Below are 130,920 nucleotides of genomic sequence, written 5' to 3'. Positions count from 1 at the left end.
CTCCCTCCCCTCAGTAAAACCTCAAGTTGCTGTGTGAACTGGTGTCAGATTTGTCAGCAGGGCATCAGTGTAGGTCCACAGCTCATCGCAGGACCTGTGTGTCCGTCAGACCGGACACATCAAAGTCCAGAGGGCCACCACAGCCTTTGATGGAAATTCTCACCACGAGTCATCATCAATATATTTTACACTCACAAGGCCTGGTTAATACAGTCAAGCAGTTAATTATAACACATATAAATGTAAATTAAAAAATACATATTTTCTGTTGCCAGCAGGTGGCGCTATGTCTGTGTATGGATATTGGCATATTGATTTGATAAGGGGAAGTCTTTGATCCAGCATATAAAGTGTTAGGTCCATTGCAGCATGTATGTACAGAGTTAACCGTCACTTCCTGTTACTTCCTGTTTCATGGCAACCATCACATTTTCAGCAGGCTGTCATGGCCACGCCCCCTGAGGTTTGCAGATTAAATTTGATACCGTTTTTATCAGTTGAATTGAAGTTGAAAAGTGCAAATTTGAGGTCTCTTGGATTTCCCACGTAGGAGTTCAGCAAGAGAATTTCACAGTTAACGCCAAATGGCGGACTTCCTGTTGGGATTAGAGGATGGGTGTCACGGCACTTTTTTTGTGCGGCTTGGGCTGCTGCATATGTCTATACATTTCTTCAATATGTTCAACATGTTGCTCATAGAAGATGTTACAAATGTGACTACTTTGTAGGGGGCGCTATGGAGCCATTTCTTCTTCTTTTTTTTTACCAGACACCTGCGCTATTTAAAAAATATAAAACGACACATTCTTGACAAATATGCTAATTTTTACGAAGGTTTGAGCACGTTTCGGAGGTCACAAATGCCGCAGTTTGCGCAGTACACGAATAAAGTAGAATAGTAATATTAAAAGCCAGAATAATCTCTTGCTCTCCAGCTCTGCTTGGACCCGAAATAAACAGGCTTCTAGGATAGTAGTCTTTGCTTCTTGCCACTGAGGCAGGCACAAGAATAATACAATTAGACTGCCGCCTCGGATAGTAATCTTTGTGCCTTGCCACGAAGGTAGGCACAATAAGAAGCAACACAGAAGAGGAAAACCCTAAAAGTATGACACATACCAGTCGATTGTTGACGTTTCTCTGTTGGCTGCAACGGGGAAGAAAACAAGCGTCCTCAGTTGCTACGGTACCTGATGCTGTTGCTAACGCTGATCCTCAGACGTCCCGAGACCTGCCTGTTGTTTTTAAGTGCTCATTCCTCATACAATGCACACGGGGCACTCGCTTCAGCAGTCAGTCAGCACAGTGCTGGAAACGCCTCATCCATCACTTAAGAGAAATACAACTACATGCTAACTTTCGATAGCCATTAAACTGGGTCATGGAGCCTGTTGAGAAAAAAAAAGTGTGATCTCGCGAGAAGTTGCAAATCTCGCCCCCTGAGGACGAACATTTCGAAATATTTAGAAGTGTAAAATAAATGCAAACAAATATACACAATTAAACTTGTTTTAAAAAAAACACGATACAATACTATTAATAACTAAATCATCGACGTGTATTTCTTTATGATGGATAAATTATCGAGGCGGAACTCTCGCCCATCGTAACCAAGCAACCATAGAAGAAGAAAAAAAAACACATAACGCTTTGAATCTGAGAATAAACTTAAAAAAAAAAAATGACTAAGTGAAGCACAAATCTCACAACATTCTTTAATAGTCCCGCACACCGGTTTCCGTCCCGTGAATATCGTTTGAATAAAACGAGGCGGAGTTGGCCTCGTCCCCTTTTTTGAATCTGCTGTTTTTTTTCCTCCTGCCCTTTGAACGGTCCATGGTGCCTTGCGTCAGTTTGTAACGAATTTGGTTCGACGGCACAGTTTAGGCGCCATTTACAAGATCGAGTTTTTCGAGCAGGACAGCGACTCGGAATGACACGGAACTAACGTTTTTCCACGGAATACAGTCGCCTGGTTTGGGATCGACGAACTCTTTCTTTTAGCGAAACCGTGGAAAAGGAGGACTTTGAACAGCTCGCGCGCAAACCGCGGAAGGTACTTTAGAGACCTTTTTAACACGGAGTTAATGACTGGGTTCCGTCTATTTGCTGCAGGTATAACTAACTTTCCTGTCGAGATTTAGTCTTAACTCAACTTTTAACGTTACATATCCACTGAAAGTGATCAGAGCAGTGGGATGCAGATGAATGCGAACTACTTTATAAACTTTATTTTTACGTAAATATCGCAGTGCAGTTAAAAAAAAAAACAGTTTTGCGAGCCACCTTTCGCGTCAACTTAATTTCTCTTTATTCTCAGCACACGTCAAGTCAAATGTCTTTCCGCGTCGATTTCGATTCGAGGCGTTTTAAGGCGTCTGACGTCGCAGATCCGCCGCAAACGGGGCGAAGTTAGCCCGCCAGGCTAGCTTTAGCAGGGCTGTGTGATTTGGCGTCATGATCGTTAGCCACATCAGCTAACCTAACGGTAACATCAGCTCGGTGTACATGTGGCAGAAAAAGTCAGCGTTATGTGCTTGTTATACAGTCATAAATCCCCCCCCCCCTCCCCTCCCTCCCTTCATCCATCCATCCCCTTCCCCCGTTCTCAGGTTGTTCTCCCGGCAAAACCACGTGTAATTATAAAGTTAAGTTTAGTCGGATCACTGGACGTCGTTCACCAATTACCTAGTTATACCGAGCTGAGTCTGGAGCGCCACCGCCCCCAACAACAAGGCGAGATGAGGGTTAATATTAGTGTCAGTTGAGTCGATCGATGCGGGACGCTGCGACTGTTGCTGGTATATTCAAACACTGATCATGTAACATGGGCTAGCCCACAAAGCTATGGGGAGAGACTTCAAACTATTTGCATAATAACTGTTTTGTTTTGGGGGTTTTTTCTTCCCCAAGGCGACTTAACGTGAAGCTTATTACGACTCTTATTACCCGTCCCACTTTCAAAACAAAACAAACAAACAAAAACATCGTTATTGAAACCATCACTGGACGAATCCATTCATTTTTTTTAAACTATATTTTTGGATGTAATTTGAAAACAGCATTTGGTTCTTTACAGTCACCATGCAGAATGGCAACTTTTTTTTTTATTATTTCTTTTTTTTTTTATAAATAATACTCTTCTCCAACTAATTCGAATGCACTCTCGTCACGTTATCATTCAACGTGTTAGAGTGAAATGAGAGTTCTAAACAGTTGTAGATGGGCGGCAGTGAGATGTGACTGTGGTAATGATTAAAGCCTGACAAGAGCAGTTTGCGTGTGACCGACCAAAAGTGGAGTTGAGAAGATTGACAGGCATAAAAACCACTCATGGATATTCCGTCTTTTTTTTTTTCTTCTTCTTCTTCTTTTTTTTTCTTCATACCAATGAAACCCCCTCCAGATTTCAAATCATGCCACCTAAAAGTGCGAAGAGCTCCACAGCGTCGTCCAAGCCAAGAGGGAAGGGGTCGCAGCCCCGGGATGACTCCGGAGACGAGCTGGACGTGCCCCCCCAACAGACCAACTCCAACAGCCAGGAGGCACCGCCGACAACTGGCAAGTAACAAAAGCCTTGTTTTGGTGTCTGTGAATCTAAATAAGTTCTCCTCTCAATAGCTGGTGCGTATTGCTGTGTTGGTTGTGGCCAATTGGCACAGTTGAGAAGTGTTTTTTTCTTTCTCTTAAATCTTAAGGCGTTGTTAGAATGGTTGGTGTATTGTTTGTTTTGGGGGGGGGGGGTTGTTATTATTATTTTTTTTTTTTTGAAAGTGCCAGTCATCAATAAAACAATTTCTAAGAGGATTAAAAAAAAAAATGTCGGATCTACTTCGTCCAGATTTTTTTTTTTTTTTTTTTACATCTCAGGAAACGAGGTAATTTTTGATTCCGAGTTGTTTTGTGTTATTGATTATTACAACGTGCTTCATACAACTTGATATGAAACGATTTAAACGCGAGGCTGAAGGTAAACCCGGGACGTATCTGGAGCGTTCATGTTGTGTTGGAAGTGGTTCATTGTGTTTGTGGATTTAATTCACGCAAAACCTCGCGTCCTCTGCTTGTTTATGCATATTGGGAGCACAATAGATTTTTTTTAATTTTTGGACAGGTCGTTGATGGCCGTCGTGTGTCATTAAAGCTCGTGCCTGTGGTCGTACGACAGTGGCGGATGAGCGAAAGCGTGCTGTTGATGACCGAAACGCGCACTTTTCTTTTTGTATTAGTTCTTACTGGTCGTCGAAATGAATGTGGCGCATCTACGTCGTCGTATCAACGCGTTTGGATAATAATGCTTTCACGAGCGGCCATGGTCTCTTTCCTCTTGCTCTCTGCTTTCTCTTACAAGTTTTTTTTGGGGGGGGTGTGGGGGGGGGCAAAGTAGGATAAAAAGTGTCAACTTTCTTGTGAGTCGTGGTTTGACTGATGTAACTTGCTGCTTGTTTTGTTTGTTGTTTTTCTTTTGGTGTGTGTGTGTGTGGGAGGGGGGGGGGGGGGTCCTCCACCCCTCCCCCCATGCCCTACTATCCCCCCCACCACCACCACCTGAAACGACTCGCACAGTGGAGTAAAAAAAAAAGAAAGAAAGTTGTATTTCTGTGTGTGCTACAGATCCGTCTCAGGGGGAAGCTGCCGAGGCGGCTGATAACCGAAGTTTGGAGGAGATTCTCGGCAGCATCCCTCCACCCCCGCCCCCAGCAATGACCAATGAACCGGGCGCTCCTCGCCTCATGATAACACATTTAGTCAATCGCAACTTTAAGTCGTATGCGGGCGAGCAGATTCTGGGGCCTTTTCACAAGGTACGACCAAAACAAGACCTGCCTGTGATCTGTCACCCCTGCTGGGGAAATGCTAGGTTTTATGTCTTGTAATAAGATCATCATTTGTAATACAGCTGAATCATGGTGTTTTTTTTTTCCTGTCATTTTATTTGATGTAAGAGTATTCATATGTCCTTGATGTGTTCTGGACAAATTGTTATTGACGCTATATATTTTTTTAATTTTTTTTTAATACACCCAATACTAATTTTACTCCTGTTTTGAGTTAGTGGGTGTATCTTTAGTGTGCTTTAGTGGTGTGCTTAGTGTGTTTTTCACTGCCTCCTTTGCTGTAAAATAGGTTTAAAAAAAAAAAATCTGCTGTTTATTTTTACGAGATTCACATACATATAATTTTTTTTCTCTCCTGTTTTACCTCTTTCCCAGCGCTTTTCCTGCATCATTGGTCCAAATGGAAGTGGAAAGTCCAATGTGATAGATTCAATGCTCTTTGTTTTTGGATACAGAGCTCAAAAGATCAGATCGAAAAAGCTCTCGGTGCTGATTCACAGCTCTGATAAGCACAAAGATGTGCAAAGCTGTACTGTGGAGGTGCACTTTCAAAAGATTATTGATAAGGTATATATATATATTTATCTTTTTTTTTTTTTCTTTCACACAGATACACACTACACTCATGCTACAATAACCTGCATGCAGTCCAATTTGAGAAGGATGATCAAGACAAGATTTTTTTTTTTGTAGAAAGACGTGTGGTTTTATTTTTATTTATATTTTTCTTGACACAATATTATCGAATCGGTGACTAAATGCAGATTGAAATCAGTCCTGAAACCTACTTCTGACACCCACACTTGCCATAGTCTATTCATACTGTGCTCGATGTGATTCTTCTGTTTTGCAACATTTTTAAATTTCAATTTAGTGACGACCCTAAACTTATTAGCCTATACTGCAAAAAAAAACTACTTATAATGTAGTTGACAATTCTGATCTGTTGAATTGGATGATAACTGAGTTTGAAAACTGTTTCAACTGTAGTTTAAAAACTATTCTAGTTTCTTTACTTCATCGGTTGTGGGGAGTGTGAATATGTTTTGTATTTTCTGCTGTAAAACGCATATAAGCCTACTTGTTTACTCTTATCATTCAAGTTATTTAAAATCATGTTGTTGAAACCAATTCCGAAACTCATTAATCATTTGTCAGCAAAAAAAAAAAAAAAAACTGACTGGTGTACAGAACCAAAGTGATTTGACTTACTTTCGTAAGCATTTTTAGGATCATGACCTGGGATGATTTCAAATGATATCTAAAATATTACTTTAATTCTTCAAGTGTGGGGAAAAATACATATAGTGTGTGTCAAGGTTCTTTTTAACAAGGTCAGTGTAGATTTGTTTCTCTCTTTTCTTTTTTAACAAAGCATTTTAGTTGTTTTTGTTCTGGTTAAGGGAATTTTTATTTATACATTTTTTTCACCCTGACCATCTGAATTGATTTGTCAGTACCACGAGTGTGATAGTTTGATGTGTGGATCTGCTTGAGCCTCTCCTCTGAGCTGCGCTGTCTTCTGCCCCCCCCCCCCCTCCCCCTCCCCTCTGAGCCAGGAAGGAGATGACTACGAAGTCATCCCCAACAGCAAGTTCTACGTTTCCAGGACTGCCAACAAAGACAATTCCTCAGCCTACTATATCAATGGCAAGAAAGCCACGTTCAAAGAAGTGGGAGCCGTACTCCGAAGCCACGGTATTGACCTAGACCACAACAGATTTTTGATCTTGCAGGTAATTATAATTTTCTAAAGTATTTTTTTTTCTTGCCTTCCCTCCCCCTCCTTGCTCTGACAATCCCTTTCTGTTAGAGATTTTCTTCTCTCTCTCTTTTTAAAACTTTTTTTTTTTTTTTACATATTTCTCAGTGAAATGTTTCATAAAAAAAGCCTGTCTGTGGGAATAACCTGTTGCACTGGAATCAGAAAAGAGAGGATGTGCCCTCTGCCAACCCTTAGACTGCTATAGCAGCGCATCATGGTTTGAAACGATGTAGAAAAGGTGCGAACCATTATTTGCTGCTTTAGAATTTTAAGGACAATTTGCATTTTTTTTTTTTTTTTTTTTTTTTTTTAATTCATATATATATCTTTTTTTTTTGACTCCACACTTGGACCTTGGTGTGGGTGTTCATGCAGTGGAACAGCCCACTCAGATTCTGCAGTGGGAGGATCTTTGATGAGGCAGGCCCACCAGTGGGGGGGGGAACAGGTTGGACTTTCACTTCCCCCTCCTTTCTTCTGTTGCCTGCCACGCTTTAGCAGCACGTAAATATTGGCGTGTGAGAACAGACCCCAACCCCAATATTGGCAGTGCTGCTTCAGTGTGGCAGGATCAAAACGCCCTCCATTACCATGGCTTTTTATTGCTTCAACAGTTTTAATTACTTCCTCTTTTGTTTTGTTTTTTTGGGGATCTCCATTGTGATGACGTCTATTCTGGAATAGATATTTAAAAAAAACAAAAAAAAAAAAATGTATTCATATAGTTTCTCACGGATTTGATCTTTATTTAGCTTTGGAGTCCAGACCAGTTCACAAGTTACACCACTTCTGATTGTAGTACACATGTGACACATCCATCATAACTGATTAACTCAATGCATATGGGGGTGAAGACTCGCGTCAGTGTTAAGTAAAATATCTGTTATTCCGCTTAAGCTTTTCATTTTTCCTTACTTCTTGGGAAATATATAAGGTTCTCAATTTAATCTTTTTTCTTTTCTTTTTTTTTTTTTGTAGTGCATCTTGGCTTTTTTCTTCAAAATCTTGATTCGTGTGTGTGTGTGTGTGTGTGTGCATGTCCATTTTCACTCTGTATGTGTCTCTGCCAGTGACATGGCAGCATGACGATGGGAAGAGGCTTGAGCTTGTTCTCCAAGGTCACTTTTCCAGGCCCCTGGCCGAGGGGAAGCTGTCTATTTTGTACACTGGTCAAAGGAGTGGATGATGGGGGATTATCTCCCCCCCCCACACACACACACACACACACACACACACACACACACACACACACACACACACACACACACCTCCATTCTCTGCAGAGTCTCCTTTCTTTCAAGCCTCGAAGTAACATGGGACTTTTTTTATTTAAATTTTTTACTGTTACTGAATTCAATGCTCAGTTATTGCTTTTATATAAAAAATAAAAAATAAATAATCATTACATTTTTAGTTAAACTGGACTTTTTTATGTCTGTTTATTTAAAATGTTTCAAAATAAACACACTGGATAATTTTCCCTGAAGCTAAAAGCAGTGCACTGGTGTAATGTAGCTGCAATCATTTGCACGGTTGATATGTTTTTAAACGACTGTGGATTTGAAATATATCATTTCACTGTAGTTCAGGTGGCTGAAATGTTTCAAGCATTAATATGTTGAATATGATGAGACATACTTTTTTTTCTCCATTTATAGACAGTCAAGTGTATTTTATGTACATGTGTGTATTTTTTTTTAAATTAAATTATAATTCCACTTTTTGCTGTTCAATGTTCATCTGCAATGAAAAGTATGAAGAACTTTAAAAAAAAAAAAAAAGTTCTCCACACTGCTCATTACAAAAATAATTTTTGCTGTTTTTAGTAGACTACCAGCTAAAGGGACGTGGAGATTTAATTTTAATCTTCCTATTCCAAAGTGCACCAGCCACTGCTTTTGCTCCAGTATGTTTTACAGTTTTCCGATGATGAGCCGCACGCATGCGCTTGCTGACATGTTGTTGTGGGCTGAACTCAGGGCGAGGTGGAGCAGATTGCCATGATGAAGCCAAAAGGTCAGACGGAACACGACGAGGGCATGCTGGAGTACCTCGAGGACATCATTGGCTCCTGTCGCCTCAAAGAACCAATACACACCCTGTCCCGTCGTATTGAGCTCCTCAATGAGCAGCGGGGAGAGAAGGTAGAAGACAGTTGAACTAAAATGCTCTGCTTTCTAATTCTTCAAAAAAAATCTAATAAAATACAGGTCATTTTTATGTTAAACCTCTTGATGTTAAGTTCTGTGATATTTTAACTGCCCTAGCTGAACAGAGTGAAGCTTGTGGAAAAGGAAAAAAATGCTTTGGAGGGTGAGAAGAACAAGGCTGTGGAGTTTCTTACCCTGGAGAATGACATCTTCAAACACAAGAGTCAACTCTGCCAGTATTATGTGTGAGTACAATGCCATCTGTTCTGTATGTGAAAAAATTAAACAATAAAAACAAAGACCGGTGGTGATGGGGGGGGGGGGGGTCATCTATTTTAAGAACTTCTCGAGAGCCGCACGACATGCAGTGTGAAATGTCTGCGCTTTTGTTTTAGAATCTAGTTTTCCAGAATTATATTGTCTGTTTCATCCAGTTAATTTCTGATTTTGTGTGTCCGTCCTCCCCCACCCCCCCGTTCTCCCCACCATTAGTTACGACCTGCAGAAGCGTGTGGTCGACAGAGAGCAAGAAAAGCAAAAGATTTTGGAGGACAACAAAGAACTGTCTGAGAAAAATGCAAAGATATCACAGGAGATGGAGAAAAAAACCCAAGAGCTCAAAAATGTGGAAAAGTAAGGCCTTTTCTTTTTCTTTTTTCTTTTTAAACCCCCCCTACTAAAAGTTACCATTATAACTTGGCATTGTTTAAAATGTCATACTTTAATCTCCTTTTCTTCCATTTCCATAGTTTCCTTTGTTTTATTAAAAAAAAAATTATTTGACTGTGAACTTCAGTAAAATGTTTCCTCAGACTCTATGCTCCTTATCGTGTTGCACACAATGATTATTGAATTTTTCTTTTAATCGTTAATGTATTTAATTAGATTTATCTCCTGCTTGTCATTCATATTCTCTCCCTGACTCGGATGTGCCCGCTCAATTTGCCGTTGGTCCACCAGGAAAGAAAATAAGATCAACAAGTACATTGAGACCCAGAAGGAGAAGTTCACCCAGCTGGACCTGCAGGATGTAGAAGTGCGTGAGAAGATTAAACACTGTAAGACCAAGAACAAGAAACAGCAGAAGCAGCTGGAGAAGGACAAAGAGAAGGTGTGTTGTCCACTTTTTTTTTTTTCTTCTTCTTTTTTTTTTAAACACAGTTTAATATTCTGCAAATAGTTTTGATTGTGTCACTCAGAGAATATCGCTGCAGAGTCTGGAGCCACATGATGTGTTGGTGCAGCTCAACAGTACGCCTTCGCTAAATAAATGTAAAATTCTTCTCTGTTTACAAATACAAGGTTGCACTAATTCACCAGAGGCATGCGCTGGTGTTTATTTAGTCTTGTGGCCACCGAAGGAGCATAGGCATTAAAATTGCTTTTCTTTTGCTTATGGAAAACACAAGAGCTGTTGTTCTAAAGCTCGGTATGAAAGACTCTTGTCAAGGCTTTACAGGGAAACTTGTGAGATGTAATGCCCGTTACAGAGATCTCTAATATTAGTATCTTATTCTAGTCACTTGTTTGAAGTTTTGCCTTGATGCACCCATCGTTTTATTACTTTATATGTTACAGGTGGATCCGGTGTTTGTTTAAAAACAATGTTTCTGGTTCCTCTTTCTGTGGTTGTACGCTGGTAACTCGCCTTCGTAGGCATCGAGTCAACAGATATGAATTTATAGAAGCAAACCAAAAACATTGACTATCTAGATTATATATATATTTTTTTTAAGTTCTAAAGATGCTATAAAGTTGTGTGAACTCTAAAATGCCACCCTTCCAGTAAAACAAATAATTTCCAAGCCTGAGAAAAATTTGTAGAGTAACTGCAGAAAGCATACATTTTTTTTGCGTGTGTGTGTGACTATCGTTTATATCTGAACTGTAAATTATGTAATTTATGACTAAATAGACCAGCAGCATCACGTGTAAAGATTTTTTGCTTCAAATATTTTTTGGGTGATTTTTCTGGCTGATAGAAATTAGTTGCGTGATTTGTTACCTAATGAACAGAGATGACAAAATGTAGGGGGGGGTGGGGGTCGAAAACGATTTTATATATGCAAAGGTGTAAAATGAGTTTTGTCTGGAAGTTGTCTTTGTCCTACATTCGCCACTAGGGGGCTGTGAAGTAACGACTCGATGGTTAAACGTGCCTCTTTTATATTGATGGCCTTGCTCTCTTGGACTTGTGTTTCTGCAGTCATTGCTTATTGGGACTTTTTATTTTTAAACACTCCTCGCTGCAGGAATGTCTTTTTTTTAAAAATTATTATTATTATTATTTTTATTTACTTCTCTGTGCTGAAACGCTACAATGGCTGGGCTCTGGAAACATCTTGTGGGGGGAGGAGGGGGGGGGGGGGTCTGGGCAGAGGCAGGAAGGCCTCTGGGGAGCAGTGTTCTGCTGTGTGCTAGTCAACTATGGCCTGGCTTGAGTAACACTCCCAGCAGCCACATTCACATTTCACCCACAGTTAACCCTACAAAACATAGATTTTACACACACACACACACACACACACAGCGCTCCATGCCTTGTCTCAGCCGTGCCCAGAAGTAGATTGTTGCATGTTTCTAGTTCATTATAATTGTGTGTTTTGGTCCCCTTCAGCATCCAGAGCAGCTTTTTTTTTTTGTAATTCTCACTGACAATAATAACAGATCTTACGATACACGCTGACACTTCTTGTTGGTTTTGTATCGTCCCTGATCTTTTAATCTAATAAGTTAAGGGCCGTTGCTCCTTGTGAAGCGTATGATAATAAATTAGACTGCGAAGTTGGTCTTAATTTCATGTAGCCACTGTGGCTGAGTTGCAGATTTGGCCGGGCCTTATCTCTTCTCACACATATTTTTCCTGTCTGGCTCATTTTGGGTTATTCCTTTCTTTTTTTCCAACAGCTGGAGGAAGTGCGGCGGGTACCAGCCAGCAGCGAAAAGGCCATCTCTGAGGCAACGGCTCGCAAAGAAGAGCTCGAGAAGCAGAAGGTGAAAGAAGAAGAAAAACTGAAAGATGTGATGGAGAGCCTGAAGGAAGAGACCAGTGGCTTGCAGCAAGACAAAGAGGTGCGTGTTTGCATCTCAGTTGATGCGTTTGTTTTGTATATTCCGCTCTGGAGGCGTCTCGGTCGGGCATGGCAAGGGGGGGCTGGGCGGAGAAAACACCCGTCTTCCCGTTCATCAACCTCACTTTTTCTTCCAGAAAAAAGAGACGGAGCTCTTGGAGCTCAACAAGTCTGTCAACGAGACCCGCTCTCGCGTGGACCTCGCTCAGTCGGAACTCAACATCTACCTCAGCCGCCACAATACGGCGCTGACGGCGCTGAACACGGCCAAGCAGACGCTCCAGACGACCACGGACACACTGCGAGAGCGCCGCGCCGCCATCAAAGACCTGGAGGTCCAAATCCCGCAGAACGAGCAGGAACTCAAGAAGGTCCGAGCGAACATCAGCGTGACCCCCCCCCCACGGGCAGAACTTTGCGAGTCGACTTGAAACGCTCCGCATTGAGCTCGACGAGCGTCTCAAGCCGGTATTTGCCTCTCTCGTCTCCTTGCAGGACGAGAAAGAGCTGGAGCAGCTGGTGAAGGCGGACAACGACACCAGAGACGTGGTGAGGAGCTTAAGGCAGAAGGTGGATGAAGCCAAGAGCTCGCTGTCCTCCAACCGCAGTCGGGGGAAAGTCCTGGACGCGCTCATGCAGCAGAAGAGGAGTGGCAGAATTCCTGGCATCTTTGGTCGATTGGTAAGCAGCTGTTACCGCGTCGCAGGTTTACACGGCCGGAGTTAAATTTGACACCGCCACTGTCTGCCCCTCGGCTCCGCTCTCACTGTCGCGAAAGGTTGACTGGTTTGCAAAACTCGGATCAGACATTTACCGTAGCTGCCGAGAGGCGGAGATCGACAGTGAACGTGTTCCTCATGTGTCGTTGTGCTGGTAGGGAGACCTCGGAGCCATCGAGGAGAAGTATGACGTGGCCATTTCCTCCAGCTGCGGCGCTCTGGACAACATTCTGGTGGACACGATCGACACGGCTCAAAAGTGTGTCACATTCCTCAAAGAGCAGAACATCGGCGTGGCCACCTTCATCGGTCTTGACAAGGTGAAAATGAAGACGGGGTCTCATTTGGTTTCGTGATTTGTTTTAATGCACGTCCTCATTGCCTTTATTCGCCGTGTTCTCTTTCTATGGAGCATTTAAAATAGAACCGGATGTCTCCCCACTTCATCTTTTCTTTTCCCTTGTTGTTTTCGCAGATGAGAGTGTGGGAGAGAAACATGGCTCCCATTCGCACCCCAGAGAACAGCCCCCGCCTCTTTGACATGGTGCAAGTGAAGGACGAACGCGTGCGACCTGCTTTCTACTTTGCCCTGAGGGACACCCTGGTGGCCCAGGACATGGAGCAGGCCACGAGGATGGCGTTCCAAAAAGACCGGCGCTGGAGAGTGGTCACCCTGAGGGGGCAGATCATCGAGATGGCCGGTGAGCCAAACACACCGACTGTATACAAACCCGTCCTCTCTGTGGGAGCAGGTTTTTGGACGCTCTTATTGAGACGTCGTCCCAATAATGTATTTGTGATCCAGGAACGATGACCGGAGGAGGAAAAGTGATGAAGGGCCGAATGGGTTCATCGCTTGGTGCCGAGCTCTCCCAGGCGGAGGTGTGTTCCACGCGCACACACACGCATAACCTGAACTAACCCCAAACTATAAACATTATTCAAATGACACGTTTTCCTAAATAGGAATGCAGGAGGGGGGAAAAAACTTGCATCCATAAATATTAGATACTAAGTTTATGCGATGCGAGGGTGTCAAACACCCCGTCAACATGATATTTCAACCAAATGCACAGATGCAACTGGAACATAAAAATATGCTTATATCAGTTTTAAAAGAGGGCTCAAATTAATTTTATTCAGACACATCTGCAGGAAACAACTGTACTTATACATTACAAATAACACCAATATTCCCGTAATGTTTGCAAAGTATACTAAGGTGCAAAGCGAGTTTATTAAACCCGTTTGTATCTCTCGTATTCAAAGCCAAAGCACATGCATAGACAACGTTTCAAATAACGGCAAATGCGTCCACTGAAGTTGAAAATCCTCAGGCAAATGATCCAAAGGTACGCGTCTTATTCTTGCTGTGAGTTTTTAAATCTTCTCCAGGAAGCGGTTCTGAGCAGACAAGTCATCACAGCAAGCCTCCACTGCATGAAACGTGATGGTTCCCGCATGTTTTTTTCTGCAGCTTGACCAGATGGAGAGCAAGCTGAACGAGAAGGTGTCGAAGCTGCAGGACTGCCAAGAGAAAAGGCTGCAGCTGGAGGACAGCGTCCAGCGCCTGCGCCCGCAGCTCCGGGACATGAGGAACACCTTGGAAAAATACACCAAGAGCATGACCGTACGTTGTTCTCGTGCGCAGCGTGTCCCGCGTCTCCGGTTTTAAACAATTGGGCCTTTCAATTCATACCCGTGGCTAAAATGTGGCGCCTCTCGCTGGTCAGGGACTTTTGTGCATTGTGAGTTTCTGTCCATTTAAGGTTGTTTGTTTGTTTGTTTGTTTTATTTCTTTTGTCAGAGTATGGCTGACCAGGAGACGAACTTGAAAGGTCAGATAAAAGAACTTGAAGCCAACGTGCTGGCAGCCGCCCCAGACAAGGCCAAACGGAAACAGATGGAGAAGAGCCTGGAGGCTTTCAAAAAAGGTACGAGTCTCCTGTAACTGGTTGGAAGATTTTTAAATAACTTGGATTCATGTTGTACTGTGGTCATTTAGAATATGAACCCCCCCCCCCAAAAAAAAATCTTCAATCCCCCCCTGAATTCTTCATTGGTTGAGGCTGATGAAATGTCTTTGTGTTCGTCTCTCAATCAGACTACGAGGCTGCGTCCAGTAAGGCCGGGAAAGTGGAGAACGAGGTGAAAAGGCTCCGCAACCTGATAGTGGACATAAGCAATCACAAGCTGAAGGCTCAGCAGGACAAACTGGACCAGATCAACAAGGCGCTGGACGACTGTTCCTCCACCATCACCAAGGCCCAAGTGGCCATAAAGACAGCTGACCGGTACGGAAAGGCCTCATCTTTAAACTCTCCATTTATCATTGGAGTTGTTGGTGCAGCAGTCATTTTGAACCAGTCGGTTACCACAGAGTCATGACAATGGTGGCCTGTGTCTGATAGGAAGTACTTATTTCACTAATGTTTCACTGAGACCGGAATGTTCTGGCTCAACCACAGAAGTCTTATCTGGTTTGCCGACGGTTGTCTTCGGACACACCGTTACCGTTGACACCGTGAGAAAACAATGAGTCCAGCGGGAAAATGTGCATTGCTCCACTAGTTTTGTAGTTTGGATCATGCTGTGGGCGGTGAATCACCCGAAGAAGTCCACATTCATGGTCGGAGATATTTGAAGTCCTTTATTTCATTGAAACTGTTGTTTTTGCGTTGATTTATTTCCTGAAGACGCTGGTGTACCCGGACGACGAGCAACATGGTGTCATTGCTATACTGATGTCTTTTGTAGCCACTGTTTTCTACCATTTGGAGAAGGTCCACATTGGGCACTTAGACTTTACAAACCACTCAAGTTTGGATGCAAGTCTAGCAATAATCCAGCATTAAAGTTTTTTTTAGTCTATATGTAAGGGGTTTTTTTTTCGAAACAGAATGCATGACTGGTTGAATTTTTCTCCAGGAAAAATGGTTTAAATGAGAAAATAGCATGAATGAAGCCTGTTCCTTGGTTATTTGTGTGGCCTCATGTTGTGTATACAGTAACGTGGCCTTGTGTGTCTGTACACTAGAACACACAGCCTGGAGTGCATTCTTACTCTGTTCAGTTCGGGAGTCTACAGCCAGTGTTCCTCCAGCCACGTGCAACACTTTATATTTTGGGTGTTACGGCACAGCAGACAAGTCATTCCAATAGATTCCCTCTTTTGTAGTTTGACGGATAATTGTTTTCAGGGTTTTAATGTCATCAGCTCAGTTGCACTTGGATTGTGCCTTTTACTTCATGCCATTGAAGTTGTGGTTGTGGTTTATTTGCAGAAACCTGAAGAAGTGCGAGGAGAGTGTGGCCCGCGTGCAGGCCGAGCTGGAGGAGAGCGAGAAGTCCATGGTGGAGCTCACGGCGCAGCTGAAGAAACTGGAGGACGAAGCCGGGGAGGTCATGAAGATGTGTCACGAGGCCGAGGTCACTATCAACAAACAAACCAAAAAAAATTGCATAAAGATGCAAACCCTGAGCCTGAAATTACCACACACAAAAAGAAAAATCTGCAACTATACAGTTTTGGATCGTCATTGTATTTCAAGACATTTGATTCATGTAAACTCCTCAAAGTATTCAAACGTCGCTGCTTCCCGTGCTGCAGGCCGCGCTGCCCGAGGTGCAGGAGCAGCACGAGGAGGTGCTGAAGGAGATCAAGGCCCTGCAGCAGGAGGAGCACGGTCTGCAGGAGGAGTCCCTCAACGTCCGGCTCCGTGTCGAGCAGATCGAGAGCACCATCGCCGAACACAACAACAAGATCAAACACTGGCAGAAGGAGGTGGGTGAGGACGGCGCGCTGGGGGAAACCAGCCCCGGTCGCTCTGCTACCGTTTGTAGAATTGCGCACAAATGGTAAATGGTCTAGATTTATATAGCGCCTTCTAACCACACTGAGTGCAGTCCCAAAGCGCTTCACATATCAGTCATTCACCCATTCACGCTCACATTCACACACCAATGGGACAGAGCTGCCATGCAAGGCGCTAGTCGACCACTGGGAGCAATTTAGGGTTCAGTGTCTTGCCCAAGGACACTTCGACTCATAGACCAGTGTAGACTGGGATCGAACCTCCGACCTCTCACTCCGAAAGACGACCACTCTACCACCTGAGCCACGGTCGCCCCACAAGTCGCATTTTGTAATGGCGTCTTTTAAGGAAATGTATTTTCATCAGAAGAAATGTCAAAGCGTTCATGTTTTGCTGAATGTTTGACTAAATTTGCTGTGCCGCGTGTCCAGGCCACCAAACTGTCTCTCCATACCATCGAGGACAAGCCGGCGGAGGAACTTCCTGTCCTGACTCCCGACGAACTCGGCAAGATCTCAGATCCCAACGTCGTCGTCAACGAGATGATGACGCTGGAGACTCGCTGTTCTCAGATGAAGCCCAACCTGGGCGCCATCGCCGAGTACAAGAAGAAGGTAAGCTCCGAACCGCCCGCCGGCACGGGTCTGCAAATATTGTCATTGTGTGAAAGGTGCAAAAAAAAAGAGATGCGTTCTGTTGCGTTCGCAGGAGGACCTGTACCTGCAACGCGTGGCCCAGCTGGACGAGATCACCGCCGAGAGAGACGACTTCAAGCGCGGCTTCGAGGACCTGCGCAAGCAGCGCCTCAACGAGTTCATGACGGGATTCAACATGATCACCAACAAGCTGAAGGAAAACTACCAGATGCTCACGCTGGGCGGCGACGCGGAGCTGGAGCTGGTGGACAGCTTGGACCCCTTCTCTGAGGGCATCATGTTCAGGTGGGCTGGACCGACCGACCCGTGGTCGTACGAAGAGTGTCGATCGCGTCCGGAGGCCCGTCGTAACTTTCAACAATCCGTTTCTAGTGTTCGGCCGCCAAAGAAAAGCTGGAAAAAGATCTTCAACCTGTCGGGAGGCGAGAAGACGCTGAGCTCCCTGGCGCTGGTGTTCGCTTTGCACCACTACAAACCCACGCCGCTCTACTTCATGGACGAGATCGACGCCGCCCTGGACTTCAAGAACGTCTCCATCGTGGCCTGTTACATCTACGTGAGTGGAGCTGCGTAACACGCATGTGCATCGGCCTCTGAAAATGTCAATCAAATGTGGAACGCGCCCTCTGCTTCAACCACGTGAAATGCAAAGCAAAAAAAAATCAGTTTCAGGGAGGCGACTTCAAACAAAGTGTTTCTTTAACTGTTGACCGCTGCGCCTGTTTATTGTTTGTTTCGTTCAGCCGAGTCAAACCCTCGTCTCACACATGCCGTTCCGTTTTATCTTCTGCAGGAACAAACAAAGAACGCTCAGTTCATCATCATATCTCTGAGGAACAACATGTTCGAGATCGCCGACCGTCTCATCGGCATCTACAAGACGCACAACACCACCAAAAGTGTGGGAATCAACCCCAAGACCATCGTCTTCAAAGAGCACGACGCCATCACCGCTTAAACCTGAAATCTTGTCAATATTTTTTTTGTACTGAAATGCTGCTATTCTTTTACTATTGTTTCACAAATAAACATTTTCCGGGGACAAGAATGTTCACGCTGCTTATTTCGATTGTATGCAACGAGTTGTTGCATTTCAAACATGAAGTCCACCAAAATAAATGGGGGGGTTTTTTGCGCGAGGAAAGTGCTGAACATCTGCAATTGTAACGGCGGCAGTCACGAACGCGCCCGATGGGTCGTGTTCTCAGAAGTCATGAGACGGTTTTGGAAGTTGTAGATTTCACACCTCGGTTACAACTGTAGCAAGCTGCAGACAGCAGCTCACTGCCGCTCACTAAATATCAGCCAGTCTAAAAGTCCCTCTGCTGAGAACAAGCTGATTCTGTGTCTGCAGTGTTGCCAGATTGTGTCCGTCTCCACCCAATTATGCTTGGAGAAACTTCATGTTATCTTTTTTTTCTTGAGCGCAGTTGTGTCTTTATGACATGTTCTTTATTATACATACGAGTATTTTAACTTGAGTTTCTACAGAAGTAGAGAATTAGGCTTGTTTTTTACGTTGATAACGTTATGCTGGAAACAGTCAGATCTGGCAACCTTGGCGATGACAGATTTCCAGTACCCTGTGCTGTTACAGTGGATTTATTGCTATGGCTTGTAGAAATGTTGTTTTTGGTTTTTTTTTAATCGCACATTTGAAGCAGGATCTAATCCAGGAGAGGCGCCTGAAGAAGTTCAGGCTGCGGCTGCAGCAGGACGTTTGACAGTTGTCAGTTAAAAATAGTGTTAACGGGTTTGGTCATCTGCGTTGGTTACAACCAAGTCGCGAATGTTCGCTCCTGCCAACTTGTAGTTTTTCATATTATACTGAATTTATTCAGAGCATCCGTAATCTCTTAAGTTTTTATCTCCCAGTAGGAAGATCAAAGTGAGAATCCACCACCAAAGGGAGTGGTTGTATCCCCACATGAAGTCATGAAGGGAAGAGCTAATTCGCCTGTATGGCAACGCATTCGCTAAAAAATGGAGCAAGCAAGAGAAGACAGACTTTCTTCGCCTTACATACAGGCGATGGGGGGGGGGGGGGGGGGACACAGGTTACTGTTACAAAACCAGTATAAAGCGAATTTTGGATAAAACGTGTAAGTGAAGGAAGAAACAAAGACCAACCTTGACCTCAGCCTTAGTCATTCTCACCAATTCCTGCACCAGTGTGACTTTACCTTTGAGACTTCACATCTTAGTGTGGCATTTGAAGACAATAAAACATGTCAAACAGTGACTGATGTGACATGTTTATTACCCTCCATCCATCTTCTATGTGGCTTCATCCAGTTCAAGATCAGGTGGGAGCTGGAGCTTCTGATTTTAGATCGTGGGGAGAAAACCAGAGTTGCTTCAGGAAAAAAACAAAAACAAAATAAAGGTACTCTTTGGAGCTGGGAAGCCCAACCCTGGTCTTCAAAGGCCCCTGTCCTGCAGGGTTTAGCTCCTCTCCCAGTTGCAACACACCTGATTCCAATGAGAGGTTAGTTATTGGGCTTTTTCACAACCTTGGTGATGACATCATTAGATTCAGGCATGCTGAAACAGGAAGAGAGCTAATGCTTTGCAGCATGAACGTACCACCTGCAGTAAAAGAGACGAAGTACAGAAATGACCAAATATGCTGGTAAAGGATTAAACAACTTTATTACATTCTTCTTATAATACAGAAACCTATATATATATATATATATATATATATATATATATAAAAACCTAAACCACAACTCATCCACATAACTGGATATTGTTGAACGCCACTGGAAACAGTTTTAGTGACACAGCAGTAACCGTTAAAGAAAGCAGCACAGTGATAATCTGCACCTTCAGTAAACCTGCAAAGTCAAGTAACATTTGTGAAATGCAAAAATGTGCCAGAGGCTGTAACAGATTGTGTAAGTGTCAGCTGCTCGGGGAAAAGAGCAAGATCCTCAGAAGGTGTTGGGATTCAGATTTTGTTGAAGAGGGTTGAAGGCACTGAGTGAGAGCTGATTCCCGTCACCGAGGCTCCAAACGTCGTGTTCCTCTGCGCTCGCTGTGGAGAGCCGCCACATGTCAACTACTATCCTGAGCTCAGACACAGGAAACGCTCCGATTACATCCAATGATAGTGTTACGCTGAATAAATACAAATGAGTGCAGCAGTACAACGATAGCAGAACTGGGTATTTTTACAGAGAAGCAGAACATACATTAATCTGGACAAAATACATGTAAAACTAATTTCTTCAACAAATATAATGTCTATTCCAGGTCTGTGAACGACCATCAGATTCAGGCCACATACAGAGGAATTTGTTCTCTGGCAGCTCGAACTTAAGTTTTTCTTCATGCGATGTGTGACGACTATTGCATGGTCGGTGAGGAATTTAAAGATGAGCGTGATGAAAACAGAAATGTTCTCGGGAGTTCGGCACACCTCTTTCTTCCTCAAAACGTTGTCGTTCTTTCCACCTGCAGAAAGCTCCTCCTCCGACACAACTGATGCCTCGCCAACTTCGTGATGAATTAAATTGACTCTAAATGTTTTTCAAACTGAGGCCATGAAAAACTGGAAAAAACTGATATATGGAAGTTTCACTGTTCTTTGCCAACACCTAGGATGATTGTGGCTTTCAGATCTTTTTCTTCATGACAATCAAATGATCAAATTCTCTGAAGATTTTATGAAGCAGCTGCTTGTTTTGGTTTCCTTTTGTTGCAGAAACGGTAAAGTGGGAATTCATGACTTGCGAAATGTTCGAGGGCTTTTAGTTCCAGTTCGTCGGCGAGTCGTCAGCGATCAAATAAAGCGGCGAGCTGCCGGGAGACTGACCAGAGCTGCGAGCTCCATCCCTCTGCAGCGGTCTCCGCGGCTGCGTACGCCCGCTCCGCCGTGCCGCAGACGGACGTGACGAAGCCGCTGCTCAGGCCGTGGACGATCTGACTGAACTGAGACACGAGGGGGAAGCCGAACGACGTCCCTCCCACGGGGTTGACCCACAGCGCCGCCGCCGCCGCCACTGCCAGCAGCAGCAGCAGCACCTGCAGCACCACGGGAGCGGCGGTTTGCCGCTCGCACTGTGGGCTCTGCTCGTCTCGGTCGCACCGCTGCCTCCCGGCTTCCGCCTCCAGCTCCACGACGCCACACCTGGCGCAGCAGCACACCTTGGGGACCGGCGCCTCCTCCAGGCCGCCGATGGTCACGGCGGGCCAGTGCTGCTGGAGGTGCTCGGACGCGCGCGGCGTCACCGACAGGCTGACGGCAGAGGGCAGCGGGCGCTTGATGAACTCCTCCACTCTCTCCCGGAACAAGTGCACCTGCTCCAAGAAGACCAGCGGCGAATCCTCCTCCTCCACGGACGATCCCAGAGACACCAGGTCCAGCTGCTCCTCCTGCTCACGCAAAACACATCAAACAGCCTCGGTACGTGAAGAAAAGAGATTCCAACTTTACTCATAGAGCAGCTTCTAATAATAGCGCAACAATTACAAATGCACGTAGAATTACTGACTCGAAACAAGAGAAAACACAACAATATAAGGCAAAAAAGCTCCATAGATAATAATAATTATTATTTATCTATTATTAATGCATTTTACTTGTATCGTACTTTACATTTAGAAATCTCAAAGTGCTAAAAGCAATAAAAATCAAATGAAGCTGCAAAATACTACAATTTTTGTTGCTTTTTTAAACCAATCAATGGCCTGTTGCCCTAAGATTATTGATTTGATTGAAAACCATCTGAATTTAAAAATGTCTTCTATAATACAAATAAATCTGCAGTTCAAAAAATGTCAGCATCATTGAAAAGTCTGTTACTTCTGCACTCAAAGGGAAAAAACGTTTTAAAAATCTAATTGTAATAATTAAAGGTCCCAGATATTTTTCTTAATATATTTATCCAAATGCGTTGAATATATACTGACACTTCATTTTCATGACAGAAATGACAAAGAACAAAACAAAAAAAAAAAGGCTTGGAATATAGAATACAATTGAATAGAGGGAAATTCATCCAGCGTTACTCCACATATTATGCACAATGAATAGAAATTATGAGTTTGACACTGTCAATTAAATTATGCAAAAGTCTAATTTTTACATTTCGTTCTGATTTTTTAGTTACACTGGTAGTTGTTTGCTGCCCTCTGACCTCTGCAGATTGTATTCAGCCTTAATGCACAACCTGAACATGGAACATGAGTAAAAGTTTGTCATATCCTCGACTGTGACACAATACAGGCGTGCATCAATAATGACCAGGTGGGTAATACTGTGTGTTGCATTTCAAATAAACCAAGTCAGAGCTTCACTGCTCATGGTGGAGCCTCGTCTTGTGAGCAAGAATGAATAATTCACCAACCAACGCAGTGACCACAGATCCTCCGGGAGGAATGCACAGTTTTCCATCCATTAACGAAGTTCATCTACACACCTGCAGCTCCTTCACCTGGTGGATGACGGGGTCGTAGGCCTGCAGCACCTCAGCGCCGGCTTTCTCCAGAGCGCCCAGATACGCCTGCCTCTTCCTGGCCAGCAGCGCCTCCACGGTCTGGAAGAACTGGAGCACGTCCTGTCGGTCCTGCCTCAGCAAACCCTCGCAGCGAGATTTCTCCTGCTCCAGCTGCTCGCCCAGCTCACACACCTCATGCAGGGAGGGAGGGAGGGAGGGAGGGAAGAACCCAGTCAGTACTTGGCTTAACAAGTCACCAATTCACTGAACTCGAAAGGCGAAAGCAGACATTGTGCCATGTTCAGCAGGCGGAGAGCCTGATGGTGGAAGCTGCTCTACAATCTGTGTGTGTGTGTGTGTGTGTGTGTGTGTGTGTGTGTGTGTGTGTGTGTGTGTGTGTGTGTGTGTGTGTGTGTGTGTGTGTGTGTGTGTGTGTGTGTTTGCCTTCAGGCAGCAGTAACGCCGCCCTGGTGGCAGCAGAGGGAACAGTTTGTTTCTGGTCTCATAAAGAGGGGAGCTTCCATTTCCAAGAGATCTTTCGTTTATAAGCTGATAGTTATTTGCTCATGAATCAGTTTCCTTCGAGAAGCACTAATAGAGCAACTTCCTCCTTCTATCTCACACACAACAAAAGTCCAGCAATGTACCGATCAGAAAGTAACGCAAATATTGCTTTCCCCCCAGTAACTACTAGTTACTAAGTCAAAGAAGTGAGTAGAGGTCGTAGCCTGTGCGTCTCAGATCTCTGTACCTGTGCCCATCTCTCGGCGAGCGTGGCCAGCAGCCGGGACGGGGTCCGCTTTTCTCTGGTGAAGGCTGCATGCGGGTCGTCGATGGGGTGACCCTGGTGCTGCCCGATGGTCAGACACAGGCCGCAGATCAGCTGCCGGTCCTGGATGCAGTACATGTTGAGAGGCTGCCGGTGGTGCTCCTCGCAGGACGGTGGCCGCGGCTCGCTGTCACTCTGGTACTGACACAGCGGAGCGCACATAAAAAAAAAAAAAAAAACGACAAATGAGAACCAAACGAGCGACGGCAAATCCCACGATGAGAGTTTCGGTGGAACCAAAAGGGATTCTGTCCTACTTTCTCCACAATGGCCCGCAAGGAGACGTTGGTGGGCAGAGCCTCCACGCCTGCTGGGGGCAGCTCCACCACGCTGCGGCAGTTGGGGCATTTGAGCGGCAGGCGGAGCGGGCGCCAGATGGAATAGTTGTTGGACGCCTGCAGCAGGTTGTCCAGGCAGGCCTTACAGAAGCTGTGAGAGCAGGGCAGCACTCGCGGGTCGGCAAACAGGGAGTAGCACACGGAGCAGGTGAGGTCCTCCTCCAGCTTGTCCATGACGGAGGCCGGAGGCTCGGGATTGCTCGGGACGACAAGCTACGAGCCACACCTGTTCAACAAGATACAACAACGAAATTTAACGTTGAGGTTAAGATGATTGTTGTTGGACTGTGTGAAATTAAAACGATGAGTGTGATTCACTTCACCTCTTGTTGGTCATAATGTTGCGACTGACCAAAATATGTTTCTGGATAAAGACAGGCATACGGACACAGTTATTGTTAGTAACTGATACTTTCATAGCCTGAATTGAATTTGTTTAACGGCGTATAAACCAAAACATTAAATCACTGAAACTGCTGCGACACGACAAGTTTACCTCAAACCAAGTCATCTCTGGGTGAATGCCAGACTTCAGCTTTTCTCTCTCTCTCACATAAACAAAAGAATTGTTAATGACTGTTGACATCCTCAGGCAACAGAAATATAGAACTCTTCTTAAATCCAATTTAAACTTATTTTCTAAGTCATCTTCAGTACACTCAGGGCAAATTTTAAAAAAATAAGGAAAAACGTGTTTTACTCTTTACTTACAACGGCTTTCCACAAGTAACTATGACGACAAAACTTGTAAACTTTCCAGCCGTCAGTACATATAATGGTGGGATTTGAATTTGGGTCAAGACAAAGATGTACTCGTGTTCGCATGCTGGAGAAGCAGCGGGGCCGTTTGTCACTCGTCCAGAGAATGTCCGAGTGCTGGTCACACATTGTTGGCGTCGTCTCCGGTTGCCACGCCTGTCTGCTCCGAGGATCAACGGCATTGTTGGGATTTGACCGCTTTTAAAGTCCGCCGTCCAGCAACCTTTGACCTCATTTAAGCGTCAATATTTCAAAATAGAATATACAGCTTGTAAGAAAGTCTCATATTTTACCTGCTTGTTCTGTCTGATAACCTATGAGAAAATATATTTATATTTTTAAATGATCATTTGACTGTGGGTATTATTGCACGTGTGCTCATGTTTGGTTTCACGTTTTACACGCATATGGAGAAGAAGAAGTCTGCAGAAGGGACCACAGATGAAGTAGACCATCCCTGCCTATAATGGGAGACTGTTGGGTAGTAGCTTAAAGTTCATTTGGAATAATCATTTGACAGATAAGTAAGACTATAATGTGAATATTCCCTGACTACATAAATATATGATCTCAACTGGGTTGAACCAGATAACTGCCAACGTGTGTTTAATTGTTTTAATGCAAAGTTACGAAAAACAAATCTAAACGTCTGAATCTGTTCCTGAATCAGTGAGATGATTCTTAAGAGACCAAAAGAAGAGGAACTATGCAGTTATCGTCCTCTCTGTAGTTTGGACTCTGGTGGGCCTTCACATGCCCCAACACCCCTGGTTTCACTCTTTATAGGAGGCTGAAGACGTTTCATGACTTCTGTCACCGACCTGATCCACTCATGAATTATTATCAATACTTGGTGCAACCTTAAAGCATAATCATTTAAAACTGGAGTATGGCTGCATAGTTAGGGCGTACTCTGTATGTTTGGCTGTGTCATGCAGCAGATCTAATGAAAAACAACAACAAAAGAGCACAGCCAAAAAGCAGCTGAGCTCCTGTTACAGGATCCGTTTTTGTTGTGTGTGTGTGTGTTCTCGCCTCCAGTTACAGCCGGTACCACAGTGACAATGAGTCCCTATGCCAGCTCCCACCCAGTACACACGCGCGCGCACACACACACACACACACACACACACACACACACACACACACACACACACACACACACACACACACACACACACACACACACACACACACACACACACACACACACACACACACACACACACACACACACACACACACACACACACACGTTTGGCGCCCACCATTCAAACAGGTGACAGATGTCCAGGTAATCACGAGTATCACCAGCTCATCATGGTCGCACACACACACACGTACACAAGCTGCGTTAACCACTAAACGTTAAGTCCCACTACACCCCCCACCCACCCCGGACATTATATATTATATGATAAACTGTACAAATGTTTGCGGTTCACTTCAAACACTTTTTTCCACGCGTCAAGTTTTAATGTCTTCAGCTCACCTCGTTCTCCCACGAGCCACAAAACACCGACTCATTTTACAACCTCTCTCTCGAGCCTGCCGCGTTCTCAGTCAATATAGGCTTGAGTCACATGATATAAATGGTGGGAACATGTTTTTAGTGAGAAATGTGCAGCGGACACTCACCGTCTGCTGGCAGAAAAGTCCTCAGTCAGACACGGCCCCCGTTTCCTGTTCACTGCCGTGCTGCCTTCACGGACACTATGTGAACTCCACTCTCGACTGACTCAGGAAAACGTCCCTTTGGTTTGTAAAAATAACAACAAACCATCCAAAGTATTTCATTTGAATTTATTGTATTGCATTCCCCTGGTCATTTACGATTCCAAAGTGATCACTGTAGGTGTCTTTGAAATCTTTATGTATTTTGGTGGATATTGTGTGCTTCTACAGATTTATTCATGTCTTTAACATTATATCTCCATCTGCAATGTTGCTTATTTTGTAGTTACAACAGTGCGTACTAATTCTCTTAACCTATTAAGACAATTTCCAGCATTTTCCCTTCATAGTAGTTCTGTTTACAAAGGGTGTTAAGCTGGTTTTAGTCTTGGGGCAAAAAAACAGCCTAAATTGACAAAATCAGTAAGAAGAGTACATCAGTCTTCCCATACAAATTTGTCAACTCCAAATGTTTTCAATTGTTTCAATGCACCAAAGTTTGGATTCGACAGAAAATATTTTTCATGTATATGAAGAAAGTATAATCTTTTAAGAAAAAGTTTCCACATTATTGTGAAAGCAAAGTTGTTAATTTGTAGTTTTTCTATAGTGTATTCTGACGGTTTTAAAACGAAGTTGTCAAATATTATCTTGTACTTTTTAGACTCATGTTCGTTATATAGTTGTGATTGATGTGGAATGTCGGATTGCATTTTCAGTATTGTACTTCCCCCACTTTGTATTGTGTGCCCAGTATTCATGCTTAATCCTCCTGATCACTTTGCATAATCTTGCAGTCTCAGATTTCGAAAATTGTTTAAATAAAAACATTTAAAAAAAAAGAATCTTTTGTTGTCCCCGTTTCTCCTTTTCAAAATGTAAACACTCTATAAGGTCTCCCAGTCTGGCCGACGGTCCCTGAATGCGTCATGTTTGTTCCTCAGTGCGCATGCGTGTAAACGGTCTGTATGGCCAATCGGGCTGGAGGTCCTCGATTTGAAAACAAGCTCAGCCACAAACTAAACGCTGTCCCCCCCCCCCCCCCCCCCCCCAAAAAAAAAACGGGCAACAAAAGTCATTAATGTAATCACATTCCACACAACAGAGCCCACACACATACACACACAGTCTCTCGGTTTGGGTTTCACTATTTATTTTCTTGAAGACAACCTATATTTTAGCCTATCTGCCCCCAGAAAGAAACTTTTTCGGGGGGCAAACCATTTATTTCTTCCAGGCCATAATTTTAGATTTGAAACCACATTTGCTAACAAGGAATGCTGCAAAAAAAAAAAAAAAATATATACCCCTATGTTCAACAGAAGGTTTATGAGCACAATGTGTAATCATTACTACAGTGTTTGAAGTCAACACAAAAAATGAAAGGGGGTAAGCTTGTACACCTAAGCTGATCGAAGGGGGGGGGGGGACCGGGAACTCTGCAAGATACTGTTACAGCAAACTTGTTTGTGGGTTCATTTATTATTTAGGGAAAAACCCATTTAAACAACTCCAGTCTGACGCGTTGGGACGCCCTTTGACCTTGAGGGAAAAAAAAAGAGGTTTAAACCCCCCGCCCTTTTTAATCTAGCTGAGATACATTAGCAGATTCATTACTGCTGTTGTTCCTGAAATAAAGTTATTTTCTCAAGTGTCACTAAAAAGCATCATTGGATTACTCTAGAAAGACAAAGATTGTGGTTGAGTGATGCATATTGTGGAGGTCGCCGGCCAGTTGAAACCTATAAAAACCCGCCGGCACACCGGTCAGAAAGACTTCAGGCCTCACTTTTGCAGTACATGTGCAAAACCATAAAGATTATTTGAGCAAATCAGATACTAGTGAGGATTAAGGGAAGGGGGAACATGTAACATTTAAGCACAGTTTTACTTAAAATAAAAATTACACTGTATCCACAGCCTAAGGAAACTAAAATACCCTAAAAATAACTGTGCTATAGTTTAGTACATGCAAAGGTTATGATTCACAATCCTACGTGAAATGGCCATCGTTCTCTTCTCCCTCGGTGATGATCAAAGCTATGGCAACAATACTGCAAAGCAGTGATTTTTGCTGTAAATTGAAGGAACCAAAAAAATTATAAAATAAAAACAATGATAAAGAGGAGTTACAAAGGGAGCAGGTCATTTGGTTGATTATAGTGATGGTGTCTTAATTTCACAGCATCAAGCCCACGTCTGGTGTGAAGGTTAGGGTGGTGGTGCGAAGGTGGAGTATGATCATCAGTCACCATTACAGAAGCAGTGAAACTAAAAGCTGAAAATTAAAATTAAAAAAAAAAAAAAAAAAAAAAATCATACAAAAAGGAACACACTGGAGGCAAAAAGACAATCCCAAAAGCCACCAAATGCATCATCATACAATGCACCGCCTCTCCACACCCATCATTAACAATGTCCAGTGTCAATTAATACTAACTTAACAATTCAAAACAAAATAAAAGTATCCACGTGACGATGATGTATTTTTTGTTTGTTTTTTTTCTTCTTTTTTTTTCCCATATCCAAAGTTCTTCCGTTCAGAGATTTGAGGAATCGGCCTCTTTCAAAGGCTGAATTTCTTTTCCTGACACCTTTGCTAACCTCCCTGTTGCCTTTCTCAATTTGTTTGTTTCTCTTCAGATGTTATATTTGTATCTTCCCCCCCCCCCCCCCCCCCCGTCTCTGCATGCGTTCTCACCCAGTCTCGCACACTCCCAGTCACGCACGCAGCCAAGCAAACACACAACTCATCCGTCCCCATTCTCTCTCGCACATGCGGCACGCGCAGCCGGACTCCTGGCCCCGCCCACCAGGGAGGAGAGGATGGTGCCCCCCCCCCCCCCCCCATGTCGAAAAAGGGGGGGTGGGGGAGGAGGAGGGGGGAGGGCGTCTTGTTGGAGGAGATGAACCTGGCTCCTCAGCATTGAGTCCAGACATTCATACACAATGGGTCCATTCACTCACATGTCTGATAGCGTGGGCCGATTGGGGGAGGGGCACGTTGAAGGTGGCGCCCCTTCAGGTCGGAGGACCGCAGAATTGTGATGGTTCGTGGTTCATCTCAGTTTATAATCATAGTTACACTTGTGTCTGCATTTTTTGTCGTCGTTGTTGTTGTATTGTAATATGTCAAGAACTCTTGATTTCTTATTTTGGATGTCCTTGGTTCTCCCTGGGCAGACATCGAGTTTATTTTGTTGTCGTTTGAAGTAGTTTTCCTTGAAGACGACAGCTCCGATAACGCAGAAGTTATGCCGGCATGCCTCTCGACGCATTCGATGTAGATGTTTTTTGCTTTTGTTGCAACATGTAGCCACTCATTCTCACTCGCACCCACTCGCCATCTCAAACTTCATTTGGGCTGGTTTCCCCTGGAATGCCAAATGAAATCCACATATTTTTCTCTCAGATAAGATGCAGCCATGGATCCCACGAGCCAAGCACAATGGATCAAATTTCTCACACTCGCTCTCTCTCGCTCTTTCTCTCCTAATTTTTTTTTTTTTTTTTTGTTGAACAGAGTGCTGCATCGTGAACAAAACTCCAGAATACCCCAGATGCCGTCTAGAACTGGAATCCCTCGGCTGGCACGTTGGCTGAGTTAAAGCCGTAAGTCCCGCCCTGGATGGCCTCCGGGACCAGGCTGGTGTCTTCATCAATCTGCGTGACGGACAACACAACAGCGAGCAGCAGACGGGTTAGTCAATCGGGCACGAGCGACGATCAATACAGCATGATTGCAGGCAAACGTTAAGAACCGTTAATCTTCGCTCCATCCATTCATACGTCAGCGTTTACATGCCAATGTCCGTCCCTCGGCTTTCTGTCCTGTCGTCTCCCACATCTTGTGGTGGAGTTTAAACTTTATTCCCCGAGGGCTCTTTCCAATACAAAACCGTTTTCCTTTCCACTGTTGACTATGCTTTCTCACGTTTCCCCTCCGAAACACTGAACTGACTTCACGGCTCTGACATTGGCTTAAATCAAGTGTGTAAAACGTTTAGCAAATAAAAATCTAAACCCATTAGTGACATAATGAAAACAAACCACATTTGTTTTGTTAGGTAAATAAGATTAAACGTGGAACTTACGTCGTCAGATGAGAAAAACTGATCAATAATTTCGTATGCCAATTTGTAGATATCTTCATTTTCATGATTTTGCAGTTGCTCCACCTTTTCCAAACCTGCAGGACAAACGGGATGAACGATAAAACATCAGAGAAAAGCTTAAACTGTTTCTAGCGACGAGTCAAACACCAGGTCATGTGTCTGTTTCAAACAGGCCCGCTGCTCCTGTTTCCGATGGGGAAATAATGTCACAATGATTCATAACTACTGAATCAATATCACCTGTGAATCAATCATTTATGGTGCCTGAAGCAGGCCCAGATGAGTCTCAGAGCAGCAAACTTCTTAAAACTGATCAAATCTGAAGTTACCCGATATTGATCAAAAGCTCAGGATTTGCAGTGAAATCAATAAGATTGATCTTTGGCTTTAAGTTTTACGGTTGTCCTCGATCATAATCATGATGCCGAGTTGAGACATGGAGCTTACCGCCACACTCTTCAATGAGATTAGCGATAGTTTCGGCCTCGTCGTCGGCCATCTTCAGGATATTGCTGAGGCCGTCGAGAACCACCTGCACGACTTGAGCGTCCTTCACCGTGAGCAGGTTGCAGAATGGAGGAATCACCTGCTTCTCAATGAGATGTGCCACCTGGGAACCACGGAGAAAAAAAGCCTTCAGGAGCGGGAACGTGCAGGAAAAGGTAAAAACACTTCCGAGAGTGATTTTGTTTGCATCCAAAAATACCGACGGTGTTTTGGTAGATGAGATCAAAGAAATAGTAAAGGAAGTTGCTCTTCGCCACAGCAAATGATACAAAGCAACTATTCCTCAGGGTGCTCAAAGTCAAAAAAGCAGATTTTAGAGATTTTTCCTGATATTTGAAGTTATGCGAGATCTGAGTTTCCTTTCAGGTGCATTTGAGTGAGTGACAGATCTAAAGCCAAGTCTCAGGAGGGGATCAGTGCACCGTTCACACCCTTTAAGATCAGTTGCTTTTATCACAGCTTTACAACTTCTTGGTTTTACGTACGTTACTTGTGTTTTTAGCTAGTTTTAGCTTTTCAAGACATCTGACGTTAAAGAACAAACTGGACACAAAGTGAAGCGTCAAGGATAGTTGATTGTTGAATGTTTAACACGCTCCTTGTCTCAGGAAACTCAAGATGCAAACTTAAAATGTTAAAATCCGTCGACTCAAACGTCTTTACTTCCATTAATCATGAGGCAAATCTGACAGTATCAGTTTGGAATATTTGATTTCTTAAGGCGTGACATCAATTCCCGGCGAGTAAAAAAACTAAACCCGCGGCGAGCAGCGTCACGCAGTGAGGAGGCTCTCACCTGGTCTTTCCTTCCACTTATTGTCAGGTTACTGATGGCCCAGGCGGCTTCCTTCTGAGTGCCAAAGTCGCCCTAAAACATTCAGTTACAGCGTAAACAACACATTTTATTCTTCAAAAACTAAATAGTCAGGCTTCGCTCGATGTGGATACAAACCTTATCAAGCAGGTGGATGATCATTGGCACAAGCTTGGCCTCGATGACGGCCTGCACCTGTTGCTGGTTACCTGCTGTGATGTTGGACAGGAACCACACTGCCTCCTGCAGGAGAAAAGGGACAAACACAGGAGGTTGGCCGAGCTCAGCAATAGATTTTCCGGTGGTCAGTAGCGTTTATTTAGAGTCCGAGCTGGATCAGAATTCAGAGGTCCGCTCCGAGGTCTGACCCCTGGGAGAGACTGCGTGCTGTGGGCGGGGCCTGGGCGACATCGAGGCTCTAATCATCATCCAGTCACAAAAAAGGGGCCTCTTTGTAAAGTGACTGGACTCAGATGCACTCAGATATCAACAGAGACACGTTGGTCTTCAGCACCCATTTTCCACCAGCCCAGAGTGTCTCACACACACACACACACACACACAGTCTAACAACCCCACCTCTCCTCCCACCACCACCCACCGACTACACCCGCAGCCGATGTCTTCCGTCTTCTTCCTCGTCGGGGTCCTCCGCGTTGTGAATTCCTACAATGAGCCATCTGTCCCACCTGCTCCCTCTCGCACAACATTCACACCTGCACGCAGTTTCTGATTTCATCACTTCCAGACAACTGGCGGAGTGAGCGAGTCGGTGTGTGTCGAGAAGGAGGCGGACGTCACCTTGTTGATTTTCTCCTTCGGGTGGGTGAGCAGAGCGGGGAAGTGGCCGAGGGCGTCGCAGTTGAGCACCACCTGGGTCTGCTCGTCTGTGCCGGTCACTATGTTGCCCACAGCCCTCAGGGCCGCCGTCTGCATGGAAGAAGGGTCGTTTAGTGTCATTACCCATTTAGCCACACAGACACTCAGGAGTGTGGCGGCAAAGCAGATCGTATTAAAGGGGGTGGTGAGAGATTTGCAGTAGTTATTAAAAGAAATAGATTTCAATTACAAAAACAACACATAATGCTATACCATTATTGTAATGGGTGCATGTATACAAACACTTGCGCTGCTGCTTCTTTGTGACTCACATGTTTGATCAGACACCGGTTTTATATTAGTCTCATTTGTGGCCCAGCAGTTAGGAGGATTAAAGGTGCCCTTTGCCAACCTAACCATTGTTTACACTGCTGCCAAGTGCTATTTACTGCCAACAATCAGAAACTGTGCTTTTAAAAGTGAAAATAAAGGAAATTCAGCATTCAACTGTTCAATAGTACCAAGTCTGAGGCAAGACAATGTGAATTTGGTGTAATTCTATTATAGAGCTCTGCTTGACCTCATTTTGTGTTGATATTTTATCTCTTTTGTCTCGTCTGGGCACGAGGAGGCTTTGATCACTAAACTATCACTGATAAACTATCTCCCCCAGCGATGGTGAAACGCGGGAGCAAGAAGATGAAAGGAGAGTCTCTCCTCCTCTAACCTCCAGGGCAATTTGCACTTCGCTCTTAAGACAAGCCCAAATCCATACCTGAACTTTGACCTCCTGGTGGCTGAGCAGAGGTACCAGATGTGGGACGATGCCCGAGTCGATGACCATTTGGATCTGCTCGTTTCCAGCGTCCGTCAAGTAGGACAGAGCCCACACGGTGTCTACCAAAATCTGGAGGCAGCAAGACAGTCAACAGTCAAGACATTGTCGTGAGCACATTCTGCTTCCTGCTCAGATGGACAGAAGTTTTAGCAGGAACACTCATCAGAGATTACAATGCTGATCACAGATTAGCGGGACCGAGGCAACAGTCTGGAGTCTGGATACTTACACTGACATCGGTGTGGTGGATCAGCACGCAGAGAGCCGGAAGGATCTGAGGGAGCAAAAAAAAAAATAAAAAATCTTTTTCATACAGAAATCTGTGCAAAATTACATTTTCCAAGTACTGTAATGTCTTTACTAATCTTAACAGTTGAAACACAAGATAACTGAACTAAGCACTGATAAAACTATAATCCTCCCAGTCTCTCATACTGTTAATACATCTTTGCCTTTGATTCTAAGAACTCCATGAAGCATCTCACACCAGCACAAAGACGGAAACTCAACATTTCTCAACGCAAAACTAATCTGGAATCTGTTTAGTTGCTTTACCATTAACAGTCTGATCACCTGCAGGTCTACAAAACGACCATAATCAATTCTGTTTTTCCTCTGCATTCAGTACCAGGGGATATGTTTGAAATCCAACGGTCGACATTTGAATCAGACAGATTCTAAAAGATGTGATATGAGGGCTGACACTTTGGGACATTGTTTTTAGTGTTTCATCCTGATGATCACTGCATCTGTTATATTACACATCTTAATTTCCAAAGTCTACATCATAAAAGAGATTTAAAAATTCTCCTGCAGCTGCAAACAAGAATCACATACTCGCTGCAAAACCAGCTTTCCTAAACTCCTCTCTCTGAGTATAAACCGACCTCCTGGATTGTCTCCATGGGTGGCGGAGGATCCTTGTGGCGGCACAGATTGACCATGACCCAGGTGACATTGCGGAGGAAGGTGATGGGAATGGAGGGACTGATGAAAGACAGCAGGGGCTTAACCACACCCAAGCTGATCACATAGTCTCTGCACTGAGGGCCGTCACCTGGAGGAAACGGACACGAGCACACCATCATTAGATAAGCGTTTTAACAAGGCGTTTATATTGGATTCAAGTACAATTGAGCCAGCAGCCTGGTGCATCGAAGGAAATGTGCACCATTCTACTCTGCGTAGGCAAATGCGGCCACTGGACCCATCAAGTGTGAAAAACAGCTGCGCTAAAGCCATGTTGTTTACTGCAGTGGAAGACACACCGACAGCATTACCGAGTGACTGTCACTTTTTCAAATATAAAAGGCAGCCTTCTGCATCGCCCGTCTCCTCAGAAGTCTGCGTACCCCTGCAGATCTCAAGGATCGCATCTGCTTCCTTGCATGACAGATGAGGTATGGAGGAAGACGGGAGCGCCCTCGCCATCTGAGCCGCCGAAACAAAAGTGGCAGCAGCGTGTGGATCACTGCAAAGTGTTTTATGAAGCACGTTTGTTCTGTTTGGAACGGTGCTGTGGATGCAAGTGTACTCGGGTGCAAAACAATGCAATGGGAATGCCAGCGTGATTGCTGATGCGTCTGAGAAAACACAGTTAGTTGGAATACAGGTGCATTTCACTAAATTGACATAATGACACAGGGGACGGTAAAACTTTTATATATTGTAGATGCGTCACACAAAGAAACATTTCATGCCTTTTTGGGCTTCTTTTTTCTTCTTCAAATAAGTCACGAAAGAAAGAAATACAGGATATGAATGCATTGAAAATTCCTTATGAAAGCAATTTATTTTATTTTTTTAAAATCTGAATGTCATAATTATAATTTTTTATAACTTTAAAACTTTACCATGATACTATTTTTTTGAGCCGCAACTGTAAACTCACCAATGATGTTCCCCAGAGCCCAGACAGCCTGTTCGCACACGTTCTGGTGTGGAGAGTTAAGCAGCCTCAAGAAGAGCGGCACAGCATCTACACAACACACACAAATGGGAGGACTTTGAAAAGACGTAGTCAATCATGGTCTGCATCACACATGATATATGCCTCTTGAAAGATCCACAGATTGACGTGACTTGTGTGCTTAACCCTAAACAACTGATCCAAAGTTGTAACGGCATATATATCCTAAAGATTAATAATCCAGAAGTGCCTTTGATCGGAGTGTTCCAGTTGTGTAATGTCCCATCTTGGCATTTAAGTGCTGCCATTCACTGTGACCAATCAAAGTCTTAATGTTGGTCATAAATCAAACTGCAAACGAATGAGATTATCCAAACAGCTCTGCTTAAAAAAAAACAATAATAATAATTAAAAAAAAAGAGGAAACATCAAATCTTAGACCACTCGTTCACAGAGCTTCGGCAGCAGAAGTATATATGAGTCAGGAAGATGTCCGCGTCCGCCCCCCCCCCCTCCCAATATGAGAATAAATTGTCCCACCTAGTGGTGCATTGTGTTAAGATTCAACCTTCAATGTGGGACCCAGGCTCAAATCCTGATTTGCAGCAGAAAGGCTTCCGCCATAAAAAAAAAAAAAAACAAACTACCCAAACCTACAGAGAAATTCATGTTTTCTATTTTTTTGTGTGGTGAAAATGTGCAGGAAATTGTATCATTAACTACAAAGGTCAAATGTGAATATATATGGATAACTACACAAAAAAAAAACACAAATGTGACGACAAAAAATACCAAAAGTGCAATTCTCAAGGATTTATATATATTTTTTTTAAAAGACATTGTTTATGCTCTAGCATCAAACAGCACCTCTCCAGAACAAAGACAAGATTGACCAAAGAGAAAAACTCGGGAGAAAAATACGTGTGGCCTTTTGATAGTGTGAGACTTACTGGACTGGACCACGGCTTGGGTTTGCTCCGAGGTACCCGACGCTATGTTGGTGAGAGCCCAGGCTGCTTCAAACTGGAGAGACGGGCTGCGGGGCGGTGAGAGGCGGGTGGAGGTAGAGAGCAGAGTTTGATCAGGCACGATGAGTCATTTATGTGCCGCCATTCCTGGAAGGTGAAAACTGGAGCACATTTACATAACTTCCGACACTAGTCGGATGTTGTAGGCTGGGCTGATACCCCACTGGATCATTAGCATAACTTTGAAGTGTATATAAACTTAGCATGATCGGGGAGAGGGAAAGAAAAGAAGAAAAAAAAAAGGCTAACCAGCACTATAATTAAAACACTTTGAAAAGCAGGATTCCCCTCCACACGCGGGCAAAGAGAATTACAATGTGCTTACTTGTCATCTCTGTCCAGGCAGTGGACCAGTATAGGAAGGATCCCAGACTTAATCAGGTCATCTATAGGAGGATTGCGGTCACTGGACAACAATTTCCTAAAAAAAAACAAACAACAAAAAGGAAACAAAATCAGTCTTTCAATTCAGTGACGCGAGTTGACGCATACAGAGAAGCAGCTGAAGAATGTGAAACATCGACAATGCGAGTCCATCGCAATTCCGGCGACTGTTAAACCCATATTACGCAACGTCAGGTGCGGGGATGAAGCAACAGAACGCGCCACAGCAAGGCCGAAACAACGAGCACTGCACAAGGCTTGTGTGTTTCGGCCACATCGAGCAGCACCTGACACCGGCACACAGAGGGCTGCAGCACTGAGCTGCAGTGCCATTTACAGCCTCCATTAATTAGACAGGGCTGACTGACTCCTAAATCAAGGCTGTCAAACAAAGCTGGAGAAACAATCAGCCCCTGAAATTGTAACAGCGAAAGTGTATTCCGCAACAGACCATCAATTTGAAGCAGAAAACCTCTGACGAGCATTGCGCCGCGCGGTCCAGACCCGGTGGCTTACAATTACGCCGGTGTGCCACATGTGCACCGTGATTATAACTCAACCTGCCACTGTTCATAACACTCCAGCGAACCACATGGACACAAATAGGCTTTAAATAGACGATTGCACTTTTGATACAAGTTCAATTTTAGACAATATGTCTTTTGTGCCCACGCTCTAACTGAACCATGTGTTATCGTCACAAAGGTGAGAACAAACTAATTTACACAGGTTTGATGTAAACCTACTCTTTTCATCAAGTTCATTTACAGTATTTATTGCTCGATCCTGATGTGCGTCTCGTCTTACCTGGCAGCCTGGACCGCGCTCAGCTGGACGCCCTGGTTGTCACTGGTGGCATTCTGCAAAGCAACAGCAGAGTCGAGATTAACGTACATTCAAAACAATGATCCATATCCTGTCGGGTTTCATGTTTTCAAGTGCAAAGTTAATGGCCAATCCTACTGCACAAATTCCAATCAAACCCGACGCACAAATGCTTAACCTTGAGGGCGCAATCGGTGTTTAATTTCACAAAGCACAAGAGTTGACATCCAAACATAGTTGTGCACAACGTGACATGTTCGCATAAGCAGTCATAACACTGGACTATTTTTGACCATCTCAATAACTCGTATATATACAGCTCTGACAAAATTTGAGCTTTCATGTGAAGAATGTCTGTCCAACAACAGTTATACTGGAGGCACCCATAACATTTTCTATCATTACAACCCACTTTCTCCCGAGAAGTGACTTTATTCTAAGTTGAGACATGCATTGAGTTATTTGTTCCTAAAAAGGACTCCTGGACTTCAGAGGTTGGCTCCACTGAAAGTGCATGAAGCGCACACTCAGGGATTCAGACAGTACTAGTGTCACACCTTTAACTTTCGCCAACTCCATTGTGCAAAATATCATTGATAATCTGCTATTTCTTTCCCATACCATTTCTTCACCACCATTCATTTATAGTTTGAAAACAATATTGAAGACTCTCGCTTGAAATTAACTAATAGTATTTTATACTTTTTCCAGAAGAAACAGAAGATGAGCAAAGACAATTCTTCTTTACATTATGACTCACAAATAATGTGGACTTCAGCTGAGAGGGCATAAGTCAATTCAGATAAATCATTAAGTCAATCGGTGAACTTCAAACCCATAATCAAAAAGAGAAGGAAGGAGACGGGTTAAATCAAAGAGTTCACTTACTTGTACTATTGCTTCAAGGGAGGTGTTTTGCTGAAAAAGAAAACAAAAGACGTATGAGGGCAGGGTTATTTCATTACACATTGTTTCAGCAAAAGCTCAAACCAAACTGAAAGTGTCAAACACATAGCCGAGAGAGGGTTTGATCATAAAAAGACAAGCTTTCAATAAAAGTAACAGCCTTCAACGTGTCCAGTGGAGAAGCTGTACAATTTCAGTAAGAGGACAGGACAGATAATAAAGAGACTAAGAACTGAGGAGCAGAAGACAGCTTGCTGCAGGATTGCTTTTCATTCTTATGCACAACAACCAAAACAGATTGTGTATTTCATTGATCCGGTCAATTTGAAACTTAACCCAGCTGTATGTGAACTAAAATGCATTTGAAACTGCAATTACCACAAAAAAACACACAAAAAAAAACAACCTCGTGAATATTCTGCAGCGTGATCAACATAGATGAGACATTCTAAGTTTGTGTATGCTGCTACATTGCCTGTCCTTCATAAATAGAGATTTTCAGAGTGCAGGAAGGCTCAAGGGTTGGGGGGGGGAAGTCACCGGGACAACGTAGCCTCACCTGACATGGGGGCATAACGGTCAGTAGCCTGGACGAGTCGGCCAACACTAAACATGACAATTTGCCAACTGGCAACTCCTCCTGATGCCCTCCAGAGAGAGTCCAGTGTGGGCTGCCCCCCCCGACAGGGACCCTGAGTATCACTTTCAATCAACTGACCACCACTGTGGGCCTTATTAAATAAAGCTCGCCCGGGCTTCTGCCAGGCCTGCACTTTCTCCTGCCCATTGCCCACGGCCTCTGGCTTAACAGGAGGGAGGCAGCGAGTTAAGGACGAAAGTCAAAGCTGAAATTAAAATAATAATAATAAAAAAGAAAAGACGTTCAAGCAAATTCCAAGCAGAGTTATGATGAGGCCTTTTGCTTTCTTCGGCTGTGGAGGGTGATTAAAGAGACAACTGTATCCCAGTAATGTTAAAAACAAAACACGGCTGACAAAGATGAACCACGAGCGAAGCCGAGAGAACGTAAGGGGCAGAAACAGAAGGAAGACATCAAACCCAACACGCCCACGAAGCTGGAATTATTCACTTTGAAAGGAGGTGACCACAAAAAAAGGTTGAAAAGCAGAAAAAAAAAAGGGGGGAACATCCTCAAGGCAACAGACTTGATGTGTTATTTAAGACCAGCTGAAACCGGCCTCACAGCAGCCGTTGGTTTAACGAAGTATTTAAACTACACTGGCCAGCACACTCTCCACAAAAGCCCCTCTAATGTCTCGCAGTGACTCAGAGCGGCGCGTCATCGTTGATAAATAGCTAAGCAGCTCATTTTGAGTCGGCCCGCTCAACAACACCAGGTTGTTACAGTGATTGAATTTTTTTGGGAACTGCTGAGTGGCCGTTTTGAATGCAGCAACGCTACCAAAACCTCGGACTTTTCGTGACGGTGGAAATGGTGATTGATCTCCTCGCTGTGACGTTGTTGGCTTCAAAACATGCAGTCCTGGTGTGTGCCAACAACACACACACAAACAAACAAAAAACAAAAAAAACTCAGGGATCACTACTCAGACACTGCTAAGCCCCTGTGGTGTTATAAAGACTGAAACAAACCTGAATATTACACTTGTGCAATACTCAACTATGTAGGAGTGCGAAAGTCAAAAACTCCTGCTGCCATGTATACCACAAAAGCACTTATGAGTTACGTTTACTGTCCAAAATGGGTTTTTAAAAGAGACCGATTTATTTCTAACAGCAATGATAACATTACAGTCGTTTTTAAGACACTCACACACACAAAACAAAGGTGTGACATCAAAAAACAAACTTTTATCGTCAACTGTTTTGATATTCGCTTTTAGCTAACTTGTCCCACTCGCTCCCTTCCTGCTGTACCTACAGTGGAAAGCACATGTCCAACTCCGGTCCCCGAGAGCCGGCATCCTGCGTGTTTTAAGGTGCTCCAAGGTAAACACACCTCATTACTATGCGGGGTTTCTTATTAAGCTTTAAAAAAAAAAAAAAAAAACAAGCTTGATAACAAGATCATTAAATGCAGGTATGCTGAAGCAGGGAAGCATCTCAAACATGCAGGATGCCGGACCTCGGGGACCAGTTTGACCTTCCTTTAAGGCTTATTTGTTATGCTCCACGTTAGAAACGCACAGAGCCATACGTCTGTACTCTCTGGTCTGTATTTCTGTCCGTCTCCTGCAAGTTTGCAGACAGGCAGAACGCTGCATACCACTGGGAGTTTGAATAGAGATTTGAAACGAACACCAGAAACGAGCTCAAGAGTCAAAAGAGTGACTCTGTGACAACAATCAAGGAGTTTAACGGCCTCACAGACATCAGGAACAATTGCTTTCGATCACATTCGTCCTCAATATGAACATCAACACGACTTCTCCGGTCAATGCCTATTGGATTTCTTCCTCTCATAAAAGAACTCTTGGTATTTGGAAAGTATTTTAATTCACAGCAGCTTCCTCTGGTGGATTAATTGCCAAAAGCTCATTGCAAAGCCACGGACACACACGGAAGTATAAATGTGGGAACGTTTACACTGTTTTAGATGCTCATCTCTGTTGCCCAAGTACTTAAGAGCATAAAAGAGTTAACTGGAGCGCGACTGCAAACTCTCCATTAATACAGTCACCGAGCTCAGCTTTACCTAATACATAATGTATTTCACTCAAATCTATATGGATCAGGTAAAATATACAGGATATGTAACAAATACACTACACAATAGCTGTCAATCATTTTTCTTCCACCGTTTCCTTCGTTCATCTGTGATCATGTGAATAATGGTGCAGCTGTGACATAGAAAGGTCATTTCTTATTTCAGCTCCTGCAAGCATTGATTTGAATACTTCCCCCTTTGTCTTTCTTTAGTTTCCCATGGATTCTTTAGGTTTGCCATGACGAACATTCTGACTGCATCGCAATGATCAGGAAACAGTCGGCGCTCTCACCCACGGCTGACATTTTCAAGTCAAAATGATTTATTAATGAAGTGAAAAAGCACCGATTTCAGCCTCAAGAGCTTAGAAATGATGCGTATCAACGCAACAGTTGAAGCACATATAAGGTCAGAACAATATGAAGCTGTAACAATGAAGTGGATGAAGTGCGAATAAGAGCGACATCCATTTTTTAAATAAAAGCATAACGCAGGAGAGTTGTTCCATCACTCTCTTATATCAATAAACTCACTACCGTTTGGCTTTTTAGCTTTCACAGAAGTAGAAATACAGATATTTTCATGATATTTCTACTTATTTTGCAGAGACGTCTCCCGACGAAATTAATAATATCCACTCTGATGTTTATTTCCTCTTTCAAGTAAGAACCACGTCTACTTACCAGCATCCTTCACTGCAGCAAACTACCGGCTCTCTAACCCTCAGACCTCGGTAATCTAACCATGGAAACATAAATAAACCTGGATGATCTGTTCTCACTAGCAATGTTGTTGGTTTACCCGTGTTTGAGAAAAATATGTTGAAAGAGCTAAAAGCCCTCAACTGTGATAAAAGTTCAGAAAATGACAACTTCTTGTTTTTTGTGTGTGGTTCCAGTCAAATTACATTTGATGAGAGAGCAAAAAAATAAATAAATAAATGGTCCTCGGTTTTAAAGGTTGCAGACCCCTGCTTTTTGGAGGACAATGTTTCATCTCTACCTGCTCCGTCAATTGATCTGAACTCAAGCCAAAACACAGAAAACCAGACAACATGCATCTCCCCTCCAATGACTTGTAGCAAAACCGGAAGAGAACATTTAAGAGGCGCCATCGCTTGAACCTAAGTGTCAGCAGGTCCTGAGCCTCGAGAGAGAGTTTGACCAGTGAGATGAATTTAATGTACAGCCCTCCTCCGGGACCAGCAGTCACAACAAGGCACTCCTGTAAGGCTTTCAGTCGCAGTCCTCCTACTGAAAATGAAAGCTACTCTACTCTTCACCATGTCAGGCCTAACGATAAGTAAATTCCTGCCGTCGGGACAAACGACCATACCGATCTGCAATCTCCGTCCACATCAGAGTCCTCACAGATGTCCTCGTGGGGCACGTTTCGCCTCTTCAGCAGGTGCTCATCTCTTTTGTTCTGTTACAGGAGGAGCAAAATATTAGTTCATACCGACACTTGCAAAAAGAAAACTGCACACTCACGGACACATTCCCAATAAGACAACGGGATAATGTACATTTGTAGTGGAGAGGACACGAAAAACGCCGCGTGGTTACCTTTCTGAGTTCCACCACGACCTCAGTCCTCTGTCTTCTCATAGTCTGTGGGAGAGACAATGCATTACTGTTACACAACATCAACCTTTCACCCCGGCCTACATTTGAACACGTCAGTTAAAACCAACATTCAGACGAATCAAAGTGGACCCCATTTATCATCAAGATCTTGTTTGTTTCGACCACAGCTGATCAGTCGTCCGCCACAGTTGAGATCCATGTCAACAGCCTCAATGCTGGCTCGGAAGCATCGAAACACAACTCTGACCTGACGTGACCGTTTTGGTCGCTGTAAGACAACCTGATGCAACTCAACAGCCCAGAGTTCTTCATACATACAATTCTTTTTTAGCATTTCCTTCCCGATAAATCATTACATGTCACACATGCACCTAAAAATGTATGGAAGTGACAGCTGCAAGGGGGGACAGGCAGAAGGGCTGAGTCATATCTATAACAGATAATATGCACTCACAGCCACTTCCATCTATACAGTTGCAGTAACATGATGCAGTTCAAAATTTCTGCCATAAAAAAAAAGTTTGTTTTGCTTTGGCTCATCAGAGGGGCATTAATTTAACGCAGTGGTGATTTTATTTTAAAAGGGTTTTTGTCATGTCTTAATCGTTTCATTAACAGACATTAGACCAGGAAACTACTAATTATAATGATTTCATTAGCAGACATTAGAGCAGGAAACTACTAATTATAATGTAATCCAGCTTCCTTTTCAGATAATCTCACCTGTACTTAAAGAATTGATACAGTCAGAGGTTTTGGCGCTCATTTGTCCCTACTGCCATTGGACACTTGAATAATTTCCGATAGTATTGTGTGCAAGATAAGCCAATTCATTATTGCAATTGACACACATACACATAAATACTTTACATGCAGATGTGTATGCATGTCTGTGTGAAAAACATACAAATGGACCTCTGTAGTGCCGTTTATTTTGGAAATTCACAATTGTTTGTCGATATTATAAGATCCCTATGCAAGCTGCTCTACATCTTGAATTTCCCCAAAGAGGACGAATAATCTGGTCTGTGTTCTATTGTAGCAGAAGTGATCACACACACAATCTGTCTCCTGGCATTGAAGGACTAGTCAAACACATGTGCACATTCCTGGCCTACAAGGATGAGATATCGTTTCAGATTTTGTGTTTGTGATTGTGCACTTTTCTTTCCCCATGCCTGTTTTTCTACGTGCCTCTTGGCAAGATGTGTTGTATAATGACTGGTGTTGAGTCTGTGTTGCTATTAATATGAGGGAGTAAACAGTAGAAAGAGAACTCTAAAATTGTTCAATAAAACCTGAATACATGTCATGGAAACGTGAGGGGGTGTTGACAATGATAGATCATTACATTTATTAAGATTTTTTTCCCCAGTTTCTTTGCTGTTCATCTGCAGAGGATATGATTACTTCCTGTCTACATGACTTCGAAATAAATGGTACCTGGGAGCCACTGAAAATGAGATTTACTTATAGTTAAGCATACGTAGATTGGACAACTGCAGTGCACATTATTCTTATCTCAGCTGTTGATTAGTTGCACTGTCTCTGTTGAATATTAACCATATAGTTTAGAATGACCCCATGCATTTGTATTTGCAGGCTGCGGTGTGTGTGTGTGTGTGTGCATCATGACAGCCCTCCGCCATGCTTACACTGACTAGTTTAAGTCATTAACAGGTTTGGAAGACGCAGGAGCATGCTCGTGTGCGGAGGCCGTGCCCGCGACTTGTCAAACAGGATATGTGACCTAAATCCTGTCTGTGTTTCCGTAGAGAGCGCGGCAGAGAGCAACGAGCCTGTAAAACACAAGTGACACGCCGGGCACGGATCACCTGGTGACTCGTGGATCCCATGTTAGCCAGCGTGTAGCGTTCACGTCCACGTCTTATCACTCGCGCAAACCGCGTTTACCCAAGGTGCGCGCTTCACAAAAGCGCGGGTGACGCCGGCGAGGCAAATTACACGGGGAATTCACGCCCTGGGCTCTCTATTTAGCAGCCAGGTGACTGGTCAGCTCGGAGGGTAAACGCTTTCCGCCATTGTTTTTGGTTGTAGGGACGGGGGATGGGTGGAACTGCAGCCGCCAGCGGCACCGAGCTCAACGCTCGCGTTAGCATGTTAGCACCCACGTTAGCTCTCTGCGGCACCAAAATAACGCTCATCGGCCGCGAAGTGAGCCTGGCAGTCACGTTACGGGAACATCATTATCTCTTAAACGTCATTATCTCCTGTATTGTGGGTTTTTTACGCCTGACAACACACCCAGCCCAGCCGATGTGGTGGGTGAAGTGCTTCGGCGCAGCTAGCAATGTCCCCGGCGGGCCTGGCTTAGCCGCGGACTAGCAGTGAGCACCTCCGGCGGAGGAGATCAAGTCCGATCAAGCCTTCACTGCCACGATGCAACCAAGGGCCGGGGAAACCGCCCCGGCGGAGCGGGGGGGGCCTCACACCGGGCGGTGCGCGGAGGCCCCCGGCCGCGAGTCGGTGTATATTATAAACGACGTCACAGGGAAGCGGGGACGCGAAGCTGGCCGCGAGCGGAGCGGCGGCGGCGAGGAAAAGAGGAGATCCTCGACACCCAAGTTTTACCTCCAAATCTCGGCCTTTATTCTTGAAATTCTTCAGCCGCTGGTTGTCCAGTTTCTCGTTGTCGGCCATGTTCGCGGTGTCGGTGGCGCGCGGTGCAGTTAAAACTGGTGGATTTAGCTGGTGAGCTGCCCTTTTTTTTTTTTTTTCTGGTTCCCTTTTTCTCAGGCTTTCGTTAGCGGACTATTTTCTGCTGCTCTGTCCGCGGTGCATACTGGGAATGCCGGTGGTGGAGGGAGGGCTGCCTCGCTGTGGCGTAGAGGAAGGGTGGGGAAATCCCCCTCACGCTCATTGGTCTGTCGCCTCACGTCTGTCCGCAGGGTGCGCCACACTTCACACAGTCACTCGTATTCAACCATAAGACAGACATTAGATGGACAGTCATTCAATTCATTAATTGAATTTCTGTTTGTTTTTACAGACACATTAGAAAAGAAAAAAAAAGGGGGGATCCGAAAGCCCCAAAACACTGCAGAGAAGTATCATAAAAAAAAAGATGCAAAATAAAATAGAAATGAAAATATATTAAAAAAAATATTACAAGCATGCTGCTTATAAAACAAATTAAGTGGGAGGAATGGCCTTGAAAAATGCACACAGACCCACAATAATGAAAAAGTTAAAGTAATTTTGCTCAACGGAGGCAAAACTTCCATAGAAAGATTTAAAATAAGCAAAAATGAGAAACAAAGCCACCACAAAGAGACATAAAGCGACTGCAAAGATGTGCTAAAAAAAACAAAAAACAATTACATCAATACTACCACATCCATCTTCTACACCAGGGAAGCCCAACCCTGGTCTTCCAGGGCCCCTGTCCTGCAGGGTTGAGCTCCTCTCCCAGTTGCAGCACACCTGATTGCAAAGAAGGGCTCGTCATTGGGCTTTTTCACAACTTGGTGATGACATCGTCATTGGATTCAGGCATGCTGAAGCAGGCAGAGAACTAAAACATGCAGGACAGGGGCCCTCAAGGACCAAACCCATGCACACATAAGGAGAACATGCAAACTCCACTGAGACAAGCCCGCCCAGTTATTGAACTCAGATCTTCTCTGTCGGACCAGAGCAACAACCACTGCTCCAGTGGGCTCCGAGCAGCATACTACCACATATAATAAATGCCATCAACTACATAGTTACACAAATCCAGAACAAATGGAGGCAAAAAGACCATAAAGAGAAAATATGCTACAAAGCGTAATGTTGCATTTCCACAGACAAATGAGGAATGGCACCAAACAGTAGCATTCTCGTATAATAAATATACAAAACATTCACACAGTAATGCAAATACCCTAAAAAATCTAAAGATGCAGAAAGAGTAATAAAGAAATGCAACATTCACACAGAGCTTCATATGCCCATAACTGTATTAACAAGTGCATCATGAATATACGTAGGACAACCACAAAAGGTGTAAAATGACCATGAAGAGAGGCAACATATGATGCAGAACCGACAGAAATTGCCTAACTTACATAGTTTACAATGACATTTAAGTGAAACCAATGCATACGATTACCACAAATGAATACAAAATGACCTCAAAGAAACATAGTATTGGTAAGAAGACACACACATACAGTACGTGATGTGGGCCACATGTTAACAAAGTGAAGTAAAATGATGCAGCACGAGTGAGGAGAGTAACACAAGATCAATACAAAGCAACACTAGTATCTTTTGTATTGTATATGTAAAATCACCACAATGAAACCAAAATATGGGGAAAAAAGATGCTCACATGACTACATATAGTTGCAATATAGATTAATAAAAAAAAAATAAAGTTATGTAAAATCTACCCAAAGACACGTCACACTACCACAGACAAATTTAAATAATGATATAAAGGCACCATCAAACAAAGACTCACAGTATAAATTAACGCAGAACACGCAGAAAACAGGGAACACAGAAAATTTGCTCATGGAAAGAGAAAAAAAATGCATCGTGCTCCAAAATATGTACGAGGAGACATTAAAACTATGACAGACATTTGATATATAAGATATAATATAAATGACTATACAGTCACAGAATATGACCACAGAGAGAGATTCTGTTTCATAAAATTACTGAGCACAGTAACGAGAAGACAACACTATGTGTCCTCTGAGAAGATGAACAGGCCCAAGGCTCATATTCATCCCATGACTGTCAACTGATTTATATATCATAGTATTGCAGTTTTACTTTGAAATGATCATACACCAGACAAAACAATGACACAAAGAGTCAGAAGCTCTGGTTGTATACCAAAACTGTTCAGTATGTTATATACCACTGAAACACAAGCTGAAAAAAGGTGATCATATACAAATAGAGAAAAAATGATTAATGAGACATAAAACAAACTGAATGAAAGTAAATGGAGAAAAACTACAATATGCAATAGACTAATTCAGCTGGACCAGACATCCATGTCTCCTGCAACTTTCCACCCGCTCTTGTAGGAGGAACCCCAAGGTGCTTCCAGACCAACAAAGAAATGTAATCAATCCAGTGGGTTCCTAGTCAGCCCGGGGTTTCCTCCAGGACATGACTGGAAGATCACTAATGTGAGGTGACTGAGCTGGTGGACCACGAAGTGGTTCTGACATCTGACTGACTGGGATGCCTCAATTGACCCCTGAGTGGAATTCCGGTAATCAAGTGGTATTATGGGGCAGATTTTGTAATCATCATCATCATTGTCATTCAGAAGATCATCCCATGAATAATAAATGGTCAGATTGTGGTTTGGTGCTGTAGTTTTGCTCTGATGGTGTTTCCATGGGTGTTCTTAAAGAGAATTACCGCCCTGTTGGTGTCGTGGTGTGTAAGAGAAGACTACCGACTATCAAAAATTGCCTCTCAGTCTACCCTGACCATGCTGGTTTTCATTAGGCAGGGTGATCATGTTTAGGAGCTTTTGGGAACAGCTGAGTCATTTCGCGAGCTCACGCAGTTCCTTCCTATTCACAGTATCGAACACTTTGGAGGGACAGGTCAACAAACATGACATAGAGCCCTTTGTTCTGCTCACCAACACTTTCCCTGGAGCTGTTTGAGTACAAAAACCATGTCTGGAGTATTAATGGCGGCTCTGAATCCTTGCTGGCTCTGTAAGCTCACAATTTATAAAAAAAAATCATTCAAGCCAAGATATCCTTCATATTTTGTTGCTGACGTGGCACTTGTGCTGAAGTCTTTAGGTCCTGAAATGAAGAATCGTACAGTGAATATGTATTTTCACAGATTGTTGGCCATAAAACTCATACTAAACTGATCTAACGAGAAACTAACCAATATACCACTGCATTTCCAGGCCTGTATAACACACCTAAATAAAACATTTTAATCAGATTTCAGTAGAGCTGATCAAAAATACAGCCTGCGCCATTGCTCGCTTACGAGTCCCCCCGAGCGTCACCGAGATTTGAGGAAATTCGCATGCAAGTTTTAAATTACGAAACTCAAGAGGAATGAACACTTCTTATGTTTCAGATACGTATTTAATCATGTGCAATAAATAAACAAAACATTGCTGGAAGAGCATTGACATACACATGATCACATTCTGTATATGATATTATTGTGCAGATTACATCAATATCATAGTGCATTATGCAAGTGTTTATGATTTAAAGATGTTTGTACTGCTGAAGAATTGCTGCACAAGTTAACATCTCATGTGACAACACTGGCAGTGTCACTCCAAATAAAAAAACAACAAACAAATACAAAATAGTGAAAAGCAGGAGTAAATTTATCATTTAATAAAGGGATTTAAAATATCAAATAAAGAAAATACAAAAATGCAAATTTTTTATTTCAGAAAATACATTAAAAGAGCAGCATGAATCATTTGCTTGTACAGTGTGAAGACTGTCAGGCTTATATGTCTCAGATGTCTCCTCCTGCTGCTGCTGCTGCTGCTCACGACAGCTTGCGACTGTTTCCTCAAAACTGACGCGATAATCCAAGACTTCTCTCAGGATCCTTGTTGTTTATCATCACCGTCCAAACACATCCGTCCTCACAATTCCTCAAAAAAAATCTCTGTGTGAGCGTCATCCTGTGACCTAAGAGGTCCTTCAGCTGAGCCATTCACTGCACAGACGGTCAGAAAAATTCCCATCCTGTGTAAATACTAAACAAAGCATCCCTCAGCTGCCACAGACCACCATTTGTTTCATAGCTGTGATACTGAAGCCTTTGGACCGCATTTTAACTTTGATGTCCTCTTGAGTCTGTTTCAGTGGCGTCTTCATGAGGTACACCATTCTCCTGAATCCCTCCTCCAGACCCATCCCTGTGGTGGCTGAACAGGGCTGGATGAACCAGCCTCTGCTGTCGCACAGTCTCATCAAATCCAGTTTCTCGCAGAGTTCTTCTGGGTTTAAAGCTCTCGGCAGGTCCTGCTTGTTGGCAAGGACCACCAGAGGAACTCCCCTCAGACTCTCGTACCGCAGCACCTGAAACATGGAGGACAAGTCAATTAATACAAAGTTAAAAGGACTTCAGCTATCAACCAATTTATTATGTTTAAATAAACATTGATATACTGAGTTTACAGATGCATCTTGAACTAGAGGAAAAAATAATGGAAAAGTGTCTATTGCCCATAATTTAATGAAAAATTATAAACTTCCATATATTTTGGATGCGTTACATATAAAGGGAGATATTTCAAATCCTTTGTAAAAGAAAGGTCACTTTCTATTTTAACTTCATATTTATTTGTCAAGAAAATATCTTGAAAACCACATATATTTTGGAAGATCAAGTATTTTTCCTATTTTTAACCAAAGGATTAAAGGATCAAAATTGGAATTTTAACTACTTTAATAAGTGTAGAATAACTTACAAAACAGTTGACATTAATGTGATATTTAAATATTTTGAATTTCTCTATGTAAACAGCTTTTCAATGCATTAACTGTTTCAGATCCAGTTTTTAAAGTCCTGTATATATATATTTTTTTATTTTTATTTTAAGGTGAAAACATTTTCAGTTTTGGGCAATAATATGTTTCTGAGGGGATTTTTACATAAAGATAATTTTCTGTGGAAAACTTTGGAAAACTATATTTATAAGTAAATGTTCTCCACAGTAGACTTCTTATTACAGGAAACCTTAAGCTGAAAACGTTTTCGTGTTTTCAACCAAAGTGGCTTGAAAACTATCTGCAATGACTCCAAATGTAAGAAAGTGAGTTTCTATTGAAGATGAATGTCAACAAAGGCCTTATACCACGAGTGATGGCCACAGATGACCTCTTTGTGGATGAGTTCATTAACTGTTTATCTAAATCCAGGACGTTGAAGTATTAATAGAGATGAACTGCTTTAAAGTTACCCGGTTGAGTTCCTTGCGTGCCTCATCCAGCCTCCTCTGGTCGCAGCTGTCCACCACAAACACCAGCCCGGCCGTGTCCGAGTAGTGATGCTTCCAGTGGGGCCTCATCTTCCTCTGGCCGCCCACGTCCCACACTGTGAGTCCGGGGCTGCTCCTGTCCGTGTCCAGCGTCTCCACATTGAACCCCACGGTGGGCACCGTCACCACGCTCTCGTTGTGCTTGAGCTTGTAGAGCAGGGTGGTTTTCCCCGAGCCGTCCAGGCCCAGCATCAGCACCTGGGCCTGTTTCCGAGGCTTGGATATGTGCATGCCCATGTCCTGGGAGCGCAGCTTGTGTCTCGATCCGCAGAAGTATGGCCTCCTCTTCTTGGGTAACCTTGTAAACTTTTGCAGTCTGTACCCAGAGGCTGTTTTAGTGCTTTGAGAGCTTAGTGTGTCCGGGCGCTTATAAAGACCAAGTGATCCCTCCCCTCTGTTTTGACAGGATTCCGCCAGTCTCTGCGCAGCTTTCAGGAAAGCTATTTATACCCGGTGTGACGATGCAACTAAGACAGAAAATACGCGGGTCTCTGGTTACCACCGCACAGGGCCTTGACTCACATCGCACCTGGCTCAGATCATCACACTCCCCAGGAGGTCCAGACGGGAAGCTTGTATTTCTTCCTGGCTGGATGCTCACAGCGATGATGCCTCAGCTACTTTTTGGGTTGGCCTGGTTGATAAATGATGTATGTGGAGTTATCTTTAGATTGAAGCCAAGCTGTGACTATGACTTCCTGAAATCTGTGAACATTTTTAGGAGTCTGTCAGTCATCTGAAATGAAAATGAATGAATGAATGAATGAATGAACAGAGGAACGAACAAATTCATCCATCAGTCCATCCATGCATCCATTTGTCACCCAACCAACCGACCCCCCCCCCCCCCCCCCCCTTTTGTATACCCTTGTTTGAAAAACAAGTCACAGTGAATAAATGTTTACAGTGCAGATAGGAAAAATCCATTAAATATTCAGGCTAATGACACCAGAAAGACCAAAATTGATTCAGATCCAAGGAAAGTGTAAGTCCAATTAAGGAGATACGATTTGATGGATACATTTTTCACAATTGAAAATAGCTTAGTCCTGTAGATTCTGTTGTTGGAAGCACAATGCGGTATCTCGGAGGTTCAAGGAATCACTGGAATAGGGAAGCTCTCCTGATAATGCGGTTACCAAAGGCTATAGACAACAGTGAGCAGCATAAAATGACAGGACTGGTTGGTTTGAACTAATGAAACAAGTGTAGAATTATTGGGACAGAACTCACAGTACAAACTATGGCGTGAAAATGGCACTACCTATAAGGATGAGAACATTGTGTCAACACTAAGAGGGAGTGTCAGGGCGAAGGGAAAGAACCACAGCTACTGAATAATTCATACATACACTGTGGTATTCTATCAGGTTATGTCAAGGTGACTGTCGGCTAAAGATAATGTTGCAGTTCGGTTATGCAGCATGAAAATGACCCTAAATGTGAAAGCACTCATAAAAAGGCAACAGAAAAACCACCAAGAGTTGTTGTCAGACGCCAGGCCTGGAGGCAGTCGGGATGCTGTTTACTCTCATGACTCTTTTATCATTGTGCTATCTTTTATTGCTTTCAGGAGTTCATCTTCTTGTCATGAACAGTTGATGCAACTTTAGATTTAATACAACTAATTTTATTGTGCAGATGTGTATAGGAGACAATACGAGCTATTTTAACCAAAGAAGAACTTTTCATATGCTGCCTTTTGTGAGAGTAGGAGTGTCCACATTGGATCGGTGTTTTTCTGTCCATATTTGGTCGTTTTTGTGAAATAACTGTAATATTCCTTTTGAAAATGGTAAATGGACTAGTGATAGGCACGCTTACAGCAGTCTCAAAGTGCTTTACGTGACCTATCACATTTACGCGCACACACACACACACACACACACACACACACACACACACACACACACACACACACACACACACACACACACACACACACACACACACACACACACACACACACACACACACACACACACACACACACACACACACCAACGGCGACGGCTCCCATGCAAGGTGGTTGTTATCAGTGAAGAGAAAACTCAGGGTTCATTATCTTGCCCAAGGACACTTTGGCACATAGAGGGGAGTCCTACTTTGCTGCACAAAGTTTCTTCCTTCTTTCCACCAATAACTCCATGTGTCACTCTTCTCCTTCTCTAGAATATTTGACTGCGGTATTGGACATTTGTGAGCTATACCTCCTCCACACATCAAGTCTGCAAAGTCTGGATTGTTTTGTTGTCTGATACCATCTTGTATATTTGCCGGTCTTCATCCTAGCGTTTTCCTTCTCACTCTTAACCTCCACAAGTAAAAGCAGAACGACCAGCTCCGAGTCTGGATCTGCTGAAACTTTCCTTCTGGTAACAAGGAGTTTTTTTTTTTCTACAGCTGCTCGTTTAGGATTCTTGATATTTTATTTACTTTTCATTTGAAAGCTGAGTGCCATTAGATGTTGATGTTATAATTTCCAGGGACAAAGAGATGCTCACTACTGATGTCGATTAAAAGAAGACACAAAAATGACATTATCATTTATCATTTTAATGTTACCTTTGTGATTTACATTTTAAAATTTCAGACTTTTAATTTTTTTAATTCTTTTTTTTACAGTTTATTAAAGTCAACAAAAACAAGTACAAATGCCACATAAACATTCTGTCACGTACATTATCGAGGAAGAATGTGAACTTAAAAAGCACAAACAGTTTAATCTGCTATATTTCTCTGAAGTTAAAGGATTCAGGAACAGGCGCGTTGCTTTATTAAACAATGGAGGCGTGATACTAACATTAGGACAGTTATGTACATTCATCTTACAGGTGCATGTCTCGTGGAGACATTTTCTCACACAACGCTATCCTACAATTGAATTAACAAGGTATGACACTGAGGTCGTGCATTGTGCATGGCATGGTCGACTGCATCACATCAACAAACGGAGAGCGAGTTCCGGCAGCAGATTTCAGAACAGGAAATAAACAGCATTAAAAAATAAGGCAACAATAACTCATCTCATTCAAAGGCCTGTTACATTTTGAGATACAGCTCAGAAAAACCAAAAAGTATGTGGATTCCTGGATTAAGATGAAGGATTTATTTTCCCTGTGAGCATGATGTTAAAAGATGTGGCTAAAACTGTTATTTGTCAAGTGTCAGTATTTTCATATCTCAGTCAGATAGTAAAAAAAAATTATAATGTAAGAAAAGTCAGAAAAATTAATAGCTTGTCAATATCTTAGAAAACAAGTTTTAAAAGGGTAGTAAAAAACTATGCCTTAATCTTGTTATTTTATTAAAGATATAGTTATTTCAATTATCTGATGCATTAACAAATTTTTTAACTAATTAACTTTCTTCTTACAAGTTTAAGCTAATAAAGTTATTACATTAGATAACACATGGCAGACCTCTTGTACTAATTATTAGCAGTTAACTATTATTATTTGGAAGGATATATTCATTTAAAGGGACATTTCATTTCACTATGACAAGCTACAATATTATCCAACAGGTCTAACATTAGTAGTTGTTAATATAAATTCTGATGAGACGGATCTGAAGAGACTGGTAGAGCAAGCCAAGTCTCAGATTGAAAAAAGGTACAAAACTGATCAAAACAAATACGAGACTCCAACAAAGCAGAGAATATGTTATATTAAAAAAAAGAGAAAAAAAAGAAAACACTTTACAAATAAACTCATAAAAACGGGGCAACTCAACACAAAACATCCATTCTTACGTCAAGGTTTTCCAAGTCCAGCAAGTGTGATAAAACAACATAGTAATTTCTATTGCTGTACAATATGAATGGTAATATAAGTAGCCTAGGCTTATAATCATGTGTCATTTGTGTATAAATGTGAATTACTACTTCGGATTCACAGTCGTAAAATGCACATGAACAAGATAAAAAAATAAAAAATAAACTGCCATTGTGACAGTATCTTTCATTTTTTTGTCTTACAGTCAAACTAAATGACTACCGGTAAATGTAAACTCGGTGGTCACAAAGACGAGTGAAAGAAATATGATGGAGTTGAAACTCCATGCTGTTCTTTAAATGTGTCAATAAGGATGATTGGATGATTTTTGATGTGACAGCTGTGTGCAGGCTCAACGCAAACACATTTGTCCTTGTCTCACCTCTCGATTAGTCACATGCAAACTTGTGGTGAGACAGACAGACAGACAGACAGACAGACAGTCACACACACACACACACACACACACACACACACACACACACACACACACACACACACACACACACACACACACACACACACACACACACACACACACACACACACACACACACACAGCTGTACGCATCAAAACCTGTTTATTTGCATAACAGTGAACTAAAATATGGCCAAGCTTAAACTAAAGACATGATGAACAAGTGACAGTCCTGAAATAATGAAGGGATTGACGATTGATGCACGGAGGGGCAAATTGCTGAAAATATCTGTGATAGAAACTCTTCTTGCTCCAAAAGCATTTGTTTTTTTTTGTTTTTTTTTAAAAACATTTTCTGTTTTCAGCCTTACTTCTATTCAAACATATTACAGGTACTGTGCTTGGCAAACAGCAAATCTACTTTTCTCCGGACTTGCTCTTAAACTTGACCACCATAACCGTGATGTTGTCGGGGCAGCCGCGGTAGTAGGACTGCAGGACGATGCTCTTAGCACCAAAGTGCGGCTCATCCAGTCGTTCCCTGATGAAGCGGACGGCCTCGTCGTTGCTGAAGGTGTCCCACAGGCCATCCGAAGCCAGGATCATGAACTGGGGCTGCAACTTGTTCAGGTCGAAGGACATGATGTCGGGATCGGGGATGAGCACGTTGAGGTTTTTCAGAGGGTAATCCCCCAGAGAGCGGGACATGGCCAAGATGCCCTGGACGCGCCAGGAACCATTGAAACTGATGAAACCACCTGAGAGGGGGAAATGGAGCATTGAGGACAAGAAGAGACCATGAGAAGTGGGATGGGAAGTATGAGAAGGAATGCGAATTAGAATGATAATAATGCAAAGGGGAGGTCAAAAGTTAGAGGAGAAGCGGAGAAACAACTGTTTCTGATGCCCACTGAAGTGAGAACAGGACATGCAGGATATGTTTGCTCACTTTCTTCAACTTTGAAACCACTGCGTTAAACTTCATAATAAAATGCATCCTCGCCACTGACATGTTTTCACTCCCTCTGTGCTCGTCATCGGTCTCACAGACCAAACTGTTTATGTTGGATGTGTTTCAATTCATGCTACATCCTGCGAGAACAGCTGCGTGTCCTCTGAGGCTTCAACAGAATTGCAGGCAGAGAATCATATTGAAAATGACTAGATAAGACGCTGACTTCCATACTAGGTCAGGATGCCTTTTCAGTCCCAACTGAGTAGTATTTACAAAAAAAGAAAAAAAGAGGTTGAGGAATTCAGGGCTTTACGAGAATAAATGAGTCCTCAGGTTTCCAGAAGAAGTCGGAAAATTGGGTAATTAGTTGCTACTGTTGTTTTAGTGTCAGTAAATGTTAAAAAAAAAATTATGACATTGTTCGTTAACTGCTGCCTTTCTGGAAGTGTGACATTACACTAAACTCAGCCTTTATTTAACGTCTGAGGAAACAAGTTGTGTTAACTTAATAACGATTACTAACATGTCGAATCTCACATGTATTTCATTGTTCTTATTAAATACTAATTTATCCCACTGAGGGCTGTCGGGTCCTGGAGCCGAGCCCAGCTGATGCTTTTGCACTGTGACGTAATGGTAAATAAGTGAGTGTTTGGACAAATTGGTGAAATTCTAAAGGTCAGAGAGTCTTTTAACACAATATAAAAGATGAAAAAAAATTTGAATAACCTTAAAACGAAAACCCCACAGAAAATAAGTTAATATATACATTTATATACATCAAGCCACTCTTCAACAAAAATAAAATTACAAAACTCATTCGTAAGTATTAGGCTTATCCATTCACTGAAAATATCTGGTTTATTCAGTTCAGGTTTGGATGAAGCAGGTGCCAATCCTTGCAGTCTTTGTAATTTTACACCTATTAAATTGGATTTGATAGCATTACAAACTGTTTCTAGAATTATACTTTCAAATGATTATTCCAGTCATCTTTTCCGCTCTAATCTGAGACTGTCTCTTGGTCGAGTCCAGTCGGGGCTTGGGAGCCTGTCTGTGTAGAGTTTGCATGTTCAGCATGTATTTGATGTTGACCGGGGACTCTAAAATAGTGTTCAGTATAAATGCATCTGTCCGACTGATTATGTCGACTCTGTGATGGGCTGATGACCTGCCGAGGCAGGAACTTAGCCTGGCTCAAAGTCGGCTGGGATGGGCTCCAGGTCTAAAACCCTGAGAAAAATTAAGCGGTATGAAAGACAGATAGATGGATGTTTTTGTTTATTTTCTGCGCAATAAGATGTATATGTACCTTGTTAAATGCATAAATTATTGCAGTAAGGCGATGCAACATCTCATGAGGATCATCCGCTCCATTAAGGGAAACACTTGATATCAAGGATGTTTCATAGAGAAAGATGAAACCCTAAGTTAAATGAGCTAATTTGTTGTGCAACAGTGGTTTCTGTACCGGATCCAAAGCTCCTTTCCCTCCCTAATAAAGATGTTATCAGCCATAGCATCACAACACATTAATAACCATTAATAACTTAACATCAACATGCAACTACTGTAGTTTGTAATGCAAGAGGTTTGCTTTTAGTACCCAATTAGTCCACTAGATGGAGATGGTGGGCTGTGCTGACATTGAGTAATCTGGAACTCTGCCATCTCCTCAGCTGCAGACTATGCAGACGGGGTTGGAGGATGAATTATGCCTACAAATACACCTTAAACACTGTGCACTGTCTGACTGCATTTGATAACATGCTGCTTCAGAAGAAGATTGTGTTATCAGGCAGTCGGGTTTGATGTCAGCCAGAGACACAAGATGTGTGAAAAAAAAAGAGGATAATGTTTCTTAGCTTTGATCATAAGAAGACTTACTTTGCGCTTTCATGGCAATCTGAGTTTTGATGTTCCCCCAACTTTTAACTGAAGCCTTACTCTAATGCTCAGAGTCAAATAAAATGTGGTGGTCTACATGTAGAGTGTAGCGGTTTTCTCACCAGCTTTCTTGATTCTCTTGCGTTCTTTGAGTTGGTAGGGTTTGTGGTCATGCGATAAAGGGATGGCATTGCCATCTTTATCGCAAAGAACTCCTCGAGAGTCACCAACATTGGCCACCGTCAGCTCCTTGTCAGACAGCAAGGCCACCAGGCACGTGGTACCTGAAACAGATGGAGGATGAGAATCGGTCATGGTGGACATGTCAAGACCACCACGCTTTGTGGTAATGATCCTTTGGGGATGATAAACAACTGAAAAAACAATCAATTCAATAGTTGATGAGATATTCCCATTGAGACTGAAGGTGTGGAGCTACTGTCAGACAGACACAGACACATATTTATGGGGCACACTCATTCCTCAAGAAACAAAAGTGCCATTACCAGTGTGAAAAGCAGAACAAGGACTAAATATTGAAAAACATGAGATTAACTATTTCTTTTTCAGATAATTACAACCTCAAACCTGGGACTGATTATTTCTATTCTATGAGACATAATCTGAGAAACACCCTTCCTAAACACACCCGTCCATCATGTAAGAAGTGAAACATGTGAAGCCAAAGGCCAGCAATGCAAGAAAGTCTTTGAAGTAACTTTTCGTCCCTGTATCGCTTTCCAAAATGCTTTCATTTCTGCCTCTCCTTCCTCTCTTTGTTTAGCTTCCCAGCCAGGCAGAACAGAGTGTAGACTTGGGATCTGAGGCCTATTGTATGAGATCCAAAGTCCTGTAGAGAAAGAACAAATCTGCCTGTTTGGCCATCTGCTCACACAGAGTAAAGAAGAAAAAAAACTGCAGAGAGAGAAAGAGGCAGAGGAACAGGCAAGATGGGGTAAGGAAAGAGAAGAAAGCAGTGGTGGTACTGGTCAGGACCACCCGGAAAGAGCAGCAGAGTACACGGGGGGGAGCTATGTGGAACATACAGTGGAGTCACACCAAGGATATTAGAGTGAAGATCGCCTCAGGCGACAGAGGAAAGACTAAACTAAGCTGGTTTAAATGCCATCACAGATATTCACTTGAAGTCTTGCAAAATGCTCCTTGAAAGTTTCACATCTTGGTACGACAGACGGTTTACATCTCAGGGGTTTCACATTGAAATGAGCAATATGAATCTATATATCTCTTTTGAAGGGTCCTTCTATTCAGCCCACAGATACTCTGTCCTCGATGCTGTCCGCATGTGGAGGAGGACACGTGAGAGAAAGACCACATTGAATGAAGAGTGAGTAAAACAGGAGTGGAATGCTGGAAAAAGTAGTGAGTATTATCAAAGACAGAGACAGGAGATTACTTCTCAAGAGGACAATGACTATTATTTTCAATCACAGCTTTGGGTGGAAAAAAAAAAAAGTAATGAAATGTACAAAAAAGATAGTAACCATGACAAAGAACACCAACTGGAAGTGTGAATAGCGCGAACGAAGCTAAAATGGATGTCGCCTAATTGTAAATGACTCGCTAAATCTTCTATTGAGTTAGTGGGAAAATCCATTTCTATTAGTTTCATCATTGCGTGCATCCCTAATCCTGCTCCGCCTATAGCTGCCGCGCCAGGTTGTCCGGCTAATTACTCTTATCTGGTTCCCATGGTGATCGAGATAATGGACTGAGGTGCACAACCTCAGTAATTAGCCTGACCATGCCAAGCATACATCCAGCATTCCCTATTAAAATGACACCACGACCCACATGCACTCTGTGCTCGTGCTAATTATTGGCAGAGCTGGGCCAGGCACACCTTGGAGAAGCCAACAAGATTAACATCTCAGATGTGCTTCAGTCCTGCACTCTAATTTGTAACAAGATGCAAATTCACATTTGTCTCAAAGTTAGCAAACTTCTTCGACTTGCATGAATTTGTGCTGCTTCAAGTGCTAGAAATTGTAAGTACTGCTGAAATGAGGGCCCAGAGGTTAAGGAAGTGGACTTCACAAATCATCACTGTGGGTTCCTGGCCAAGGCTCTTGACCTCTTGACTCCCTAGTGTAACTTCCCCAAGAAAGATCAATAAAGGAAACTTTACTTTAAAGCAGAATGCTGAACACTGTAGACCAGGTTGCCTCCCCCAGGGAGTTCAGGAGGGTGTAGCAGCGCGGGATTGTTTTTTGCTCCTTATAAACAGGAAAAACTCGACTTTTCTGAAAAAAACAACAACAAAAAAAACAGTACTGCACAAGCACACTGCAGTTGTACTAACTGATACTGAAACTTTGTGGTTTTGAAAATGGGTTGGGCTTTTCTGTGTGGCGTTTGGTACATTAGTTTCCTTTCAAAGTCCCCCCCGCCAAAAAAAACCCATACATGTGAGGCTAATTGATTACTCTAATATTGCCCTTGGGTGTGAATGTGAGTGTGTGTGATCGTCTGTCCCTTTGTTTGCCCTGTGATGGACTGAGGACCTTCAACAGGCTGTACTCTGCCTTTGCTCTTAGTTCGCTCAGCTGCAGTGTCCTGCTCGCCTGAACTCCATAAAGCAGTGTAAAAGATGGAGATTCATATTTTGCCTGGTTGTAATACAAAGACACAGAACCAAGTAGTAGCCTAGCATGTAATCTACTGTGATTTCAACATTAATGCATGGCTATCGTTAACGTTTCTGACTCTTCAACGGGTAAATAATCCAGTTTGTAAAAATAGGAAATAGAAACTGGCAATAAAAAAACAAGCTTTAGTGTGTCAAGGATTATAGCCATACACAAAATATGAGGACTTACCAGACATTTCAAATTAAAAGCATCATGCCAGAAGGAGTAGATTTGTGCTTTCCCCTATAGGTTAGAAAAGCATGAGAAATGTCAGGGTAAGTGAAGGCAATGTCATTCAAGCCCTTTGAGGGAGGCTCATCTTCTCGCTTTGAAAACATGTGCATTACAGCTTTTTTGTCATAATGTACAAAGAATAATCTTTTGATATATTCCATTATTACTTCCCGTGCTTAAAAATACCTGTCAACATCGATGCACCACTGTGCAAAATGTACGTTTTTGAGAGAATATTAAAATTACAAGCGCACTATTGTTTCTCCATTTTTTTATCCTCTTCATTTTATGAACATTCTTTGATCATAAACCATAGGAACATTGATCTGACAAGACTCTGAAGTTAAGTGTCTCTTTTAATTGCGTAAGGTCATTTGGGAAATCGACAAAATCAATTATGTGGGTCAGGAAGTGGTTTAAAGGAGTGCTGTATTAATTTAGTGTTGCACTGCTGGGACACTGTGGGATTCACGGTGGATAATCAAAAATGGGATTAAAATAAATACAGCTAAACCAAGGATATTGCATATTTTGTCTCATCTTTTGCCGTCTTTGTCAAAACCTGCTGCTTTTGATTCACAGTGCAGCACTTCCTTGAACACTTAAAATTTAGATAAAGGATGTATTATGTAACTATAAAAATAGTCAAGAATAAAAGTGAGGAGAGCCTCAATCTATCAATCCATGCATCAATCCAACTATCTTTTATACCACGTCGTCTCACTTTGTTGTTTATGGGTCTGATTTGATTATTTCATGATTGTTCATGCCATTTCCATGTTATTTTGTGTGTTGTTGTTTCATACTGTGGCTGGCTGCGTTTCTCAGTCGCTCTCCTCTCATCTCATCCTCTGAGTAGTCAGTGTTGTCAGTTACCAGTCCATCTCTCCTGTCAGCCACGCTTTTCCTTCGCTTTGTAGTTTGTTTACCTTATCTGAGTTTGTCCGTGCCTCAGATTCCCTGTCTGTACTTCTGCACCTATGGACTCTCAGCTGATTATACTGTGAGCTGTTGGACACCTTGAATTTCACCTCTGGGAGGATGAAAAAAAGTTTGGTTTTTTCTACTCCTGTACCGCTTATCTATGTAACAAACCATGCTTTCCTGAGATTAAAAAAAAAAAAAAAAAGATTTTACCTCTGGCTGTTTAAGTGATTGAAGGTCAGTGCATCTATACATTTTCTACACTGCTTTATCCAACGTAGGGTCGCGGGGTGTTGTAACTCAGCCATTGCCAAGCGCCAGAATGTGACTGGGAACCATAGAATCTTCTCAGGCCCAGCCCACACTAATATCAACAATGGAATCAAAATATGAGACTAAGATGAATTTCAACTGAATTATTTGTTTTAGAAATGGAACAATTGAATAACGACATGGACTAATGGCAACAGAGTGTAAAGTCACAGGACTCGCACAGTATATACAGTAGTATATGCCCAAGAGGTTTGAGAAGTGTTTTCCCCACTCATATAGGTATTTAAGTAAAACCACCGGCTTATTGCAGGTCAGATATAAAACACCCATGACCCTTAAAATTTCTTTTTTAAATATATCAATAAATCTTTTGTAATTTCCAACACAAATCTAAAATGTAATATAAAAAAAATCTATAAATAATATCTATAAAAAACTGATCCCAGCTGACAACTGGTGAAAGGCACAACCTGGTTCACAAACAACACACACACACACACACACACACACACACACACACACACACACACACACACACACACACACACACACACACACACACGTACAAACAGAAGTAATTTAAAGAAAGCAATTAATCTCATACACTCCTTTTGGAAAAGAAAAAAATCATGTACACAAAGGTAAGAAGCCCGAGACAATAGTTGTCAAAGACCTTCAGAGAAGGAAAAAGAAAAAGAAAATTACGCGGAGTTCCTCTTTATTTTACAGTAATGAATCTTTGAATTTCCTGCTCACCCAATCACCTTGGGGCAGAAAAAGAATGTTTGTCCCTCAAGTCAGTGGTTCTCAATCTTTTACCGTGGAGCTCCCAATCGGGTCTAGGAAAGGCTGCAACAAACGAGTTCTGATTTTCCAAAACATTACAGTGAAGCCAAGCAATGGTTGGAATAACCGCTCGCACCAACATAAAAAAGCATGAGCCTCCAAAGAGACTCCTAGAAAAAAAAAAAGTTGGAGGACCCCAGGGTTAGAAACACGACATGAAGTCACTCCTAGGTTACAACGTCATCAGACTATAATGATGCAAAGTACATTTTCCAAAGATAAGAAACGTATTTTGTGTCCCACTTGTATGCGATCCACATACAGCAAAGAGAGGCTGTATTAAAATATTAAATAGCCAATGATGTGTTCTGTTATCACATACAAGTAGCTTCCATGTCCCTGGAGCCGTGTAAACATGTTTGGCCTATGTTGAGCCCCACAGCCCTCAGTTTCTCATAGTGTATGCTTGTCTGTGCCGCAACCATATAAAAAATTTCAAAATCGCATAATTTCACTCCTCTTTTCTGCTTCCTATATTCACTTTGACTTCAATCCATGGAACTTTTTCCATGTTTCTACTGAGTGGTCTTGATGTGCAAATACAATTCATTAAAGTCTCAGCGGAGACCGACGGCTGCATTATTTAGGCGGTCACGCTGTAAAGCAGCAACCAAAACACAATATGTTCTGATCAGATGTGCTATGAACAGACTCAGTATAATCAAGGCACTTTTTAATTGATGGCTTTCAGCTATGAAAAAAACCCCCCAACAAACCCTTGTGCAATTTCAATCATTTATTTTATACCTACCTTATTTTACACCTACATGCCCTTTATTTATGTGACAGCTGTGAACACCAGCTGTCTACAACACCTCGTTTAAACCTATTCTTTAAACGCAGCGATGGAAGCGAGTGAACCACACAGCACCACGCACCAGAAAGAACGGCAATCACTTTCAATTAAAGTCATAAAATGTAGACGATAACTTGTAAAAGTGGAAAACAAGTTTGATATCACTTTATATACACAACTGGAGTCGTAAGACAAATCTCTGGCATTGATATTTGGAAGCACTACAGTTCAAACAGCGCCATGCTTTGCTCCACACAAACAGCAGACTAAAGAGGGAATCAGTAAAGACTTTACACAAACTGCTGCAAACACAGTTGGTCTGAACAAACATTTTTGCTGAAGGGGAAGAGAATGTATAAAATGCATTTTCATGTAATCACATTGGAACGACTCAAGTGACATGACTCGTTGCAATGAAGATGCAGCTAACAGGAATCCTGTTGTGCTAAAAATGCCCCCGAAAAACAAATAATCCAGGACTTAATGAGTGTGGATTTTCAATCCGAGATAAATGGATGTCTGAAACTACAGACAAATGGTGTCTTTTGGGAAATGCTGTGTTGTCCCTAGAGGAAGACATACTTCACACCGATGCAATTTCTTGCAATACAATATCAACAATCTGACACCAATAACAGATGGTCCCTGTGTTTATTGTTGAAATACTGAATTTTTTCCTGTGAGTATTTGATATAAATCTGCTTTTGACAGTTTGACATTGAGGACTGTTTGAGTCCACGTTGCCGTGTATGTGCATTAAAAATATTTTCCCCAAACTATTGATGCACATATCGAATTGACCTTGTCTTCTTATGTCCCCATTCTCAGACAAACTAACCATTATTGAATAAAACTCATTGCTTTATGCATGATGGCATGTCTGCTTTCCATTATGTGCCTGCTATGTTTAGCTGATGATTATTGGACTCAAGCACAACTGTGCTTAGACATGTCAGATACATGAAGGTTAGCACAGGCAAAATACCACAACGTATTAAGGAGACTGTTTCCATAATAGACTCTAAGCTCCTGGGCATTGCATCAAAGCCACATATTCCTTATCTTTCTTTTAAGCGCTTATGTTCGCAGATAAACGGCAGAGAAATGAACGAACAGGAGAATAAATCTGATACAATGTTGTCCTGAGGACAGAAACCTGATTTGAGAGTGTATCTCTTTATTCTCCCTTACTTTACCGTCCCTGCCAGTTTAATTTAGGCTCCGATTACTCCAGAAAGCTGGGAGCTGCACACCCTAAATAATGCGATTTGTTGAATCAGATATAGGAACAACAATGCACAACAATTACCTGATCAGCAGATCCCCCTGAGACGCTGATGAGAGAGTCAGGATAAATACTTCAGCACATTAAATCCCTCACTGTCCAAGACTTGGATGAGATGACACTGGAGCTTTTTTTTTTTTTGTAATGGTGCTTGACTGTACGTTTATCTATGAGCTTGGTGTTGCTCTATTTTGCTGCACTGTCTAAATGAAAGATAGATTGAAATATAGAAGGATAAGAAAATAATACAGAGAAGATGAAGAGTGGAAAGAGTGTTTTGAGCTTGGCTGCAACAGGTCACGTCGCTTCAGAACAGATGAAACCAGAGGGATCAGGAGGGGGATTGACTGAGGTGCCCGTTTGGAGAGAAACATAGATCAGTTGATGCTTATCTGCAGCTACAGAGGCACAAAAGGAGAGGAGGATAAGGTTAAAAGAGGATGTGGGTCTCAAGACCAAGTGAGTGTAACAAAAGGTAATGCAGCTGAAGTACATTTCTAAGAGACTGCCTCTGAAGCTGGAGATTTTAATTATCCTCTCTCATGATTAGTGTGTCATACGACCCATCGCTGTCACAGGGGTGAAGGGCTTTCTCAATGGCTCTTTCATACTCTAAACCTTACATGTGAGTCACATGTAAACTGTTGGTGCAGGTTTCATTTAAGTCAGCATACTGGTCGGCCCAGTAAACTGATTGTGAGCTTTCATCAAACACATGATGAAATGTTTGAAGTTTCACCTAAACGCACAGGTCAATCACAGGTGGGTAGGTGGTCTGATAAATTGGGAGAGTAGTAGACAGTAGGCAGGCATGCAGGTAGGCAGGATAACTCGGTGGATATGGGTAGACGGCAAAAATGCCAGTGTTCAAAGTTTGGTGTTACTTTAATACCACACAGCCATAAACTAACATTGCTGGTGATATTTTTAATATTTTCATGTTGTCAAACTGGAGTGTTGATTAGCTGTTCTCAAAATAAGCCACGCCTACACAACAGGACCGCAAAATGAGAATCATTACTTTTGACTCGGTGGACAGAATTATAGAGTAGAATAGAATAGCTCTTTATTTCCAGGCTGAAAGCAAAGTGAAGACAGTGTAGGACAGTGGGACAGTGGTTAGTGTGTCACGGCTGGGAGCCGGCGCGTGGAGTGTCCTGAACCCAAAAGCAGACCTCAAGCAGAAAGTAGTTTGCAAACTGTAAATGTTTATTGAGGGAACAGGGAAAGGGGAGCTGGAACGGTGACGGGACCCGGGGGAACTCTGGGGGGCCTCTTGGAACCGGGACTGGACCCGTGAGAATCTTCAAGGGGGGCCTCTCGGGGATCTCGGGCATTGGGGGCCCGGGGAACTCGCGGGCTTCTTGGAAACGGGGACGGGGCCCGGGGGAATCTCTGGGGGGGCCTCCTGGAACCGGGATGGGACCCGGGGGAATCTCTGGGGGGGCCTCCTGGAACCGGGACGGGACCCGGGGGAATCTCTGGGGGGAATTCTTGGAACCGGGACGGGACCCGGACGGGGAACTTCTTGGAACCGGGACGGGACCCGGACGGGGAACTTCTTGGAACCGGGACGGGACCCGGACGGGGAACTTCTTGGAACCGGGACGGGACCCGGACGGGGAGCTTCTTGGAACCGGGACGGGACCCGGACGGGGAGCTTCTTGGAACCGGGACGGGACCCGGACGGGGAGCTTCTTGGAACCGGGACGGGACCCGGACGGGGAGCTTCTTGGAACCGGGACAGGACCCGGACGGGGAGCTTCTTGGAGCCGGCGTCGGAACAGGAACGGGAACCACCCCGGGGAGGACACTCACCCCCCGGGGAGGACAACACCGACGCACCTCCACACGGAGTGAAGACTAGCAATCCTCTGGCACCGGACCCTCCTCCCTGCAGGGCTTAAGACTGCTTGACAATCAATTAGCTGATTGCCTGCAGGAGTGCCAGAGAGGATCCAGTGCTGGAGCGAGGTGTGTGACTCCTGACATAGTGCTCTCGACTCACAACGAGAATGTCACTGGTTTGAATATCACTTGGGATTGATACCTGTCACTGTCGGAGTTATTAACGTTTCCAATACCATACCTTGTCAGAATAACACGATGCTAGTGTTATTTTTAACACCAACACCAGTATAATGTAAATGTGACACCCAATAGCACTGAGTATTGACAATATTGGGTGATAAATCAACAAAACATGGGGGTGTCAATCTTTTAACACTTTAGGAAATGTTACTTTAACACCAGCTAGTGTAGACACATATAGACACTTTTGAGGTGTGAACATTAACAATACGGATGTTCAATCAACACAGCCATTTTACTGAGCAGGTAGGTAGGTAGGTACAGAAGTGTCAATGAGGAAGACACTGAACCTCAAATTGCTCTCAATGGATTGACAGCGCCTTGCATGGCAGCAGCCTCAATTGGTGCGTGAATGTGTTTTGTGAATGGGTGAACGTGATTTACGATGTAAACAGCTGGAAAAACCATTTCCATGTACTGTAGGTAGCCAGGAGGTGGGCAGAAGGATAAATAAATGGACATTGAATATGAATAAAAAGGTGAATAAGTAAGGTAGATAAGTAGATAAATAGGCAGGAATTAGTGGTGTGTTCTGATTAAGTTGTGCGTATCTGAATAATGAATTACTCTTCAAGCCAAAAGTCACTCACTGCACCACCTTCTCTTCTGTATTTATTCACTTAACTGGGATCCTTTGTTAAATCAGGATACCACGAAGAACAGTGGCCTTCTCACAGGAATGCTGTATTTCTGAGGTTGCAGCATGTAACTAAAGTTAGTCCTTGTAATCATCTTGCAATCTATATTCCAGCCTGCTCTCTTTCATGTTCAATAAGTCAATAATGATTCAGTGTGCAGTGTTAACATATGTTCCTGGCCTCCTCTAATTTCCGATCTTATTAAGCTGGGAGAAAGTCAATTATGTTTATGAATGCAGCTCACATGCTTTTGAATTACACTGTGACACTGATCTTGTATTTTTTGCCCCCTCTTTGTTTCCCCCAAGGTTGTTTTGGTGCATTCAGATTGCGCGTTGTCATCACCCTTTATTTCCAGGTAGTCACCCTCCTCGTGCTTAAATGTTTGCCTGCTTGATCCTGTCTCACAAATATTGTTCTCCTCTCATTATGCCTGTCATACTAGTTTCCTATTTCTCTCTGCTGTATATCTCTTACCAGCAAAATGTCCCCCCCGCAGTGCATGCATTCTTCCCTCTGACCCTTCTTCTACCTCTTTCCATCCATCACTCTCTCCCTCTCTCGCATTACCCCTCTCTCCCTATATCCCTCCAGAGATAATTACTACAAGCCTTGGTAAGATCCACTTGTGTTTAAACAGCTGAATAAGCAAGGCCCTGGGCTGCTGACAGTCACTATTCAGCAACTGTCAAGTGAAACAGTGGAGAAGAAAATAACAGTTTGTGTGCACCATTACAGGGGACATTTAAAAACACTGCTGCAAACAACTGGCTGCTTTCTTACAAGTGCTCCAGTAATGAGAAACAATGGTGGTTTGAAGCTATCTGTATGGCCTCTACTTCTGTGGTCACACAGTGAAACAGACTGAACTTCACACACACGCACGCACGCACGCACGCACGCACGCACGCACGCACGCACGCACGCACACACACACGCACACACACACACACACACACACACACACACACACACACACACACACACACACACACACACACACACACATACACGTATACTGCATATGCTAATGAGACAATGGGACACCGACACCAGTGGTCTGCAACCCGCTGCTCTGGAGCCATATGTGGCTCTTCAGCCCATCTGTACTGGCTCCCAGTAACTTTATGTTATGTGTAAATAAGCACTATTTTATCCTATTTTTAAAAGGACTCTTATCTTACTGTACAATGCAGGACAAATTTGATACCATCAAAAAGTGGTTCAATAATTTGTCGCATATCTGTCAGATCTTACTCTGAACTGCTTGTCACAAACCACTGAACCATTGAGAACTGTAAATGTGAATAATTCCAAATAAAGTAAAGTCTGAGGAAAATAGAGCACTTCATTCAATCTGGACAAGCTACTGCATCAGACAATGATGGTACTTTGCCTGTTAGTTAGATGTATGGAGAGAAATGAGCAAACAACACAAAAGTTGTGTTAAAAGTGATAAACAACTGAAACAGCAATGAACAGCGAGGTCTTTTGTGACACTGTAAATCCTGCTTCATGTTGAGAAAACAAAACTGTACATTTGCAATATATTATGCAGCTTTAACTATGGCCTGAGAGGCTGAGAATGTTAAAACAGCTAATACTGACAAAAGGAATAAAATGATAATCTCAGATGGATAAGAAAGTTAAAAGCACTAAAACCAGCTAAAAGGCTTGAAACAGCCATAGAATGGTCGTGAAATGTCGGTCGCTCCTAATTGTTGTTCTTAAATTTCATGAATCCAACATAAGATTACAAACGTCAGCAAAACTATTGTATATATACAAGTATATGAGTTTACTGTAAGACAAAGATCAACAAAGGCACCACAGAGAATAGGTTTTCATGTTAAATGAAAAAGAAATTAAGTAATAACACAGGATTTGCACTTTAACTTGAAGATATACCGTGAAGTTGTGCATTTTCTGTGCATTTCCAATCAAATACACACCTGCTTCGTTGTAAGTAGCAGAGAGCTTGTCCAGCATTTCTCTGTCCAGCGTCAATATTTGCTGCTCCAGAATGGACGGATAGGAGAGGCTAACTCTCTCCTTTTTCTCATCTTTCTGCTTGTCTTTCTCTCTGTCTCGCTCTTTCTCCCGTTCATAGGTCAGTAGCTGCTGGCGCAGAGCCTCTGGCAGGTGGGCCTTAGCAAAGTCAGCAGCGGCCTGATAACAGAAAGCAGAGGGGGGAAAAGAAAGAGGAATTAGGTAGCTACACATGAACACGAGTCAGAAACACTCTTAGATGTTTAGCAAAGTATAATTCTGACATATCGCACATGTTGATGAGTGTGTTTTCCTTTTAAACTGGCCATGATCAAAGAGTAGAAATGGTAATATTAAACTTCTTTTGATCATTTCAAAAGATTAATGAGCCAGATTTAGAAAAAAAGAAATTAAGAAAATTGTTACATGTGATGGGAATATAGGACAGCGCATTTTCATTGAAAAAGACATGAATTTAAATGAGTAAACCTTTAGAGATCCTGTTGTGTAAGGGTGGAAATGATGTTGAGTTATCTTTTGCTGGTTTGAACCAAAGCATCTTCTTTCATGAAGAAGCCCATGACTGCATTTTACATCTATTAAGGGCACTTTAAACTACCTGGCATTAAAGATGCAAAGCAGACCTTAAAAATTATGTCACAACTGGCTGTGTTGTATCGGCGATCTTTTTCTGAGTACGAGTACTCAGTGCTTAGTTGAATACATTAGAAACAAGAAGAAAAGCTTGCCGTGTCAACCATGCCTCTGAAGCTGACTAACTTGCACATTAAGTGTACGTGTTTACTGCTTAGCAAAGTCTGAATAGAAAAACAGTAAATGCCATGGCCATACTAAATCATCAAAATGCCTGGAGGCTTTTTACCTCCTTGAGCTTTCTGTGGTAGATAATCAGTTAAAATATCACTTTTTGTACATTCACGATCCAGAATACTGTCAATGTAACTCGGTGTTTAAATGACCAGCGGATGCACACAGTGGCTGTAGAAAGTGGCCTATTAAACGAAACAAGGGTTACAATCACAGTAACCTGCTTGTCCTTACTGCCATCTCGTAGCACATTAATCACAGATAAACAAAGGCAAAGAAAGAAAATGTGCATCGCCACTCAGATGAACACACGCTGATTCTGTGGAATGGAGCTGAGCAAGATGTATTCTCACCTCTACACTGAATAAATGTGTTTTTTCAGGTGGTTCAGAGTAACTGTAGACTCAGGGAGGGCCAGCCAGCCCAAGGTCATGAAGTACAAATGTCAGATAATATCCTGCTGACATACTGCCGCTATCTGCATCATTCCAGGTTCAAAGAGCTCATATTTCATGCTGGATTTTCACTTGTAGGAAGTATAACACCTGCAGATTGTAGAAAGCAGTGAATCAAGAAAAATGTCACTACAGAACCCACAAGAGAAAAAAAGTATGCAGTTCGTTGCTACCGTATTAAATGATTTGAGGTCATATGACGTAAACTCATAGATGAACCCAATGTCTCATGAGCTTATACTGTGTGTCCCTATTTAGGTCTATACCTCCCTCTCCGTCTATTATCTCATTCTTCTCTGCAAAATTGCTTTCAAGGACTTGGGTCACCCTGCCTCCTCGACTTTTTCCTCCACCCATGAAAACAGCTCATCTCCTCATATCTTGTTATATCTTGTCAGTGTTGTTGAAGCTTTCCCCTGTAAACTCTGTCAATCTCCCCTCGATCGTCTCCGATGAAACCAAAACAAGCTCAATGTTTTTCATTCATGGACGTGTGAGTCTGACTTTCTCATTTTTCATTTCCCACAAACACACCCTCCCCTCTCTCTTCCCACAGCAATGTTCCCCCCAAAATCATGACAGCTCTTTTCTCCGTGCCTTTCTGACTCCGTCCTTTCTATTGTCTGAGAATAATCACTGTTGACGTGCTTTCATCCCGCGGTTGCCATGCGGGGAGCAGGAGTCACAAACGGAGTTCAAAGGTAATAAACAGAACAGGAAGTCTTTTGTTTGCTTGTGACATACGTTTACCAATTACTGAGCTCTGTAATGGTCTGCCTGCCGGTCTTAAACAAAGCTATGGGGTCACAAACTCTTCTCCCGCTACATTCCTTCTAGCATTGCTTCGCACACACATGTCTGAACCACTCGGTGGGAAGAAGAGGCCATGTCTTGACTATCTGATCGTCGAACCTGCTGGCTCACCAGACTGGCACCTCTCATATCGAAGCGTGGATGCAGGAGGGATAACACGGATGCATGAGATAAAGTCTGCGCTCCGGAGAGACAGAGGCCAAGGATTTAAGACTGTAAAACACAAGGGTAAAAAAAAAAAAAATTAAGGATGGGATTAGTGGACGGCATAAAAGCACAACGAAGGTATGCGGTGAGAGCTTAAAGATGAGAGGCCAAAGCCAGGATAAATGCGGCAAACTGGGTTGCCTATCATGGGAGAGTTATTCTTGCAGAAGGAGCCAGAGAGGGGTCAAGAACTAAAATTCTTTCTTACCCAATGGACAGCAGTGAAGAATGTAAGAATGGAGGGCTAATGAAATGACGAGTTGACTGTGGAGGGTCAAGGGACAAATTAAGACAAGAGCAGGAATTATCAGTTTATGGACCTTTTGGGGAAAGAGACACAACAGATTGCAGATTGAATGGAGTACTGAAAATGTAGTATTTTAAACCATCATTTAGATTATTTGTAGTGGTCCCACATGCAACCCATGTTTGTACACTGCTGTACACCACATATGGTCAACTCTGACTGTGAAGAAGGAAGCAAATATGTCATCCACTCCACCAGGGGGCCAAATTATATCAGACTATTGAACAATGAATGCGATTTGAAGCCACCAATTTAATGTAAAGGGCTAAATAGGTGTGATTTAAGCTCAGTGAATTATAATGCATGCATTTGGCATTTATATTTTGTTTACAATAACAATATTTGTAATTGCTATTGGGTTAAAATGTCCTCTATGCATCTCAATTTTGGGGAATTATCTCCGGGTTGCACATGGCCTTACCTATTGTCTGCTCTCGCCACTAAGTCAAAATGGTTTATCAATTAATGTTAAAGGTAGTTTGTATTGATCAACTTGAAGCGACCAACGACCAGCCGAGTTGAAGCTGACAGAAACATCAAAGTTAAATCTTTGGTAGGGTAAAAGGAATATCATTAAGTGTATTTTTTTCCTAAGCTCTACATTTACTAAATCATTCATAAGGGCCTGAACTAAAGCCAATCTTGACATGACAGTGAATATTAACAGTTAACATTTTGAGTTTTGGAGATATTGGGTTACCAAGAGTGAGATTGACAGCAGCATGGATGAACATACTGTTATAAGCAAAACAAAATGGAAAAGAAAATCAAACAATTTGTGGTTGAAGCCCAGGGCAACATTTTAAACTAAATCAGAACAATATTCAATGTGGGCAACTTTTTCCTTTAAAAGAGAGCCAACTCACCACTTGAGATAAATCTTACTCATTTAAATTCATGTCTATCTGACAATAGTCCTGAGCAATTAAACCCCGAAAGAGCTCTAACTTCTGCACAGCCATTTGATTTACTGTCAGTATTAAATATTCAAAAGTTCAATTAATACAGTCATGAGGGCTTCAAATAAATTCCAGCCTCATTTTCAGATATCAGACTTTTTATTTAATTTTTTTTGAATTACCCACCATTAAATAGATTATATTGCTGATGAATAAAACACTAAAAGTGGACTGCATATATCGCTGGTTTTCTATGTCCAACTCCAAAACCTAGACACATTTGATTACAATTTTTATACTGCATTTTGCAAAAATTATAATAGCTGGTGTTTGCAATATGATTGCAATGAGAGAAAAAAAATCAATTAACTAACTCAATGAATTCCTTATTAGATAAAATATATTTTGCAAGATATACTTTGTGTGTGCATGTATGCATGTGTGACGTCTGAGAGTGTGTGTATTTGGAAAGGATTTTCACTGTGACTCTCAGTGTCAACATGGGAGAGCAGTCATTTCAGCGCAGAGCATCACATTGGGCTCTCCTTCACACAAGACTTCACCTGCTCCCACACACAAACACACAGATCTTCCTATCGAAACAGTGCCACCTACACACTTCGCCTCACCTACCCTGCCACCCAAACTCTCCCTCCTGACGAAGAACTTTGAGCAACTCCGTCACACAGTCCAGCGGCACGAGTCAAGTCTGCTGAATATTTCCATCCATCACATTGCGAGGCCAGCAGAAATGGGGAGAGTCAGCCGAGTTTTCCTTTGGAATCACCCCGAGGCAGTTTCATAACCCAAGTACAAAAATCTCTTTCTCTGACAGATCAGCCAGGCAGATGGAGGGAGGGAGAAAAAAGGGACTGGAGCAGGAGAGACTGAGGAGCGGCGTAAGAACCATTCATTAGCATCACTCAAGCACATCATTAAAGGAAAAGAGAGAGAGAGAAAGAGAGGCTCTGGTTGAAAGACAGGGCCCAAGATAAGTGACAGAAAACCGTAAAAGGGATGAAATACTGAGAAAGCGCTAAGAAGTCTGCAAAGAAAAGTATTTCACAATATTTCCCTTTGTTAGTATCTTTTCCGACTCCAGAGTTTTAAATTGCAAATCAGAAAGTCCATCACTCGGAACAGTCACAGTGATGCAATTTACCTTCTCTATCTAGCAAGTGTTAGCAACATTTATATGTGCAAAATGATATGTACAATAGGAACGATAGCTTGGGGGCCTTTTGCTGTGAACATTGCATGATTTTCCAGAGTCTGCTTGAGTTTTCTCATTGACTCTAGGTGTTAAAGTGAGTGTGTGTGGTATGTGGTTCTCTCTGTAGTTCCAGTTTGATAGACTTGTGACCGGTCCTGGGCCTTCACCCATGGATGGATGGATGGATGAAAAATGGTGGTGTGTTTACCGAATCCTTCAAACACACGATCAAAATCCACTGAGTGTATCACGCTTTGCACTAGTGAATTAATTGCAGGTAATAAAAGCACCAATAAACAGATGTAGGTTTTTCCTCACGAACACAGTGCATGTCTCAGTGAGGTCATGACGCCTGGGAGAGGAACAGCACAAAGTCCAAGCTGTATTGTCTCACACATTAGTTCTATATGTGTCAAGACTTTGCTAAATGCCGTGTGTAATTGTCTCTTAATTTAGTTCAATGTTCCCCGTGATATAAACAAAAACTCTCTGCTTTGTACTTAAGCGGCCAACAAGGAGCTCTGAGGTCACACAGACACGTTATCGAGGCCGGGACTGGAAGTTGGTTCTGGAAACAACAACACAGTCAACAACACTCTATAAAATAATGCTATTTTGAACCTTAATAGCTCAACGACAAGAGGAAGTCTGAAGCAGTAGAACAGTTTAATAATGGGCCTTGTGGAAAAAACAAAATGTATAAGTAGTTATACATAAACCAATTTCTTCCATGGTTTTAAAACACTAATTTAACTGAAGCGCCTCTGGAAATGGTTTTACAAAATAAAAACCTAATACTTTACAGTAAAGTTCACTATTCAAAAGATTTGTATTGTTCTTTCAAATCTTAGAGATCCATTTCACTTTCAGAAAATGCCAAAGCCTGTGTTACGAAGCACAAGTTCAGCTTTGCAATGTGAATAGGGCTGACCCTGGGTGGTTAACTTCTTATCAAGCTGTGCTGCTGTAGTACGGCTAAATGCCTGAGTGGCTTTCTGTTTGCATGCGAGTCCTATGTCCAGGTTTTGTCTCGGTAGTCTTGCTTTCCTCCCAAACACTACCTTGATTGCGAGATGGTGCGGTTGCCTGTCTCTCTGTGTTTGCCTTGTGATAGACTGGCATCCTGTCAAGGGCGTACCCTGCCTTCACCCAGAGCCAGCTGGGATCCTGCTCACACATCCTTAAGTCGGACCAAGTGGCATAAAAGATGGATGCATGTTTGGGTGGATGCAACCTTTTTTGTGCTACAGTATGATGTTCTAAGTATATTTTCATTTAAAGTCTGTTTTTCATTACCTTGAAATTAGTCTGAAATAAACAAGTGAATAAGTGAGGAAAAGAGTATTGTCAACCTCCCTATTTTGACTCAATAAGTTGCTTCCTGTGCAGCCAGGAGCCAGACTGGATTTGTTTGTGTGGCCTTGAAAACACCCCCTTGTGCCCAATGCACACATTTACTCTGGCATTCCAAAACTATTTTGCTCTTCCAGTCATTAAATCTCACTCAAAACCACAACAAACATTCAGAGCACAGATGGGCTCAGGCAGGGAGAAACAGAGCAATTGGAAGGGGCTGAGGCGGGGCGATGGTGCTGTGAACTTTAAAATCTCTTTTTGCCACCAATGGAGCTTGCACGCGTACACAAAAACATGCGTCTCCACTTGATTTCCCCCAAAAAAACATTCAGAAATAAGCACTCTGCACAACATTCATATTCAAATAGCCATCATGTCGCACAGGGTGCATGTAATGACCAGCAGCATGCTGTCTGGCTGAGAGTGAAAAGAGGACAGAAATGGCTTCTGTGAAGTGAATGAGGCAAAAGCCCGAGCTATAAAATTGGATCAAAACCAGAAAGTTGAAAAGAACTCTATTAAAAGTGGCTGGAAATGCTTCAGTGCCTTCAGCTTTCACAAAGAGCGAGATCTACATGAAATACTGCCTATTGGCGAAAACACAGTCGGCCCCACGTCTTCTCTCTCTATTACTGTGACAGAAAAGGTGCAAGACTGTATGATAACAACATCTGGTAACTATGGTTACGACTACCCAGGGCTTTTATTGGCCCCACATCTGTCCCGTCTCCTCCCGAACCTGCAGCAGCACATAAAGTCCTGCTCACGAGGACAACAGACTGTGGGGTTGTTCGCTCGTTCCGTTTCCAATAAAGCAGATTTTACTGCCAAGGTGACCGTACACCGACTATACCACTCTAAACACACACTCTCACACACAGTCACACAGAGACAGATCTTGCTCATAAAGTGAACGGGGACTATTACAGAGGTGATTCACATTCAGGTAGTGAACAGGCTCAGTCGTCGTCAGTCTACATCTCTATTCACTATGCACACGTCCTGCAGTGAGACCTGGCCGTGTGACCTTCCCGTGACAGCTTGCTCTATTAGTAGAGGTGAAGACATATATTAAACTTAAATAGTCTATCAGAAAGATGCTGTGTGGTTAATCAATAATGTCTTATAACCTCTTCTGGTGAAGGGAGCTCCCATCATTGTCCATGGCTTCTATATGGACATAATAATAATTAGACTGATGTTTATTTTAAAAGGACACTGACCAGAACATGACTCAACTGACAAGTAAAGCATGCAGGAACTGCAACCGCCTGTGTGAGAGCCTGGCTGACAATTCACTTCTGTCATCAATTTGAACATGATCAAGTCAGACAAAAAGGGGATTTAACCATTTAAAGAAGATCATTCACTTATTTTTAAATGTTTGGAGTGACTCATGTTAACTATTGTGCATCACAGTGTGTCTCTTCCTCTTGACATACCTTCACACCTTAACATTGTATGGTCTTACCGCGCATATGAAAACCAAAGGGAATATTGGTATTTTTGAGCTCGGAAAAAGAAATAACACTCAAATTCATGTTGACCTTTGAACCGACCAGCAAGTGAGAATATCTGATGTGCCTTGAATCACCAACATGTGTAGCTATGTGAGAATTAAAAAAAAAAAAAAAATCTCCTCATAACAGCCCACAAATGAATTTGTTTATGTGACTAATACTCCTTCAACATCCCAGAAGATACCAGCAAGAAAACTGCAACCACTTGTACCACTGATGAATAAAAGAAAGATCTGAGGGAAGGTTCAGTGAAAAGGTGCAGAGGCACCGAAGCTCACACATCTCCAGCATGGCTGTAAATAACACCCAGCCTTTCATCTTGACTCGCTGCTTTCCTGAACACGCGTCCAACACATGCTACGCATCCACCAAAACGTGCGAGCAGCTGCCACGGTGTAAATGTGGCACCCGTGAAATGTGATCCAAGGCATTCGGTGCGGCATCCCTATAATTTCTTGGGTAATAATCAACACAGATCTGACTGCAAAGCAGTATTATCGCTGAAGCGCAGCCTGGTGCCGTGTACCCATAGATGTGCAGGAGCCAATGTTCGCGCCTGTGTGTACCCCAGATAGACAGAAACAGTTATTACCTTTAGCCTGGGTGCGCCACACATCACAAGTCTAACTCACTGAGCGGAGAGGTGGCAATTAGAATAACTCAAACTGGCAAAAATCAGCACGGGCCATAAACACCACAGCAAGGGTGTGACAGTGATAGGAAAAGAAAAAAAGAAAAAGAAATGAGGAAGTGGAAAGAAGAGCGCAGAGGTGATAAAAGCCATTTGAGATGAGCATTCAGGGTAGAAAAATGAGCAAAATGAAAGGAAAAAAAGTGGAGACAGAGAGAGTGTATGAAAATAGAAACACACCCCCTGCTCAGATGTGCCTCAGAATTTCTTGGAGGTTTGAGACTGATTACAAAGACACAGTCTTTGGGTTTACCAGAACATTTAATCCTAATTTATTTCCTTTTTTTAATGTCTGCTATGCACAGGAAAAAAAAGAAGGTGTGATTTATTTCATTCAGTGATTACACAGCCATAAGATGCCATTACATAGCGAAACTGGCAGGCATCGCTCACGTTGGAGTTTGTTGGCTGGGCCCCTTAAAGATGCTTTCATCAAGACAACACCTGAGCTATGATTATAGGTGTAGATGATAGGATGGCATTCCTGGGCGAAGGTGGGGTTTTTTGTGTTGTGACTGGAACACTGACAGCACTAAGGATACTTGCTCGCCCTCCACTCTCACCGAGTAGAATATTTCCAGCAGCGACCAACGACCACACATGATTCCACGCTTTTTACAACCGCTGCTGCAAGAAGTCAAGTGATATATCTGAACAAACATTACACATTCCTACTACACTCTCGAACGAGGATGTCTTCCCACGATTCTTTTTTTGTGTGTGTGATGAGAATAGCTAAACAGAGGGAGGAGGGGAATGGGGGGCATGAATAAAGGAGCAATGTCACTGACTTGCAGGATCAACATTTCCTCTGCACAGATGAATCTCTGTCTGTTGGCAAGCAAAATGCCTTATTGATTGCTGAGTGCAAGTCGAGCCATACTATACAAAGAACGGTAGGCTTATCCAAGTTCTTTTGGGTTGAAGGAGCATTTTGAGAGGCTGTTTTGAGAGGCATTTTGAGAGGCTGCAGGAGCCACTTTATGGCTCCTGCAGCAGGACAGAGGCCCTCCTGGCACAAGAGGAACTTGAGTCACTAAGTGGCGTGATTATTGGTGGGGGTTTAGGGGTTTGACTAAACATCAGGCCTGTAAATGACATCTCTTAATATTAGTCTTCCAAAAGGCAGGTTACACTCTGGACAACACACGCCTGTCAAGCTTTGTTGACAAGCGTCCACTTAGAATAAAAGAAAAATAAATAATAATTTTTTCTTTGCTAAATAATCTCAAAGTCATTATGAATGTCTAAAACCCATGTAAGAACCATGTCAATTTGTTTTCCATGCATTACAAAATCTTTTAATTATATATTGTAATCCTGTCATTAATATACAGGATTAATGTTGCTTTGTATGCAATTGATGGGACAAAACTTCACGGTGAATGGGCGGGGGTGGACCAACAATCATGAGCCTGTTTTGTAAAACACTTCTAGACCAAACAGAGGTGGGAAAGCCAAAAGAAGAGTATTGTTAGTCAAACTAAATTCAAAGCGACCCTCCTCCTTCAAGGTAAAACCCGAACAGGATACACAGTTTACCCAAACAAAGATAACACTGTCGTTCCATATTCCCTGCAGAGACAGCATGTTTATTCTATTGCGGAGTGCATTATCTTTCAAATGCAGAAATTGATAGAAGAAAGGTCAGCTCACCCTAATTTGGAATTCAAACCTCTGCCAGAATTGTGTATGTTTGAGAAATCAACCTCACAAAACACACAGAAGAGAAAAAATGTATCAAATGTCGAGAGAAGCTTGTATTTGTTTATGCCTTTTTTTGGTTTTAAAAACTATAGCACTATATTTGGTCATTTCTGGCTGATGAAAATCTAAAATAGAACAAAAAAAGCAACAAAATAAGTTAACTGAGCAAAGGCTCCACAAAATAATAAGTATGTTAATTGACAATGAAAATACTCCTGTGATTACGAAAGAATTAAATTATGTGATTAGTGTGCTGTTAGAGAAATAAACTACTTAGTAGTGACTTACTTGATTGTCAGGCAATTAATTAACTGGCCTAAGTGTTGTCAGTTTTGATTTGATGCTTTTATTCAAACAAGCCGGATGATGATGATGGTGGTGATGATGAGGATGATGATGATGACGATGAGGATGATGAGGATGATGGCATCGATTTGGCTGGTAGAAAACTAAGATGAGCACGTTTTACATGTACTGACATTTCATTGATCAAACAAATAATTTTGGGGAATGTAAAAAGCCACAACAGGCTTAATAAAAACCCCCAAAAAAGTAAGACTTTGTTTTTCTGAGATTTTATGTTTGGAACTATTGCTGGAACAACAGTTGAAAGATATTAGACTATCAAAAACTATTGGTAATGGCATGGACATGCAAAAAGCAAAAAAAAAAAAAAAAGATGATGATATTAGTTTGGATTTGTATAAGTTGTTACTGTTACCGTATATTGTCTTTCAATACATACAATGTCCAGCCTGACATTTATGATGCAGAAATATGACAGGAAGCAGGCTAAACTCTTGCAAGTTTGCAGTTTTCTTAAATGAACAGACGTAGGGTTGAAATGATGACGGTTCCTGTTCAGGACCCAGAGGGGTTTGGCTAAGCACTTCTCAGATATCCATCAGCTCACATACTGTTTGTCCTTGTGTCAAGGACAGAGGCTGCGCTATTAAAAGTTTGTACAACACATTTGTTTGGCAATTAAAAAAAAATGTTTTTAGAGAAAAGAGAAGAGAAGAGAAGAGAAGAGAAGAGAAGAGAAGAGAAGAGAAGAGAAGAGAAGAGAAGAGAAGAGAAGAGATCTCCACAGGCTTGTCCTTTGCCATCTATTAGAATTGCATTTGTCCTTCAGACCCCAACACCTACCTCCGCTATATTTATACACCCACCTCTGCACGACGAGTGTGTATGTGTGTGTGTGTGTGTGTGTGTGTGTGTGTGTGTGTGTGTGTGTGTGTGTGTGTGTGTGTGTGTGTGCTCGGAGTGTAGCGCTGACATTTTACTCGTCTTCGTTTTCCTTGATGAGAGCGGAAAGACCCTGGGGGAGTTTACTTACATCACACCAATCAGCAGCAACTCTCCCCACACGCAGAGTTAAAATGGAATCTCATTCCGTTGCTCACTCCGTGCTTGTTTTGATCTTATTAATGTGTACAGCAATGGAGATGAAAACGTCTTCCCAGCGGTGTTTTACAACAGGTTCTCCACCAACAGATAAAACTCAGGGGACTCTCGTGTCCTTTCTTCAGCTGAGGTGCCCGAGTGGGCAATCGCTAGACTCAAATTCAAAAGGTACTTGTTGGCAACTGCTCTTATTTGTATTCCTGCTATCTGGAGCCTATGTGTTTGCTGAGCTTTACTCTCAGGCCATACTTTACTGCTTCGCCAGTCTGACTGTGCTTTATATGATCTGAACTCAGTTTGTTGTTCCAGAAAAGGACACATGAGAAGTTGAACCAAGACCCTTTGGGAAAAGGACAATCTATGTCTTCAGTATCTCAGTATTGCCTCGACGTTCAGGCTAAGGACGATTCCTGTGACAAGACAAGTCGCTCAACCACTTTAATTTCATTTACATTTCAGATTTGCATTTTTTTTAAAACCTTGGTGTGACACAAAAAAAGACTGCTTCTTGAAGCTATTTCAGTGGTAAGTAATCCACAGAGCTCGTTGGATCCAAAAATGCACCTCAAAGTTTAGCTGGACTTAAAGTGAGGATTCTGGAATCTGAATAATTAAATGAAGCCGGTATACTTCCAAATTATAGTCTGAAGTACCACTTGCGATATTTTCTTGCTCCGCTGCAGGGGGATTTGATGCTAAAAACATTGGAACTTTTGAAATTGTAAAGGAACAGTGGATTTTGTTTCCCGTCTCCCACTGGTGCTGCATCAGTGGGCTTGTTTCTAAAGGCACTATTAAAGGGAGGAGCAGTTGCACTGAACATCATTTATATTCCCTTTGAATGTGGGTACCATTTTAACACAATGGTGGAAAACAGAGTAAATTAATTTATAATTTCTTTTCACATGTGAACTTTATGATCGTAGTAGAAGTAATGAGAGGGGATTTAATTCTGATGTTTTTTTTTGTTAATGACGCTTCCTGCTTTCATTTTTAGATTATTCACAAAGCGGTGTTTCCCCGTCTTGATTTAGTGCCACGCACTGGTCTTATTTTATCCATGTGCTGGGAACAAACGGTAACAATGTACAACAGAGGCCGAGATGTGAAGACAGCGGGCAGAAAAGTTTCAAAAAACAAGAGAGTGTGATTCTCCCTCTTCTGAATGTGGGACACAAAAAGCCTAGAGGAGAAGAGCTAAGTAAATGTCAGCTACGCCTTTCTTTCCCTTTCTGACACACACACACACACACACACACACACACACACACACACACACACACACACACACACACACACACACACACACACACACACACACACACACACACACACACACACACACAAACTTGTTGGCAACTGCTCTTATTTGTATTCCTGCTATCTGGAGCCTATGTGTTTTCTGGCAGACCCTGATTTATCAATTGCATAAATATTCATACTGTAGTCAGGGTGGCAAGGTTCATCAGCGCCCTCTCTTCTTGCAAGTGCGACTGCTCACGCACGCACTTATAAACGCACGCCCGCACGCACACCCTTCACACGATGCTGATGTATTCCTAAATAATGCGAACCCTCCGCATGCACTCAGAGTCTGTGAACACAGTGGGGTATTTCATCATCAACTAATGAACCAAGTCAGTGTCTGTCTGTCACCCCATGTGCAAACAGTGGCACACACAAGCATACACACACACGCACGCACGCACGCACACACACACACACACACACACACATAAAACGAATGTCTATGATTGAACCCTCTTATCAATCATTTCCCGCTTGAGTAAATGGCGAAGTGGATCTCCTGGCAGATTAATGGCATCGGGGTGAGAGACTCTTTATGTTTGATAAGCCTCGCTGAGGAGGCTGAAACTTGTGAATGTGACAACACGCAGGGAGCGTTTGTCCTCAGATGCCCTTCTACAGCCACTCAAGACATTAGCTGGAAGCCTGTCTTACTTTGAAAAAAAAAAGGCCATTACAAAAACAATAAATAATTTACAAGACCGCAGCAGAAGCTACATTTCTCCTCAAAGTCTCTTTATTATTGGACTCTTAGAAGCATGCTGCTGTCAACTTCATTAGAGAAGGAGTCACAAATCCCCATTATTGTTATTTTGTAAAGAGGAAGCTATTCGGGTGCTGCTGGTGGTGGGATGATTCAAGGCGTTTGTCTTTGCGCACTTGTCTTCTCCACTCACAAACCTCCTGTATGATGGCGTCACAGCTCATTGCTCCCATGTTTCATCTCATTCTGTTTCACATAGACACACATAGCACATATTGCAGCCAATTAACTCCTCCAATCTGGAACAATCAATTTGTATTTTTCACAAACTCACTCCAAGCACAATACACATGTAGGCTGTGATAAACTGCTCCTTGCGGTGCAACCTCAACAGCTTCACACCCTTCAGTTGTGACTGAAAGGAAGAATATATAGGTGTCAGGAAAAAAATAAAGCAAATCCCAACCACAAAACTCCTGCCGCTTCTTCACCCTCTTCCTTCTCTTTTGAAGTTGATTCATTCTCTGCTCATATCAAAGCACCAAATTGAAAGTGAAATAAACAGAGATGGAGTAAAAAACCTGCACTCCCAGTTAGATTACCTTGAGAAACTCAAAACATTTAGAGATGAAATAAGCAAATGAGACATTGAAAGAATTTCTCAAGCAGCATAGTTTTAAAGGACACCAAATCAAATCTTGTGTTTATAGGTTGTTGTGAGATTGTGATTCATCAAAGAGCAATGTCTTCACCGGCTCCCTGCAGAGAAACAATAAAATGGGAAGGATGCAACTTGTTTACATGCTACAGGGAGCACATAGCAGCATCCTGTTCCGGCTCCTCCCTGATCCTCTATTCATTTGTAGGAAAGGTACATCTGTACTGGTGCTCACAACAAAATCCTTCCATCCATCCATGAATGTAAGGAGGCCTTACCCAAGCCTACAGTATAATTGCATTTCCATGGAACATTGACAATCAGCACAAGAAACCATTTCCTCATAATTAATATGCATCTTGAATACTAAATATAATATACCACTCAATCACTGAGATGCAGATTGAGTCATTGTGGTTGTTTTTATTCTCAACGTGTACCACAACGTGTCACATTGCAGTTCGCGACAAGTGCCAAGTGGTGCTTCTGCCATCCTGAGTCAACAGCTTCCTGGTCTCTATTCATCCCTTCCTGTGTCCACCCATTCATGCCTGCACTCATCTCCATACAGCTGTCTGCCTTGGCAACTCTTTCAATTTAACAACGTTGCAGTCATGACATTTTTTTTCTTTTTTGCCAACTGCGGGCATATGGTGCAAAGTAACCGTTCCATATTTCACGTGAACATTCGCCTCACTTTCATGCACATACGGCATGCTGAGAAGCAGCAGGCAGGAGGCCTATAATTGGGACACCCATAAATAAGGAACACAGCGACGCCTGGATTTCTGCTGATTTGTTTTGCGGGAGATGCATGTGTGAATAAACTGATGGCTTTTCATTTTTAATAACGCTGCAGTCTGCTGGTCTCATCCCTTCCCCTCTCTCTCTCTCTCTCTCTCTCTCTTGCTCTCTCTCTCACCTTTTGTTCTTCCCGCACCAGCTCACAACTATAACTTCTTTCACCTATCACCGTCTTGTGCTCTCGTTTATGATCGTGCCTCCCTCCGCCCATTTTCCAGCATTTCAATCTATATCCTCCTCCTCCTCCTCCTCCAACTTCTTAACTTCACCCACTTTCTCTGGCTGTCACTCTGGAGACCGCTGTTACATTTATCACTTTAATTACAAACTGCTGGCCTCTTCTATCCCAGTCTGATTAGTAGCATGGGGGGGGGGGGGGGGGGGGGGGGGGGGGCTGTAAATACAAGTACTACATCATGGCCTTCAAGAATGTGTGCAGGTGTACCAGTTACTTCAACAAAAAATTATCTAAAAGTGCTGAAACCCTCACAACTTGCACCACGTTATGCATGTAATTCACCTTTCAGTATTTTCAGGTTTTAAAAACTTCCTGAAAAAGTTCAAAATTGAAGGAACACGTTTGAACGGCTCTGCCACAAGGGAAAAGAATTTCAGATCACCTGCGAATGTTGCCAGGATATTTTGCGAGCTCCTTCTTGAACTCCGTTCACAATTTATCGCAGCCCAGTAAGACAGGAACTTAAAACTGGGGACCCATGTGCAATGCTGAAAACGAGATGTACCCTCTATAGTCCAAAAGCAGGTTTCCTGGCATTTACCCAACACCGTGCTCCCATTCATCAGAGAGGCGGACCCCCCCCCCCCCCAAAAAAAAAAAAAACATGTACCAATCAATGCAAGCCTGTTTATGAGTGCACACATGTCCTACAAAGCAAAGCAAAACTGCACTAGCTGATAAACATACAGACATTCATAAAACTCAATACTCATCTGCTCCATCTGCTGCTGCCGGTGCTCTCATAAAGCCTCTTGACAGAAAGAAAAGCTTTTGTGTGCATGCCTCTGCGCATCACACTGTGAGGAGTATAGACCTCTATGAATCAGAACATTGACTTAATACAAAGGGCTGCCGATACGAGGGGTTGCTAAGCGTATGCTGGGAAAGGACTTTGCATGGCGAATACAGGCACAATAGAGCAGGGATGTGGCTGAACCAAAGAGAAGCAGCCACTTTCCGCATGTGAGTCATGCGAGATACAAGGAGAGAGACAGTGGCAGATCCTGTATCACATCGGTTTGTGTGACAGGCTTGTGGGAGACGAAGCCATCTCTTCCCACACACTGGCACAAGAGATACCAGCTGAGGGAGGAGGATATCTCAGCGTTTTGCAATGGTAGTCTTCTGTATTCTCCAAAACAAGACACTGACTGAGATGCTTGCGGACTGGAAGTGACACAAGGCTTCCACTGTCTTGACGACCCCACACATGCTCATCTCTTGCAATGTCACTAACTCCCTGAGATCAAACGAGTTGAAGTTCCAAACTGTGCAAAGACAGATGAGGTTGTGACGAAGACACATGCTGCTCCAAGATGGCTTATAACTTCAGTGCCGCCAAGTTCCCTTACAACATAATGAGGACAGGATGTGTAGCCAAACACCGAACCCTGTGCCCACTTTCCAAAAACAATTTGAAATGTTGCCCACAAATACTGAAAACTATACCGTGGGCATCTGAGCTGGCCACGTTCAATAAGACTCACATGGAAGGCATCCAGGAACTCAGTATGGTCCATCTTCAAAATGAACGTGATTCTGGTGTGCCGAATAAGCCTGTCCACATTGAGAGTCAATTTGAATTCAATGCTGCTAATCATTTTAGCTCACTCTGGTTTTGCTTGTTCTTGACAGCTTGTACATTTGCTGTCATGCCTGTTTAGTGGAGGGCTGTGGGTGTTCAGAGGCACAGCCAGGAGGCATCAGGCCATTGGTCGTCAAGGCAGCCCAGTTTCCACGGCAGGTGCAGTACCATCATGGAGCGGAACAACTGTAAACTGGCTTGCTCACCATTTCCAGTCTCAAACACCACAGATTTCTCAAGGGACAGCGTGCCAACAATGGAAGCCGGCATGAACCTTTGTCCTTCGTTGAGTATGTTTGTGTATAGACCATGTACATCTTCTGATGCCTTTGGAACCTTGCCCTCAGCAAAAACACAATAAAAAAGCACAATAAGCATGACATTGGCTGACTGTTTCTGAGGCAATGTTTCAAACTTGACACAGATTTATTGGTCTAACAATATGTTTTCAGCAGATTAAAGCATACAAATATGAGATTAAATACAATGTGTATTGGATTTACTTCATTGGAAGTCAGTCTGCCCAATGTCTCAGGAGTCCTGGATCAGACATGTTCTTCATGTCAGTAAACATTAGACATACACTTCATGACTCCAGGAATACATTTATCTGACTGTCATCGCTTCTTTTTTTAAAATGTTTTTTCCCCTGTTCAAGTCTGTGTCACTTTCTGTATGTGCTTTGTAAGGACAGGTTTCAGGATTTTGGGTAATAAAAAGTGTATATTCATGATCAATTATACATACTGTTAAATGATCAAAGAATGCAGGAAAAAGCATGCAGAAAAAGTTGTACTTTTATATAATAATAAACAATTTGTTAAATTGGCTATAGCTTTTCTGTCACTCTGGAGAATGCATCCCAAACTCAGGAGAAGGAGTTTGACAGGCAGAGAATTGGCAATTGAGCAACTTGGAACATCTGAAGGGAGGGACCCTGTATTATTGGGAGCATAAATTCTTAATGAATATGTAAATCAAAACTACAACATTTTTGGGACAATCAATTTTGTGGACACTAAACAAATTTCATTTAAGCTGAAATAAATACATACCCCTCTAAAATTGAAACAAAAAGTCTTTGTTGTTTTTCAGAATGTTTTATTTTCCTGTTGGTGGTTAAAAAGTAAATCTATTTGTGCACTTATGTGCTTCTATGGGCCTGTAAGTTCTCGAATTGATTTACACCTGTATTGTCAATAGCATCAGCATCAGTGGAATAGCATCAGTATCATTATCACCCGACCTGGAAGTGATTGCCCTTATTGACAAATGAAAACCAGGCCTTGCATCAATTTGTGGACGATTGACTTGCTGTCTTGAGGTTGCAGCACCATACAGTATGCAAACTGGTTAGCACTTTGCACATACCTTCCTTTGTACATACAAGTGTTTTGTTGAAACTGCGAAATGTGAAGAAGATGCATTTGCAGCGGGCAGCTGTTTGTAGGGCTATTTTTAGTAAAACAAACTTTTGAAGTAAGTTTTCCAAGTGGCGTGCCAGCGTATTTCATCTACTAAACCCCAAAAATACAGAAGAACGAATTGACAGGAAATGAAAGTAGATGATCACACCAGCTCAATCACACAACCCAACCAACTCCACACCAGAAAAGTGCAAGGAGAGACAGTCCCTTCAATTTCACGTGTTCTTTGGCCTTGGTCATTTAGGTCTGAACACTTCAGCTAGAATACATTGACACCTTTCATTCTCGTGAAATAAAGTACTGGCTGGAAAAAGTTGGGTCTTTTCCTAGGGCCTTGAATCTAAGTCTTAGTTTCCATGGAGCCACAGGTAGCGGCCATTGAACTTGCTCATTTGAGTCAAGCCTTCCTTGCTCTGGAAGATCAACTAACATGAACTGGTGCCCTGAACTTGATATGTGTAGTGAACAACTGACAGACAGTCAATGAAGTGCACAAGCAACGTCTTTCTGACAGCATGTATGTATCTACAGGGGATCGATAGCAACAGATTTTGTCAGGATTGTCAAGTTTGTGAGGAGCAAAAAGACAATTCCAAAACAACACAACAGAGTTTGTGTATTGTGAGGACCCTTTGATTTGCTATGTCAATGTGATTGCACATGCATGTGCTGTCAGTAAAAAACTGCAGACTCCCCACAGGGTGACAGGAGGCAGACTCTTTAATATTTCAGAGCGGTGATAAATAAGTCAGTCAGACTGCAGAGAGATAAGGTGACTCTGTGGGTAGGGTGAGGAGGAAGCGTGTGTGTGTGTGTGTGTGTGTGTGTGTGTGTGTGTGTGTGTGTGTGTGTGTATGTGTGCGCGCGTGTGTGTGCGCGTGTGTGTGTTTGTGTGTGTGTGTGTCGGGGGATTGTAAAGGAGGGGGAACAGATAAAGGAAGTGGGAGAGAGAGAGAGAGAGAGAGAGAAATACATAAGGTAGTAGAGCAAAAGGTCAGGGAAAAGTGCAAAGTCGAATTCAGACACCTTTACAAAAAATAAAAAAATCTGTTTGACAAAATACATTATGTGAATCACAATCGTGAACCAGAGGAAATAACCTCTGTTCCTACTTCCTCACACCTATCTCCAGTTGCAGTCCTCTGAGACAAGCGAGCCAACCTGAAGACACTTCACACGAATGACAGACTTTTAATTTCTGAGGACAGAAGAGATCCTGAGGATCAGGAGGAGAAGGGAGGGATGAGAGGATCAGGTGGGTGGAGAGGGGAGTGGATGAAGTGATAGGAGGGAGGAGATGAGAGGGGGAGAAAACAGAGACCGTTACTGTAGAGAAAGGTCAACAGAGACAGAGAGCAAGTGTGAGAGAGAAGATGAAAAACAGTCCAAAGAGGTGGAAAAGTATGTCATGCTCTCTCGGGGGATGAACTGCCCCCTGGTGCCTGGGTTTACAGTCTGCCTGGCTTAATGATCAAAAGACGATAACGTTTCACCGGCATTTCATACAAGACTTGCACTGTGTTGTGCAGTTAAACTATATTTAGCCTCTGTCAGCTTTTTTGCTTCACTCCTCACAAATTCTTTAAGTCCCACCAACCTACACAAACACGCAGCTTTCTGACTAATCGGAGTTGCGCTGCAGCCCCCGTAAAATCTCTAGGCTATAAGCAAGGCATTGCTTCTCCGCATCCATTTTTATCCTCACCGCTTCTGAAAGAAATAACTTCTTCCACGCCTTTTTCTCTACCTCTAAAGAGCCGCTTCAAGCTCCCTCTACCACTATCTTCACATGCACTTCTGTGAGCCCGTAGCATTTTTATTTCTCAGTCCCTCTCATCTCAGCACATCCTCCCCCAATTCTTATCTCCTTCCCTTTACTGAGAGCACTTCTCATCCGTTCCATCATATTCTCCCCTCTCTCAATAAAGCATTTCTCTTGTCCTCTGAGCAGCATGAGAAGAGCTGCCAGTTCTGCCGCTCCATTAGCTCATTAAATCAACTCAGGAACATGGCGACATGCGGATGGGCAATAAAGACATGCAGGTCTTAGATGTGCACTATAGCAACAGGGAAATCTAAAAATATCTAAGGTGAAAAATGAATTAATTGAAGAGCTAAACACAATACAGATGACACGAAAGAAGACGTTGGGGGGAGGAAACAAATCCTCGGAGAGAATTTAGTCCCAATCTCCCCAGTGGGATTAGTGTAAATCTTAACCTGCCTCACTGTCTCTTCTAGTCCTTATAGCCGCGGCTTAGAGGCTCTATCAGGAAGAGAGCAGGGATTCTTACAACCTTGAGCTGTTTGCATTAGGTCCCGCCACTTAGAAGCGTCCTCTCACCATACTAATCAATTACCAACATTGCTTATGTGCCACTACACTTCCCGTCCACCCAGAAGGCCACCAGCAGCCTGCGAGCCTCACCCATGTAAGCTCCGATAACCGACGCCACGCCATCGCCAACACACTCACTGTCGTTTAAATACAGTACTATGCTTTACAAATTGGAGGTAAAGTACAAAAATACATAGAAAAGCTTCAATAAAGCTAATTTTATAATTGTATTTTGTCCTCATCACAGTTACAATAAAGCCAGTTCTAGAAGCGTGTCCTTTAATGAAATAATTGTCTTTTGCTTCAGGTTTAACCCTCCGTTTATTCCTTTTCATTACGATTATTTTGTCAGTAATTGAAAAGGACACCTCATGCGAGGAAAAGGCTTCTATCTCGCGGCTGCTAAAGAAAGTTTGTTGTGACTGTGGCTGTATGGTGGCCACGGAGAAACGGCGCCGGTGGGATATGATGTCTGTGACAGCGAGAGAGCTTGTAACCAGACGGCTGAAAAAAGCAAACCAGATAAAACTGACAACAAAGCCGTTTCAGAGCAATAAGACCGTCCCCACTCCATGACTGCATTTGAGAAATTTTTTTTGAATTTGTCAGCATGAAGAGCAGAAGCAGGCCAGTAGAAATACCCTTGAAAAAGATTGTGTTTATATCTGGAATGCATCTCAGAACGTGCGCCTTTTAGCTTTTACTTGAGTTGGATCCTGAATGTACCCTAAATATTAATTCTGTAATCAATTAGGTAAGTTTTTTTTCTTTTTTCTTTTAAATTTCTATTCACTGATTCAGAATCAATTAAAAAAAAAGGTGTCATTAGCTGCTGATTCAGATATGGTTAATCCATACTTATTGATAATCTTGTGACTAATATTACGTCGAGGCCATTTGGATTTATTTTAATTTTGTAGCCTTAGAACGATGAGTGCCACAAAATGTGCAGTGACTGCTTTTTTTCATAGTCATTGTGAAATAATCTCAACTTCGAATTTTTGACAATTATTCACTGGAAAGGATTGTCTGTGATTGGATGTTCTTACTGCTGAAATACCGGTTACCGCTGTAATCACATACATAAATAAAGCTCTATTTCTCTGTATTCTAGTAGTTTTAGATTTTTTTAAATGATCAAAAAGTAAAAGGATTATGATTATTGGAAGAAAGCAAGTCAAATCCTGTCATGATCTGCAAAAAAAATGATTTTATTTCTGAGTGACACTCAAAATATAGAGTTTAATGAAATATGGTGTTAAATAAAAGGGATTATTCCATTTGGGTTAATTTTTAACATGCATGTCCACAAACAACTTGTGTGAACAAGTCAAGTTCTAGACAACATCAACATTTCTGACAGTGTTGAACACAAAGCTCTGGCCGACAGTCGGTCGGAGTCCAGACACAGCGAACTGCAGTGTTTACAACCATTGTGCTATTTGTGACCTGCAGCCTTGTGGTGACATGCTTTCATATTGCAAACAAAAAAAGGGTCAGACAAAATCCAGAGTGTAATCAACTTGAAATCCCATCGGAAGGTTAGGTAAGTTTCCCTTTAATCTGTGTACATATAACTCTTAATCTGCCTCTATGCGTTTCTCTGTTTTTGCTTTTCGTAGTCATTCTGCAGCTTCATCTGTTTTCACCTCAAGACTGAGAAGTTAGTTAATGTAAACCTTACACAGCAGATGGTTTAACCAGAAAGCTTTACATTGACCCTGTACCTCCATCCTCAATGAGCTCCCTCATAAAAAAGAAAGAAAAGAGGGCAAAATAATGACCCTTGGGATCAAAAATCTCTCAGGGCAATAATCAACAGCACATGGCAGCGATCCAGGAGGACACTGGTAAATGAACAATCACACAAATACTGCCTGCATATGCATATGAATACACAGTTCTTCCACCAGTTTCTATATTCACAAGCAGAAATGAATGACATTCTGTGCAGTTTGATCCGCTCTCTTATCCCCTGAGCCTTTTGTTATAGCTTACATTAAAGACAACCTGGCGTTCGATTGGTCCGTAGCAAGATTTATCGGAGGGTCCGTAACTCACAGTTCCTTCCCTGAATAGAAAACATGTGCAAATATCAAACATTCAAAACAACTACATTCCTTTCCGTCTGGATGGATCCACGTCTGGACGGGGTCGGCAGCACATGTGTCCTGCAGACCGGCTCAGGCATGGCAACTCCAAGTACACACACCAACAAGTGGGGATGATATACATCCAAATTTAGTAAGAAGAAGAAGAAGAACTATTTATATAACACTTTTCAGAACACATGTGGCACAAAGTGATTTTCAGTAAATACACAAACAAAAATATTCTGGCGAAACAGAGGAGACAAGCAGTCATTAAACAGATTACAGAACAAATTATAGACAAACATTATTATTATTGGCGACAAAACACCACTGGTAAAGAGAGAGCATATAAAAAGATAAAAGGGGCAGAATTTTGTCAAATTTTTTAAATTAAAAGCGAGTATATAAAAGTGGGTTTTTTAAAAGAGATTTAAAAGAAGTCATTATTATGTATTATGTAATTGAAAACACCACCATCAGATGATTTTCAGATTTTCAAAATAACCTGAGGTGGTTTTTCAACCTTCTGGGTGTTTATACTGAGTCAGTCACAGACAAACACCCAGCGGCCCTGTTTCTAGTTCCCACAATGCACCTGCTTTCCTCACAAGTCCATCTGCCCTGTGTGAATAGGAAGGGCTACAACTGTGTGGACTACAAATATCACAGCTCAGCTTCTTTGCGTACACAATCACACCAATGTTTCGAACTCTGAACAGCTGCAACTCACAACCTTCTCTCAGCCAACATTCCCCTCCTGCCCTCCCTCACTGCCAAGACAGCCAGTCGGCAAACCCGAACTGACTCATCTATTTTCTCAATCGCATAGTGACAAACAAACAATTGTGGAACCGGTGCTTGCACACATACTCCGGCTCCTGGAGTTAAGATTTAAATAGTAGACGATACCGCAAAAGCTCTCTTTCATGTCAACGATCTTACATAACCAAAGAATGAACGCTTAAAAAAAAAAAAAAAAGTGTAGTTTAGCCCGAGCAGCTGAGTCAATTCCTGCCATGTGATTAGATTTAGAGACTGTTAATCAGCTACAGATTAAAGCTCAGACATAGAAGAGGGTGATAGTGCTTTGTAAAGACTGTGAAGTATAAGAGAGTTTATGCATTCAGTACCTGACTCGTAGCTTTGGAAAAAAAAAAAAGCTCCACGTTATTTTAAACATACACCTCTGACACAATCACCGCACTCTGCACTTAAAATAAATAAAACCTAACATGGCGCTTTTTGTAAGTGCAACGCATTAGGCTAATGCAATGTAAAGAAAGCTTTCAGGTCAGCTTATAACTTCAGCTTATAACACTTATTTCCCTCGGTCAATTCAATTCAAAGCTGGTTACAGCTTAAATATAACTACTTTAATTAAATGAATAAATTACCGCTGCTCCTTCCACTACCATGATTAAGAAACGGAAGAACGAGAACACGTTGCCTTAAAAATAAACAGATTGGATAATGCAGCATCCATTTTCAGGTTTAGGAACATTAATGTATATGCACAAGGCTGTTGGTTTATAGTGATTTTACTAGGCTGTCACCAGAAATGATCCTTCTTTGGTTTTGCAATTCAAGATTGTTGCTGTCGTGGTGAGACAGAGGACTGTCGTGTGACAGTTCAGTTTGTGTGTTTCTGTACAGGCAAAAACCTTTCCTCAGTCATGAGCTATATAGCATTCAAGGAGACCAGCAATACAAACAGGTGAATCGGAACTTAGTGTTATAATTGAAGATAACGTGTGGGAAGAATTGTGTGCACAGTCACAAATGAATAAATAGCCAACTCTGGAAAGAGTTTGATTGGAAATTAAAAAGGAGATATTTCAATACTCCTTGTAATATTCCTTTGTTTGTCAAGACACAGTTAAGTGACGTGCTGGAGGAAGAATCAGTGATCATACACATATCTATTGGGACTGCACAAAAATTCAAGTGTTTTGGAAAAATGTTAAAGTACAACTTGAAAATACTCTTAAAGTAAGAGTTCTTCTGGACCCTGTGGTGTACTTGATGGAATCCAAAACAAAGGATACATATAACACAGAAAAGAGGTACATAGAGCAGATCCTGACATTAATGCCAAGAAAATGACAACTGTGAACTGGAAGGACACAAAATAACACAGTGGAGACATAAACTGAAGCAGGTCTACATCATGGAACAAATGACTGCCAGGCTAAAACTGAAAAACAGAGATTTTTAATGCAAATATGGAAAGATGTCAATGAATATTTGGACATTAATTGAAATGGATTGTTGCAAAACAAGGGAAAATGTCTTCATTGCCTGTTTAATATACATCATTTGATTCTATGTGCGAATGTTCTGTTTTTTGTTGTTATTTGAGAACAGTGAAAAGAAAAAGTAAAAGAAAAGAAGAAGAAGAAGAAGAAGAAGAAGAAGAAGAAGAAGAAGAAGAAGAAGAAGAAGAACATAGCTTTTTCTTCGTAAATTCAGTTTTAGTTGAGAACTAGGTGGCTTCTTACTGATTTAAAACAGCAGCCAGAAATGTAGGGAGGTGAACAATTCCCCGAGTTATTACAATTAAGGGCCCAACATCAGCAAGGAGGAATTCATATGGACTGTGAACTGCTCTGGTGAAAATCCACTGACAGAAACTCTTTTTCTTCGAGATGCGGGACAACTGCAGGATTTCTACGAGTGTTCGATGGAGAGCATCTGCTGATAGACAGGGCAGTTTTCCAGAGAGTGGTCAACAAAGAATTACTGGACTCCCTCTGTCCCTCTGCGAGACCGTCAACAGGTCTCACTTTAACAATAGAACTGTAGGATTGAAGAGCAGAACTATGAGTATGTGAGCTGGTTTTCTTAGAGAGAGACAGCAATACTTTTTTTTTGTATCAAATGTTGACTTAAGATCACAAATTCAATTTTGGTTTAATTTAATTCAGTTCAGTTTATATGAGTTGATCCCACAGGGTCTACAATTAATAGGTTCATTGTTGATAAGTAATTTCGCCTCTGGAATCATCCTTTTTTTTTTTTTTTATTCATGCAGGTCAACTAGGCTCAATTCAATTGGATATGATTACATTCAACTCAATTTGGTACAATTGAATTCCATCTAATTCACTGCAGATCAAGTTAATTCAAATTCAATCCACTCCACTCAAACCTTTTACGAGATAAAAAAAACCCAACAACAACAAAAAACAAGCTCAATTGCGAAGCAATGGGATTCCTTATAAAGAAGGCAGGTTCCAAAATAATTTAAGATGCACATTTTATTGCAAGCATGAGAAGCTCATTAGGATTAGAAAGGAGATGTTGTAGTGTGGAGGGATAGCAGGTTGACGTGGTCTTGAAGATGGAGAATTCGGGGGTTATTCATTTACTGCCAAGCCTCTGTGAAAGAAGGGGGGTTGACGAGAGAGTGGTGGAATTGGCAACCGCACACAACAGCTTCATTACCAAACCCACCCTTCAGCTTGCGCGCCAGCTCAGACTGGCCTCCAACCGAGAGAGAGAAGAACGGGTGAAGTGGAGGAGGACATGGTGGCGCTGAACACCTCAAAGCTACCAACTTCGCAAACAACTCCGAAGACGAGACCTCCTCCCACAAAAAACTCCACGGGCGCAGTGTGAAGCGAGAGAACAATGACCTCGTGGCTGCGCTCTGCCTGAAGGAGGATGTATATTTAGTCTTGGGGGGCTTTAACAGCAGTGGTTGACAGGGAGAGTGTTAAATTATCGAGCAGCCAGTGCCAGCGGGGAAGGACGGCACACTGAGGTTAAGGAAGGCGCTCTTATCGGGCGCTGTCGGCAAACACGCTCACAATCCTTCCACACACACAAACACTTACCAAACCTCAAAACTCAATGTTCTTTTTAACTTACTAAATGCTCTTATGGTGTAAAAAAAAAAAAGAAAAAAAGAAGAAGAGAAGGTTTTAATAAGCAAAGAGATTCACAGAAAAATGGTATTACAGTTTTTTTCAGGGGAAAACATTTAAGTTTCTTGACGGGCAACAGCCCCATTCATATATTTATTTGCCGTTTTTGACTTCATGAATCCACTTTTCAGTCGCTCCCCGGCAGTCCTCCCTCTGCTGAAAAAGTAAACCTCACCACAAGGGACAAATTACTAAAAGGTCAGAAGACTTTTCAGCAAAGCTCTCCAATGTTCTGCTCTCTTCTCAGCTGCACAAGTATTTTCCAACAGAACATGACCTCCCGTGTGTCCTGTGCTTTCTGCTTCATTTGACATCAAGGAAGGGTTGAAATGTCAAGTGTTGGGCTTTCGCCACTAATGACAGAACAGGAGGATAATAGCAATTATGACTAATATTGCGGATCCTCATTAGATGAATTCCACTTTTTTTTTTTTTTTTATCCCACCAAGTGAAATTGCAGAGTAAACTGATGGGGCTGCCAAGAATTTAGCACCACACAAGGACACTTCAGTGTGATGGAAGGGACTTGTTGCTTCACTACCAGTTAGTATGTGGACTGAGTTTCTCTCGTGAATTTATGATTATGGATCAAACTTGCTCGTCATGTCACAGTTAATGAAGGGGAAACTTCCGACAGGGGAAACAATGTCAACATATGTCAGCCAGACAAACTATTTGATTTCCCCAACCACTTATTTAGAGGACACTTTGAGAATAAAACCGCTCGAAAGAAATCTGAGGAAATGTCAGTCTCTGAGCTGCTAAATATGCCAATTTCCTCATCATTCAGACATTATCTTTGTCAGTGGTGCCACTTTGGAAGTGCGTGTTTGAGTTCGATTATTTTTCGGCAGCTCCCTACTAAAGCCCAAAACAACTGCACGGCAGCAATATAAAGGGATCATTCATCAAAATGATTTAAAAGCGCCATGGAGCAAAACATGAACATCTGAGGTTGATAATCTCACAGGAAGAAACAAAACCTATTTCTGGCCCCTCACAATCTCTTTATTTCTAGATGATTGTATAATGTATATATGGACCTGTGTCTGCAATAATAAAGAATAATTTATGCTCAAGTTAAAGTCTACATTTCACTCTGTTTACAAACCTAGTGGGTGAGTGTAGGTTTCTGTTGTATATTGGAAGATTTCCCATCCAAATTGAAATGAGTGCCTCTCGGGAGGTTACAGCAACTTTGGCTGCAGCGCTGACCAGACTCGGAGACCTCGGCTTCGCCTGTGTCCACATCCGGCATGAGGAAGTTCTTCAGGATTGCAAAGGATGATGGAAAAGCACAGACGGACTCAGGCTGGACTCGAAAGCAAGGTCATTGCTCACACTTGGGATTTGGAAAAAAAAGAAAAGAAAAAAGATTAAAAGAAGGAAATCAATCGCAGTCTGGTCTGGTTTGCTACGACACAACACTGGCAATTTTATTATCAGAGTCAATGTGTTCGCAACACCCTCTGGGCAGATGCTGTGACTTATATTCTATCATGTAGCTACCAAACCAATGGCGTGTGCTCTGAACTAAATACTACAAAAAAATGTATGCCGGATCATTGTTGTGGTTTGATTTACAAGATAAAAACTCCTAAACAGCTGACAAAATGTATAGAAGCTTCACAACTCAGAAGTGCCACTATTGTGAATGATATTTATGATCTGCTTCAGGGCTATGGTACCTCTAATATCCATGTATCAGTTTAAGGCGCTGTGCTGCGTTGAGACCTCCATCGTTCTGCACTAGACTTTACAAGTGAATGAAAGCCTGCTTTATAAGTGCGCCAGGTGCGCAACAAGATGGCAGCGGTTACAATTCCACGAATGGATGGACGAGCAAGAGTTGTGTCCACCCTTATCTCCCCCACTGTGGGAGCAGGAGCAAGGCCCAGAGACTGCAGGCATTGCAGGAGGTCACTGTTACCGGTCAGGGTTAACTATGAATAGCATGGGTTAAATGCAGACTTGTTTCCCGAAGGTGCACAATGAAGCATGTGCACCAGAAGTTGTTTTAATGGGACAAAACGTGTTAACACACCCCGGAAAAGTGTATTATTTCAGGAGTACACTTGGCATGTTGCGAGAGACTGTTTTCGTGGGTTTCTGTGGGACTCTGCAGGAGATTGCTCTTCAAAGATATTCGCTCCGTTGGCTCCTTTAAGGTCTTAACTCCTACCACGGATGAAAGCAGACTAACATGCGTGTGAATGTGCAGAGCTTTTTGAGGATTTTGTTTACACGGTGAGGATTGGATTGTAATCATCAAATTTTGCTTTGAAATGACGATGAAGGCACTCGCAGCTATTTTCTCATTTACATCAATTGTTATGACACTGTATTTCTCCGGACGAAAGTACACCAATACTACTCTCTGACTTCCATACACTCCACTGAGGTATAATAAGAACAAAGTGATTGTAATTCCTTGGCTGCCAACATTTTCCATCTAAACTTATTTAGCTAATGCAATTTATTTCAAAATGAATGCCTGTGAAGTCAATTATGCACCTTGGTGAGGGCACAGTTAGTGTGAAGCAGGTGTCTGCTCCTGATAGGCCTTTAGCGTTTCACTTTCATATTAAAGTCATCTTTGCCTGTAACACAACACCAAACTGCCCCTCTCATCCTCATTTGAACCGTCAACATCCATGAAGGGGAAAACAGCTTCTTCAGTATGCTTCCAAGCCACACACCAAAATAAATATTCATACTCTCAGGCTCTCTCTCTCTCTCTCTCTCTCTCTCTCTCTAATCCTATAATGCCAACAGTGCAATTAGTCACATGCCGGGTCTTTCTTTCATCTCTCCAGTGAGAATGAGCTCAGGAGAAATTCAGACTGCTTGGTATCTAAACTACCTAACCCACCATGTACTCCTACAGTAAAATGCAAACATGCACATAGATATATTAAAAACACCTGCAAACTCAAACAACTTCCTCTGTATATTGTCCTTGGTGAATTATGCTGTGCGGTCACTCTCAGACGTCCAACTGAACTTCAAGAAATTAATAATGAAGTCAAAAATGAAATCCCTCACCTTTGCTTCAATACGAAGTAAAGGTAAGGGATTAAGCATTTGATTTTACCACTGGATGTGCTTTTTTTTTTTTTTTTTAGGCTCTTAACTCTCCTGCTGCCTCCTTCACAGCGAGAGACCATATCTATCACAGCCCACTCAAAAACAAACATCATTGATCGAAACCGCATGAAAGAGTGAGACATGACAGAAGAAGTCCACAGAACAAAAGCGAGAAGGATGGCAAAAAAAAAAAAAAAAAAAGGCTGAGAGAAACAGCCCACGCTCCAAAGTTAACCAGACCCGCAGTGAATGACTTCTCTGTACTCCACAGTTAAGGTAATTTTGCAGTGCCTGAAGACTGACAGAGGGACAGGGAGGGGCGGACTGGCTCTCTCCATCCCAGTAAGGAACAAATGGCTCATGTTGCCATTTAATGGATGGAGAGAGCCCAGGGTTATCACTTTCATGCAGGTTATTCCCACGTGTCAGCTAAAAACCAACCTCCGTTTAACAGATAAATCCCCCCCCCCCCCCCCCACTGAGCCAACATTTAATGTGACTGAGATTGCCGACGGATAGCCTCACATTAAACACTGATTTTGCGCAGTCTTAAAATTCGATTTGCATCGCTATTTCTGAGTGGGTGTGTGGTGCAAAGACAGGTTGAAAAAAAAAGAGAAAAAAAGAAAAGAGATTTCCACTTCTGTTTATGGCGGCTTGCTGAAGGGACACGTGTCAGTTTACTCTGCTCAGACAACCACCAACCTACCGTACTACAGCGCTGAAATGAATACATTGTGTGATACACCACAAAAGAAGCACACATTCAATCGAAGTCCAACTTTTGCATCATAAAGTGCCAAAACCAGAGCTCACCGGCGAGCGACGAGGCTATGAGGGCTGACGTTAGCGCCCATCACATGATGAAAACATATTGGACATCACATGTGAGAGGGAAAGGAGGACACAATTGTTCATTGTCTGTAAACTGCCACTGAAATACAAAAATTCTGACAAGAAGTTAAGTAATGTATTCAAGACATCCTTCAGATTCTAGGACCCTTAGTTCTACAGCTATTTATATTAGGTGTGTACTTTGGAATTTAAAGCTAAATCAATGTGTATTCATAGATTTAAGCATTTTTTTTTTGGGGGGGGGGGGGGTAATAGCTCTCACAAGGAAAAAATATTAAGGGATCTAAAACAAACAGATGGTTTTCCCAGCTGCCCACAACTCTCCTTCTGGAGAAAAGTACATACACAACAAAACATCACCGATAAAATCCCATTAAATATGGAACCTTTTCACCAACTCCTTATCAGATCAGGAACAGACTCTTTGCATGTGCTGGAAATGCCTGGAGACGGGTGAATAATGACTCTCTGAAGTGACAACCCCCCCCCCCCCTTTGATGCCACCATCTTCAGAAAACTGACCTACCTGGGAATATGACCCAGGAGCTTGAGCTCTTGCCAAAAACCTTTTTTTTTTTTTTTTACTCTTTTGTTTCATAGTTTATTGTTTTTCTTCTCCATTTTGTTGTAATTTCTTCTCGGGTTATATGTTGCTTTTTTGTTGTTGCAAAGTGAAAATAAAAAGAATGTAGTGAGGAGGAAAAAAAAAAAAAGCAGAAAAGAAAGAGAGATTACCAGATGTTATCTAGCCCAGAATGAAGTTTTTATCTTGTAGTAAACTGATTGGTTCCAGCGAGGTCGCAGAACAGTGACAGAGTGTGACTTGATGAATGATGCGGCTTTTCCCTCTCCACTAACCTAATCATATCGTATCACCTCTGCAACCCCTGCAAATGCACATTAATCCTAATGACGTGAGTTTGTAGGGGGGGGGGCATACTTCAGCCATTTGCACCTGTTTTCAATCTTCACAATAAGCTCAACATATCATCCCCCTGCAACAGTCATGAGAATGAAACAGAACTCATCACCAATTGGCAAAAGACAAGTATGTGCATTCCTCAAATTTTTAGGCCGAGCACGAAGCCAACGGCTCGATGTGCATTAAGAACAATTTGATCACGTCTTATGTTGTCGCACCTGAAATGATGGAACAAGTTGGTTTTCATTGATTCTCAAAATAATATAATACACACTCCAGTAATTACACTTGATATTACATATATCGTATATGATCTGTTTATTGGTCAATCAATTTACCAATAAAGACTTTATAGGCCCACCATACAGAACAAACTGTGATAAGAATGTGTATTCTGTCACCTTTCTATGAGAACCAACATCATCTAAAGTTGTTTGTTTGTCTGTGGTTTCAGTTTACAAACTGGAAAAAAATGTATGTTGCTTTTATTCTCCTGACTGGACTCAAACGGATTCCTGTATTCAAGTCTCACATTTTTCAATTTCATTAGTTGCTTTCTTGTAATTGCTACAGTCACTTGAGGTTACAATATGGGTCATTTTAAAAAGCTTTTCAAAATCCATTTATGTGCTCATTTTTCACATGAATGCAATCACTTTGTCTGTCAGTGCAAATAAGACCAGAGTTTAATCACGAGCCAGGCTGATTCCAAATTTTCAAAAGCCCCTCTTTTTTAATTTTGTATCTAAAGTTATAAAGGACAATGATGGATAACAGGATAAAAAAATAAAAAAAACTTGTGTTGGTCAGCTGGTAAAGAGCCAACACGCCCGAGGGCCACATGTCTCGTATTCCCAGTGTTTATAGCCCGCAAGCCTAAAAAGAAAAGAAAAAAGTCGATAAATCATTACTTTCCCAGGTTATGGTAAAGGAAAGGTCACTTTAGCCCTCAACTGCAATTTTTCTGTAACCACTGCATCTTCATTCTGCCATATTTCAAAGTAGCAGAAGAAGCCTGATACACGAGTGCTCTTTTTTTTTTACTTTTAACAAGTTCCACTGAATTTTTGGGAGTTTAATTAAATGCGTAATGATACTCATCTTATATCCTATCAGATAGGTGATAGGAAGAATAATTGTTCAGTCACAGTTTGGCCTTCTGTTGGTTAATATGAGTTTTTTGTGTCTCTTAAGATAATGAAAGTTTCAAAACCTGCTGTTATGCAAGGTTCTCTCATTTTCAGTCCTCCTCTCTTAACTTAAAGTCAACTAAACGCTGAGAAGCTGATGTGAATGACTTAATCAGGAGAATCGTCAATGTAAAAAAGAAAAAAAATCATTAGTTGCAGCTCTAATTGCAGTTGGATTCACTACCTCTTCCCTTGAGGTTCTTCTTTAAATCACTGCTCTAATTAGCTGACAGACTCATATCCCAGTAAAAAATACAGTCTTATATACTGCAGGATTTCAGGGAAGGATTTAAAGAGTGTCGATTTTCTTATTAAATCTTGGAGGCCAGACAGCCGTTGACAGAAGTGTGACACTGCTTTAAACACCCTCTGTATGATTGAGATGTGCAGTGTGGCTGTGAGTGGAGAGAAATGCAAGCGTCTGACACAAACCAACCAGCTGAGCCGGTATTCCTGGGGTTGCCTTGAGCCGTGCAAGATTCCTTTGCTCCCTTCAGTGCCCTCTGGCTGAATGTGAAAAATTCAAAAAAAAATAAAAAAAATTCAAAAAAATAAACTAAATTAACTTGACAGAGAAAGTTGTTTTTAAAGGCTGCTGGCTGGCAACAATTTCCCACACTTCAAAAGCGGGTGTGGAAATGAAAACAGAGCAAATTGTTGCCTGTGGACACACGAGGATAAAACAAACTCTCCAAACATGCAAATCTTAACCTTCTCTTGCTCTCACCACCATTACTTACCCACTCGTTTTCTCATTCTTCTCTGTCAGATTAACGCATAAATCTTTCCTCTTCACAATGTATTTCTTCGAGACGTGTGTGGTCACCGCGGTAGGGATAACAGGTTAGGTCACCGATCTCTAAGAATGAACTCCCACGGAGGGAGGAAGCATGAGGAAAAGGGCCCGTAGGGAAAAACAATCCAATGACCACTTTTGGTCAAAAGCTGCAGCAGTCAGCAACGCAGCCCTAAATTTAATTTCCCCTAAAAGAACAGCCACCTCCATCCTCTTGGCTGCATGTTATCGTTCAGCCTCAATCAGGCCGTCAAAATCAGAAAGAAGACAGGCGACTGTCACGACCCAAGCAGTGCGGCAGGAGAAGAGAGCCTATTATCAGTTTGTGTGCGTTTTTAATGGTCGGCTCTGCCGCATCTGTCCACTCACCTGAGGGCTGAAGCCCTTAAAACAAGGACAATCTAGAATGACTTCATGTGATGACTTCAGTGTTTTCATCTGTCCACCTGACTGTGGCGTCTTCTCAAATGCTCTCTGTTGCTTCCACATTAAGGGACTCATTTTGAGCTGCACTGCAAAAAACTGCTGCCCCATCGCTCTGAATGCAGCATCACATTTTAATGCGCTCATGTCAAGCTTTACTTAGCGTGAGGGAAAGCTGAATAACCAGGGATGGATGAGGCGAGGACAGTGAACAACCGACCACTGATCAATGACTCACTTCAGTTATTAATGGAGTCAAGCAAGCTGTTTTCAAAGTTTAATACAATAATCTAATAACAAAAAAAGAGGTTGTGATCAAAATTAATTAGTGCAATTGCTTTATAACCTACCTGAACCCCTCTCGATGTGCCAAAAAAAAGAAAAAAGAAAAGGAATCAAAAGCTATATTTGCTAAATTGCATATATTGATCCTAAATCAATTGACGTACATGTGCAGGAAACAGGACTTATCCCATCAGACAATAAGATCATATACTGTGTGGTCTTAACAGTAACAGAAAGACGGAGAAATACAAAGAGAACACAGCTGGTCATTTCTGCTCCTGACAGGATAATCCGACCCAATAGTAAATCTGAGAGCCTCCTGCCTCCAGCACTGGCATCCTGTAGCACCTTGTCAGCAGCTGGCTCCCGCAAAGTGGCACCTCAGTGGTGCTCCACACTCACTGTGGCATCTCGACAGGTGTAGGATGTCAGTAGTTATTGAGGCTGTGTGTGTGTGTGTGTGTGTGTGTGGGGGGGGGGGGGTTACTTCTGTGAATGATGGGCATAATATCCAAGAGTAGTACAATTTTGATGTAATATTTTTCATTGGCAGCCTGTATCCTTTGTATAACAATAGCTCATATTTGTCATGTCTCCCATTGAATGAGATTTATCTTGAGCATTTAACAGGCCGAGGGTGCGGTGGATTGCCACTGTTAGGCACAGGAGGAGCAATCACAGGTGTCAAGGACCAACGGAGATGGTGATTAGTGGAGACAAGCATCGGCTTTCCCTTTCTCCAACTAAATCTTTTGCCAATCCATTACAGGACCTTAGGGTTAACCTCTTGCTTCACTAACATCCTGGCCATCCCTATTCCCGAATGTCGAGGAGGTGACTCAATTTGGAACAACGGCTGGGTGTGTGCACGCCCTGACAGCAGACACACCTATCAATAATTACAGTATGTACTGGCAACATGAAAGACAAATAATCAGCTATGAATGTAACAACCTTATTATATGAGTGCCTTACCAAAACAGGCGTTATTGGTCAGGGGTGTGGGATACAACACAGGTAAGTCAGAGCCCTTGCACCGTGTGCTTCCATCAAGTTCTGTACAAAGCCATACAATTAGCCAGCAATTACAATCAAGAACGTTGAGGCATTATGGGGACATAAAACATGCAGGACCGTGATCCATGAAAGTTTATGATTTGACACCAATATACAAGGGATGCGGGGTTCCGCTCCCATCATGATTTTTATTTTATGATATTGTAGAATCAAATTGATTATTGTTATAGGGACTCAATAAAACTATGAGATACGCTTTCATGTAAAGCCACAGTGCAGATCATATATAAAGACTTTTAGAATTTCCCCAAAGACTTTTATTGCTGATGGACCTCAAATGCCATTATTTGATGTGGAAAAACATTAAAACCAAATAATACTCCTCGGCCTGAGACTAAGCAGTGGAGGGTTGAGGAATGCGCCACATCTCTCCCAAATTCGAAAACCCCAAGGATCAATTACAAGGAAGCTTTACGGTTGCAAGTGCATTGCTTCTGGTGCTTAATTGACATCGTCTACCAAACTGATTCATTTAATTGTCGAGAAAATGAATTGTAAGTTCAAATGGTATGCGTCAAGGAAAGCCCATTCCTCGGAGGAAAACTCAGCAGTCCCGCTCGCTTGCCCGCTGGTTTTGTTTTGTCTCATTCATGCTTTCCATTAAAATTGCAGCAGATCGTAGAGCAGAACTCAAACCTGACCCGACAGATCAGGTACGAAACACACGAAAACAGCAGAAAATCACTCCGGAGCACTCTTTTCGTACATACGGTCTATTTGCACTGCGCCCTTTGGGGAACCTGCCGCCTTCTCCCACACTCACCTCTCCTCCGTGGCCGTCAAAAATCCCAAAAATGGACGGGTGAGTCTTGTTGACGATGTCGGTGAGCACGTCGAAGCGGTCCTCCATGTGGTCTCTCCGGCCCTGGATGGAGTACACGGCCACGTTGTTGCTCTTGAACTCCCAGGTCTTGGAGAACTCCGCGTCCAGGACGTCCAGTCCGCCGAACCGCTCGTTCTGCATCATCTCGGCCACCTTCCCCTTGACCATCTTGACCGCATCCCGGCTCGACTTGACGATCGTCTTCACTTCGTCCGTGTGGAAGAAGTAACTCCAGAGGGCCAGGCTGATGCACAGCAGGAACAGGGTCTCCGGTCTGAGCAGAAAATAACGCATGATCCGACCTAGCAGGGACAGCAGGGTCATCGTATCCTCTATCATCTAAGTGTTTACATGCAGGAAATCGCGGCAGGTTGTGCGTCGCTCGCCCCCGACGCGGATTTCACTCCATCGTCGCGTACGGTTCGGTCGCGGCGGAACTGGCACATTGACACCGGGAGGACATTCAGAAAACCCGTGCGGCGACTCAACGGGTGACACTTTTCACTGCATGTTCTAACCGGGACCCCGGCCGGTCCTGAGGGAGGGGAGTGAGGTGTCCGCGTACCGCACCGCAGCTCCGGATGGTTCCTTCTAAGCACGCAGCCCCGCACTGAGCCTCCTCCAGCGGCTTGACCATCCGAGACGCGTCCTAGAGCCCCGACACCCCGGACCGAACGATCGGATCGCTCCTGTTTGGACCGGACAGCGAGCCAGAGAGCTCCCTGCAGCCGACTCGTGGGCAGATTCCCTCCGTCCACAGTCCTGAAAATAGCGGCGTGAGTAGGAGCCCTTACATTCCCAGCTGCCACACTGGCTGCGACTCTCCGCCGCCGAGTCGCTAAACGGCGCTGCTGCATTCATGGACGGCTCGGAAATATGCACTCTAGAGTCACAGGCTATTCCTGCAGCTACTCCCTTTCATTTCTCTTTTTAGGCCATGAACGATAAAATTACGACCCATAATAACACCTCACTGCACGTAACTGATACAGAACTGATAGTTAAAGTAAATATAAATTGTTTCCATTTTATATTTTGCTGTATAGTTTATACTTTGATTATATGTGAGAAAAAACTGAACTCGAATTAGAAATATCTTGTTACAAGACCTTCCCACGTGGCTTAATAAAGTATTTCTGAATATGATTTTCCTCACATATAAGCAAACAATCCTTACTAAAAATACCAAAGTAACATAATTATCAAAGTGAAGTAACCAAAACTTAAAACAAATTCAAATAAGCTACAAAAGCTACAAAATACAAGTAGAGCTACAGTGCAACTAAACTTGATTCAGAATAGCCTGGAAAGTCAGTGCACAGTTAAAACACCATTGTGAAATGTGCTTGTGTAACACCCAAATCTAATCTTTCAAACAACCTAACACACAATTTACACCAGTACAACAATATACATTAAGGTTGAATAACTGTCAAACTAATATCCAAAGCTCTTTTTTCCTCTGCCTTATTGTCAAACTTTATCAAAGCTCAGGCAATTACAGGACATAAATGTTAACCCAGAAAAACCCCAGCTTGAACAAAATAAAGCCATGAGAAAATTTGAATATTGGTACATCTCATCTTCCAGATAACATCCACCTTATCTCTTATGGGAAATTTTTTTAAATTATTGTTACTCACTTCATTAATACTATATCCTGACACTTTTTTCGTGTTTTTCACTTCTGAGGAATTTCGAAACACTATACTGTATTTCTGTATTGCTCCCATACATAAAAAGTGTTATTCAAAATGTTATTTTTACTGTCTCGTGGTTTTTTGTTCTGTGTTCTGACTGAGCAATTGAAGCAAATTGGTTATTCTAAATGGCTAAAATCGTAATAACTTGCGAAACATTTCATGAATACAAGGGCAGCTGCAACACTAAAGTCACCTTGAGCATTCAATCATCCACCCCAAACACAATTCTTTTACATAATCCCTGGCGTTGCTCGTGGGTCGGAAAAGCGGGGCAGGACAAACGGCAGTTCATGCTAAGAAATTTCCTACTGCACACGAATGCAACCAAAGAACAGCCATACTACAGGTGCACGCAGAGAGAAAAACCTGAATCGTTAAAACCACACTCCTAACTTTTGAGAATCCAATAAATCATGTCAGTAACCCCACAGCTAAATATGCTACTGGGTTGTCAGCTGCACCAAGTTTATAACAACAAACCTATTTGTAAGTGATTGCTGTAATATCAAATGTAGTCTTATTTTTAAGATAGTGTGAATGGGATTAGACAACGCAAAAACCTAATTTTACTAAAAATTCTGGAACCTTACGGAAGTTGTGATCATTGCATGGTATTGTTTGTCTTTACACCCAATGCAATAAAGCAGAAGCCATGTAATATTCCAAGGCCTGGGAGCAAGATGAAAGAGAGATGAACAGCGTTTTCTTGCATCCAGCAAATAAAAGTTAACATGGTAACTTAAAAATAAAATCACTCCAGGTTTTGATAAACAGATGCTAGAATACCTCGAATTAATGTTTATTTCAATTGTTTATTACTAATAATGCCACACAGTTGCTTTATATTCTGTATAATAAGAAAAATGAAACAAACAAACAAAAAATATTGGTATGATCTATGGAAAGTGATGACAACAGAGCGAGGTTGTTCATCACACTGAAAAATAAAGACTGTTTACTAGGTTTTCCAACAAGTCACGCAACAGCTATGCAAATGTACATTAATTAATCAGTTATAATCCCAGTAAAAATAATAGAAATCAATAGAAAGAGCAAAACATAGCAAAATACAAACAAAATAAAATACAATACAATAAAATACAATAAAATGAAATAAAATAAAATAAAATGAAATAAAAAAAACACATCGGTCATTTAAAAAAGAGAAAGTTGAATCTGTTAAGCCTGCAGTACAAAGCCCACCTTGGTAAATCCTTTGTCAAAACGGAAGCAAAAACTGAGTGTTTAAATTTTGTCTATGTTTATATAGTTACATACTAGTGTAAATTACATGCATGAAAAATACAACTTCAACGCGTTCAAAGAGTTTTACTCAGGCGAACCAAGAAGACAGCCCCGGGTCCGACAGGCGTCATCGTGGCTCCTCGCTGGGGAAAACGTGGAGGGTGTTTCTGGACGGGTTGTTGTGGATTTCACATCTCAGTTATTATTGTGAGTTCTGTCATCCCTGGCCTGTTGCTTTGGTTGTTCTTGAACACTTTAGGATGATGATTGGTGGTTGTTTCCTCGCGAATATCTCTCAGGGTCACTCGAAATACGGGTCTTTAGCATGCGATGCTAACTGTCCCATGGGGACTAAAGACCATCAACAGCTCTCCTTTACTTAAAATGTCAATCTTTAAAATAACTTTGTTCTTACCTCGGATCGATCAACGCATTTCTATGTCTGGGAGCAAAAACTACACTAATATTTGGTCCCTACTGTTAAAACAAACTTCAGAGGTGTGACCTAGCTACACGCTAACATTCGGTGTTGTCACAATGGCCTGGTTGCTGTCTAAACTTCTGTAGGGTTATATTCTCATGTCCTGTGTTTTTCTTCAGAGATTGCCGGGCCACGCATTGATCCACTGACGCACGGCTGTTCGAAGATTGCAGCCATGGAGTACATGCAGGCTCCTGCCACAAGCAGCCAGGGAAACATGTAAGCTTTATGTGGCTATGACCATGTGTTTGTTTCAGATCCAAGTAAAACACTTGTCTCACCGAGATAGACCCTGCTAATGCAGGGCTTCCTGACAATGACAGGTAGAGGTTTACCTGTCAATGTTGAGTTTCCAAACTCATCAACACAGTAGACTGTCTCTCATAATCTTCTAGCTTTTTATCACTTTACATGATCAAATAGGTGCATGTTGAGGTCCATGGTCTGCTTTTGCTTCTTGCTTATGGTTTGTATAACGATTCAGAAGTCAGTTTTAAGCTTTATTTCCATGCTATATTTTATACATCCTGGAGTTGTATGTATGTAGATATCATTGTGTTTAGTAATTTATAGGAGTCCTTCCCTTAAGCGTTGCTTGCAAACTTACTGAAATAAACTTTACAAAAATGCAGACACCTGGAATAATTTTAAATATTCTTTCAAATGAACAGAAACGTGGTGCTTAAGGGAGTGTTCACATTTCCTAGTTCGATTGTACATCACCTGAACAAGATGAAGGTATGAATGTTGGTAATTATCATGAAGGCCATTAGTTAGATCCGAAAATTGTACATTAATACAGCAAAACATACAATTGTGTTTTGTGAGATGTCAGCAAAACAATTTCAAAATGTGTCGCTGTTTTGTTGCCACCTTCTCCCTGGTGGACATTGTGTTACAGTTTCAACGTTGTCATTTATAGTGATGCTGCAACACTCCTGTCATATTGTTCAACATTATTTGGGTCATATTTATTCAAAAACAACCAGACTGCCTGGATATACGTCCTTTTGCCTTGACGGCCAGTCTGCCCCTGATGAATGTCAGACATCATCATTGTCAAAGCTTCCACCATTTTTCTTCATGGGTGTTTTTTTTTCCCTCCCCCTCTTCAGACTGTGTTGTACCTGTGGCGTCCCCATTCCTCCCAACCCAGCCAACATGTGTGTGGCCTGCCTGCGGACTCAGGTCGACATCTCTGAGGGAATCCCCAAACAAGTCACGGTGCACTTCTGCAAACAGTGTGAACGGTTAGTTTGTAAATCACAATACACACAATGATTATTTTTTCTTGTTCAGGAGGAGTGAACGGGTGCTAAACTAGTTCTCGAGTGTCAATACTCTTTGTTTTCCCCCGCAGGTATTTACAGCCCCCAGCCACCTGGGTGCAGTGTGCTCTGGAGTCAAGGGAGCTTCTGACTCTTTGCTTAAAAAAACTGAAGAGCTGCATGACTAAAGTAAGTCTGGATTAGTGTGATTCTCTCCAAAATGAAGTTAAATTGACATCACAGGTTAAATTTCAAGACATTCTGTTCAGTTTTGGACATGCGATTTATATTCAGCATGCCGAGATGCATGTTTTAGGGCATACTTATTTTCTGCATAATTTAAAGGTAAATAGTGAACTATTTAGTGCCATAATTTCAGTGAAACTTTACCTCATGTAGACATTTCGGTATTTTAAATGAATAACACTCTGAAAAACATAGATGTGGGTATATTGAACAAATCCTGTTGAGGAAGATTCCTGGATGCAGTAAAGATGAACATGGTGATGGTTGTAAGAGTGGTGGAGGCGGGGGATAGGGTGTGATCGAGGGAGATTATCCACATTGGCGACCCCTGAAAGGAATAGGAATTCATTTTCACAGCGTTTTTCATAATGGTTGGTAGAATTCAAAGTGTTTTTACAAGAACAAACAAGGAAAAAGAAACGCTTGCCATAATTGCTCAAATTTGGCTTTTGGTGTTTCCAACTTCTTGTTTTACGGTATATTACTAAAACTGAGCATCCATCCCAAGCATCTGATTAGTCTTCATAATCTGGCGATCAGCAGGAGCTCTCTGCCACTCCATTGATTGAACAGCACCTCTTCTCCCTCTCAGGTGCGTCTCATTGACGCCGGCTTCCTGTGGACAGAGCCCCACTCCAAGAGGATTAAGATGAAGCTGACCATCCAGAAAGAGGTAAGCAAACGGAGCAGAAGTGACAAGTGTGGGAAGGTGACATTCAGACTTTAACACATATTTAAATATGCTGAATGCATTTAGTCCAAAGGTTATCAGGCAGTTGATTCCATCTGTTTTACCGTCTGTTTCTGTAAAAACTGCTTCCTAAAAGGTGACGCGTTGGGATAGCCTCACGGTTTGAAATCCAGGCATTGTTAACATCCAAAGGACGAACAACTGATAGTTGTGTTTTTAGCCGAGTGCTGTGACTTTGGTAGTCTTTCCATTGGCTGTCATCTCATCTCCTTGACCTTTCGCAAAAACCTGATTCCCAAGCTTATTGGAGCCAACTCTTTTGTCTGTTTCCTTTGGAGGATCTTTATAATGCTGCGTTTTCTATGGCTGTCAATAGTCCCCCCCCCCCCCCCCCACATCCCTGAACAGCTTGATCTACGGATGGTTTGAAGAACAAAGTGCTTGACGTTGTTTGTGCTTGAGGTCGGGCCTAAAGATATAACGTGTTGCTGCCCTCACCTCTTCAGGTGATGAATGGCGCCATCCTGCAGCAGGTGTTTGTGGTGGAGTTTGTCGTGCAGTATCAGATGTGTGACGACTGCCACCGCGTGGAGGCCAAAGACTTCTGGAAAGCCGTGGTCCAGGTTCGGCAGAAGGTTGGTTACACCGTCTCCGCTTACACTTGAACGAGATTCACATTTGCTGCCATTTAAACAAGACGTCTAATGATATCTCCATGCTGCATTTTAACTGATACATTCTATTCTTAAATCTCCCTCACCACCTTTTTTTTTTGTTTTGCAAGAGATTGTGTTGTACCACAGTTTCCTGACATTAAAGCACTTTCCTTTTCATCACGGGCAAATTTGGAAACGTGCAACAAAGCTGAACAATTACAACTCATCTTAACAGTCAAATGTAATTTTGTGTTTTTACCTTGAATGGAACGTCACGATGAGACCGACTGATCATAACTTCAAATGTTCTTTCAAGTCAGAGAAGAAAACACTGAAGTATCTGCAGCTTTATCTCGTGCTGTCAAATGTTTGTTTTGGAGGAAGGTAGAATCACTTGTTTGAATGTTGTTGATATCATTTCAATCGAAGTGTTTTGCAGTTAATTTTCTGAAAGGTGCTTTTAAAGATCAATACAGGTGGGGTTTCCGATGAAACTGAATTTAAACTCTTTGTAGGGAGCTTCTTGAGGTTCTTGGAATGTGATCATATTGATCGTGGTATCGAGGGCTAATCTGGGGCGTGTTTTCACCGTGAGGCCATTCTGAATGACACTATGTGGCTCAGTCGATGTCGCTGATCATCGCCTCAACCAAAAGGTTGCGAGATTGATCCCCCATCTTCACGTGCACATGTTGACGTGTCCTTGAGGAATTCACTAAACCCCAAATTTCTCTCAATGGGTGGATTGAGCACCTTGACCAGCAGTGGAAAGGCACTACAAAAATAAAGTACATTTTCTGTAAAAGAGGTATCAAACTGACGGAAATCGCTCAGAGTTTATCGGTTAAATTGTGCTCTGTCATATATATACCTCCAGGTGGATTTCTGGAAAATGTCCACAATCTTGTCAACACAGCTCATTGACCACTTAGAGCTACTGCCTGACAATAAATTCATTCAGTAGTTTTATATAAGGCTGGGCAATTTGTTCTATTAAAAAAAAAAAAAAATTCAAGTTTCAATTTGAGAAATCAGATATATTGTCAAAAGTTCAACTTTATTGCCGATTGTCCTCAGATTTAAAATGCATATAAACAAACCCAACATAAAAGTATTTTCATAATATAAAAGTAATTCAACAAATTCAAGTTTTAACTCCGGTTTAAGCAAAAGTGCAACAGCAACTGTGAAAACCAACAACGAATGATGAAACAGAAAGCAGAACTTTTTTTTTTTTTTTTGAATGAGTGAGTGATTATTAATGAGAACAAAATGTCAAATTTGATTGTTGATTAGTATAAAACACAAACACCACCATTTTCTCAATACAGCTATTGTGTATTATGTCATTGTTCTTATCCTGCGTTTAGATTGGATGAAGGTTTAAAAAAACCCAGAATAGAGTCAATTTCCTTTTAAGGGGTTAAATGAGGTTTGTTCGATGTTTGCTTCAGACCTGTTTGCACGGAGGAGTTTAAGTCCTTTCTTTATTACTTCCTCTTTGACCTTCTTGCAGTGAGGTTGCACAAAGTAGGTCTTATTTTTAATTGGACAAATTCCACAGCTCCAAACGTACTTTAATTGCACTTCGCTGATGCATTGAGTCACTTCTACAGAGAACCTGCTTCAGTATTCCTCAATCGAATCAACACCTTGTGCATACAAGCCTTCGTCACTTTCTTTTTCTGGAAAGCCTTTCAGCATCAACTCGAACAGTCTAAATTACAGGTTCCTTCCTCACTTGTCCTGATCGGCACTTTGCTCCTGAATACAGGTTTATCCACATCACTTTCAAATATTTCGAGTTGAGGCAAATAAAACTATAAATCCACGTCTGACATGAATAATTGAGCCAGTTTACACAACAATATGAGTAATGGGAATATAAGCTGGCAGTGATCATTTCAATCGTCGAATCACCTGACTCCTCGATATCTACTTCAGAAATGTGCTGTTTGTAACTCCCAGGTTTAATGCTTCAGCTTGCTGCTGGATTTCGATTTCAACTAACAAGAAATGTGTCACTTCTTCCACTTTCTGCTGCTCCGTGTCACGTTTGTTGTCCTTTGCTTTTCTGCTCATGTTGCTTCCATCTTACTTCACATTTCTTGGTTTTATTTGTACAAATCAAAATAAATGGGTATACATGCAAAAAGGACACCAAAGTATTGGGGAGAAATATCTTTAATATGATTTCTTATAATGAGATGACTAATATCTGATAATGCATATTGTAATGGATTTATGTTGTTTACACGATCACGTTAATAATCTGACCACTCTAGAAATCAGATAATCAGATTTTTAATGTGCATATAAAAGGTCTCGATGTGGAGGGACGATTATGTGATCAAGATGTTTCTTATTTTCCACAGACTCTTCATAAAAAGACCTTCTACTATTTAGAGCAGCTCATCCTGAAGCACAAACTCCATCAGAACTCCCTCAACATCAAAGAAATCCACGGTGGGTTGAATTATTTTCTTTTTCTTTTTTTTATGAATGGCATTGTACATGTCTTTGAGGGAGGGAGGTTTCTTGCGTTGTTCCCCAATTTCTTCAGTAAAGTGAGAAACTTTTTGCCTCATTTGTCAGTAGTGAAACTAATGACGTGTTGAGGGTTAACCACCTCTCCCCGTACCGAACAGCAAGTCGCGCCACACAGCTGATCCCCGTGGGCCTCAGAAGGGGCCGCCCGGCATCGCGCATCTAATCAGCGTTTTGTAATCAAAGCAGGTTTTCTCTCCCAGTTTCCTACAGGGCAAGTTTTCCATTTTTGCAGTGTCAAGTACCCTACCGCTGCTCCACACTCACTCTGCACCCAGTGTCTGTCTCAGCAGCAGCAGCTCTCTGTACTTTGGGGCGGGGGAGGGGGGAGGGTTTGGCCCAGCCCGATACTCAAATTTAAATCGTGTCCATGTCTCGGCACGACTTTAAAGCTTTACGGAGGTTACAACATGTGGCTGCCATATTTTTCTTTCATGCACTTCCCAGTGTGCCTCGCGTATGTTTTGTCCAGCGGTGTCGGCCAGCGAAGCACGTCTGTGATGAATTTGTTGGCCCAGTGTATTTGACGGTATTGCTCTTCTCCCTTAGAGGGGATTGATTTCTATTACGGCTCCAAGCAGCACGCTCAGAAGATGCTGGACTTCTTGCAGTGCACCGTGCCCTGCAGGTGAGCATGGCTTCAATCTGTGCCTGTGAAAAGATCAGTATTCATGCTGCATGTACTCAGATGTTCTGATTCCATTCCGTGATATAGATTGAAGAAAGTGTGGACATAATTTGTTTCCTGTTGCTACCAAGATACAACTTGTGGTTTTAATGATTGCTCAGATTAAATGTCCATTATAGCCCAGTGAAATCTATTTGTTATATTTACTTTTTGTGAGCTTAATGTATTTATCAAACAGATGTGAAAAATAGAGAGTTTACACTTTCAGACCTCCTGACAAGTCAGACTGCCCAATGTGCTTCTTATCCATGAACATGACACGTCTTGCTGCATTTCCGCCCTTTTACTCTTGGGATTTGTCCGACTTGGACTCTGCTGTGTCTGTGAATAATGTATGAGGTAATAACAAAGACTTTCTTTTCATTTCTAAAGGTCAAAGACATCCCAACGCCTCATCTCCCATGATATCCATTCAAACACGTTCAACTATAAGAGCACCTTCTCTGTCGAGATTGTACCTGTCTGCAAGGTATGCACCATGAGGGCATCACTGTTTTCAGCCAGAATCGGTTTTTCTCTGATCCGAAAATGCAAACCTGGCATGAAATAAAGTTAAATATCGTCTTTCCACCTGTATTATATACTTGGTTTGGCTGTAGGGAGGGGGCACCCTCGGACTGTACTGGATAAATGGCAGGATATCGGGACTAATAAAGCGAGGCCGTCGGACATGTTTATAGACTCCAGTGAGAAGTGGGAGTACCCATTATGTGCAAACGCCACATTGTGAGGCCGCAGGCCAGATTCCAACCTTCATCTTCCTGCCGTGACGCGCCAGTGCCAACTACAGCACCTTGCTATCCCCTTTTAGAAATTCCACTTTTCACTTGAACACCTAATTAATTTGTGACAGAACACCTAAAAGCTGCAGAGTCTGGCTTATTTCTGCAGGTTCAGCTCCAACTGGGGCTTGGGACTATGCAGAATTGCTATAAAACACAATCCAAGAAATGCAGTTGCTAAACCAATGATTGATTATCTGGTTTTGTAAGTGGGGCTTTCATCGGATATTTCACTCATAATTCGCTGCCATTAAGCCATACTGTATTTCTGCTTACCTCATTGTGCAAGCCAGAAATGTCATGTAAATGTAATTTCAATGTCATTACTAGAACCTTTGTTTTACTTCAACATTATTTTAGATATTAGTTCTTAGAGCCGCTGATTTGAAGGTTGAAACATGTTCACAAAGATATTACAGTTTAGGAAGTAACGTAGAAGTCAAGATGGCTGTTGGGTTTGTGTTCGTCATTTTCAATAGCTGCATAATCCTGTTTGACATGTCGCTTTAGTCTTTAGTTTCAAACAGCAAAAACAAAAAAAAAAACCTATTTGAATGGTTTCCATGGCAGAGGACACATGGAGACATATGCAGTGAATTAAAGGTTTTCAGGGGAAAGCTCTTGTCTTATGTCGCAGGTTTATAGTCGTTCACTTTCTCCTGAACCTCAGTTTGACCTTTGTGCGGCCGTGTCTGGTTTCCAGGACAATGTGGTGTGCCTCTCACCGCGGCTGGCGCAGAGCCTGGGGAACATGGGTCAGGTCTGTGTGTGCGTCCGTGTCACCAGCACCATCCATCTGATTGATCCCTCCACCCTGCAGGGTGAGTATTTCCTTCAGCCAGGCTTTTACCAGGTTCCCCTGACACCAAGCCGCAACTCTGAATCCGCCCTGGTGAGATTAAGGTCACAATACATTTTGTCACTATTTATCTTGCGTTTGAGTAAATTCCCGAGTCGACGCTTAATCTGAAAAATAATCGGCAAAACATTTATATTGATATTATATTTCTCGATGGCGGGATCCGTTGGCGGCACCAAGTGATTTTTGCCGTCGATTCACTTGCCCGAGCAAAGATTTTACTAGCCCCGGACGTTCTGCCAAGCCTTATTGTCGAGCCCTGCTGCGTAGAAATTAATTCCATCTTCACAGAGTGTCTCTTCTGCACAGCAGCAGTTTAGGATGTGTCGTCCTAAAACCTGAAACACAACTCGTCTTTCTTGAAATTCTTCATACCAGAAATGGCTGAACAGGCGATACAAACTCACCACTTTTCACCATGTTTACATTTCGCTGGTTTCTTCGGTTTGGGCTCCTGTTTACTTTTTGTTTTACAAGCTGTTCAAACACTGGGTCAAGTTTTCGTTGAAAACTTTTTCAGTTGAAATATCATGTTTAGATGTATTTTTAGACTGGTAAAAGTCAATTTAGCTCGAGCTTCAAACGCTACATTCTCCATAAACTTAATTCACATGATGACTTAAAGCGGATCAAAAGCAGGCAGAAAACCTTTAGACTGTTAAATAAGTTCTTTCTAATCACAACAAATGGTAAAAACAAAAGTAAAGCATGTTTTGGTGTTGGATAGCCTCCTGTTTGCATCTCATGAGGCTTTCCGGAAGTTATTAGTTAATAGTTTGTGCTTCTGACTGAATGTGTTGCGTACTACAAATCACAGTGTTGCAAAGCAAGCAACCGGTAACTTCCTAAATCTATTTAGTGTCTATTTTCAGTGACAAAATCCTTCCTGATTTGAGTTTTGCACTGTAATTTACATGAACAAGAGTCTTAAAAGTCCCATGTTCATTTTAAACTAGTGTTCTGTTTCCTCAGTGGAGGTAGATAATTGACAGGTCTTGTAAGCAGAAAATGTGTGAACATCTATGATCTTGATGAAGTGTGCGATATGATATATGCACGCCAGTATTTTGACAAAAGCTCAAAACTTTGTTTGCACAGACGTTAACAGCGCGATTTGGAATTTCCTTTTTTTTTTTAACGAAACACAGCCACAAATAATTTATGACTGTCTCTGTACGGCTTTGGCAGCTTCTATAATGGAATCACTCAAGAATCTCGTCTGGCTGTAAGTTTCCGAGCTTTTCAGTGAATCTGTGTCTTTCAGTTTGGTCAGCAGCTTTGGATCTTTTGAGAAGTGAGCGAATACTAAATTCTTTTCCAATTAAACTGCTTGAAGTGGTGATTGTTTGACTTATTGATCTGATCGGATGAAATTATAGATGGTGACAGATGGGACAAATTCTTGGATGTTTTGATGTCCCAACACATCTGGCATGTCCTGTTTGTGTTCAACATAAAAAGCACATCTTGTTTATAGCTGCAGTGATATGATTGGACCCAACTTGACCTCAGTTTGGTGACCACATGTTCGTCGTAGTGGTCCAACCCAGCAGCTTCCGCCTGCTCGCAGGACACGAACTCTCCATAACTCGTCCATATTTTCAGTTCCAGGTGCATTATGTGCACCGTCATCCCGAAATCCTTCTATCTGGAGGCATTTAAAACTAATACAGGTACAGAGTCCGTTGGTGATGATATGCTTCCTGTGGATCTGGTGCAATCATTCACTGTGTGAGAGGCCGAGGCGCTCGGCAGTTAAATTCTGACATTCCCAGCCAGCACACACGTTTTTGATTGCTCTTCAAAGAGCTGGCTATTTTTGTTACCAAAAGCCTCTCTGAGCTGGCTGCAGAGCAGAAACGGCCTCAAGGCTGTTGAGCACATTCAGCTGCAGTTGGCAATTAAGTCACGTATTACAAAGTGTGTGTTTCTGTTTATCTGCTTGAGGTTTATTTTCAGCCGAGACGAGAATGGATTTTTCCTGTTGAGTTTATTTGAAGTGTATTAAGGATGAAAATGCACTTTCAGACAAGTGGGATTCCTTTTATTTTTAACCCTTTCATATTAGAGGGCTTTAGATGTCTGATTTTGAATAGTTTTTCCTTTACACATGTGCTAGGAGTGAGTCATTTGTTGAAAAAAACCAACATTTAATTAAATTTAATTATTGGTATTCTGCTCGTGATTTCCTGAGTTCTATGGTGAATTCTATGAGAGTCATCCTGTTAATAATAGATGTGTGCTATTATTTTGCTCACTAGTTGCCGAGGTGGATGGAAACACATACTGGCGATACCCTTTCAACAGCCTCTGTTATCCACGTCAACTGGAGGAGTTCATAGTTATGGACTTGGACATCATCAGGGACCAGAAGCTTGGTGCCGGAGCTGGCATGAGATCCAACAAGGTGCGTGTGTGTGCGTGTGTGTGCGTGTGTGTGTAACAGATTGCATTGTGGGGGAACATTGCTCTTTCCTTGGAAGCAAAATCAATGGCAAACCATTTCATTATCCTTCAACCGGTATGTGGGAGTCGAGCCAAAACGACAAACACCGTGTAGTGTTTGTTTTGGTGGCAGTAAAGTTTGCAGATTCTTCTCTCTGCCGTTCTCATTGCTCGGTTATTATTGCTGAGACTGTGTGGGGAAACTGAGGCATTGATGTAGTTTCATTCATGTGCGTCATGCAGCATACCCTGGCTGAGGTGTGGGTGCAGAAAACCTCTGAGATGGACACCAGCCAGCAGTATCACTGCCGCACATTCCTGGGACACCTGCTGAACATCGGAGACCTGGTGCTGGGGTGAGCACAGAGGGGCTATAGTTCACACCTTGGTCACATCCCTCGTGTGACAACTGATTTGAATCGATTTTATTTCCACCGTCTTCAGGTTCGACTTTGCCAATTCCAACATCAATGATGAGCACCTGAATAAGATGAACCCACACCATGTTCCCGACGTGGTGAGACACTTGAATTATTGAACCGCTCTGATAACTGAACAGTTTTGATGTCTTTTTGTGACTTGAGTACCACTGCCCTCTAGTGTCGTCACGGAATATTATTTTATAGGACTATCGGAACCGCAGTGCTCTTTGCATGTGATTGCTTTGACAAAAGGAAACATAGACCACCTTTTGTAACTTGTTTGATGTGGGCGATCCAAGGTGCTGATCAAGAAGAGCTACGACCGCAGCCGGAGGGTGAAGCGCAGGAACTGGAAACTGCAGGAGATAGCCAGAGACCGTGAAGGCATGGACACGGATGATGAGAGGTGAGACGGGGAGGCTCGTGAGCTTCAAAACCCTCTCCTATTGTCCATAAATTCTGCTTTTAATTTAACATTGCATTAATACCTCCGTTTAACAGCGTCTTTAAACACAGGCTAAAGTGTTTTTACTTCTCCTGTGAGTATTTCCAACTGCCGTCTGTGTGGGCCTGAGGTAAATCAGCGTTCAGAGGCATTGGGTCATCACAACTAGTGCTGCTAATTAATGTGTTTTTAGACGAAGGTAAAGCTCCAGAGAGGTGTGTTAGACAGACCACATTAACTAAATAGGCTCTTATCTTTGCCTTTTCTTCATAAATTGTGCTTGTGATTGTAAATGTGCAATGACACAAAAAATTTAACTGTATTGTGAAATGGCTCAGGAAGTATTGTATCCAGCTGTTGCATCATAAATGAGCCAAATATTTAGTTATTAGATTTAAATTATATTGGGTTGTGTATGTTTTAATAGAAGAAAATGGGAAACTCGATCTAGAAAACAAATGTATATATTTAATTTACATATTTCTTTTGAGTTGTGTTTTGTACAAGTTAGATTCTTTTTTTTCGTTTTACCATTTTCACACTAAAATGTTTGCTACACATAGTCCTAAAGCACTCTCCAAATGTTTTGAGGAACTTAATGAAATCTCAAAAGTAAAAGCTCTTTAAAAAAGAAAAAAACACTCAAGAGCTCATTTTAGTCACATAAAACAATGAAAAGTGTCTGAACAGAACCGAGATCTGTCTTGGTTCTTTTCGATACGCTTGCAGTTTTTAGGAATCTAATCGTTGCACTCCCACTTGGCTCCCAGAAAGCTAATTTGAACAAATTTTCTGTCGTGAAATCAGATTGTTAAACTTGGAAATTGATCTTCCAAGCTGCTTTATTGAACCTGAGGTCACAGAGTTCTTGAGCCGTTTCCAGCTGAGTGAACGAACACAGCGAGATGGAACATCACACACATTCACTCTTACAGGCTATGAATTTTTTTATTTTTTTATTTTTAAATCTGAGGAAATGCTTGATGGAAACACATGTACGAGGAAATCATGATCATCATGCAACCCCCCACCCCCCCCCCCAAAAAAAAAAAGCTGAACCCGTTCTTGAACCTTCTCAATCAAAAGTGCCAACAACTACATCACTGCAAAGCCAGAAACTGCGGGTCCCTGCGGGTTATTGTTAACCTGTAAAGTTTTTTCGTTTGTTTATCAAAGATAACACAGATGTCTCCAGAGGGGAAAGTACCAAAAACAAGAATACATAAACTCTCAAATGGCGACTGAAGGCAGGATAGGATGAAGAGTTTGTGCCGAAAAGAGCCAGATATCCGGTGAATGTTTGGTGCTGCCAGATGGGCGCCTTTGCTCATTTGTTTTTGTGCCCTCAGACAATACCAGGACTTCCTGGAGGACCTGGAGGAAGATGAGGCTCTGAGGAAGAATGTCAACATTTACAGAGGTGAGCAGCTGGTCACTTTACCTCGCCGAGAGATTTCACCTGTTCAGAGTTTAAACCGAGGTTGCGGTTGAAGGACGGCAGCTGCTCCGGCGCCTGTTGGAACTTGTTTCCAACAGTTTATTGTGGGTCGTCGACTGCAAGGTTCACGAGCAGGTGCTGTGACTTTTTCCCATTTCAGACGCATCAAAGATCCCGGTGGAGAGCGACACCGACGACGACGGAGCGCCTCGTATCTCCCTGATGGAGATGATGGAGGAGCTCAGTCTGACGGATGCTACGGGAGCGGAGGGCGCAGACATGATGACGGAGTAGACTGGTGTCGTTTTGTACGACGCACAGGACTACAGAAAGACACATGATACAGTTACACACATCTGATTTAGACGTGAAGACTGATTCAGATACTGAAAAATCTAAACATCCAGTGGTTTTCATATTATGGAATTAAAACCGTTAAAATACATTTGCTGGATTTGAGTTTAGAAAATGTGTTGTTCCACTTTGTTGTGAGACGCCTTTGGAACAATCTGAACATGCATTTCATATATTTCACTAAAAATAAATCCTTAAGATGATTAATTGAGTTTTCGTGCATGTTTGGAAAGTTTCATGTGCGATGCTGTTGGTATCCACCAGAGGGAGCGCTGCACCATAGGCAAATAGCCCCACTTGCAGTAAACAGTCTGTAAAAGGTGTAATTTGGTTACAGTGGATGATATTCAAATACTCTGGGCTTTTTAGCGCTCTGATGAGTCGAGATTGAAGTGAATCGTAGCCGTGTCCTCTGATGATCTGGAGTGATGAGAAAAGGATGCAAATGTCATTCATGTGAGTTTCTTTGAAAAGTGGCACAAGAAGTTTTATTCAAATTTGAAAAACTGCAAACTTACAATTGTGCTGTCAAATCAGGGCCTTTTCAAAGTGTTATTCTCCCACATTGATTACATTGAGCAAAGGTTTTACATGAGGAAGGGGTCGATACTCCTTAATGAGTTATATTTCAATATTTGAAGGGGGTTTAAACAAAATTAAGAAAAGTAGAAACCAAAAGTATACTCATGTCAGAGTTTAGGATCATGGTCATAAATACAGTGACAATAACCAATTATTCATGAGTTTACAAGCACATCTCAAACAGATTGTCATGTTACAAATTTCTGATCTTAAGTATGTGAAACAATGTTGGAAGGAATCAGATTTGCTTTTCAGATGACTCGAGGGTTCGTCTGGTTTGCGGGCCGGTTGTGCAGAGCTCCCTCCTGATTGTCTTTCCTCAGTCTTGAGATGCAGTCTGTGTCCACTTGTTTCACGTTTTAACTTGAAGAGGGCGGAGGAGAGTGAGTTTCGTTTTTCGCAAAACCTGAGCTGGTTGTTAATGGTAACCAGATCTACTTGGGAAAGTGAATGAAGTGAGTCCCCTCTGTTGTAAGCATGTGTGTTTTTCTCTTGTGTTTTCTCACCGTTTTTGCATATATACAAACCGAGCCCTTGTGACCGACACTCTGGATGTGTAGTTTCCAGGTTTACAGCCTCAGCTTCCATGAGTCAGAGGTCCAATGTTGTTAATACAAGGAAGGACACTCTTTTTGTTTATTTTTTAAAAATTCAACAATACTGGGAGGTCAGTAGGACAGGACAGAGGCTAGTTTCAGTGCAAGTGTTCGTCAAACCCTGCTCATTGGGAGAAGATGTGTTTTTGTAGAGCCTGTCCTTTTCAAACCAGACTGCATCCTTCTGACATTAACAAAGTCGCAGAGTGTATCCAGGCGTAAATGATGCGCCATGTCGGCACTGCCTGTGTTTACACATCAATAATGCAGTGAAGGAACTGAGCAGGTCAGCAAACCTCACAGTTCAGAGATAAGATCGTCCCCAAACACATCTCAGACATTGGACTTAACTTCTGGGTTTTTTTTTCCACACATCTGTTGGTCCCAGGTGGATATTTTGACACACAATGTATGAATACATACACCGGACATGGGTAACGGATGATTTTGAAAGCCACTCGAGGACCAAAGTAGGACGGAGCATGTTTACTACAGGGAAATATATTGGGTATGTCTTGTAAATGTTTCAAATTTAGTTCCAAATCATCTAATAGTGATTGACTCCAACTCCCGTCGCCATTGAAACTATATTGTTGCAAAGGCAGTGAGTTCACCCTGTATGTTGTATAAATCACTGTGACTAATGTCTTGAATACAAAGCAGAAAGACTTCTATACCATTATGACCTCAGAAAAATTCCATATTTTCAATATAATTCTGAACTCCAGACGCAGTACCGGTAGTTCACAAAGGTTTTGTAGTGATACTGTTGAGCTGTCCAAGTGCAAACATTATGACATGAGGATAACTTGATCACTTTTGCCAACCACACAGTACAAAGCAACGTAATGCATTTAAACTCATCCAAACAAGGTGCAACATCACTATCTTACACAAATACAGCAAGTGAGATGAATTACAGCAGTTTATTGTTAATAACATATAAGGGAAAAGTGAACTTATCTTGAATATGAATGCATTTAATTTTGGATTCTATTCATAAATTAACAATATTACATATTTAGATTTTGTTCCACAAAACACTGATTTAGGTCATCAGTAGCATCCCCCCCAAAAAATTATAGCGTGACTTCTTAGAATTTTATTTCATTTTTGATTAGCAATCGTGATTTAAAAAACAAATGGATAGTGAAAGTATTCAAATAAAACATACATTTTAAAGATGCATATTATTGTCAGTGTAACAGAAAAAAATGGAAATAGGCATTTTATTTCCCCTCTTTTGTCTCCACTTCCAATTGAAATGCGATCTCAGAGCTTTGCTTTTTTTTTTTTTTTTTTTTGGTGAGATGCCTGCTTTTAAGGCCCCGGAAGTCGAATAATTATAATAACGAGGGAACTGAGGAATAAGCCAGGCCCCAGTCTACCCATCACTGGAGGGACACAAGGCTCCACAGCAGGGCAAAGCAATGCCCCCACAGGAAGCACAAAGTTACATAAACTATGGTTCAACACCATCACAGTTATTTGGGCTGTAGTTGTACATTTAGGCTTCAGAAAATGTGTTTCACGCTACCTGTGGATTCCAATATCTGTCAACAACAACATCTTATAAACAGCAGGCTCTGCCTGAGAGTTTGAAGAGCTGAGGGAGGGCGCAATGTGGCTCAAGCGCCGTCAGCGGGGGGGGGGGGGGGGGCTCGCTCATCCTCCCCCCACTTTGAAAACCCCAGGCTGATATCAGACAGAGCTATATATATATTTGCATGGTGAGTGACGGTGTGAAATGCATTTCAGTGCACTGATTCCTATTCCTTCCAATGTGCGGTTCCATCAAGTGCACGGATGCGTCTGAGTTTGCGTCCTGCAGCGGCGGCGCTGCGGTGTCGGTGTGCGTCAGAGCGGCTCACTGCAGCAAAGCTGCGGCACCATGCTGGGACACATGCACGGAGGATGCGACACGCACTGAAGAAAGTTTAAAGATGCCGCACCGAGCAGCGGACAACCTCCCCCCATAGCTGCAAACAAGACGTCGACCTCCTCTCGTGTCTCTGACGCAAAAGACGATTTTCTTTTGACTGCGTAAAGACGCGCCCACCACATGCGCTCAAACCGTCCGTTACTCCACCTGCATGATCTGTGAGCCAGGTGAGTCGTGTGTAAGCGCCGGTAGTGGGTGTGGTGTCGTTCTCACGTCGTGTATGTGTGAGTGCAGCATATAGGGCCAGCGGGCAAACCGGAGAGGCAGCTTTTGGTTTACACCAAGCAGCGGAGCGGCAGCGGAGCGGCAGCGGGACGCGGGCTGCAGCTCGTCCTCTCACCTCTCTCATTATTAGACGTCCAGGCGACCTGACGTCGGCTCCCGAGGTGAGTGTCAATGTCCAGAACAGCCTGCTACAGTTCTCTCTCTCTCTCGCTCTCTCTCTCTCTCCAGGGCTGCTTCACCCCAGTGGGTCGTTACCTTATTAAAGAAATCTGAATTAATTAGTCCTAATTATTGCTGAGCGCATACATACACCCGATGAGCCAATTCAAACAATGTGGCGATGAAGTCTCAACTTTATTTCCTCCCTTTTTCTTTTCTTTTTTTCTGTTTTGCTTCTCAGTATTGTCAACTTACTCAATTAAATAATCCAACCAATCAAAAGAAATACAAACCTTTCAGTTTGAGTGGGGACTATTTGACAAAAACTAAAACTTCTCCGCCTGTGATGAATACTAATAATGTTGTTTTCCCATTGAGGGACTTAATTCGGTTGCGTCCTTTAGTGAATGAGAAGGACGTATTGTTTTTCCTATTTTCCAGACGTTGAGGAGAGACAGGTGAATACACCTGCCCTTGTTGCGCACGAGGTGCACACACACACACACGCACACGCACACGCACATACTCCATCCCCACCACTGGAGCAACTTCACAATAACCTTTCTAGCAAAAATTGGACAACTTGCAATAAATATCAAAGCTGGAAAGAACAGTGGGAATCTGTACTCAAGTTACACTGCTTTTATTTCAAGCACATAAAATTAGAAGTGCGGTTTAAACATACTGAAGGAGAAGTTCTTCTTTGTTGAAACTACTGGTAATAATTTGTTTGTAAACACACTTTCTTGCAGGGATTAGATTTATTTTAGCAATAACAAATATCCAAGTTTGATTCACATTTCTCCCAAAAACAAACAAATGTAATTCTTCCTCCTCTGTTAAAAAAAAACACAAAAAAACCTCAACTCAGTCACAGTGTAAACGCATTTGTTATTATATGAAAATGCATTTGTTATTATATGAACCCCTGGTGAACACAATCATTGTACAAGTGGATATATATCAGTTTGGTGTTATTTTGCAGGTGTAGACCTTCTATAGGCTGTGGGCGTTCCTCTTTGCTCATAAGGTTACCTGGCTCAACGTAGGTTACGTTCATTTGTAGGTGCCCCATGTGTGAGTGAAGTGTGCGCAGAGAACCTGTGAGGACTGTTTGATGTCATGTTGGACTCCAGGGTTTAATTTCTTTGGTGTTTCTCTTCTCAAGCCACTGAATCCTGTTTTCACAAGGCCTGCTTGATTGCCCCCTCAGGACAATGGTGGGGTGGGTTTAGAGGGGCTGGAGGGCTACTCCCAAATTCCCCATGCCTCCTTATTAATAACAGACAGGGTGAATTTGTTTTCCCACTTATATAGTCTTCCACAGTATTTTGTGAAAAATTGATTAGATGATTTCTGAATAAATGTTTTGAGTAATACTGTCATTTTGTGTAAGTTGTAAACAGGTGTAAAGGGTGTGGGAGATTTGTTCTTTAGTACAACCACTGCTACATTGCTCCATTTGCAAAAGCAAGCATCATAAAACGATAGTCATGTGAAGGTGCAAAGTACTTAATTCCAAAGACTCAAATATGTATTAGTTACTGTTTAACAGTTGGATGTTTCAGGTTATCCTCAATAACACATTGGGTTCAGTTTATCTGCATTAATCATCAAAGACCAACATAGTATATCATATAACACTGTTCTAACTGCTTTTGTGAACAAATGTAAATCAAGTTATTTCATAATGATTATGAAGATCAATAAATCTAAATATGAACTCAAATTGTGATGATTGGTTTAGAATTATGTTATTCAAACTAGATTATGCAGTATATGAAGGAAAATACACATTGTGATTGATCTGTATGTACTATTTTTCAACCCTGGTAATAAAATCATGAAGCTTGAAGTTTTGTACATGTCTATATTCTTTTTTTGGACACAACTTGTTTGTTTTCCCAATTGAATTTCTTTCCTAATCTTTTAGAAGGGTTAATTTGTGGCTCACAATTTACTTTCCAAAGCCTTATAATAATAATACATTTAATTTATATTTTACTAGACTTAAACTGAAAAAAATCTACTTAACAGCAGTGACTATGTTTCTGCAGTGATGTGCATCTCCAGGGTATCATCAGGTTTGTAGCCATTAATAAGATCCAAAATCTCCATGATCCAGATGCATTTAATTTTAGACCATCAGTTTTCTCTTAAAGTTGGGTTGTTGGGAAATGGACAAACATCTAGTGAAAAAAGAAAGTTCTATTATGTTGCAGGTTAAAAACAGAACAGATAAAACAGTGAGCTGGAATCTGCAATCCTCTTTACTTAGTTTACAAAGTATTTGTTGTTTCAAGTGTTTGTTTGTTGTCCATTGACAAGCATCTTTTCCTGTCAAATAAAAAAAAAAAATCAACAAACGAACAATGAATACAGTAGCATGAACCTGTTTTGAATCGACGACTGCATTAACTTGTATCACTAATCACAAGTTGCATCATTTGTTGACATTTGAGTACCTCCTGTAAAAATTTAATTCAGCACTTGTAGTAGTGATCATTAGCATCACCATTACATCATTTTATTCTTACACTTCCAATATCTCAACCTTCCGACTTCGTTTCTCTTCGCACCAGCCTGCAGAATGACCTTCAAAAACTTGAGGGAGTACCTGGCTTGGATGTACTACCAGTACCTGCTCATCACCGGCATCTATGTCCTGGAGCCGTGGGAAAAATCCATCTTCAACTCTATCCTCTTTTCTGCCATCGCCATGGTGATCTACACCTCATATGTCTTTGTCCCCATCCATGTGTGCCTGGCGCTGGAGTTTTTCTCCGGGATCTTTGGCGGGCAGCCTGCGAGCACCATGGCACTCATGAACTAAGAGAACATGGAGGAGACAGAGACAGAGACAGAGAGAGAGAGAGAGAGAGAGAGTGAGAGGTTAAATGGGTGGATTAGCATGAGTCCGAGAATCCCCCCAACCCCCAACCCCTTGTCACCCCATCCTGAACCTCAGCCGTCACCTGAGCAAAACAAGACTGAAAACATGAAGATCTTAATGGAGCGATCTGGATATCAGAGCCTTACCATCTTCTTTACATCCTGCACCCTCTGGCCTTACCCCGTGGTATTAGACACGCAACTGTGCATCGCTTTCACACCTTCCCTGTGAAATGTGTGAGATGTTGTTGGTCCGGTTTTTAATTTTTATTTCTTTATCTCTATATATATATATATATTTCTCACTGTGTGACCTGTGTGAGTGCATTCCCCATTTGGGATTTGCACGATAGGGTCACACATGTGTGGCAGATTTGCATGCTCGCCCTATTACAGAATACACCTTGACTTTTTTCTTCCTGCCAGTCTCAGAAAGCTACTGTTTTTAAAGGGGCATTCCACCAATTCAAATCATAATTATCTTTTTGTAAAACTGACTTGTTGGTGAAAATTACAAAAGAGCATAATTATGATCAGAGCAGCCAAGTGACCAGACACAATAATACTGATGGGGTATATCTGGATTATTTCCCACTCAGGAACCTTCTAACACCAATATTTGGTACATTATAATGACCTTTAATCTCATCCAAACTTCCAAAAATGGACACGATCAACTGAGGGTTGAAAATGACCGTTTTTGTGACTCCGTTACAGGTCAAGGATTACGTGAAAAGATGCATGATGTCACTGCTGACGACAAAGAGAACTATCTAAAGCTCGTCTCATGTTGTGAATACAGGTGCGTCTCAAACAATTTGAATATAATTAAAAAATATATATTTTTCCTTAATTTGATTCAAGCTTCGAAAAGTCTATTATATATAAACTGAAAGATTATCATTTTAATTATTTCAAAAATATTTCATAAAATCAAATGGTTTTCCTATATTTTATCCAGAGGCCGTAATTGTCACAATTGAAATTAAAAAAACAAAATCGATGAAACATTGAGTGTAGAAATAACAGACAAGATAACTGACATTTCAAATGATATTGAAATTCTTTGAGGCGCACTCGTGAATGAAATATTCAAGATACCTTGTATAAAATTGATAGAGTCTGACTCCCGTTCACAAGTAGATCAAAGTTTGTATGTAAAGTGTCCCTCTTAGGGTGTGTCCATGTGTTGCATCCATGATGCCATGTTACTGATGATTGTTAACAGCTCTCTCACACACTGCATGGGGAGTGAGTGCTCAACATTTCTGATTTTCAGGTAATGTAACTGGTTTTATATCAGAGCCACGCTCACCTTTTTTGTTAGATTTATGCACTGCATTGCTCACTGGTGTAGCACATTATACAATCCACCGTGTAGCTGAGGGACCGTCCGAGCTGTGCAATCAATCTTAAAATGCCCTGGTCAGACCTGTGATACACAATGTGTCCCAAGCATATATTTACTGATTTATCAGTCAACGTGAGTAATAAAACAAAATAACAGCCGATATGTGCTGAGCCTTCTTTTTATCTGCATTATATTTTCTTTCTTTCTTTCTTTTTTTTTAACTCTTGGTATGTCAGGGAGGTGTGCTCTGTGTGAGCATGAGCAAATATTGATACAACACACCTTTGACTTTTAGGCTTGGTTTTGTTGGTGATGTTGGTTTGTTCAGCGACCTCGAGAATTAAAGCAGAACTATTTGCTGTCACATTGACAATATAAACATACTGTAGGCAACTCGACCCTGGGCAGAAAGCTCAGGAGTGTCAAACCGATTGTAGTTCCACGAGCACATGTAGTAAAAGACGTGTTTGATAAAAGCAAATATATCCTATAAGTAACAACAACTCAAAGCTTTAAACTTGCTTAGCAACCTGAAATCACTTTTTCAAAAGTGCAGTCTCGGTTTATGACGATTCCCTTTCAGATTGAATGTTTCCCCCATTACATCATGTAGAGGATCATAATAGCATCTTGTTGCAAACAGCTGCTTATTTCTGGTTCTGTGAAGATTTATGTCATGGTAATCCACCCAAAAAAGGTATTTCACCCAGTTAACAAATTACGTTTTTGTTTTTTTTACATTGGACTCAATATCTTATGTATCATTTTTTGCAATGTCATCCCGAAGGTCACATGAGATCTTCTTGTGGACCGGGTTTGGCCGGCGGACTGTATGTTTGACACGCCTGCTATAGATGATCCACAGAGCGTGACCTGGAGAGAAAATTAGCGGTGGTGTATCTGTATGGGTGCTGCGCTTTGTGCTTCTCTTTTTTGTGCCTAATATGCTTTTTGATTACTTTTGCTTTGGGTCAAGGGCTCGCTGGTTACAGATGAAACATAATCTCTTTATTTATACAAAGTTCTATATTTATATACACTGGTGGTAAATGCTTGGCTGGTTACAATGTATATTACCAAACTTGTGTTTTCTGGGGATTATTTATACCTGTCTTCTTCTGTGGCCATAAAAAGCATATACATTGTCCTATGCTTTGTTTTGCCATCATGAAGTGCTTTTTTTTTGTTTTTTTTATTGTTCCCACTTTTGATATCAAATATTTCCAGCACCATGTTCTTTTTTTTAACCGATCACCATGTGAATGTTTTTTTTACACAACAGATTACTGTATTAATCAGAAAATAAAGACATCTGAGGATATGTGTGTTTTCGTATGGTTTTTGCATGTTAACATCTCTGTAGAGAGTTTACTTTGAAAATTAACAAAGAAAACAAAAAGCCCCTGTGTTGCAGATTCCTGCCCACGCACCACATAAAGTGAATTCACACAATAACAGACACAGTCACCAAACCTGTTCTCCCTAAACACAGCAGGAATGAATGCCCAGGGGCTTTGTTTTCTCCACTGCAGATACTAGGTAACCTGTACATGCCTACAAAGCTCTGGTGACCTGCAGCCTGCACCTCATCCACCTCCCTTTGTTAGAACAGACAACGAAGCATTCTAGAGCTGTATGAGAGCAACGGTGCTGGATCTTTCTTTCTTGTTTTTGTTTGTTTGTTTGTTTTGTTTGTTTGTTTATTTC

At 42.1% G+C, this 130,920-nt stretch overlaps 7 protein-coding genes across 8 annotated transcripts; 3 read left to right on the top strand and 4 right to left on the bottom strand.

The window, feature by feature from the left end:
• Window positions 1–4,244: 4,244 nt before the first annotated feature.
• Window positions 4,245–18,466, top strand: smc4 (structural maintenance of chromosomes 4). 2 transcript variants are annotated; one of them, XM_080508306.1, is made up of 23 exons: window positions 4,245–4,315; window positions 4,615–4,805; window positions 5,214–5,405; window positions 6,398–6,574; window positions 8,583–8,747; window positions 8,871–8,998; window positions 9,246–9,386; window positions 9,714–9,864; window positions 11,661–11,825; window positions 11,962–12,195; window positions 12,320–12,505; window positions 12,702–12,863; window positions 13,019–13,244; window positions 13,349–13,425; window positions 14,021–14,173; window positions 14,351–14,477; window positions 14,648–14,837; window positions 15,828–15,972; window positions 16,154–16,327; window positions 16,790–16,972; window positions 17,067–17,299; window positions 17,387–17,570; window positions 17,808–18,466. In XM_080508306.1, exons 1-23 carry the CDS (start codon window positions 4,252–4,254, stop codon window positions 17,970–17,972), a joined length of 3,813 nt encoding a protein of 1,270 aa, XP_080364432.1. In that variant the 5' UTR covers window positions 4,245–4,251; the 3' UTR covers window positions 17,973–18,466. The 2 variants fall into 2 exon arrangements, with proteins under 2 accessions (XP_080364432.1, XP_080364433.1); XM_080508307.1 differs by lacking the exon at window positions 4,245–4,315 and having other exon boundaries at window positions 4,632–4,805; window positions 5,294–5,405.
• Window positions 18,467–19,807: 1,341 nt separating this feature from the next.
• Window positions 19,808–24,110, bottom strand: trim59 (tripartite motif containing 59). The gene is made up of 4 exons (XM_080508564.1): window positions 23,545–24,110; window positions 23,210–23,428; window positions 22,441–22,650; window positions 19,808–21,394 (listed from the first exon to the last, which is right to left on the bottom strand). The coding sequence occupies exons 1-4, from the start codon at window positions 23,797–23,799 to the stop codon at window positions 20,795–20,797; spliced, it is 1,284 nt and encodes a 427-aa protein (XP_080364690.1). The 5' UTR covers window positions 23,800–24,110; the 3' UTR covers window positions 19,808–20,794.
• Window positions 24,111–28,298: 4,188 nt separating this feature from the next.
• kpna4 (karyopherin alpha 4 (importin alpha 3)) lies at window positions 28,299–45,291 on the bottom strand. The gene is made up of 17 exons (XM_080507816.1): window positions 45,071–45,291; window positions 42,458–42,502; window positions 42,228–42,317; window positions 38,186–38,215; window positions 37,280–37,332; window positions 36,414–36,509; window positions 36,011–36,096; window positions 35,043–35,129; window positions 34,039–34,208; window positions 33,381–33,425; window positions 33,089–33,220; window positions 32,296–32,424; window positions 31,633–31,737; window positions 31,477–31,548; window positions 30,621–30,783; window positions 30,153–30,247; window positions 28,299–29,721 (listed from the first exon to the last, which is right to left on the bottom strand). Exons 1-17 carry the CDS (start codon window positions 45,137–45,139, stop codon window positions 29,626–29,628), a joined length of 1,563 nt encoding a protein of 520 aa, XP_080363942.1. The 5' UTR covers window positions 45,140–45,291; the 3' UTR covers window positions 28,299–29,625.
• Window positions 45,292–48,603: 3,312 nt separating this feature from the next.
• Window positions 48,604–50,821, bottom strand: LOC308144073 (ADP-ribosylation factor 6-like). Its single transcript, XM_080515104.1, has 2 exons — window positions 50,415–50,821; window positions 48,604–49,530 (listed from the first exon to the last, which is right to left on the bottom strand). The coding sequence occupies exons 1-2, from the start codon at window positions 50,727–50,729 to the stop codon at window positions 49,222–49,224; spliced, it is 624 nt and encodes a 207-aa protein (XP_080371230.1). The 5' UTR covers window positions 50,730–50,821; the 3' UTR covers window positions 48,604–49,221.
• Window positions 50,822–53,038: 2,217 nt separating this feature from the next.
• Window positions 53,039–105,991, bottom strand: ppm1lb (protein phosphatase, Mg2+/Mn2+ dependent, 1Lb). The gene is made up of 4 exons (XM_080514896.1): window positions 105,137–105,991; window positions 69,219–69,435; window positions 57,651–57,812; window positions 53,039–55,444 (listed from the first exon to the last, which is right to left on the bottom strand). Exons 1-4 carry the CDS (start codon window positions 105,533–105,535, stop codon window positions 55,104–55,106), a joined length of 1,119 nt encoding a protein of 372 aa, XP_080371022.1. The 5' UTR covers window positions 105,536–105,991; the 3' UTR covers window positions 53,039–55,103.
• Window positions 105,992–108,248: 2,257 nt separating this feature from the next.
• On the top strand, window positions 108,249–121,641 carry nmd3 (NMD3 ribosome export adaptor). The gene is made up of 16 exons (XM_080506983.1): window positions 108,249–108,351; window positions 108,745–108,844; window positions 109,741–109,875; window positions 109,986–110,082; window positions 110,732–110,812; window positions 111,337–111,465; window positions 113,862–113,952; window positions 114,583–114,661; window positions 115,094–115,190; window positions 116,207–116,324; window positions 118,624–118,769; window positions 119,051–119,163; window positions 119,252–119,324; window positions 119,529–119,635; window positions 121,024–121,094; window positions 121,273–121,641. The coding sequence occupies exons 2-16, from the start codon at window positions 108,801–108,803 to the stop codon at window positions 121,404–121,406; spliced, it is 1,515 nt and encodes a 504-aa protein (XP_080363109.1). The 5' UTR covers window positions 108,249–108,351; window positions 108,745–108,800; the 3' UTR covers window positions 121,407–121,641.
• Window positions 121,642–127,560: 5,919 nt separating this feature from the next.
• sptssb (serine palmitoyltransferase, small subunit B) lies at window positions 127,561–127,803 on the top strand (the record flags this gene model as incomplete). Its single annotated transcript, XM_080513778.1, has 1 exon — window positions 127,561–127,803. One exon carries the CDS (start codon window positions 127,561–127,563, stop codon window positions 127,801–127,803), a length of 243 nt encoding a protein of 80 aa, XP_080369904.1.
• Between the last annotated feature and the right edge of the window lie 3,117 nt (window positions 127,804–130,920).

The sequence above is a fragment of the Blennius ocellaris genome (genome assembly GCF_963422515.1).
Source record: "Blennius ocellaris genome assembly, chromosome: 2".
NCBI lineage: Eukaryota > Metazoa > Chordata > Actinopteri > Blenniiformes > Blenniidae > Blennius > Blennius ocellaris.
The sequence above is the reverse complement of the archived record's forward strand: the minus strand, read 5'-3'. Positions and strand labels throughout refer to the sequence as shown.

Excerpts from the sequence above, each read along its gene's own strand:
- trim59 (XM_080508564.1), bottom strand. The coding sequence starts at position 23,799 with ATGGACAAGCTGGAGGAGGACCTCACCTGCTCCGTGTGCTACTCCCTG. Across the intron at positions 23,429-23,544 it reads TGCGGGCCATTGTGGAGAAA|TACCAGAGTGACAGCGAGCC; the intron begins GTAGGACAGAAT and ends CCGCTGTGTCAG. Across the intron at positions 22,651-23,209 it reads TCGCCGAGAGATGGGCACAG|GTGTGTGAGCTGGGCGAGCA; the intron begins GTACAGAGATCT and ends TCCCTGCATGAG.
- smc4 (XM_080508306.1), top strand. The coding sequence starts at position 4,252 with ATGTGGCGCATCTACGTCGTCGTATCAACGCGTTTGGATAATAATGCT. Across the intron at positions 15,973-16,153 it reads AGATGTGTCACGAGGCCGAG|GCCGCGCTGCCCGAGGTGCA; the intron begins GTCACTATCAAC and ends CCCGTGCTGCAG. Across the intron at positions 17,571-17,807 it reads TCGTGGCCTGTTACATCTAC|GAACAAACAAAGAACGCTCA; the intron begins GTGAGTGGAGCT and ends TATCTTCTGCAG.
- nmd3 (XM_080506983.1), top strand. The coding sequence starts at position 108,801 with ATGGAGTACATGCAGGCTCCTGCCACAAGCAGCCAGGGAAACAT. Across the intron at positions 108,845-109,740 it reads ACAAGCAGCCAGGGAAACAT|ACTGTGTTGTACCTGTGGCG; the intron begins GTAAGCTTTATG and ends CCCCCTCTTCAG. Across the intron at positions 119,636-121,023 it reads ATGGACACGGATGATGAGAG|ACAATACCAGGACTTCCTGG; the intron begins GTGAGACGGGGA and ends TTGTGCCCTCAG.
- kpna4 (XM_080507816.1), bottom strand. The coding sequence starts at position 45,139 with ATGGCCGACAACGAGAAACTGGACAACCAGCGGCTGAAGAATTTCAAG. Across the intron at positions 42,318-42,457 it reads TCGTGGTGGAACTCAGAAAG|AACAAAAGAGATGAGCACCT; the intron begins GTAACCACGCGG and ends CTCCTGTAACAG. Across the intron at positions 31,549-31,632 it reads TCATCCACCTGCTTGATAAG|GGCGACTTTGGCACTCAGAA; the intron begins GTTTGTATCCAC and ends TGAATGTTTTAG.
- ppm1lb (XM_080514896.1), bottom strand. The coding sequence starts at position 105,535 with ATGATAGAGGATACGATGACCCTGCTGTCCCTGCTAGGTCGGATCATG. Across the intron at positions 69,436-105,136 it reads TTGACGGCCACGGAGGAGAG|GCCGCTGCTGACTTTGCTAA; the intron begins GTGAGTGTGGGA and ends TTCTGTTATCAG. Across the intron at positions 55,445-57,650 it reads CAAGAGAATCAAGAAAGCTG|GTGGTTTCATCAGTTTCAAT; the intron begins GTGAGAAAACCG and ends TCCCCCTCTCAG.
- LOC308144073 (XM_080515104.1), bottom strand. The coding sequence starts at position 50,729 with ATGGGCATGCACATATCCAAGCCTCGGAAACAGGCCCAGGTGCTGATG. Across the intron at positions 49,531-50,414 it reads CACGCAAGGAACTCAACCGG|GTGCTGCGGTACGAGAGTCT; the intron begins GTAACTTTAAAG and ends TCCATGTTTCAG.